The sequence below is a fragment of the Anomaloglossus baeobatrachus genome, chromosome 5, assembly GCF_048569485.1.
Source record: "Anomaloglossus baeobatrachus isolate aAnoBae1 chromosome 5, aAnoBae1.hap1, whole genome shotgun sequence".
Taxonomy (NCBI): domain Eukaryota; kingdom Metazoa; phylum Chordata; class Amphibia; order Anura; family Aromobatidae; genus Anomaloglossus; species Anomaloglossus baeobatrachus.
In genome coordinates, this window is record NC_134357.1 from 26,019,238 (window position 1) to 26,150,109 (window position 130,872).

Sequence of the window (130,872 nt, forward strand, 5' to 3'; positions counted from 1 at the left end):
TCCCTATGATATTTTGGCAACCAAGTGGTCGCACAGTGTTGGTTTGAGTGAACCATGGGACAAATGTTTGAAAAATGCTGAACCTTTAGATGAGATGGGCAGTGAGCCCCATAGGGGCGAATAGGCCCCATGACGATCGGGAGGGTTAGGGTAGGAAAGGGTTAAGTGCTAGTTCAGAGGTGTACGTGGGGGCTACCTGATTGGTGGGGGAGTCGGGAAAAGGGATTGGGTGAGGGATATGTTATTGGAGGGGTGTTGTGCTGGGTATAAAGGGGTCAGTGCAGAGGTCACTGCCCCTTTTGTCCTGCATACAGTGTGTCCCGCCCACCCGCCCTGCTATAATAAAAAAAACAAAAAAACACAAGAAATGTTTAAAAAAAAAAAAAAAAACGAAACAGGGGGAGTTGGTTTTCTTTTGAGTTGTTGTCACAGCGGGGTGATAAGTCCGTTCAGAGAAATTTGGTGTACCAACCGTAGGTTGGTTGGTATGAAGCCTCTCAGGGGGAGTGGCTTCGACTTGGATGGGAACTTGTGGGCGGAGGTCCTGCAGGTTCTGGGGAGGGGTAATTAACGATGGAACGTTAATTACCCCACACCTCGGGTCGGTTGGTCACGGCCGAGGTGGTCCCCTGGGCCGGTTGGAGGTTACGGCCGGGGGATAGGAATGATGGTTGCCCTCTCGGATGGACCTATCAGGTGTCATTTTGTGGAGAATATGTATATATGTACAGGTTCAGTTGTTAATGGGGTTGGCATGTTGAGCCACGGGTTTGGTACATATATACTCTTTTAATAAAGCTGTGGCCATACGGCAATAAAGTCGTAGTCTGTGTCGTTATTTTTAAGTATAGTGGTAAGGGGAAGTTTGTCATTGGAGACCCGGTTATCCCTATAGATACGTCATGGTTGAATGCTTGCAGAAAGTGAAAGTGGAGAAAGGTAAAGAATTGGGCGCTGTTGGTAGGCGTGGATGGATCCTGTTGTCTGCATATAGAAAACAGCATGAGGAAAAGATACGTATGGTAACAAAAGTTCAGGAATTAGGCTAGTTTCACACCTGCGTTGGACAGGATCCGTAGCATTGCGTTGTGTGACGCATGTAACGGATGCGTTGCATATAGTGGCACAACGCATGCTACAGATCGTACAAAATAACGCAATCCGTTATAGTTTTTTTTCCTTGACTTTACACATCTGAGCATGCGCAGTTGTGTAAAATCAGCTGCATTAACGGAATCCATCAAATGACGCATTCTAACGGAATCCGCCACCATAGGCGTCCATTTTAAAAACAATGGACGCCTAACGGATTCCTGCAGGTTGCGTTTTTTTGACACTCCGCCAAGCGCAGAACAACGTTACATGCTGCGTTCCATCCGCCCGACGCAGCGTCAAAATAACGACGCTGCGTTGTCCAGAGGATGCAACGCAGACACTTGCGTTACAGTGCGTCGTCAATACAAGTCTATGGAGAATAGCGCAGTGCGTTAACGGAGTGCGCTATTCTCCATAGTGACGTAATGCGCTGAACGCAAGTGTGAAACTAGCCTTAGAGAGACAGTTGTGTGAGGTCCAGACTGCATTGGTCACAGCACAGTGTCAGAATACGTTGTCAGTGGACAAGTGTGATGGATATCAGCATGATGCAGACAAGTCTGCTGTATGTATAGAGCAGTATAAATACAGAAAGAAGAGAGGGAAGGAGAATAGAAAGGAAGTAGCTTTGGCCATAGCCAGAGCCGGGACAGCGGGGAACTCAGATGAGTGGAATGGTGAGGTACAGAACTCATCTGATTCTGAAAACGTCGCCGATCCAGACCATCCCCAGTGGGGAGAAGGAAAGTGATCCTCCGTGATCCTCCTCTTAACCCAATAAGAGTTCATCCTATATACCATAGACAAGTCTTAGAAACAGCTACAGGTAAACAGAACAGGAATATGGCAGAGGATTGCAGTCAGCTTCATGATCGTTTTTCACAAAGGCCAAATGAACCTTTGATAACTTGGGTAGTCAGATTGTGGGAGACGGGGGCTCATGGAGTGCATCGGGATGGTGTAGATGGACCAAAGTTTGTTCAACTCAGCCATGAGCCTGTAGTGAAGGAGGCATTTTGTTCCTTGATGATTCAGCGACCACATGTGGTGTGTAGTATGATGGATGTTGTGGCTATGGCATTGCAGCATAAATACCCATCTGAGGCGGACTGGCCGCCCAATGAGAAACCATGGTTTACATTGAAAGATTGTGCTCGGAGATTGAAGGAGGAGGCTATGAAAAATGCTATTTCAGCAAGTACAGTTAGGTCCAGAATTATTTGGACAGTGACACAATTTTGGCGAGTTGGGCTCTGCATGCCACCACATTGGATTTGAAATGAAATCTCTACAACAGAATTCAAGTGCAGATTGTAACGTTTAATTTGAAGGTTTGAACAAAAATATCTGATAGAAATTGTAGGAATTGTCACATTTCTTTACAAACACTCCACATTTTAGGAGGTCAAAAGTAATTGGACAAATAAACCAAACCCAAAAAAAAATTTTTAGTTTCAATATTTTGTTGCGAATCCTTTGGAGGCAATCACTGCCTTAAGTCTGGAACCCATGGACATCACCAAACGCTGGGTTTCCTAATTCTTAATGCTTTGCCAGGCCTTTACAGCCGCAGCCTTCAGGTCTTGCTTGTTTGTGGGTCTTTCCATCTTAAGTCTGGATTTGAGCAAGTGAAATGCATGCTCAATTGGGTTAAGATCTGGTGATTGACTTGGCCATTGCAGAATGTTCCACTTTTTTGCACTCATGAACTCCTGGGTAGCTTTGGCTGTATGCTTGGGGTCATTGTCCATCTGTACTATGAAGCGCCGTCCGATCAACTTTGCAGCATTTGGCTGAATCTGGGCTGAAAGTATATCCCGGTACACTTCAGAATTCATCCGGCTACTCTTGTCTGCTGTTATGTCATCAATAAACACAAGTGACCCAGTGCCATTGAAAGCCATGCATGCCCATGCCATCACGTTGCCTCCACCATGTTTTACAGAGGATGTGGTGTGCCTTGGATCATGTGCCGTTCCCTTTCTTCTCCAAACTCTTTTCTTCCCATCATTCTGGTACAGGTTGATCTTTGTCTCATCTGTCCATAGAATACTTTTCCAGAACTGAGCTGGCTTCATGAGGTGTTTTTCAGCAAATTTAACTCTGGCCTGTCTATTTTTGGAATTGATGAATGGTTTGCATCTAGATGTGAACCCTTTGTATTTACTTTCATGGAGTCTTCTCTTTACTGTTGACTTAAGGCTACTTTACACACTGCGATATCGGTCCCGATATCGCTAGTGTGCGTACCCGCCCCCATCTGTTGCGCGACATGGGCATATCGCTGCCCGTGCCGCACAACATCGCCCAGAGCCGTCACACATACTTACCTGTCCGGCGACGTCGCTGTGACCGGCGAACCGCCTCCTTTCTAAGGGGGCGGTCCGTGCGGCGTCACAGCGACGTCACTGAACCGCCGCCAAATCGCAGCGGAGGGGCGGAGATGAGCGGGACGTAACATCCCGCCCACCTCCTTCCTTCCGCATAGCGGCCGGGAGGCAGGTAGGGAGACGTTCCTCGCTCCTGCGGCGTCACACGCAGCGATGTGTGATGCCGCAGGAACGAGGAACAACCTCGTTACTGCTGAAGTAACGATTTTTGGGAATTAGGACCCGTGTAGCCGATTAGCGATAAATCACGATTTTGCGACGATTTTACATCGCTGAACGCTGTTACACAAAGCTATATCGCTAACGATTGCGGAAGTGCGTCACCAAAACCGTGACCCCAACGACAAAATTCGGGCGATATCGCAGTGTGTAAAGCCCGCTTTAGAGACAGATACACCTACTTCACTGAGAGTGTTCTGGACTTCAGTTGATGTTGTGAACGGGTTCTTCTTCACCAAAGAAAGTATGCGGCGATCATCCACCACTGTTGTCATCCGTGGACGCCCAGGCCTTTTTGAGTTCCCAAGCTCACCAGTCAATTCCTTTTTTCTCAGAATGTACCCGACTGTTGATTTTGCTACTCCAAGCATGTCTGCTATCTCTCTGATGGATTTTTTCTTTTTTTTTCAGCCTCAGGATGTTCTGTTTCACCTCAATTGAGAGTTCCTTAGACCGCATGTTGTCTGGTCACAGCAACAGCTTCCAAATGCAAAACCACACACCTGTAATCAACCCCAGACCTTTTAACTACTTCATTGATTACAGGTTAATGAGGGAGACGCCTTCAGAGTTAATTGCAGCCCTTAGAGTCCCTTGTCCAATTACTTTTGGTCCCTTGAAAAAGAGGAGGCTATGCATTACAGAGCTATGATTCCTAAACCCTTTCTCCGATTTGGATGTGAAAACTCTCATATTGCAGCTGGGAGTGTGCACTTTCAGCCCATATTATATATATAATTGTATTTCTGAACATGTTTTTGTAAACAGCTAAAATAACAAAACTTGTGTCACTGTCCAAATATTTCTGGACCTAATTGTACATATGACGATTACATGCAAGTTGTTGTAAGTGTTTCTATTAGAAATTGTATCATTAGAAATGCCCCTCCAGCTTATAAACATGTAATGATGGCATTAATGGTAAATCAGACTGGGAAACCCATCTCCAATACATTGGAGGCGATCCGACAGTTAGGGGGTCTGGGAGAATGGGGTCCCAAACAGAGAGGTCAGCTTAATTTTGAAGAACAGTGTGACAACGTCAAAAGTAGTAAAAATCGTAGATCCCGTGTTACCAGGAGAGATATGTTTATGGCCCTGATAAAGGATGGTGTTCCCTGGGATAAAATAGACGGGATTAGTACTGACGAGATGTGGAAATTGTATCAAAAGAGAAAATTGTATCAAAGGAGAGGACTCAATAAAAAGTCAGGGGTTTCACATAATAAAAACGTTGCAGCAAAAGATTCTGAATCTCCACAGCAAGGGCACAGCAGGACACGGGGAGAAAGAGGGCCACTGTCTCATCGTCACCAGCACAGCCCACAGCACCGGGGGTGTTGGATCTTTATGCTGAAGTCAGATGTTTGGTGCAGGAAATCAAAGCCCAGCAGAAGAGGTTATCATCATCTTCCACCAAGATGTCTCCATCTGAAATGGAAGATAGATGGGGGAAAAGATAAGGATAATATTGAGACCACAGAGGAGATTGCCACCAATACAGAATGTACAGAGATATGTAAAGAGACAAGTATTACAAAAGCCATTCCTGCTCATAAACAATACAGAGCCATCCAAATGTTCACAAAGGAGAGACTGGAAACCAGGAGGATCCCTGTGTTCAGTCTATTGGAAGGGCAATTATTTTTGCTATTGTTTGGTTGGTCTCATATTTACATACCCATGCTGATAATTAATACAGCACAATATACCAATATGGTTGGGTAAATAGTGAACTTTTTAGGCTGTCAAGTTAGATGTGAATCTTTTAGCATATGGATAATGGACTGGATAAAATTGTGTTTTGTGTATTATTTGAGCTCGTATTCTAATCATGTTTGTGCTTTCTTTTTAGACTGGAGACCAGAGTTTTACATGTTATTAGAGCAATCAGGCTAAAACAATGAAACAAGTAATCATCCCATTGTGATGAATGGGTATTGTATTTACCTAATGGTTGTTGTTTGTTTTATGTGTATGTTCAATCAGGACCACAATAGGCTTGTAAATGCCCTCTCAGTATGATGGTCTCATAGTCCAAAGGTCAGATTTGGCCTTAAACTGAACTCAGGTAATGAGAGAATGGATAGATCAGGATTATTAATGAAGGTAATTCTAATGAATAGTGGAGACAGTGACATGTTAATACAGAAGTGAGATAGAATAGCTCAGTTGATGGTACTGTCTATTTCTAAAATGTAGATAGTCAGAGGAAGGGCTCCTTCAGTTCTGCAGAGAAGATAAATGATTTGGATCTTCACATCCTATCAATGATTGTGCAAAAATTTGGGTGAAACAATTGAGTGACAAAAGGTATTCCAGACCCTGCTGAAGTCATTGCTCGAGGAGCAGACAATGTGCTGACAGTTATGAAACAAGACAAGTGGGAACACATCCCAACTGACAGATGAGTAATATGTGTATTTTTGTCCCTTTAGATCAAAATCTGGAAATGTTGCATCATTGGCGCCACCATGGGCATGGATCTACTTCCGTCAGGGGCCAAGCAACCTTCAGACCGAAAACAGAGACCAACCGTGGAAAATGTGATCTTATTGAAAACCAAACAGAATAAGACCTAGAAGAAGAAGATGTGACCCAAAACTTCATCTCCAATCTGTATTGTGCCTATATGAACTGCACTGGGGAACATTCTGTAACAGAAGAGATGATTGCCCTAAGGACGCAAAGTGTTACATGAGCTGATCTATCAGAGGACTTGTCAAAGCAAAATAGGCAGATGTCAACAATTAAAAATCATCATATACCCAAGATGTAAAATTGTTAACAAAATCATAGATACAAGGATTATCTATAATAATTGTAGGAACACTCACTGTAGCGACATATGCTGCTAAAGCAATAGGACGATTCTCTTGTTTGGTGGCTAAATTTATAAATACCACAAGTAGAGATACATTTATACTAGATTAATTACATTACACAAGATAATGGTAGATGGTGGGAATGGGTACTTTCTTAGTTACCTGATTTTTGGATATATGCATTATATATTAGGAGTAATTTTTGCTATTGTGCATACATTGCTTTGTGTTGTACACAGTGTACGCTAAAACCATGGTGTTAGGGTATGGGACCTTATATAAATAATGTATGGCTCAAAATAGCCAAGGGTGGAATGTATTGCAAATATAAAAATGGCTATTTTTTTGAGTCTATACATTATGTTAAACTATAACATATTGATTAATCAGACAGACAAAGTGTACTTGGTTACAAAATCTTGTATATACTTCTGTGTGTTTGTCTTGAATATACAGACAGACAATATACCATTGTAACAGACACCTTATGATTTACTTACATCAAATATCTGATGGTTTAGTGTGTTTGCTATCCATTGAAATAGAAACTCTGATTGATTTAGTTCAACAATCTGATGTTTTATGTGTTTGCTATATACACAGACAGACAATATATCCATTTACCTAGCTCAAATACCTGATGTGTATTCTTGGGAGATTTGAATGTCTGTGGGTTTATTACCCCATTGTCTGATGTGTGGTGTATCTCTAGTTCATCTATGCCCAAAGATTGGCCATCAAAGGGCATGGATCAATAAGACTACAACACATTAACTTTAAGGTTTGTAATTATTGTACAAACCTCTATTTAAGATCAGAGAAATATAGCAAGGAGAGAAGCTCGTGTTTGCTGCACCGTGAGACGTCCGGGCAGTGATGTCCAGGAGTTCTCTGTCTATGTCATGCTTCTATGACTGTAGCTCCAGACAGATGATGTCCAAAACTCCTTGGTGATTGTAAGTATTTAACTGTACTTAACCTTTGTATGTTGATTATACAAAAGTGTACGCAATATCATACTTTTCCTTTAAGTTTGCATTTCATATTAACCTTTATAATAAAATTACTTATTTACCTTCTTTAAAGCCGTATCTGAACCTTAGTGTTAAAAAGATATTAGCAAAACACCGGTGTGGTGCAACGTCATCATGGTGGCATGACATATGCATGACAGCGCACCAGATAATCAAAAGAGGAGCCAGTGATGCTGGCACATTGGAGGTGGCTCGCAGGGCTTCTGTCCAACGGCCAAGGGTAATGACTTGGGTTCTGCAAATTTTTTATCTTTGGTAGATTCCCTTTAACTAATGAGATGGAAAATGGTGTTCTACTTTAAGTAGAATAGGATGTAAAGGCACGTTGAGGTAGAGGAGTTTCCTACTCATGGGTGGCAACAGAATGCAGGGAGTCAGTTCAATAACTTTACTCCTGGTTAGGGGAATGTGCTTGATTTTACTAAGTCATACATGAGGCTACAAGCTAGAAGCTTTTAACAGTCTCACTTAAGGAGACTGTTAAAATAATCTAGAAATTATTTGTGACAATAGATTCCCAATTGCGATAATTTGCTTGCAATGTCCTGCTGGCACTCTCCTCAGCAGCACTTCCTTCCCTTAACAGTCTCTGTGTCCCTTTTCAGCAGCGCAGTGTACACTCACAACACTGACGGTGCCGGTCTTAGAAGCAGTATACTACAGGTCCTTCTCTGGACATTTTTTGTACACACTTGCAACCTACCTTTCACAGCTACGCATCACCGTCCCTCACACACAGGTACCAGTTTACTTCGCATCTTTGTAGTGGCTCTTCTTCACACTCAAGTATTGGCTTCCTGACTCCTGTTGTGTGCCTATCGCTTCACAAACTGGAAAAGTCTTTGCTGCTCCTTTCTACTGTGTCAATCCTTGATCTTTAATAAGGGATGGAACAGTTGTTACAGCTCACAATCGTGCGTTATTTGCTCCTATAAGCCATGGGATGCGCCTTTGTGGCGCCCTGCACTAGCCAGGTCGTCACAGGTACTGCAACACACACCCCCAACCCGAGACAGGCACATCAGCCAGACACAAAATCCTTGTTGCCTCCCTCCAGGGGCTGATGTCCACACCAGGTGGGGTGGAGCCAGGCGGTTAGCCCCACCCACTGAGGAGTTCACAGTCCTGGAGGCGGGAAAAGGAAGGAGTTCAGTTAGGGAAGTGCAAGAGAGTGGTGTGAAGTAGGGTTGGAGGACTAAACTGCCCGTGTCCGGGTGTGTGGCCCGGGCACTAAGACCAAGGTTGGCAGACGGTGGTGGCCGTCTGCAGGAGAGGCAAATCAATGCGGAACCGTAGGACCGGGGTCGGGCGGTGGCCCGCCGGTACCGAACCGGGGAGCGAATTGAAGCCAGCACATACCGGCAGGGCCTGCGGACCCCGACCAGGCTTGGAGTCGCCGTTAAGAGGTCAAATCCGTCAGTGACCGGAACCCCAGGGGTTTTCTAACAGCCAAGACCCGATAGAAGGCAACCGTCCGACCAGTAGAAGGAAATACAGCTACCGCCACAGCTAGAGTTCCAAGGGCCAGAGCCTGCGGGCAAAAGGGCTCCTCCAGGACATATACACGCTGGGGAGCGGGTTACCGTTGGGAAGTCATCGGGACCGAACATACACGAAGGTGCAGGGAAAGTCAGCCACCACCAACCGTCCAGGAGAAACCACAGCAGCCGGCTGCGGGACCCGTCCATCCAGCCGTTTGGTTTACCAGAGACTTTGCGTACGTTTGTTGCTGAGTGAGTACACCAGTGCCATCCGGCACCGCGCTACGCTGTCCCTGCGACCCTGCACCTCACCAACCCTGCCTCCCCATCACACCACCGGGCCCTGGGACCACAACCCCTACCCACGGAGGGGGAAAACAACATCCCAGCTGCTCCCTACCATCGCTCCCGGGATCCCCATCATCAGCAGCGGTGGTGCTCATCCTCACCACAACCCGTGGGTGGCATCACGGACTAACTCCCCCAAACCAACGAGCAGCCATCGCAGCAGCGCCGGACCCGAGCATTAGCGAGCGTAGCGCAGCGGCGTCCTCCTCGCCCGTGACAACTTGGCGTCACGAACAGGATCTTACCGTTCTACCGGCTGGTAGAAGTGCGCCTTGTGCCCCGCCGGCGGTGTCCGGCCGGAAAATTTCAGAATCCGCCATCTTGGGCGCGAAGATTTTCCCGCTCGAGCGTCTTCTCGAGCAGTGGAGGCGCGAAAGCCAAAGCCACGCCCCTGAAGAGGAGGTGCTGAGAAAAGACCAAGGGGGGACGGATGGCGTCCGGCCGCATGTAAACCGAGGTCATAAAGGCAGGGACGCCAGGACTCTGCCGCCATTTGGTTCCTAGAAGATACCGCTGCCAGCATGCACCGTCTGTCCGGTAGCCCCGCAGTCCCCGAGCCCGACAGAAGGCAACAGTCCACACCGTGAGGATATACAGCCACCGCCACAGGCTGGAGATCCAAGGGCCAGCGCCTGCGGGCAAAACGGGCTCCTACGGCACCTATACGCCGGGGAGCGGACAACCGGTTGGCAACCACAGGAGTCAGAACATTCTAACAGGTGCAGGGAAAGACAGCCACCATCACACTGTCCGGGGAGAGCACAACAACACTGCAGCCGGCTGCGGGACCCGTCCATCCGGCCGTTTGGTTTACCAGAGACTCTGTCACTGATTGTCTGAGTGAGTACACCAGTGCTATCCGGCACAGCACCGCGCTGTCACTGCAACCCTGCACCCCAGCCATCCAGCCTCCCCGTTACACCACCGGGCCCCGGGATCCAACCCCCTACCCACGGAGGGGACAACATCCTCGCTGCACCCTACCATCTTTCCCGGGATCCCCGTCACCAGCAGCGGTGGTGCCATCATCACCACGTCCCGTGGGTGGCGTCACGAACTCTCTCCCCAAACCAACCATCCCCTTTCACTCACGGGTGAGGAGCGCTGCTCGAGTCCCCGGGTCCGGCCCACCGCTCGAGCCACCGAGCAGCAGCAGCAGGAGCCCCGGACCCGAGCGTGGCGAGCACGTCCCCTCCGCCCGCGACACCTGCACCTCACACACAGTGCCTCGAGCCGGTGTCCGCGGATCCCTTTTATGGGTGGCTGCCTGCCTTGTCCCTTGGTGCTATGTGGTCACCTTTTCAGCATGTTGTGTGCAGTGGTGGCTTTGAAATTTGAAGTAACCTCAGCCTCCGTTTTACTAGCTGAGTCTGGTTGTTCTCCACTAGTCTAGGGACCGGTTCCCCATTGCGACCAAGTCCCTCCACACCGGTATATCAGCTATAGATGCAAGACCACGGGTGGATGGCTCACTTCCCATAGTTCTAAGAGTCCTTCTTTTCTGATCCTGGGGCAAGCTGCTCCAGCTCCAGACCCCAGGACCTCTCTCCTCCACTTCCACTTCATGATTCCCTAATGTTCTACAGTCTACTCCCACTAGCTAAACCCCACCTCCAGACTGGCTTCAGGACTGTGCTTTCCCTAAGGTGCAACTTTTCTAATAATTGTGCTAACAGTTGTTGCGTTCTCACCAAGCTGCTTGCCTATTGTCCTATATCCCATCCCAGCCTTGTGCAGGTCTACAATTTTGTCCCTGGTGTCCTTAGACATCTCTTTGGTCTTGGCCATGGTGGAGAGGTTGGACTGTGATTGATTGATTGATTGATTGTGTGGACAGGTGTCTTTTATACAGGTAATGAGTTCTGCACCGTATTGAAGGGAAGGTGGATAGGGTCATGTATCGCAAGATTTTGGCTAACAATCTCCTTCCCTCAGTAAGAGCATTGAAGATGGATCATGCCTAGGTCTTCCAGCATTACAATGACCTGAAACACACAGCCAGGGCAACTAATGAGTGGCTCCGTAAGAAGCATTTCAAGGACCTGGATTGGCTAGCCAGTCTCTAGACCTGAACCCAAGAGAAAATCTTTGAAGGGAGATGAAACTACAAAGATTTGGAAACCAGAAGATATGGAAATCTGTATGGAGCAGTGGTCCAAAATCTCTGCTATAGTTGGTGCAAACCTGGTCAAGAACTGCAGAAAATGTCTGACATCTGTATTTGCAAACAAAGGTTTCTACCAAATATTAAATTCATGCAATAAAATGCAAATTAATTATTTCAAAATCATACAATGTGATTTTCTGGATTTTTTAAATTCTGTCTGTGACAGTTGAAGTTACCTACGATAAAAATTACACACCTCTCCATTCTTTGTAGGTGGAAAAACATGCAAAATCGACTGTGTAAACAATACTTATTGCATGGTTGTGTCACGAATGACAGATATTCATGTGTTTCGGGCCATAGAAGGTCACAGCGTATGGCTGCGCAATATGCTCCCTGACTCTCCATTGTTCCTGCAGTCAGTATTCATTGGACCCAGCAGGCGCTCGACTTCAATTCAGCTGCTGACCATCAGTATTCTCTTGGTGCTTACAGTATATACACCTTCCTTCCTGTAGACTGGTGCTGATGATATTCTTCAGTGTATTCAAACCCTGGGTGCAAGCAGGTGGCTTGTACTCCTCTATGGTATCGTTGCAGAAATCTTTGCTGTTATCTATGGATTAATAGTTTCTGCATTTCCACCCTGTGTGTCCTCCTTATGTTGTCTATAGTGGTTAGTGGGGATGACGAAGAGCTCATCCCTTCCGTTCTTTATTTAGAGCCCAGCACTAAGGATACCTAGGGTCAGGTATCCTGCTCGGCTCATAAATGTGGAACCTATCTTAGGATGATGATGGACCCCAAGGACCGGTGGTAGGTTTGGTTAGGGATTACCATCTTCCAATTCCCTACACACAGGGTTTCCCTTGCCTTTCGCCATGCGCTTGGTACTTCCTCGTACGTGGCGTGACACTTATCTTCCCCACTGTAGAAAGATATTTGGACCCCTCCAGCCTCATGTGTTCACACTATTTCTTGATCTCTAAATAAAGTTGATACAATTGCCCTTTTGTGTTAATTTCTGTATTATTTTTAGCATTTTCTTATTATTTAATGTATTTTTATATACATACAGTACAGACCAAAAGTTTGGACACACCTCTCATTCAAAGAGTTTTCTTTATTTTCAGGACTCTGGAAATTGTAGATTCACATTGAAGGCATCAAAACTATGAATTAACACATGTGGAATGAAATACTTAACAAAAAAGTGTGAAACAACTGATAATATGTCATATTCTCGGTTCTTCAAATTAGCCGCCTTTTGCTTTGATTACTGCTTTGCGCACTCTTGGCATTCTCTTGATGAGCTTCAAGAAATAACTGTGAAATCCTCTGATTTTTTTCATTTTTTGATTGTTGCTTTTTATTTTTTGGTTACATGTTGCAGTTTCTGTTCTCTCTGCTCTTCTATCCTGCTCTGGCTGGTTATATAGGGTTGCAGATCTGCGCCTGCCTCTCCCTCTGCGGACATTGCCCCATATGCGTCTTTCCTTTTTTTTGCCTCTTCTCCTTCCTGATCTGGCCCCCTCCCGCCCTGCCGTGACTCACTCCGCTCTCTGACACCAGTTACTGGAATTACAGGAAGTTTCTGCCAAGTTTTAAAGGTAGAGACTGAAAGTAAGCGCTGACATTGGGGCGATAGGACGGGCTTTCCTGGAGATCCTACAGAAAGCTCAGGAGGAGTGATCCTATAATATTACCCCATATTGTAGGATTTCTTATAGTGGGACGCGTCCGTGGAGTCGTCGCTGGCAGCACTTCTGGATTCTCCGGGGTCAGGGAAGGTCCACATTGTGTAGGATATTCCGGACTATGTGACCCTATAAACCTGGGATCATGGAGATGTTGCACCTCGCTCTGTTGTTCCTTGCTGGAAATATTTTGAGGAATATCCCGCAGGTAAGAGCTGGGGGGGGACCATGTGTTGTCTGTATCTGTGTGTATCCCCATGTGCTCCCGCATTGGAATAACGTGGGAATATGATCATCACAATGCCTGACCCAGCGTCTACAGTTGGGCTCCATGTGCGATCCTCGTCCAGATCAGGGCTTATACTAATATTAACTTTTATTTATATAGCGCCAACATATTTCGCAGCACTGTACAATTCAAAGGGGCTTATGTATATCGGACTTTTTATATATAAGCTTGAGCTTAGATATAGGGGCTACAGCTGGAGCTTAGATATAGGGTCTACAGCTGGAGCTTAGATATAGGGACTACAGCTGGAGTTTAGATATAGGGGCTACAGCTGGAGTTTAGATATAGGGGCTACAGCTGGAGCTTAGATATAGGGGCTACAGCTGGAGCCTAGATATAGGGACTACAGCTGGAGCTTAGATATAGGGGCTACAGCTGGAGCTTAGATATAGGGGCTACAGCTTGAGCTAAGATATAGGGGCTACAGCTTAAGCTTAGATATAGGAGCTACAGCCAGAGCTTAGATATAGGGGCTACAGCTGGAGTTTTGATATAGGGGCTACAGCTGGAGCATAGATATTGAGGATAACACTGGTGCTTAGATATTGGAGACTACATCTGGAGCTTAGATATGGGGAATAAAACTGGAGCTTATATATTGGGGGCTACAGCTGAAGCATAGATATAGGGGCTACAGCTGGAGATTAGATATAGGTGGGCTGCAGCTGGAGATTAGATATATTGGGGGCGTCAGCTAGAGCTTAGATTTTAGGACTAACACTGGAGTTTAGATATTGGGGACTATAACTGGAGCTTAGATATAGGGGGCTACAGCTGGAGCTTATATATTGGGGGTACAATTGGAGTTTATATTTTGGGGGCTACAGTTGGAGATTAGATATTGGGGCTACAGCTGGAGCTTAGATATTGCGGACTACAGCTGGAGATTAGATATAGGGGCTACAGCTGGAGTTTAGATATAGGGGCTACAGCTAGAGCTTAGATATAGGAACTACAGCTGGAGCTTAGATATAGGGGCTACAGCTGGAGCTTAGATATAGGGGCTACAGCTGGAGCTTAGATATAGGGGCTACAGTTGGAGCTTAGATATAGGGGTTACAGCTGGAGCTTAGATATAGGAGCTACAGCCAGAGCTGAGATATAGGGGCTACAGCTGGAGTTTAGATATAGGGGCTACAGCTGGAGCTTAGATATAGGGGCTACAGCTGGAGTTTAGATATAGGGGCTACAGCTGGAGCATAGATATTGAGGATAACACTGGTGCTTAGATATTGGAGACTACATCTGGAGCTTAGATATGGGGAATAAAACTGGAGCTTATATATTGGGGGCTACAGCTGAAGCATAGATATAGGGGCTACAGCTGGAGATTAGATATAGGTGGGCTGCAGCTGGAGATTAGATATATTGGGGGCGTCAGCTAGAGCTTAGATTTTAGGACTAACACTGGAGTTTAGATATTGGGGACTATAACTGGAGATTAGATATAGGGGGCTACAGCTGGAGTTTAGATATAGGGGCTACAGCTAGAGCTTAGATATAGGGACTACAGCTGGAGCTTAGATATAGGGGCTACAGCTGGAGCTTAGATATAGGGGCTACAGCTGGAGCTTAGATATAGGGGCTACAGTTGGAGCTTAGATATAGGGGTTACAGCTGGAGCTTAGATATAGGAGCTACAGCCAGAGCTGAGATATAGGGGCTACAGCTGGAGCTTAGATATAGGGGCTACTGCCAGAGCTTAGATATAGGGGCTACAGCTTAAGCTTAGATATAGGGGCTGCAGCTTGAGCTTAAACATAGAGGGCTGCAGGTGGAGCTTTGATATAGGGGCACTGTAGCCAGAGCTTAGATATATGGGGCTGCAGCTGGAGATTAGATATAGGGTGACTACAGCCAGAACATAGATATAAGGAGGTTGCAGTCAGAGCTTAAATACAGGTGGGCTGCAGCTGGAGCTTAGATATGGGTGGGCTGCAGCTAGAGGTTAGATAGAGGGGGCTACAGTTGGAATTTAGATATAGATGGTTGCAGCTGGAGCTTAAATATGGGTGGGCTACAGTTGGAGCTTAAATATACGGGAACTGGAGCTTAGACATAGGGAGTCTGTAGCAGAGCAAAATTTGTCATCTAAGGCGGAGTTCACATGTCCAGTAATCATCTATTAGAACAGATCCAACAGCAATCCGTTGGTAAAAACTTGTGCAGATGTGAGGGCAGCCCAGGGTGGTAGCTGTGGCCGAGGCTTGGTCCCTGGATGTCCCTTCCACCTCTACAGGGTGGAGGTTATTGCGTTTGAAGGTGGTGTGGACCTGGCAGCGTGCGAGGGTCTGTTTCGTGCAGGTCATTCCTCTTGAGTGGCTGCATGTTGCCGATGACTGGGGCCACCCAGGTCCTTACCACAGTAAAGATAGAGAATGAGGCATAAAGTTCTTTTTTAATGTTTCTTTTAGTTCAAACCAAACAAGTTTACAACAGTGGCAGCGGGCACACATCTTCAGCACAGCGTTTCAGTGTTCATCTTCAGATAGATAAAAATGGTTTCTCGAATAATGCTCTTTACCCATCGGACTCCCTTCACTTCCCTTTTCTTTGGAGGATCTTCAAGAGGTCTCTGAACAATGGTGGGATATAAGATGTATGCTCTCAGGCTCTCCGTCGAGAGAGCCTTCCACCATCGGAAGAGACAAGAGCCAGGGGTTCGCCACAGTCCCAGTGAAGAGCCTTAGGCTCGCAGTGGTGGACACAACGGTGGATCACTGTGGCATCGAAGTTTGTGGTTAGAGGCCCGGCTTTAAGTATGTCCACGAGCACAGTCTCTAGTTTTGGGGCCATTCATCTGGTTCTAGCCCTCACATCTCTTGTCAGTAGTTGCTGTCACTTGGAGAACTTCTCCCGCTGTACCGTCGTTCTGCTGCTGCAAACCTTATGTAATTCACCCAATAACTGCAGCCTGTTAGTATAACTCGACCTGCGCGTATGTTGGCAACACAAGTCAAATCCTATCTAAAGATTTAAGATGGAATCAGTCCTGTTCCCTGATCATTGGCTCCTCCCTGTTGGCTAATCACACAATTTAACTACTTCACACCCTACTGTCACCTAATTGCAGAGCAGTTCTTATCTTAACAACATCTTATTATATATATTCCTATTATATACACAAGTATGCCTAAAAAACTATAGTCTTATCACTATACACAATATATATATATCTCTTCACTATCCTCCCTTGAGAAAGTCCAACGCAGGACGAAACACGCGTCGGGCAGCAGGCAGGCAGGTTCCACAGCCTCCACATTTAGGTAATGCACTTTTGAATTCAATTCTCCCTTTACATTATGTATTTTGATGGCAGCACTTATTATTGAGCACTATGCACTTTATTTTTTTTATAGCTGTCTAAAAGGAATTATTATAGGGGAATATTTAACATTACATTCTATTTCTATTTATAAATTGATATTTTTGCACTATTGGATATATTTATATTTCATACCTATTTAAATTTGCACAGTCTTTTACAGTTTCCCTGTCTTTAATTAAATATTTTGCTCCTCTATGGTTTTTCTGTTTGTAAATTGTACTTTGTCTATTTTTTAAAAAAATTCTCCTTAATAAAAAAAAACACATTTTCATATATTCTATGGTATGTTGACTCATATGGGCAGATGTATGCCTTTTATTTGTCTATTTGTCCATGGGAGTCTTTTTGAAAAAAAAAAATAAAAAATATATATATATATATATATATATATATATATATACATATATATAAAATATATGTACTTGTGTACTTGTGCCCGGACACCTCCTTACGCAAACACAACTTTTATGTATATTTTTAAACATCTGATTTTTGCAGGATCTGTTTTTTAGCATTGGAGTCTATAGAAAACAGATCCATTATTTAGTCATCCGTTTTTCTTCCATTCATAATGGATCTATTTTTCTTACTGAATCAGTTTTAAATGGAAGATAAATAGGGATCAGTTATCTACAGACTCCACTGTTAAAAAAAACAAAAACAAAAAACAAATTGATCCAAATGAAATCAGTTTAAAACTGAGAAAAAAATTGTATCTGCACAACTTTTTTGCCAATGGATCTCTGCTGGATATGTTCTAATGGATGACTACTGGACAAAATGACGTAATGTGTGCACATGCTTGAGGATCGGGGTAGGACTTTGTGGATCGGGACCTCTTTAAACATTCCTCCTCCTGCCTTACCTCCTTTTCTTTATTTCAAGTTTGCGCGACCACCATTGCTGCTGTTGGCGATGCGTGCAGATTTCTATTGTGACGTTGCTTCAATAAAATGGTACTGGATTCAGCGCATGCGCGTACTGTGATCTCCAGCGCCATTTTATTGAAGATTTTGGAGACAAATATGAGCGGCAGCAGCGCATGCACAAATTGATTTTTTTCTGTCATCAGCGCATGCACCGCGCTGCTCCTAGACATCTCCACAGTGTTCTCAGTAAAATGGCTCTGAAGATCATGGTTTGTGCATGCACTGATGCCAGCGCCATTTTATTGAAGACAACGCCACAATAGCAATGTCCATGTGCCACCGTATCAGCAGCAAAATGGCTCCGGAGATTGCAGTATACGCATGCGCTGATTCCAGCTTCATTTGGTTGAAGACAACATTAGAAAAGCAATGTGCATACACTGCCGCTCATAGTCATGTGCACAGTGTCAGCAGTAAAATGGCTCCAGAGATTGCAGTATACGCATGCGCTGATTCCAGCTTCATTTGGTTGAAGACAACATTAGAAAAGCAATGTGCACGCCCTGCCTCTCATAGTCATGTTCACAGTATCCTCAGTAAAATGGCTCTGGATACACAGATTCCGGCGTCATTTTATTGAAGGCAACATTATAATAGCAATGTGCATGCACCGCCACTCATAGTCATCTCCACAGTGTTAGCAGTAAAATGGCTTCAGAGAACGCCGAATGCGCATGCGCTGATTTCAGTGCCATTTTATTTAAGACAAAATCACAACAGCAATGTGTATGCACCACCGCTCATAGTCATATTCACAGTGTGAGCATTAAAATGGCTCCAGAGATCGCGGAATGCGCATGTGCTGATTTCTGCGCCATTTTATTGAAGACAACATCACAATAGAAATGTGTACGCACCGCCGCTCATAGTCATATTCACAGTGTTCTCAGTAAAATGGTTCTGGAGATTGCTGTATGTGCATGCGCTGATTTCAACGCCATTTTATTGAAGACAACATTACAACAGCAATGTGCATGCATCGTCGCTCATAGTCATGTCCACAGTGTTCTCAGTAAAATACCTCTGGCGATCACGGTATGCGCAGGCGCTGATTCCGGCGCCATTTTATTGAAGACTGCCACAATAGCAATATGCACATGCCGCCGCTCATAGTAATATCCACAGTGTCCTCAGTAAAATGGCTCTGGATGCACTGATTCCGACGTCATTTTATTGAAGACAACGTCACAATATCAATGCGCATGCACCATCAACATCGGTAATGTCGGCGGCAGCACGAAATTTAAATAATGAAAAGGAGGCAAGGCAGGAGGAATTATTCCAGAGGACCCGAACCACAAAGTCCCGCCCCGATGCTCAAGTCAGTGCACAAATTACGCCATTTTGGAAAGTTTGGACAAAGATTACTCTGCAATAAAGCCTCGGATTTCTCAACTAAAGGTATCATTTTAATCCGCATCCTAGCGCCATTATGGCACGGCCTCTAGTTTTCTAGGGCAAAAAGTGCTGGTTGGTTCCCTTTAAGCAAAAAATTGCTGCCATTTTTCTCGTCAGCACAAGTCGTGTTTACACAGTTTGATGTGCTGCCGAGAACAATGAGCCGTTGTGACAACCAAAAAGATAGTTTTACTCGTTTTACTTGGTCCGTGGACGCTCGGCAGCACAATTAGATTGCAGGATTATCCTGAAATGAGCGTTTGATGATTCACCATATTTGCTCAGTGTAAATGCAGCTTTCCTCTGCGGCCCTCATTACCTTTGGCATCCCTGGAATAATCGGAGCTCGCACCATGTCACGTTCCGGACTAAAGCCAACAGATATTTGCATATGTATTCCCGTCCATAAGATTGCAGCAGAACTGTTTTTATTTCCTCTTCAGGGCAGAGCTAAAATAATCCAGTAATTTGACATGCCGTGCCATAAATCACAAAATGGCATCGTGCCCTGCATTCTGCCATATGGCTAACTCATCTCTGCTGCATCTGTGTGAACAGGGCCCCTACATGTGAGAACGCAGGATTCACACATCAACGGGAAACCAGAGAGTTTCAATTTCATTTGTGTGTTTATCCTGCGGTTTCTAGATATGAGACCTAATGTCGGCACAGCTCGTCTACACTGTATAGAGGTATGTAGCAGAGCTGAGATTATTAGGTGCGGCAGAGCTGAGTATGTCATTTTGTAGGAAACACAGTGATATCCATGAGAACCTGTCAGCAGTATCACTATAAAGTAAATACATGGCCATAATGGCGCTGTGATGCTGATTAAATGGATACCTGCGGTGAAGGAATCCGATCTGTGGTTGTTGAGTAATCTTCCTCTAAAGTTTTCATGATGGCGTCTTCTGTGCATCTGAGCGGGACTTTTCCGCCTGCGTCCTCTCTTTCCTCTACAGATCACTGATTATTCAGTGACCTGCCTCCTTTTTGGAATTCTGCGAAACCATGATTGTGGTGGGCGGCGTGTGCGCAGTATGAATCTGTGTCCAGTCTGCAGGTCTACAATAAAATGGCACCGAATGCGGCGCATGCGCAGACCGAGATATCAGCTCAATGATCTCTCCATTAAGCCGAACTCTCAAATCTGCGCATGTGATGCATCCAGGGCCATTTTATTGAAGACAGTCTGTAGAATCACACTGCGCATGGTCATCAATAAAGTAATGCTGGGGACGGCGCATGTGCAGATCAAGATTTCAGCTTAATGAAGAGGTCAGGAAGCTGACATCTTGTTCTGCGCATGTATCACATGCGGCGCTATTTTATTGAGGACAGTCTGTAGAGTCACACTGCACAACCATCAATAAAGTAACACTGGGGATGGCGCGTGCGCAGATCGAGATTTGAGCTTACTGAAGAGGTCATTGAGTTGATATCTCAGTCTTTACATGCGCGACATCTGGCTCAATTTTATTGAAGGCAGAATCACACTACGCACGGTAATTAATAAAATGGAGCCAGATGCGGAGCATGCGCAGATCGAGATTTCAGCTTATTGTAGAGGTCATTGAGCTGACAGCTTGGTCTGTGCATGCGCCGCATCTGGCGCCATTTTATTAAAGATAGTCTGTGGAATCACACTGCGCGTGGTCATCAATAAAGTAGCGATGGTGATGGCACATGTGCAGATCAAGATTTCAGCTTAATGAAGAGGTCATGGAGATGGTCTCTCAGTCTGTGCATGTGCCGCATCCAGCGCAATTTTGTTGAAAACCATCTGTAGGATCACACTGCGCATGGTCATCAATAAAGTAGCGCTGGTGATGGCACATGTGCAGATCTCAGCTTCATGAAGAGGTCATTGAGTTGATATCTCGATCTGTGCATGCGCCGAATCAGGCTCCATTTTATTGAAGACCTGCAGACCGGCCACAGAATCTCATTGTGCACACGATCATGGTAGTGTGGAATATCAAACAGGAGGCAGGTCAGTGTATAATAGTGGACCTGTAAAAGAAACAGGGGAGGCAGGCGGAGATGGGGTAGAAGACCCTACCCCCAAGTTCTGCCCCGATGCACAGAAAACGTCATCAGATGAAAACTTCAGAGGAAGATTACTCAGCAACCACAGATCGGATTCCTTCACTGCAGACATCCATTTAATCAGCATCACAGCTTCATTGGCCATGTATGTACTTTATAGTGATAAATCCTGCTGATAGTTTTCCTTTAAATCTATGTCTCTTTACATGGGACTGCCGGTAAGTCAAGAGCATTGTCAGTGTATAACCGGTGCAATATATTCACCTCTGCTACATTATGGGACATATAAAGCCAATATCAGTCATGCAGCTCTATGCCTAGGCCGCACCTGTGGATATCATTTTACAGTGCACAGCTATTATCATGTTATATATAGAGGTAACATTGTGCGGTCATTGTATTACTTATCTTCTATTTCTATCCTTAGCCAGATAAAAAGTATCAAGGGGACTTCAGATAACAATACCGAACTATGCGGAATCCAGATATATAATGAAAAATGGCCAACCCCTAAAACCAATAACTCCAATCATTATCTATGGGTCTGCCGATGATTATGTCTCCATCATTCCCATAGACAATGAATGGAGCAGCGATGTCCATACCTGTCAACTGTGAAGGACATGAAAAGAGGGACACATATTGTGCCACAACCCTAAAAATGCATCCACTAAAGGCTGCTTTACACCAGGCAATCTATCGTGCGATAGATCGTCGGGGTCACGGTTTTTGTGACGCACATCCGGCATCGCTGGAGATGCCGGCCTGTGTGACACCTCCTAGCGACGCAGTATCGCTCACAAATCGTGAGTCGGGTACTGCTCGCTAGATTCCATAATATCGTTCAATTTAGTTGACCATCGTTTCCGTGGTAGCACACGTCGCTCCGTGTGACACCACGGGAACGATGAGCAGCTCACCTGCCTCCCGCGGCCACCGCCGGCTCTATGTGGAAGGAAGGAGGTGGGCGGGATGTTTACGTCCCGCTCATCTCCGCCCCTCCGCTTCTATTGGCCGGCGCCCGTGTGACGTCGCTGTGACGCCGAACGTCCCTCCCACTCCAGGAAGTGGACATTCGCCGCCCACAGCGAGGTCGCACGAGAGGTAAGTATGTGTGACGGGGGTTACTAACTTTGTGCGACACGGGCAGCGATTTGCCCGTGACGCAAAAAGGACGGGGGCGGGTACGATCGATTGTGAAATCGCACAATCGGTCGTACCGTGTAAAGCAGGCTTTAGAGTTGCACCACAGTTTGATGCCGCTTTTATGGTTTCTCATACAATATGAGGTCCCCATGAATCTCCTTCACGCAAAGGATGATGCTTCAATGATGCCCCCTACACACCGTTGTGCCCACAGTGTCCATTCACACATATAGTGTTTTCCGCAAAACAACATATGATTTCCCTGCATTGCCCCACACACATGATGCCACCACAGTGCCGCCATTATACATTTTTCAATCCTCATGGTTTTCCCACACAATGATGCCACCACAGTGCCCCTCACACAATGTTGCCCCCACACTGCCCCCTTACAATGATATCACCACATGGCCCCCCACTCAAAGATGCCAATAGTGTCCCCCCACAGTGATGCTCCCAAAGTGGCTCGCACACAGTGATTTTCCCACAGTGCCCCCCACAGTGATGCTCCCACAGTATCCCCTTACACAGTGATTCTTCCACAGTGATGGCCACACAGTGCCCCCCCACACAATGACCCCCTACAATGCCCCACACAATGATGTTCACATAGTAATTCTCTCACAGTGCCCCCCACAGATTCATCGCATAGTGCCCCAAAGACAGTGATCCCCCTACAGTACGCCCACACAAAGATGTCCTCACAGTGATACATTTCACAGTGCCCCCTTACACAGTAATCCTTCTACAGTGCCCTCTCACAATGATGCTCCTGGAGTGCTCAACATACAGTTATGTACCCACACTGACCTAATGATGCTCCTACAGTGCCACTTCCACAATGATGCCCTCACAGTGACCCTTACACAATTATACCCCAATAGTGCCCATAATGCCCTCACAACGATTTCCCTTCAGTGATGACCACACAATAATGACCCCACAGTGCCTTCCACACAGACTCAGGAGACACTACTGAATAGTGGAACGGGTAGCCATTCGCTTCTATAGACGCAGATATATTTTACTGTGGCTCATGGCGCCAACCTCCTGTGACAGTTACCAAAATCCAGAAATCTGGATGCATTCAGGATGCTTAGACGGGATGGCTGTGACTCGCCCACCCCAGGGCTCTGGGTCACCCGGTGTCGGGCTGGACTAGTCCAGGGGTAGTCAGTGGTGGCGGGGCCCGACTCCATGACCCTGGCGGGAGTAAATTAATATGGCTTCAGTGTGGGGGTGATTAAAGTTTATAATATTCGTGACGCCACCTGTGGTTTGTGGCTATTAAGCCGCCGCTGCTGTATGGGGCCTCCGGGGCTGGTGGAATGGCAGCTTGGATGGTCCTGCTCCCCACAGGTGGAGCGTTACCCCGGGGCAACAGTTGGTGCTCGTAAGGGCAGCTTTGCACGTTGCGACATCGCAAGCCGATGCTGCGATGTCGCACGCGATTGTCCCCGCCCCCGTCGCAGGTACGATATCGTGTGATAGCTGGCGTAGCGAACATGATCGCTACGCCAGCTTCACATGCACTCACCTGCCCTGCGACCGTCGCTCTGGCCGTCGACCCGCCTCCTTCCTAAGGGGGCGGGTCGTGCGGCGTCATAGCGACGTCACACGGCAGGCGGCCAATAGCGTCGGAGGGGCGGAGATGAGCAGGATGTAAACATCCTGCCCACCTCCTTCCTTCCGCATATTCTACGGAAGCCGCGGTGACGCCGGTAGGATATGTTCCTCGCTCCTGCGACTTCACACACAGGGATGTGAGCTGCCGCAGGAGCGAGGAACAACATCGGACCGTCGCGTCAGCGTAATTATGGATTACGCCAACGCTGCACCGATGATACGATTACGACGATTTTGCGCTCGATAATCGTATCATCTAGGCTTTACACACTACGATGTCGCCTGCGATGCCGGATGTGCGTCACTTTCAATTTGACCCCACCGACATCGCACCTGCGATGTCGTAGTGTGCAAAGCCCGCCTAAGAGTCTATGCAGTGATGGAAGTCTATGCAATGATGGAAGTCTATGCATTGTAGATGAGTTAACAGAGGCAACACCAAGGGTGCATTTTCAAGTTGTTTACTCACAATTCCTGGTTTATGGCGCACTGTGCCTTTGGACGGCTGGAACCCCCTGTCAGGGACCTCCGCTGATCCCGGGTAGATCTGGGAATAAAAGCCGGTGCACCCCTCTATTGTGTTCCAATCTTCAGCTGACTTTTAAGCCTTGCTCTTGCTGGATGAACCTGGCTCGGCCTCCACTACAGCCTCCGGGCCGGGGGCTTGCCTAGTTGGTCTTTTACCCCCTTTACAGAGGTTCTGCTGTGGGCTGTGGCCCGGGGTGCTTGCAACTACCCTGGGCCTCGGTTTTTACCTTTGGAATTGACTTCTCTTCCTCCAGTTTCTAGGGACCGTCCCCTGTGTGCAGCTTGATCCCTCCACCTGATCTTTCTGTGGAGCAGGCCACTAGCCTGAAAGCTGTTCGTGGCCCTGGAATCCTCTCTGTTCTGCTTGTGTCACCTGGGCCTAGCCGGGCCCCAGGGTCTTCACCAGAAAGCGTCACTTTCTCCTTCTTGCTCCTGACTGACTAGAGCACTTCTCCTCTCACTCCTCTCAGCTCTCCAACTTCTCACTCCCTCCTCTGTCTGCAAACTGAAACTTGACCTTCCTGCATCTACTCTACACTCTGTCGGCTCCTCCCACCTACTCAGTTGCTAAGTCCCACCCTATGGGAGAAGGGATGGGTCTTACGGCCCCCCCAGCATGCAGCATGGGGGGTGGCTGCCACTATCCCCGGTCCCTGTGTGTACCTAACAATGGGTGTAGTGCAAATTTACCTATGAACCGGCGTTTACCCCCTTCCTTACCCGGGATGGGACATCACACCTCTGGCTGGGGTGCAATGTTCCTGTGGCGACGGAAACCTCAGGGGTGCCACAGCTGTGTGCATGCTTGATCTTATTTGCTCCATTCAATGGGGCACTGCAGAACCCCATTCCCACGAATGTGCGGTTAAGAACACAATAATAAATGCGTTATTACCGATCCTGTAAATAGGTGAAGCATTCATTCTTATTGGAATGCCCCTTTAATTCAAATTTATAAAAACTGTCTAAAAGAAAAAAAAATCTTGCCCAATCAAAGTGCAGGTTTGATTCCTAAAACTGCTTTGGTAAAATGAAAGGTGCTCTGCGATTGGTTGCTAGGGGCACCAAGGACAGTAGGCCTCATTTATCCAAGCCGTCGAGAAGAGAAAGTGTTTGTTGTCCACAGCAACCAATCACAGCACAGCTTTCATTTTACCAACGCAGTAAAAGAGACAGGGAAATCAAATCCTATAAGGAAATTAATTCATATAAAACCCCTCCTATACATAATAGGCCGGAGTCTAATGTTAGTACCATACACATATATTGCTCTTTAGATCATATTTTAGAGCTAGGAGGCGTTTTGGGAACCCTGATTTGTGGCAGCTGCACGATATACATTGCAGAAGCAGGATATTTGGTGGCTTATGCTGGACGGGTCCTGATGTCTGTGAAATGCAGAACCATGATGTCTGGTGGTTGCAGCATGTAACGCATAAGTCTGATATCTGGTGCTATGTAGTACACCTCGTCTATTAATGGTCGACAAATACAATGCAGACTATGCTGAAGGTCTAAACTGAAGGTCCTGGACTGTGATGCTATTTTTTTACGATTATTGTACTTAATTTTCAGTTCTGCTGACTCTAAATAGGATAAAGAACCATTTATGTCCCTTAAAGAGGAAAAGTCACTTGCCATGGATGTTTAGTTTTGTTATATGGTGTAAATGCTGCTGTTCTCCTGAATCCGGTGTTGTTTTTCTTTTGTTTCTGTGCCTCTCCATTCCTGAGATATCGTCCTTTCTTCATTATTTGTAAATGTAGTTTTGTTAGCTAAGGGGGTGTGGTCATCTACTCTTTGTGGCCCAGTTATTTTAGGACCACGCCCCTTTAGTTAACAAGACTAGATTTACGAACAAGGAATAAGGGGTAATATCTCAGGAACGGAGAGGCAGAGGAACGAAAGGAAAACTGCGCCAGATTCAGGAGAACAGCGGCATTTACATAATTTAATATAATTACATATTAATGGCAAGTGAGAGGTCCCCTTTAAAGCACTGTAAATACCATCTAACAATGCTAAAATCATACTATCAGTGACAGTAACAGTAGTAGTGCCATAAATGTCTAATTAATACTGCTATATGATTAATATTGAGATTCGTAGTGTCAGGTTATCACACTTCATCAGGGCATTGTCAAATAGTCCAAAAATTAGACAGAGTTTAGAGTTTAACAATAAGAAAAAGTCACACTTCAATGTCAACTTATAACTCAGGAAATCAAAATGTCTTGTTGGTGTCGTCCAGCACTTGGGGTAAAATAGAAGATAGCTGGTTTTGTCGGATTACTACCTTAAGATGTTGTCATGATGACTATAGCTGCACATTGACGGGGTTAAGTCTGGTGGATGGAGTCTGCTCGGTTGTCCTCTTTCCAGGGCTCACACCGCTTTATCATGGTGTGGATTCCTTCGGAACGCCGCCAATAATAGTTCCTGCTCTTCAGCGTGCGCAATTGGTTCTTGTGCGTTAGCCCCGATCTGCCCCACTAACCAGCTTTCCTCTCCCTGACCTCCGTTCCCTTGTACTGTTTGTCCGCCCTGTGTACCTGACCCCGGTTCCGTTCTCTGTCTTGGTCTCCTCCTCCTCCTTGTACTTACTTGCTCTCCCGGCCCCTGCTCTCGATAACATTTCCTGACCTCGCCTCTGCTTCCCCTGTTTGGCTTTTGACGTGACTTCTTGGCTCCTGACCCTTTTGCTTCCACCTGTTTACGGCTTGCTCGCTCCCCCCTGTATTGACGTGACATCCCAGTTTAGACTTAGGTTTGCTGACTATTTTTTTCTGGTTCTTGTGCCCTCTTGTGGGTTTTTGTCTAACTGCACTTTGGAGTTCCATCTCCATTCAGCCTCTGCACTCCCTGGTGGAAGCCTGACAGATGTATATTTAGAAAGGCAGGGGGCCAATTGCCCCTTGGGGTGTGCCTTGGGTTTCCCCCAGCCAAACTATTTTGCTAATGTCTCTTGGAGAGCACCATATTCGACCAGTAAGCTCACAGTCACAGTAATGTGGGGGCTGGAGCACCAGTACCTTGGACAGGCCCGTTTTGCAGCTTTACCTATTGCCCTGTCATGCAGTGTGGCTGTAATCATTGGTTGTAACAGCTTTTTGATATCTCGTAGATTGATAAATTGCACTAAATTGTGGTTCACCCAACATCTACAATCTACATATTGACCTTGTTTTCTGTACCATGTAATCTGCTTATAAATAATCACAAGATTTTATTTCACTGCCAGTAAACCAATTACTTGTAAACTATTCTTATCAGCAAATTAGACACGGTACATAAATATGACACTATCTGGGAATTATTTTGCACAGCATTGTATCCTGTTCATTAGAATTTATAATGAGTTGAGATTTGTAATTTCAGTACCTGCCTATGCAGAGCGCAGCAGCCTATGATTCACCTCACCTGATGCGCTCTGCAGCCACCGAGAAGACCAAAGATGAGCAGTTAAAGTGAACCTGTCAGGTGCAGGAGCAGTTCTGGGAGCATATTGCTAATCCCTGCCTAACCGTCCCTGTATCTGGTAGCATAGATAAAGGGATCTTTAGAAAAAGTATTTCTAAAGATCTTTTAGCGTATGCTAATGAGGCCAAAGACTAGTCCCCTGGGCGTTACTTCCATTGGCTAGTCTGCCCACATAGCATGTTAGCACGCCCACACTTACTCACCACCCCGGCCGGGTTGCCACCTCTACCACACTTCCCCAGCCATCCATGTATGCTGCTGCCTCCTTCCCCTCTCTAGCCCTTTACATACTGAATAGGTTCCCAGAGTGCACCTAAGATGTGCGTGCACACCGGCCCTCATCTTAAAGAGGCGGCGTGCCATTTCCTGGAAATGCCTGTCAGCCTATGGCTGAAAAGCACTATGTAATTAAGGCACGCTTCCAATAGGGAAGGTGCCTGCGCAACACATTCAGTTAGTCAGTATACCAGCGTGCCTGCTCATTGTCAGGTCCCGTTACCCCTGTGTCCATCACCTATATCTAAATCTGCCTTCCCAAACCTGTCTGTCCCTGCCGTGCCCACCATACCTGTTCATACCCACCTGTCCAGCCTGCCTCAGTCACCCCACCTGTACCTGTGTCTAGACTGGAGTCCTTCACTGGTCCTGGGGGTCAGCTGCCACAGTCTCGGTAACTCCCCTGGGAGTGATACCTGGCGCCCATCTCGCAGTGGGCTCTTAGTTAAGTCCCTCCAACTAAAGGGTAAGCTAGTGGGCTCACTAATCCTGCTCTCTGCCGCTACACCAGCCGCTAGCATCACAATGCCACTGATATTAACTAACTATAATGCATCACATTATCCAATTTTGTACCCCTCTTAGTTTTTTTGTGAAGGATCCTCTCTCCTCTGTGGAGACCCCTCTATCATGTCACCATTTTTGCTGTTTGCAGTCTTTTAATTTTGATATACACATGACAAGTACATTTCTGAAGAAAGTCATAGTGGAATCTCCCCAGGGAATAACCACTTCTTGTATGTGGAACTTTATGATTTTTAGCAAAGTCAGAAGAACAACTTCTTTAGAGATATAAACATATGACACATGCAATAAATATATACAGTATATACCAATACAAAACACCACATTCAAAATGGCATAGTTTGGTATTGGGTAATGATCTAGGACTATGAAGCATATTTATCAATTTTCATAGAACTTTCTGGAAGCTCCCACAATTAGATAAACCTCCTAGACTCCTGGAGAACTTGGAAAATCTCCTGGGTGCTGTGAAGCCTCACAAAAATTAGGTTTTAGGTTGGTTTCGCTGGGGTCTATATGCTTATTCAGGGGCTGTGGTAGAGAAGTATGGGAGAAATGGAAGGGGCAAGTATTAAAAAAAATACTTGGAACCTTGAATACTAGAATAGGTCTTCTCCTGGAAGGGTGTTATGAAGAATTGTAGAGTATGCAATTTAAGGATTGAGCTCTTTCAGATGAGGACCACCAGATCCTCCAACGAGGAGCAATAAAGACCATCTGATGCTCAAGTATTGAAAAGAAATATAGAGATGGCTTCCCACGGGCCCGGAGGACAGAGGAGACCTAAAAGCCCCTCTGTCTTTTATTACTAAATGGTATCTTTATAATGGTCGGGGTCCTGTTAGGGGTTCTACATTAGGACCCAGGACCTTCCGATAATGCTACTAAAATTGAGCATGGAGCTTAGCTGACAAATGGACCATCACTCATTACCTATGGAGGGCAAAAAAGAGCAAAGAATACCCATATACAACACAAGTAAACTTCGACTATTTCCTAGCCCAAGAGGGTCTTGGATTTGGCAATTCTTCCTTGGGCCACAGGTGGAGTCCAGTGTAGCTGCGAAACCTTTTTTTTTCTCTGTATATACCAGTATACCAATACAAAAAGTGAAGTGTGACACTCTATCATGTTTCATAGTCCCGTAGTCACATGAGCCTGCAAGAAACAAAGACAGAAAGAGGAAGAGCTTCACATAGTGATGGTGTCCTATGGCTCGGGTGGGGCTATGGTGACAGATTGCGGGTTTTAAAACTGGATTTGCGTTTCCTGTCCTTGTACAAACAAACAATTATCATTAATCAAGTAGCAAACCAAAGCCAGAAAAAATAAGGACCAGGTGCCAAGAGTAGATAGTATAACAATAACACAGCTCTGATTGGATTAAAGGCGTTTTCGGGAGTTCAGACTGAACATAGGGTTTTGCAATAGAAATTAATAGTAAGGATATGTGCACACAATGTCTTTTTCAGGTGGATTACCCCCTTGAAACCGCCTGAAAAAGCACCTCAAAACTGCCGCGAAAATTAACATAATGCACAGCAACGGCTATAAATATATAACATTTGGCACAAATTTGGAACTCATCTCAGATTTCTGCAGATGTTAAATATGCAAATTTTTCCTTCACATCAAATCCTTCACATGTAGATTAGGAATCTTCATTTCCACTGGCGATGATAGACATATTATTTGGGCTCAGGAAAATAGGAGAAATGCAAAATGACGATCCACAAAAGTGGAAATCTGCTGAACCAGAAAAAAAGCTCAAGATTTGTTTCTACTTAGAAAACAGCATTGATAAAACAACATATAAAATCTCGGCAACCCCACTCAAGTTTCGCTTTTTGGCTTCATCTGAGCAAAATCTCAGTGGCCCCACTCAATTTTTGCCTTTTGGCCTCATCTGGGGCATAATCTCAGCTGGCCCCACTAAAGTTTTGCCTTTTGATGTCATCTAAGGCAAAATCTCAGCGGGCCCACTCGAGTTTTGCCTATTCATCTCATCTGGGGCAAAATCTCAGCGGCCCCACTTGAATTTCGCCTTTTGGCCTCATCAGGGGCAAAATCTCATCAACCCCACTCGATTTTTGCCTTTCGGCTTCATCTGGGGCAAACTCTCAGCGGCCCCACTCGATTTTTGCCTTTTGGCCTCATCTGGAGTAAAATCTCAGCAGCCCCACTTGGGGTTCGCCTTTTGGCAACATCTGGGGCAAAATCTCAGCGGGCCCCACTTGAGTTTCGCCTTTTGGCTTCATCTGGGGTCTGGTACACAAATGACATTGTACCGCCCCCGTGCCAATGGCCGAGCCGCTCGGATTCGGAGCTGCGGTGGCTCGAGGGATCTCCAGACATGGGGGTTCGCGCGGACACTCGAATTTAAAAGAGAGGGGATTGATATGTACAGGGGATGTGTAAGTTCCTGACGCCACACACGGTGCGTGGTAATGTAGGAGACCACCGCTGTGGTTGGGGAGCTCGGTGGCGATGGTGTAGCAGCAGGATGTTTAACAACTCCGTGGGTAGGGGGTTCGTGCCTTGGGGCCCGTTGGGTGTTGGTGAATGGGGTGCTGTTGGGTAGAGGAAAAGGGGCTTTTCCGCGTACTCACTCAATCCAAGAATAACAACTCCGACAGCTTGTAAACCAGAATTCTGAGCACCGCTGCAGCATGGAGGGAGCACGTGTGGATCCGGGCCCTTGGTGTTGCTGTTAGCCTGTGGCCTTTTCCGTGGCACCTTTTCACTAGTTGGACCCTCAAGCTTGAAACTTTTTTGGGTCCCGCTCACCCGTATGGCTAACGGAGTGAGCTTGCTCTCAGGGTTCACGCGTAGGATTTCTTTGGACTGTATTTGTGAAAATACAAGTCCAACAAGTCCCATCGGTGCGCTAGTACCCTGATTTTGGAGCGGGTTGGGGATGAATCATGAAGTCTTCACCCCCGTCGGGTAAATTACCGGGACGCGTGAAGCTACTTCCCGGCCTAGGGTCCACGTACCCCGTCGTGCCCTGGCCCCTGCCCGGTGATGGCTCAAGGTCGCCGGCTGCCCTCCTCGGCAGTCCGTGCCCCTTGACGTGATCCCCTGTGACCGGGGTTTCAGCTCTTACCAGACCCAGACCAACATTTGCCACCTAGTCACTTCAGGAGCCCTGCTCCGGACCAGTGACCTCTCCCTCTCGGAGAGTAACTTTCCACCTCCTACTCCTTTCACTCCTGTTTCACTTCTCTGTCACTTCCTCACTTCTCCCTACCAACCCCCCATGTGGGCGGCCCTATTCCCTTCAGGCCCCCCAATGGTGTGTCTGGTGGGTTCGGTGCAAAGTGTTCCTAGGATTTTGACTGGCTAAGCTGTTAGCAACACCAATGGATCGGGATCCGTAACCAAGGAGGATTGGATACTGTGCAGAAGGGCAGATTGCACAATACCCTGTGACGACCTGATAGGCCAGGGCGTCACAACATCATGTGTAATTTATACTCACCAATTTCTTGGGGGTGGACAGAAAATCTGAACGAAGTTATAAGGAGTCATTTGGACACAGAATTCCCTAAAAAAATAAATAAAAATAACAGCAAAAAGATCAAAACATATTTAAAAAAAAAATCAATCAATTAGCATATAGTATATAAAATTATGTATGAAAATATCTGATTCATACTGTCCACGGTTTGGGCAGCATAAATCAGGTGACAGGTTCCTTTTAAGGGTTAATATAATGTTGTGTTTTTGTGATCAGTCTCTTATGATCAGCGCGTTTCCATTCCTTGACATCAGACATAAAGCTTGATGTAAATAGTTACCTAGTAGCTGACAGTTTGCACCATGAACCCTTTGATGCATGCCTTGTTGACATTTCTGTAGGTGATTAGCTTTGTTTGACCACAAGTCCCAGCATGCACATGTAAGGGAGTGGGCAAGTGTCCTTCCGGGAATTGCTAGTATGTAGTAAATGTTGTTGCATATGATGAGAGATGTGTTCTGCAACTTTAAGGCCACCTGGAATTAGCAATACTTGGGCTCGTTGTCGTAGCTGATTCTCGACCAAGGCCTGTTGTACCATTCATTCGGGAGGGACAAGGCACGTGCCACAGAAGTACGCAATGAATTGTTGAGCAAACCTGACTTTGGCAGTACCTTGAGCCAGTGAGAATTGTAGTGATTCTTACATATTGACCCTCAGAAGTAAGCTGGCCATACACAAGATAACTGTTGGCCAACCCATCTCTCCTGACTACCCCATACATGAGTGTTCAGCTCAGCCCAGTGTTCATGCATTTTTAAAGGCAAGAGATAACAAACCAGACACATCATCAGTCCAGGGTAACTCAGGAGACATCTGTATACATTAGAAGGTTTCCAAATTCTTTGGGTTTAGCCAACATTTATCTAATGTATATGGGTGGCCTTCAGCCAATGAGAAATATCCTTAAGTGGCATCCAATTTATATACATGGACAGCAAATGTATTAGATGCTGAACTATTATTGATTTCTTCCTAAGGCCATATACCCACCCTTGAGGGGCCTGGTGTTCTGCGTGCCTGTTTTGGTCAAGTTGAGTTAAGCTACCTAGAAGTTGTGTAGAGCCACCCACGGTATTTGGTAAAGCCTCTTTAGAGTTGAGGAAAGCAACTTCAGAAATGGGTAAAGACACTATGGAGGTGAGGAAAGCCACTTCAGAGTTGAGAAAAGCCACCTAAATGTTGGGTAAAGCCACTTCAGAGTTAGGTAAAGCCACCTTGGAGATGAGGAAAGCCACTTCAGAGCTGGATAAAGCCACCTTGGAGTTGAGTAAATCCACCTCAATGTTGGGTAAAGCCACTTCAGAGTTGGGTAAAGCCACCTTGTAGTTGAGTTAAGCCACCTGTATGTTGGGTAAAGCCCCTTTAGAGTTGGGTAAAGCCACCTTGGAGTTGAGTAAAGCCACCTTTATGTTGGGTAAAGCCACTTCAGAGTTGGGTAAAGCCACCGTGTAGTTGAGTTAAGCCACCTGTATGTTGGGTAAAGCCCCTTTAGAGTTGGGTAACGCCACCTTGGAGTTGAGTAAAGCCACCTTTATGTTGGGTAAAGCGACTTCAGAGTTGGGTAAAGCCACCTTGGAGTTGAGTAAAGCCACCTCGATGTTGGGTAAAGCCACTTCAGAGTTTAGTAAACCCACTTTAAAGTTGGGTAAAGCCACCTCAGATTTGAGAAAAGCCATCTTGGAGTAACCATCTGTGCGATGTGGATCTTTCTTGAAGGTTTTAACCTTTGCCATCTGCTACCCCGACCCTCCACTCGGTCTACTCATGTGAACCTGACCGGTATTTCTTTTCTGACATCTGTTCTAAAATCACAGTCTTGTAATTCTGAACAAGGAAGTTATAGAGCGGAGGAAATATTTCCCTCCCCCACCGCACATGTCACTTACGTTCAAGATGTGGGAATTTTTTCTTGCATATTTGTGAGCGGTCGGCGCATCATAAATATTTCTACTATGTGCCTTTCCTAAGGGCATGAAATGTTTTTTTCTCATATTTGAGAAATAAAACCAAAGAGAGTCAGTGTAGTGTCCCCATGTATCCTGAGGAGGTGTACAGGTTTGAAGGTATTTCCAAGGGCTTTACATTGAAGCATATCCTTAGGCCTAAAATGGGTGGAGAATCAGGTCACAGGATGCCATAGTCAGATCAACCAATCTGGGGGTCATGGATTCTACTGAAAGGAGTAACAAAGAGCCATCTTTGTATGCATGTCTGAGGTGGCCGACTACGAACACCCTCTCCATAAGACATTAAAGTCCTCCAACAAAGCTTCTCCAACCCTCAAGACCAGAAGACTATGGCAAGGGTTAGGGACCGGTGGCCTCATCTGGTTGATGCTTATGGAAAGTCCTTCTTGCTTTTGGCTGCCACCTGACATTGGCCAAGAGTAAAACCTTCTAGGTCCTTTCCCCCTAAATGTTTTGTGCAGATTGTGGGGGTGAGAAACTTGATGAGCACAAACAGCAAAGCGCCATCTATGTCTGGGTGTCTGATGTGGCCTTCAACGAACACCTCTGCATAAGACATAAAGGTCCTCTAACAAAGCTTCTCAAACCTTCAGGACCAGAAGGCTACAGCGAGGGTCAAGGACTGGTGGCCTCATCTGGTTGATGCTTATGGAAAGTCCATCTTGTTTTTGGCTTCCACCTGACGTTGGCCAAGAGTAAAACCTTCTAGGTCCTTTCCCCCTAAATGTTTTGTGCAGATTGTGGGGGTGAGAAACTTGATGAGCACACACAGCAAAGCACCATCTATGTCTGGGTGTCTGATGTGGCCTTCAACGAACACCTCTGCATAAGACATAAATGTCCTCTAACAAAGCTTCTCCAACCTTCAGGACCAGAAGGCTACAGCGAGGGTCAGGGACTGGAGGCCTCATCTGGTCAATGCTAATAGAAGGTCCTTCTTGCTTTCGGCTTCCACCTGACGTTGGCCAAGAGTCAAGTCTTGTAGGTCTTTTCCCCTAAATGTTGTGTTCAATTTGCGGGGGGTGAGAAGCTTAATGACCACACAAATTTCAGCACATGATTATCCACCGCCACCCATTCCACCAACACCGTCACCTGACATACCATTTGCAGATTAGGTCACTCACTCAGGCTACCGCATTGAGTCCCCTCCAGTGTTTCCCCTTCCTTTACGATCATCCGTTGTATATTATTTTGGTTTTGTGTATGCTACATAACTAATTGTCCTGGAATCATCTGAAAGAATGTGAACTAAGAATTCGAGGGCTCAGATAAACAATGTCTCCCTGGGATAAGCATTGACATTGCTGAGCGCTGCTCCTGTCATACATCACGACTACTGGAATATGTCCTGTTAGGGAAACAGAAGGGGCAGAGACAACAGCCGAGAGTCCGAGACCCTTCATCATGAGGAAGTGCTTATTTATACCGAGGCTGTAACAGGCACGTGGACTGAGCTGTATGGAGGGCCCTGGTGTAAAAGAGGAGACGTAACTCAGGATCAGTGCAGGGTATGTATACACAGTGACTGCACCAGCAGAATAGTGAGTGCAGCTCTGGAGTATAATACAGGAAGTAACTCAGGATCAGTAATGTAATATATGTACATAGTGACTGCACCAGCAGAATAGTGAGTGCAGCTCTGGAGTATAATACAGGAGGTAACTCAGGATCAGTACAGGATAAGTAATGTAATGTATGTACACAGTAACTTCACCAGCAGAATAGTGAGTGCAGCTCTGGAGGATAATATAGGAGGTAATTCAGGATCAGTACAGGATAAGTAATGTAATGTATGTACACAGTGACTGCACCAGCAGAATAGTGAGTGCAGCTCTGGAGTATAATACAGGAGGTAACTCAGGATCAGTAATGTAATGTATGTACACAGTGACTGCACCAGCAGAATAGTGAGTGCAGCTCTGGAGTATAATACAGGAAGTAACTCAGGATCAGTAATGTAATATATGTACATAGTGACTGCACCAGCAGAATAGTGAGTGCAGCTCTGGAGTATAATACAGGAGGTAACTCCAGATTAGTACAGGATTGGTAATGTAATGTATGTACACAGTGACTGCACCAGCAGAATAGTGAGTGCACCTCTGGGGTATAATACAGGATGTAACTCCAGATTAGTACAGGATTGGTAATGTAATGTATGTACACAGTGACTGTACCAGCAGAATAGTGAGTGCAGCTCTGGAGTATAATACAGGAGGTAACTCAGGATCAGTACAGGATAAGTAATGTAATGTATGTACACAGTAACTTCACCAGCAGAATAGTGAGTGCAGCTCTGGAGGATAATATAGGAGGTAATTCAGGATCAGTACAGGATAAGTAATGTAATGTATGTACACAGTGACTGCACCAGCAGAATAGTGAGTGCAGCTCTGGAGTATAATACAGGATGTAACTCAGGAAAAGTAATGTAATGTACGTACATGGTGACTGCACCAGCAGAATAGTGAGTGCAGCTCTGGAGGATAATATATGAGGTAATTCAGGATCAGTACAGGATAGGTAATGTAATGTATGTACACAGTGAAAGTACCAGGATAAGAGTGAGTGCAGCTCTGGAGTATAATACAGAGTATAACTCAGGATTAGTACAGGATTAGTAATGTAATGTACAGTTAGGTCCAGAAATATTTGGACAGTGACACAATTTTTGCGAGTTGGGCTCTGCATGCCACCACATTGGATTTGAAATGAAACCTCTACAACAGGATTCAAGTGTAGATTGTAACGTTTAATTTGAAGGTTTGAACAAAAATATCTGATAGAAATTGTAGGAATTGTCACATTTCTTTACAAACACTCCACATTCTAGGAGGTCAAAAGTAATTGGACAAATAAACCAAACCCAAACAAAATATTTTTATTTTCAATATTTTGTTGCGAATCCTTTGGAGGCAATCACTGCCTTAAGTCTGGAACCCATGGACATCACCAAACGCTGGGTTTCCTCCTTCTTAATGCTTTGCCAGGCCTTTACAGCCGCAGCCTTCAGGTCCTGCTTGTTTGTGGGTCTTTCCGTCTTAAGTCTGGATTTGAGCAAGTGAAATGCATGCTCAATTGGGTTAAGATCTGGTGATTGACTTGGCCATTGCACAATGTTCCACTTTTTTGCACTCATGAACTCCTGGGTAGCTTTGGCTGTATGCTTGGGGTCATTGTCCATCTGTACTATGAAGCGCCGTCCGATCAACTTTGCGGCATTTGGCTGAATCTGGGCTGAAAGTATATCCCGGTGCACTTCAGAATTCATCCGGCTACTCTTGTCTGCTGTTATGTCATCAATAAACACAAGTGACCCAGTGCCATTGAAAGCCATGCATGCCCATGCCATCACGTTGCCTCCACCATGTTTTACAGAGGATGTGGTGTGCCGTGGATCATGTGCCGTTCCCTTTCTTCTCCAAACTTTTTTCTTCCCATCATTCTGGTACAGGTTGATCTTTGTCTCATCTGTCCATAGAATACTTTTCCAGAACTGAGCTGGCTTCATGAGGTGTTTTTCAGCAAATGTAACTCTGGCCTGTCTATTTTTGGAATTGATGAATGGTTTGCCTCTAGATGTGAACCCTTTCTATTTACTTTCATGGAGTCTTCTCTTTACTGTTGACTTAGAGACAGATACACCTACTTCACTGAGAGTGTTCTGGACTTCAGTTGATGTTGTGAACGGGTTCTTCTTCACCAAAGAAAGTATGCGGCGATCATCCACCACTGTTGTCATCTGTGGACGCCCAGGCCTTTTTGAGTTCCCAAGCTCACCAGTCAATTCCTTTTTTCTCAGAATGTACCCAACTGTTGACTTTGCTACTCCAAGCATGTCTGCTATCTCTCTGATGGATTTTTTCTTTTTTTTCAGCCTCAGGATGTTCTGCTTCACCTCAATTGAGAGTTCCTTAGACCGCATGTTGTCTGGTCACAGCAACAGCTTCCAAATGCAAAACCACACACCTGTAATCAACCCCAGACCTTTTAACTACTTCATTGATTACAGGTTAACGAGGGAGACGCCTTCAGAGTTAATTGCAGCCCTTAGAGTCCCTTCTCCAATTACTTTTGGTCCCTTGAAAAAGAGGAGGCTATGCATTACAGAGCTATGATTCCTAAACCCTTTCTCTGATTTGGATGTAAAAACTCTCATATTGCAGCAGGGAGTGTGCACTTTCAGCCCATATTATATATATATAATTGTATTTCTGAACATGTTTTTGTAAACAGCTAAAATAACAAAACTTGTGTCACTGTCCAAATATTTCTGGCCCTGACTGTATGTACACAGTGACTGCACCGAGCACAATTATATAATGAACATAATGTATATAATAAGTTTAGTAACTGTGTGTATATATTACATTACTTATCCTGTACTTATCCGGAGTTATACCCTGTATTATACTCCAGAGCTGCACTCACTATTCTGCTGGTGCAGACACTGTGCCCCTGTCATCCCCGCACCACTATGTGGGCACCGTGTGATCAAAATCCGACACACCAGGGAACTTCACATTTATATGCACTTATATCACAGCATAGAAATAGGACTCTACCTTCTTCTAATCGTTTTACTGCAGATTAGCTACAATAACACATATGAATGTCGTCCTGTCTGACGCTCTAGTCTAGTGCCTCTTCCCTGTAATTGTCCTTCAGGCTGAAGAAACCATTTCATAATCTATTTATGCTAGAAAACGTTTTTTCCTGTTATTGTTCCCTCCGATTGATTAATGTAACTGACATGAGAAGGGAAGTGTCAACAGTGATAAAAGAAGTATGGTTTATAGGAATAATCACATGGCTAATTTACAAGAATATAACTACTATAATACTGCTCCTATGTAGATGAATATAACTACTATAATACTGCCCCCTATGTAGATGAATATAACTACTATAATACTGCCCCCTATGTACAGTCATGGCCAAACGTTTTGAGAATGACACCAAAATGCTATTTTCACATGATCTGTTCCCTCTGGTTTTTAATTGTGTTTGTCTGATGTTTACATCACATACAGAAATATAATTGCAATCATATTATGAGACCAGAAGGTTCTATTGACAGTTAGAATGAGTTAATGCAGCAAGTCAATATTTGCAGTGTTGCCCCTTCTTCTTCAGGACCTCTGCAATTCTCCCTGGCATGCTCTCAATCATCTTCTGGAGCAAATCCTGACTGATCGCTGTCCATTCTTGCATAAGCAATGCTTGCATTTTGCCAGAATTTGTTGGTTTTTGTTTGTCCACCAGTCTCTTGATGATTGCCCACAAGTTCTCAATGGGATTAAGATCTGGGGAGTTTCCAGGCCATGGACCCAAAATCTCTATGTTTTGTTCCATGAGCCATTTAGTGATCACCTTTGCTTTATGGCAAGGTGCTCCATCATGCTGGAAAAGGCATTGTTGGGGCCAAACTGCTCTTGGACAGTTGGGAGAAGTTGCTCTTGGAGGACATTCTGGTGCCATTCTTTATTCATGGCGGTGTTTTTAGGCCAGGCTGTGAGTGGTGCGATTCCCTTGGCTGAGAAGCAACCCCACACATGAATCATTTCAGGATGCTTAACAGTTGGCATGAGACAAGACTGGTGCTAGCGCTCACCTCTTCTTCTCCTAATAAGCTGTTTTCCAGACGTCCCAAACAATCGAAAAAGGGGATTCATCTGAGAAAATGACTTTACCCCAGTCCTCAGCAGTCCACTCCCTGTACCTTTTGCAGAATATCAGTCGGTCCCTGATGTTTTTTTCTGGAGAGAAGTGGCTTCTTGCTGCCCTCCTTGAAACCAGGCCTTGCTCAAGCAGTCTCTGCCTCACAGTGTGTGCAGAAGCCCTCACACCAGCCTGCTGCCATTGCTGAGCTAGCTCGCCACTGCTGGTAGTCCCATCCCGCAGCTGAAACAGTTTTTAGATATGGTCCTGGCATTTGCTGGTCCTTCTTGGGCGCCCTGGAGCCTTTTTGGCAACAATGGAAGCTCTCTCCTTGAAGTTCTTGATGATGCGATTGTTGACTGAGGTGCAATCTTTGTAGCTGCGATACTCTTCCCTGTTAGGCCATTTTTGTGCAGAGCAATGATGGCTGCACGTGTTTCTTTAGAGATAACCATGGTTAACTGAAGAGAAACAATGATACCAAGCACCAGCCTCCTTTTAAAGTGTCCAGTGGTGTCATTGTTACTTAATCATGACTGATTGATCGCCAGCCCTGTCCTCATCAACACCCACACCTGTGTTACTGGAACAATCACTAAAACAATGTTAGCTGCTATTTTTAAGGCAGGAATGCAATGATGTTGAAATGTGTTTTGGGGGTTGAAGTTCATTTTCTTAGCCAATATTGACTTTGCAAGTAATTGCTGTTAAGCTGATCACTCTTTATGAAATTCTGGAGTATACGCAAATTGCCATTAGAAACCCTTAAGCAGTAGACTTTGTAAAAATTAATATTTGTAGCATTCTCAAAACTTTTGGCCATGACTGTACTATAATACTGCTCCAATGTACAATAATATAACTACTATAATACTGCTCCTAAGTACAATAATATAACTACTATAATACTGACCCCTATGTACAATAATATAACTACTATAATACTGCCCGTATGTACAAGAATATATCTACTATAATACGGCCCCTATGTACAATAATATAACTACTATAATACTGCCCCCTATGTACAAGGATATAACTACTATAATACTGCTCCTATGTACAATAATATAACTACTATAATACTTCCCCTATGTACAAGAATATAACTACTATAATACTGCCCCCTATGTACAAGAATATAACTACTATAATATTGCTCCTATGTACAAGAATATAACTACTATAATACTGCTCCAATGTACAATAATATAACTACTATAATACTGCCCCCTATGTACAAGGAAATAACTACTATAATACTGCTCCTATGTACAATAATATAACTACTATAATAATGCCCCCTATGTAAAAGAATATAACTACTATAATACTGCCCCTATGTACAAGAATATAACTACTATAATACTGCCCCCTATGTACAAGAATATACTATAATACTGCTCCTATGTACAAGAATATAACTACTATAATACTGCCCCCTATGTACAAGAATATAACTACTATAATACTGCTCCTATGTACAAGAATATAACTACTATAATACTGACCCCTATGTACAATAATATAACTACTATAATACTGCCCCTATGTACAAGAATATATCTACTATAATACTGCCCCCTATGTACAAGAATATAACTACTATAATACTGCCCCCTATGTACAAGAATATAACTACTATAATACTGCCCCCTATGTACAAGAATATATCTACTATAATACTGCCCCCTATGTACAAGAATATAACTACTATAATACTGCCCCTATGTACAAGAATATAACTACTATAATACTGCCCCCTATGTACAAGAATATAACTACTATAATACTGCTCCTATGTACAAGAATATAACTACTATAATACTGACCCCTATGTACAATAATATAACTACTATAATACTGCCCCTATGTACAAGAATATATCTACTATAATACTGCCCCCTATGTACAAGAATATAACTACTATAATACTGCCCCCTATGTACAAGAATATATCTACTATAATACTGCCCCCTATGTACAAGGATATAACTACTATAATACTGCTCCTATGTACAATAATATAACTACTATAATACTGCCCCTATGTACAATAATATAACTACTATAATACTGCCCCCTATGTACAAGAATATAACTACTATGATACTGCACCTATGTACAAGAATATAACTACTATAATACTGCTCCTATGTACAAGAATATAACTACTATAATACTGCCCCTATGTACAAGAATATAACTACTATAATATTGCTCCTATGTACAAGAATATAACTACTATAATACTGCCCCTATGTACAAGAATATAACTACTATAATACTGCCACTATGTACAATAATATAACTACTATAATACTGCCCCTATTTACAAGAATATAACTACTATAATACTGCCCCTATGTGCAAGAATATAATTACTATAATACTGCCCCTATGCACAAGAATATAACTACTATAATACTGCCCCTATGTACAAGAATATAACTACTATAATACTGCCCCCTATGTGCAAGAATATAACTACTATAATACTGCCTCTATGTACAAGAATATAACTACTATAATACTGCTCCTATGTACAAGAATATAACTACTATAATACTGACTCTATGTACAAGAATATAACTACAGTACTATAATACTGCCCCCTATGTACAAGAATATAACTACTATAATACTGCTAATATGTACAAGAATATAATTACTATAATACTGCTCCATATGTACAAGAATATAACTACTATAATACTGACCCCTATGTACAATAATATAACTACTATAATACTGCCCCTATGTACAAGAATATATCTACTATAATACTGCCCCCTATGTACAAGAATATAACTACTATAATACTGCCCCCTATGTACAAGAATATAACTACTATAATACTGCCCCCTATGTACAAGAATATATCTACTATAATACTGCCCCCTATGTACAAGAATATAACTACTATAATACTGCCCCCTATGTACAAGGATATAACTACTATAATACTGCCCCCTATGTACAAGAATATAACTACTATAATACTGCCCCCTATATACAAGAATATATCTACTATAATACTGCCCCCTATGTACAAGAATATAACTACTATAATACTGCCCCTATGTACAAGAATATAACTACTATAATACTGCCCCCTATGTACAAGAATATAACTACTATAATACTGACCCCTATGTACAATAATATAACTACTATAATACTGCCCCTATGTACAAGAATATATCTACTATAATACTGCCCCCTATGTACAAGAATATAACTACTATAATACTGCCCCCTATGTACAAGAATATATCTACTATAATACTGCCACTATGTACAAGAATATAACTACTATAATACTGCCCCTATGTACAAGAATATAACTGCTATAATACTGCTCCCTATGTACAAGAATATTACTACTATAATACTGCCCCTATGTACAAGAATATAACTACTATAATAATGCCCCTATGTACAAGAATATAACTACTATAATATTGCTCCTATGTACAAGAATATAACTACTATAATACTGCCCCTATGTACAAGAATAGAACTACTATAATACTGCCACTATGTACAAGAATATAACTACTATAATACTGCCCCTATGTACAAGAATATAACTACTATAATACTGCCCCCTATGTGCAAGAATATAACTACTATAATACTGCCCCTATGTACAAGAATAGAACTACTATAATACTGCCACTATGTACAAGAATATAACTACTATAATACTGCCCCTATGTACAAGAATATAACTGCTATAATACTGCTCCCTATGTACAAGAATATTACTACTATAATACTGCCCCTATGTACAAGAATATAACTGCTATAATACTGCTCCCTATGTACAAGAATATAACTACTATAATACTGTTCCCTATGTACAAGAATATAACTACTATAATACTGACTCTATGTACAAGAATATAACTACTATAATACTGCCCCTATGTACAAGAATATAACTACTATAATACTGCTCCTATGTACAAGAATATAACTACTATAATACTGCTCCTATGTACAAGAATATAACTACTATGTATATAATATTGTCCAATCCTGAGAAGTGATATAGCGAGATATACAGTATAATGCGTGTTCGGCTCTGGACTGTGTAACATTAGGCAGCTGTAGGGTATGAAGGTTCTCAGATTTTGACATTTGCAGATTGTTTTGCTTTCTCTCCCGTCACGACATTTGGTCGGGGGATTTCTGCTTTACTGGAATCCATTAGGGTTATTGTAATTTCTTAGTATGTGCTGGCTTTTTCTCCAGTGTTCACTTCTTGCCTGGGCATTTAATTAACTATTTCAGGCCCTGGTCCCCAGACTATGACCCTCTTTCGTTGTGTCGGAAAGCCACTTCTCTCCCCATTTTCAGCCAAATTTCCAGTTCAGCCTTCATTAAAGGCACAGTATCCTTAATCAGATGAACCGTGCGGGTTTTAGGGATTCGGCTCACTCGGCGGAATTTGAGGTAGTCATAAGAGGCAACTTTACACAAAACATCACGGCTCCTTTTTTAAGATTCCATAAAGTGAGCCCCAAAAACAGAAAAATAAAGGGGAAGGAGAACAGAATACACAGTATAACAAAGGCACTACAATGTGTGCTCCGCACACAAGTCCAAAAAAGTTGACTTTACACAGGAGGACTTATACTCACACACAGACCACTAATGAATCCACCTGGACTTTACTATGTCCTCCATGCCACGCACAGAGGTGGGAATATGTGAGCAGCCAGTCCTACGCATCTCTCTGACTACTCGCAAACCTGGCCCTTGCTACACCCTATTAACCCTCTCAGTACTGTATGGGGTGTAACTTGGATCCAGACTTCCATCACAGAGGATAACAACCACTGTGATACACATCTCCCCTTCATGCCCCCCACTCTGCTTAAAGTCAGGGAACTTGGCACCTTCTGCCATTAAACAGAGTGTCAGCATTACTATGCAGTTTCCCGGGCCTATGCTTTAGGCCCCCTTCACATGTCCGTGAAACATGTGCGTGTTTGGTCCGGTTCCGTATGTACCGGAGACACAGACACACGTGCTCCAATGTTATTTAATGTTTGTAGTTACACGTGCGTTATTCTGTACGGTGCATGTGTCCGTGTGCGTGAAACGTATGTGTATCCGTATTGCACGGATGCATGTCCGTTTTCTGCATGGAACACGCACACACGCACCCAATGAAAGTCTATGGATCCATGAGCACACGTCCGTGACACGGATGCATCTCCGTATGCTCCATGTACGTTTTGTGCTTTTTTCTAGCAATGTCGGTCTTTTTTTTTTTTCTGTGTATGTCAGTCAATCTCCCTCAGTCCGTCGGTCGGTCTCTCTCTGTTTGTTGGTCTGTCTCTCTCTCTTGTCTGTCCCTCTCTCAGTCTGTCGGTCTCTCTCTGTCCATGTCGGTCAGTCTCCCCCTCTCTCATACTCACCGTTCCTCGATCACCAGCGCGGCGCTGCTCAGCTGTTAAAAAAACTCCGGCGACTTTTACTATTTTGAAAAAGCCGGCCACTCATTAATCAATCTATTATTCCCTGCTTTCCCCGCCCACCGGCGCCTATGATTGGTTGTAGTGAGACACGCCCCTACGCTGAGTAACAGCTGTCTCACTGCAACCAATCACAGCAGCCGGTGGGCGAGTCTATACTGTGCAGTAAAATAAATAATTAAATAATTTTAAAAAAAAGGCATGCGGTCCCCCCCAATTTTTATACCAGCCAAGATAAAGTCATACGGCTGAAGGCTGGTATTCTCAGGATGGGGAGCCCCACATTATGGGGAGCCCCCAAGCCTAACAATATCAGCCAGCAGCCGCCCAGAATTGCCGCATTCATTAGATGCGACAGTTCTGGGACTCTACTAGATTAATCATTGCAGGCGTTTATGAGACACCCCCAATGATTAACCTGTAATTTAAAGTTAATAAACACACACAGTGAAAAAATCCTTTATTTGCAATAATAAACACTAACAAATACCCTCGTTCACCACTTTATTAAGCCCCAAAAACCCATCCATGTCCGGCGTAATCCACGGAGGTCCCGCGTCGCGTCCAGCTCTGCTACATGAAGGTGACAGGAGCTGCAGAAGAACACCGCCGCTTCTGACAGCTCCACGCAGCAACTGAGGTGAGCCGCACGATCAGCGATGATGTCACTCAGGTTACTTGCGGCCACCGCTGGATCCTCCAACTGTGACAGCAAGTCGCCCGAGTGACTGCGATCAAGTCACAGGTGAGTTGCGGACTCGGGTGGATCCAGCTGGCCGCGTGTAGCCTGAGTGACAGCAGCGCTAATCGCACTGCTCACTTCAGTCACTCAGGGGATTAGCGGTCACCGGTGAGTCCTTCACGGGTGACCGCTAATCAGTACGCGACACCCAGACAGAGCCGCGGTATGACAATGAAGTCGGGTACAGTTCATCCGAGTTCATTCTCATCGCGCGACTCTGTCTGCTGTCAGCGGGTATTCATCAACGACATTATGCATCACATATGGAACATTTCACACGGGCAACACACGGACATGTCACTTACGTATCTCACGCACACACGGGCATTACACACGCACATACGGCTAGCATACGCCATTCACACGGATGCCACACGTACCATAAAAACGGACATAAAAACGGAACACGGACCCGAAAAATGGAACGTAACACACGTGCGTGATTTTCACAGACGTGTGAAGGGGGCCTCACATGAAGGCTAAAGTTCTAGAGTGCAAGAAACCATCTGGTTACTTGGGTATTATTCTCTTTTCGCACATCCATCTCAGTGGGGCATGGTCTTACACTATCCTACATTTCCTGCCTAAAAAGCAGTATCTTAGAGTGTCTAATATCCACTTGATGGATAAACATTCCTTCTCCATGATGGAGTAATTATTCTCACAAGAAGGTGGAAAAAGGAAAAGGAATTCAGCTCACCTGCCCGCCGAACTACTCAGATCTTCAGGGTGCACGGATCCGCTGGTAGGTCCAGACCAGCCTGAGGTAAGCGGCAACAAGAAGAAAAAAGAAGGATCCAGCACAAATTCCTTTTTGGTTTAAAAATTAATATTTTCTTCCTTTATTGATGTATTTAAAAACATATCGAGACCGAAGGTGAAGACATACTTTAACGCATAGGTGCTCTTGCAAGACCTTCGGTCTCGATATGTTTTTAAATACATCAATAAAGGAAGAAAATATTAATTTTTAAACCAAAAAGGAATTTGTGCTGGATCCATCTTTTTTCTTCTTGTTGCCGCTATTCTCACAAGAAGACAGTGTCCTGCTCAGGTACCTTATTGGGTGTTCTTCGGTGTTCAATTCTTGTGACAAGACGGCACCTAACCCAACCTCTGATGCATCCGTCTGGACCAAAAATTCCTTATTGAAGTTCAGTGCCACCAACACAGGTTGTTTACACAGGGCTAGCTTCAGTTCTTGAAAGGCTGTCTTCACTTCTAGGACCACATGGCCATAACTGACTTTGTGCCCTTGTCAGGGGTGCGGCTACCATGGAGAAGGTCAGAATGAAGTGACAGTAGTAGCCCACGATGCCCAAGAACGCCCTAACTTGTTTCTTCGAGAGTGGTTGTGGCCACTTCTGGATGGTGTCCACCTTATTCACTTGGGGCTCGATCTTGCCCCTGCCCGCAACATAGCCTAAAGGCCGCTTTACACACTGCGATATCGGTACCGATATCGCCAGCGTGCGTACCCGCCCCCATCAGTTGTGCGACACGGGCAAATCTCTGCCCGTGTCGCACAACATCGCCCGGACCCGTCACACTACTTACCTTCCCTGCGACGTCTCTGTGACCGGAGAACCGCATCCTTTCTAAGGGGGCGGTTCGTTCAGTATCACAGCGACGTCATAGCAGCGTCACTGAAGCGCCGCCCAATAGAAGCGGAGGGGCGGAGATGAGCGGGACGTAACATCCCGCCCACCTCCTTCCTTCCGCATTGTGGCCGGGAGGCAGGTAAGGAGATGTTCCTCGTTCCTGTGGTGTCACACAGAGCGATGTGTGCTGCCGCAGGAACGAGGAACAACTTCGTTACTGCTGCAGTAACGATATTTGAGAATGGACAATTTTGCACGTTTTTGCGACGATGCAAAATCGCTCATAGGTGTCACACGCAAAGGCATCGCTAAAGCGACCGGATGTGTGTCACAAATTCTGTGACCTCAACGAGATCACTTGAGCGATGTCGTAGCGTGTAAAGCCCGCTTAAGTATCTGGCTTCTTCCATCCCTACAGCACATTTCTATGGGTTGATTAAAAAAACACCTTCATTAAGGCATCAAAAATCGCTCAGAGTTTGCACTGATGTCTTCCCCAATCTTGGTTGACGATCGTGTCAACCAGGTAGGCCGCTGCATATTTCTTGTGGGGAGCTGGGATTCAGTCCATGATTCTCTGGAATGTGGCTGGAGCTCCTTGAAGCCTAAATGGCATCTAGATATACTTGAAAAACCCATTTGGTGTTGAAAAGGCTGTCTTCTCCTTGGCCTCTTTGGAGAGGGGAATCTGCTAATACAATTTTGTGAGCTCCAGGGTGGTGATGTAGTGGGCTGGCTCTAGCCTCTCAATAAGTTTGTCGACACAGGGCATTTGGTATGTGTTGAACTTGGAAATCTCGTTCAGCTTCCGGTGGTCTTTGCAGAACCGCCACTCTCCATCTGGTTTTGGCACCAAAACAATGGAACTTGACCAGCCACTCTTGGACTCCTCAATCACTCCTAGGTCCAACATCCACTTCACCTCCTTCAAGATTACCTCTCTGTAGGTCTTAGGAATCCGGTATGGCTTCAAACTCACTAGGATGTGAGGTTCCATGAGGATTGCATGTTCTATGACCTGAATACAATCTAGCAGTTCTGAGAACAAGTCTCTGTTGAAGCAATTCTTGGCACTGCTGCTTTTGGGTAGGTGACAGCATCTCTGCCACCTTAACAAATTCTACATTGACTCCGGACTTAGCCACCAAACATGGGGCTACCACGAGTTCCCTCTCTTGCCATGGCTTGATGAGATTGATGTGGTAGACTTGGAAGGGCTTCATTCTCCCTGGTTGGTGGATTTTATAATTAATTTTGCCCAGCTTTTTGACCCCTTCACAGAGGCTTTGCCACTTGGCCAGAAATGTGCTTTCTATCATGAGTACGAGCACCAGTACACAATCTACCGGGCTGGACTGTCTCACCCTTGCTGACTGATTATTCACCCCTGAATGGGCTTCTTGCACCTGGAGGAGGAGTTCAATCACGATGGGCATCACTTTTGCAATTCTTTCTTGCATTTGTGCCACGTGCTCGATTATGTTCTTATAGGGTGTTGCCTTTGCTTCCCAGATCTCTTTTGCTATTACCAGTAGTCAACAAGGGTGTCGGCCATATATCATCTCAAATGCAAAAAAACACCTAGAGGTCTGTGGAATGTCTCGGATGGAGAATAGGTTCTGTAATAGACAAACCCAGTCTCGGCCTTCCTTGTCCACAAACCTCTTTAGTATGGCCTACAATGTTTTATTAATAAACAACTGGAGCATATTTATAGCACTTGTTTTTCCATTACTGTACAAACCATGTGTATAACCTGTATATAGCTGAAACGCGTCGGTTTCTATCCCAGTTGTTTGTTCATATTCTTGGATGGTCTGACATCTGAATTGATTTTATTGGAAGAATAAAATTAAAGTTTTATCCTAAAGTATCCTCCACAGTGGTCGGGTTCCTACTTCGCTGAATCTTCAGTTTTTTATTGATCTTTATACTGTGCCAAGATGTATCCACAGGAACTGGGAACTGGGTGAAGTGGGTGAGCTGACATTTTTTTCCTTTTTTGCTAACGATGTTTTTTTAAACCGTCTCAAGAGTCCATCCATCTGAGGTGGTATATCAAGGTCCTGAGTCGTGTGATCTAGTCCAGTTGGGAGAGATCTGGACCAGTTCTTTAGCTACACTCTTAGCAGAGAAATTTCTCAATGGTACTGCCCTTAGGTACAGTGTCACATAATCCATGTTCACTAGGATATACTTATGCCATCTGGCAGACTTGACCAGGGGTACCACTAAATCCATCGCTATACAATCCTCGGGACCTCAATGATAGTTAACGGCACTAGGGGGCTACGTAATTGAGCAACCAGGAGGGTTAGCTGGCAGGTCGGACAGGACCTGCAAGAATTCAAAATCTCTCGGTGACCGCCAGGCCAGTAGAACATCTGGAGGATCCGTTCCCGTGTTTTGTCTGCCCCATTGATGGCCACCTAAGATATGAGTATGGGCCATGTCTAACCCTGCGCCTGTGTACCACCCCCGTGTCAGCGGCCGAGCAGCTCGGATCCGGAACCGCGGTGGCTCGAGGGGTCTCTGGACCCAGGGGTTCGTGTGGACACTCGAATTTAAAAGGGGAATATCTACATTGGATTTGGAAGTTCGTGACGCCACTCATGGTGCGTGGTAAGGTGGAGAACCACCGCTGCTGTTGGGAGCGCCCGGTGGCGGTGGTATGGCAGCAACGTGTTTAACCCCTCCATGGGTAGGTGGTGTTGCCCCGGGGCCCAGTGGTGCCGTTGGGAAAGGGAAGGTTTCTGCGTACTCACTCAGTCCAAGAATACTAACACCGACAGCTTGTAAACCAGAATTATGAGCACCGCTGCAGCAAGGAGGGAGCACGCTTGGATCTGTGTCGCCCTGGACAAGCCAGGGGCCACAGAGAACAACACCACAACACCCCACACTCCCAGCAGGCACATCACAATCAGACACAAAACCCTTGTTGCCCTCCTCCAGGGGCTGATGTTCACACCAGGGGGTGGGCCAGGCGGTTGGTCTCCACCCACCGAGGAGTTCACAGTCCTGGAGGAGGGAAAACAGACAGTCTAGTTTGGAGGAGGAAGTGGAAGGAGGTGAAGTAGAGAGATCAGTTTTGACAGTGAAAGTGGAAGGAGGAAAGTGTAGTAACAGAGCAACTGACTGACAGCGTCCGGGTGTGTGGCCCGGGCGAGACAGCAAGTTTGGCAGATGGTGGTGACCGTCTGCAGGAGTGGCCGATTGGAGTCTACCGTAAGGACCGTGGACGGGTGGTGGCCCGGCGGTACCGGACCGGTACACAAAGAGAAGCCAGCACCAGTGGCAGGGGCTTTTCGGACCCCGGCAAGGCTAGGAGTTGCCGTGAATTTGCCGAATCCGTTAGGGAAGGGGACCTCCTGGGTTTACAAACAGTCAAGTCCCGACAGAAGGCAACAGTCCAACCTAGTGAGGGAGACACCGCCACCGCCAAGGCAACCGTTTCTCAGGGCCAGCGCCTGCGGGCAAAAGGGGCTCCTCCGGCCCATATCCAAGTCGGGGAGCGGATTTCCGGTGGGAACCCATTGGAACCGTACAGACAGCGTAGGTGCAGGGAAAAGACAGTCACCGCTAACCTGCCGGGAGCAACAACACCGCAGCTGTCCGAGGGACCCGTCCATCCAGCCGCTTGTTTTACCGTGATTTACTGTGTCCTCATCATTGGGCTGAGTGAATACCACCATGCCGTGCGGCACAGCGCTGCCCCCGCGTCCCTGCACCTCATAAGGCCCCACAACCCGCCTGTCATCCATCGATACCCCATCACCGGGCCCCGGGGCAACCAACCCCCTACCCACGGAGGGGAGAAGTAACAACAAAGCTGCTCCCTGTCACCGCCCCCGGGATCCCCGTCCAGAGCAGCGGTGGTGTCCACAAAATCACCACAACCGTGGGTGGCGTCACGGACAATATCCCTAAAACCCAAACCACCCCTTTTCACTCCCGGGCGAGGAGAGCCGCTCGAGTCCCCGGGATCCGGCCCATCACTCGAGCCACCGAGCAGCAGCCGCAGCCGGACCCGAGCAGTGGGAGAGCGCAGCGTCCCCTCCTCCGCCCGCGACAGATCCATGTCCTTGGTGTTGCTTGTTAGCCTGTGACCTTTTCTGTGGCACCTTGTTCACTGTTTGGACTCTATAGTATGGAACTAATTGGCTCCTGCCCCCCCGTATGGCTAACGGAGTGAGCTTGCTCTCAGGGTTCACGCTGGGGACTTGATGGACTGTGTTTTGGGAAAAGTCCTATCCCCTCGTTGCGCTAGTACCCCGATTTTGTAGCGGGTGAGGGATGAATCTTGAAGACTTCACCCCCGTCGGGTAAATTACCAGGACGCTTGAAGCTACTTCTCGGCCTAGGGTCCACGTACCCTATCGTGCCCTGGCCCCTGCCCGGAGATGGGTCAAGGCCGCCAGCTGCTCTCCTCGGCAGATCCGTGCCCCTTGACGTGATCCCCTGCGACCGGGGTTCCAGCTCCTACCAGGCCCAGACCAATGTCTGCCACCTAGTATAACAAGGAGCCCTGCTCCTCAATGGTGACCTCTCCTCTCGAGAGTCACCACTCAACTCCTCTCTCCTTCACCTCCAACACAACACTCCTTTTTCTTTTTCACTTTCCCCTACCAACCCCCAAATGGGCGGCCCTATTCCCTTCAGGCCCCCCAATGGTGTGTCTGGTGGGTGTGGTGTAAAGTGTTCCTAGGGTTTTGACTGGCTCTGATTTTAGCAACACCAAAGAACAGGGATCCATAACAAAGGAGGATTGGATATCATGCAGAAGGGCAGGTTGCACAATACGCTGTGACGACCTGATAGGTCAGGGCGTCACGCCTGTAAGGTTCTGGTACCAACAACTATTCTAATACCACACCTTTCTGCTTGTTGACACAACTTTTAATTACCCATTTACAGAAAAATATGGATACCTTGTGTCAGTTCTTGAGAAACCCCATTTAAAACCGTTATATTATCAAACGCCCCTTTAAGAATTAGGTCCCTGAGTTGGGCAGTTCCAAAATTACCCCTGAACACCTCCATCTCAGGAATGTTATTCTCTGGGTGGTTGGCCTCATCTTCATCGCCAACCAACACACAAAGGGAAAACCCGTCAGACTCAAGCTGTGACGGGCTTTCTTTAGTGCTGTTCTGGTTATTGTCCAAGCAACCTGGCAATTCTCTTTTACCCCATACGTCCCACCCTAATATAACAGGGTGTAACAAGTCCTAAACTATGCCAAACTCATGGAACTTCGTGCGACAGTGTGTCTTTAGTCCACCTGGGCCATAGCATCCCTCTGGATAAAGTGGATGCCCAACATCTTTTCAGGAATCATCTGGTGAAAAAGTGTGGTCCTTATTAGGGTCACCAAACTCCCTGAATCCTACTGACCAGTCATTGGCACCACATTCATTGACAGGGGACATGCCTGTGGTCCCTCGCTGTTTTGAGAGTCAACACTGCAGGCAGGATATGTATAAAATGAGCATTGACTACCCATGTTGCAGTCTATGGGGTCATTGGTCCTGGGGCAACGCGCATCTTCGTGTCTTAGGCAGCAACACCTCCAACAAATCATGTTATTAGCTGGGGTCTCAGCAACAACTCAGACGTTCCTTGGGACCTTGGATGTGTACCGCCCCGCGGGCTCGACTGCGACCGCCGAGCCGCTCGGATCCGTGCTCGCACTGCGGGTGGTGGCTCGAGCCTCTCACGGACGGGGTCACGTCGCTCTGTAAGGGAGTTGGCGTTACACGCGGGGATGTGGGGTGTTTGGATTTGAGGTGATAGTTCGTGACGCCACCAACGTGTTGTGGTGATTCTAGACACCACCACTGCGGTGAAGGTGTGGGGGCCCCCGGGAGCGATGTAGTAGCACAGCTAGGTGTTGACCCTTCCGTGGGTAGGGGATGTTGGTCCCGGGGTCCAGCGGGCCGGGGCCCGGGTGCAGGGTGTAGGGTTGCGGTGCAGCGCGGCGCGGTGCCTGATGGCACTGGTGTACTCACTCTGACACAAGACACTGGAGTCACTGGTAAACCAAACGGAGGGATGAACTGGGCCCGCAGCCGGCTGCAGCCTTTCCCAGGTTAGGTTGGTAATGTCCGCTTTTCTCCTGCACCTTTGTATGTGAATCTTGAGTCCTGTGCCTAGGCACCAGTAGTCCGCTCCCCGGCGTGTATCTGTCGTAGGAGCCCGTTTGCCCGCAGACGCGGGCACTTTGGATCTCTGGCCCTTGGCGGTGGCACTTATCCGGAATGGTTGGGCTGTTGCCTTCAATTGGGACTTAGGTGGGAATGAACCCCTGAGGTCCAGACCGCAATCAGTTAATTAGACTATGGTGGTGGCTTCTAGCCTAGTTCGGGGTCTGAGTACCCTGCCTGGTGCTCCAGTATCCAGTTGGCTCCTCGGTTCGGTTCCGGCAGGCCACTACCCTGTCCCGGTCCCTTATGATTGCACCGGTTGTCTTCCCGGTCTCCTGCAGGTGGCCACTACCGTCTGCCTCCTTGCCAATGGTGACTGGGCTCCAACCCAGCCACCAGAGTAGTCTTTGGCAGGCCTGAACACAGGTCTGTTCTGGACACAACCTCCCTCCTTCACTGTCAAAACCACACTCTCAACTAACTTGAACTTGACTACTAGGTTCCCGCCTCCAGGCCTGTGATCTCCTTGGTGGGTGGAGCCAACCACCTGGCTCCACCCCCCTGGTGTGGACATCAAACTTGGAGGGTGGTGACAAGACTTTTAGTTTGACTGCTGTTACCTAACTGGGAAGGGGGTGTGTAGTGTTGTTGTGTCTACCTGGGACGACCTGGATAGTCCAGGGCGTCACAGATGCCCGCCATTTGCTGCTCTAGTTCTCTTCTTTTGTGTGTCATTCTCCTTAAGGAACCCCAATATGGAGAAGCTACGGCCCTTTTTTTTCCCTAAGGACCTCTCAATTGCCTGGAGCCTTTCTACCAGGCCCACCAGGTCATCGGTATTCCGGCGATCTCTCTGGGCAACCTAAGACTGAAGTGCCCTCGAGAGGGAGTGGATGAACCTGTCCATGATGACCCTTTCTACCATCTGCGCAGAATCTGTTTGCAAACACTTCTGAATCAGTCAAACATTTCGGGCAACGGAGGTTGTCACCGTAATCGCTTCAGTGGTGCACCCGCTGCGCCCTGCAGCTACAGTTACTCGTAGGCACGCTAAGGTCTGCTTTTAACATGGCGTACTCTTTTGCATCCTACATAGCCAGGTCATAATATGCCTTCTGCGGTTCTCCCATTGGCTATGGCACCAGTAGCTCCGTCCACTGCTCCGGAGGTACTTTCTCCCATTTCACCACCATTTCAAAACCATCAGGCTCCACATTAATACCTAGTGTCATCTTTTGCAATTTTCTCTTTATCGTCTTCCGCATCTGACTCAGGGGTGGTGTGGTTTCCTTGGGGTGGAACCTCTCAGCTAGGACTGTCATCTGTTGCTGCTGTCACTCTTGCTGTAGCTGTATCTGTTTCTGCTGTCACTCTTTCTGTAGCTGTATCTGTTGCTGCTGTCACTCTTTCTGTAGCTGTATCTGTTGCTTCTGTCACTCTTGCTGTAGCTGTATCTGTTGCTGCTGTCACTCTTGCTGTATCTGTTGCTTCTGTCACTCTTGCTGTAGCTGTATCTGTTGCTGCTGTCATTCTTGCTGTAGCTGTATCTGTTGCAAATGTCACTCTTTCTGTAGTTGTATCTGTTGCTGCTGTCACTCTTTCTGTAGCTGTATCTGTTGCTGCTGTCACTCTTTCTGTAGCTGTATCTGTTGCTTCTGTCACTCTTGCTGTAGCTGTATCTGTTGCTGCTGTCACTCTTGCTGTATCTGTTGCTTCTGTCACTCTTGCTGTAGCTGTATCTGTTGCTGCTGTCATTCTTGCTGTAGCTGTATCTGTTGCAAATGTCACTCTTTCTGTAGTTGTATCTGTTGCTGCTGTCACTCTTTCTGTAGCTGTATCTGTTGCTGCTGTCACTCTTACTGTAGCTGTATCTGTTGCTGCTGTCACTCTTGCTGTAGCTGTATCTGTTGCTGCTGTCATTCTTGCTGTAGCTGTATCTGTTGCTGCTGCAGATGGAAATGTTGCATCAAGAGTTTATTGGTTTCCCTCTGGGCTATCTGTTGCTGCGTCCATTGTTGGTACTATTGCCATTGATGTTCCTGATACTGAGGCGACTTTAAACAAAATGTCCAGGCTGCTTTATTAAGAATTCAAAAAATGAGCCACAAAACAGAAAAAATAAATGGCCTTTCTTTGCAGAACATCAAAATACACAGGCACTACAATGTGAGTTCAACATATAAATCGAAAAATAGACTTCACACGGGAGGTTTTCTTACCTCCACACACAGACAGCTAATGAATACACCTAGACAACCATCCCACCCATCTCTTTGACTGCTCGAAAACCTGGCTCTTGTCTGCCCTATTAAGCCTCTCAGTACTATACCTACTGGAGCTAAATTCCAGACTTGATATCACAGAGGATAACCACCTCTGTGAGACATATCTCCCTCTTATGAGTGTCCGGCAGCCATCTTTGAGTGTAAATACAATGTATTGTTACTTGTTATCAGCTATATCAGAACAGGGTGCCTGTCAAAGGCTCTTTCATGGGAAGACTGTAATAAGATATAAGAGGCAATTTCCAGGTAGAAAAAGGATAAAGGACACTGGACTGGTGTATGGCATGTGTCAGTGTAGGATGACCAAGGGTGCACAAGTCTGGCTTGCTGCCCTAAAGTAAACAATTTTTGTCTACCAGCCTAGATATTTGCTGGTAACTGTGAAGGTCATAGGTGTAGTGAATTGTAGATCTGGTTATTCCACCACACCCAGATGCTGTGGCCAAGTGTTATAATTTGGGTGTGACTTTGGGTGAAAATAATATCTCCATACAACAACATATGTGAATGCAATTGTCCATTGCAGATTTGGGAATGCACTCAGCCTCTAGCTATTCTTGTAAGATTTCTGTGCAGTACCGTATATTTCATAATACACCTTTATCTGAGAGTGCAGTTTTTATAACTAGATTAATGGTATAATTCTGGCTGTTCGTAGTCACCACTAGGGGGAGCTCACCAAATAGTTATATAACTTGAGAAAATCTGTAAAATAGGGATATGCAGACCCGTGGAAGTTCGGGTTCGCCGAGTATGGCTGGACTTTAGTTAAAAGCTGGGTTCAGGATCCGGACATGACCTCGGACCCTGAACCCCACATAAGTCATTAAGGACCCAAATTTATTTTCTCTAGGCTTTAACATGGTCATAGTAAGGGCTATGTAGCTGTGAAAGGAACCAAATGGGAGAAATTGCACTGCAAAGAAATGTGGATTGGGAATAAATAAAGGAAAAATTTACGTGTGCACTTGCCTCTTTTTGATAACCAGCACAGGTACAGCAGACAACTGGGGGCTGGCATTATCAGGCAGGGAAGGCCCTTGGTTATTTGGCTCTTCCCAGGATAAAAATAGCAGCCCACAACCACCCCAAAATTGACTCATCAATAAGCATTATGCTTTTATTTAGTTAGTTAATAAGGGGAATACTTTTGGGGTTGATGTCAGCTGTTAATAGACAGCTGGCATCAAGCCCAGGATTTAGTAATGGAGAGGCGTCTATCAGACACCCCCATTACTAAATCGATTACTGTACAGTTAAACACACACGCGCACAGGAAAAATATAGTTTATTTAAATAAAGACTCCCTCACACTCCCTCTTTCACCAATTTATTAATTAAAAAGAAATCCAGCAAATTCCAATGTAATCCAATAGTGTAATGACCCACAGCGTAATGGACTGGAGTAATGGAGGGAAGAGCATATAAGAAAGTATTGGGACTGGGGTAATGGAGGGAAGAGCATATAGGAAAGTAATGGGACTGGAGTAATGGAGAGAAGAGCATATAGGAAAGTAATCGAACTGGAGTAGCGGAGGGAAGAGCATATAGGAAAGTAATGGGACTGGAGTAGCGGAGGGAAGAGCATATAGGAAAGTAATGGGACTGGAGTAGCGGAGGGAAGAGCATATAGGAAAGTAATGGGACTGGAGTAGCGGAGGGAAGAGCATATAGGAAAGTAATGGGACTGGAGTAGCGGAGGGAAGAGCATATAGGAAAGTAATGGGACTGGAGTAATGGAGGGAAGAGCATATAGGAAAGTAATGGGACTGGAGTAATGGATTGGCGGCAGTCAAAAAGCAATAAACTACTGTCAATGATGTAAAATTATTTTATTCTCGTGTATAATATCAGCTTATTTTTCTTTTTCAGATTGCTGCCCTAGAACAAGTTTCCTGTAATAAAACACAGTACCTAAAGGAAGAATTGAACAAGTGCTGCGCCCTCTGTCCACCAGGTGAGATGTTATATGATATACTGGGTTTTGGGATATTTACAGTTAGGTCCAGAAATCTTTGGACAGTGACACAATTTTGGCGAGTTGGGCTCTGCATGCCACCCCATTGGATTTGAAATGAAATCTCTACAACAGAATTCAAGTGCAGATTGTAACGTTTAATTTGAAGGTTTGAACAAAAATATCTGATAGAAATTGTAGGAATTGTACACATTTCTTTATAAACACTCCACATTTTAGGAGGTCAAAAGTAATTGGACAAATAAACCAAACCCAAACAAAATATTTTTATTTTCAATATTTTGTTGCGAATCCTTTGGAGGCAATCACTGCGTTAAGTCTGGAACCCATGGACATCACCAAACGCTGGGTTTCCTCCTTCTTAATGCTTTGCCAGGCCTTTACAGCCGCAGCCTTCAGGTCTTGCTTGTTTGTGGGTCTTTCCGTCTTAAGTCTGGATTTGAGCAAGTGAAATGCATGCTCAATTGGGTTAAGATCTGGTGATTGACTTGGTCATTGCAGAATGTTCCACTTTTTTGCACTCATGAACTCCTGGGTAGCTTTGGCTGTATGCTTGGGGTCATTGTCCATCTGTACTATGAAGCGCCGTCCGATCAACTTTGCGGCATTTGGCTGAATCTGGGCTGAAAGTATATCCCGGTACACTTCAGAATTCATCCGGCTACTCTTGTCTGCTGTTATGTCATCAATAAACACAAGTGACCCAGTGCCATTGAAAGCCATGCATGCCCATGCCATCACGTTGCCTCCACCATGTTTTACAAAGGATGTGGTGTGCCTTGGATCATGTGCCGTTCCCTTTCTTCTCCAGTCTTTTTTCTTCCCATCATTCTGGTACAGGTTGATCTTTGTCTCATCTGTCCATAGAATACTTTTCCAGAACTGAGCTGGCTTCATGAGGTGTTTTTCAGCAAATTTAACTCTGGCCTGTCTATTTTTGGAATTGATGAATGGTTTGCATCTAGATGTGAACCCTTTGTATTTACTTTCATGGAGTCTTCTCTTTACTGGTGACTTAGAGACAGATACACCTACTTCACTGAGAGTGTTCTGGACTTCAGTTGATGTTGTGAACGGGTTCTTCTTCACCAAAGAAAGTATGCTGCGATCATCCACCACTGTTGTCATCCGTGGACGTCCAGGCCTTTTTGAGTTCCCAAGCTCACCAGTCAATTCCTTTTTTCTCAGAATGTACCCGACTGTTGATTTTGCTACTCCAAGCATGTCTGCTATCTCTCTGATGCATTTTTTCTTTTTTTTCAGCCTCAGGATGTTCTGCATCACCTCAATTGGGAGTTCCTTAGACCGCATGTTGTCTGGTCACAGCAACAGCTTCCAAATGCAAAACCACACACCTGTAATCAACCCCAGACCTTTTAACTACTTCATTGATTACAGGTTAACGAGGGAGACGCCTTCACAGTTAATTGCAGCCCTTAGAGTCCCTTGTCCAATTACTTTTGGTCCCTTGAAAAAGAGGAGGCTATGCATTACAGAGCTATGATTCCTAAACCCTTTCTCCGATTTGGATGTGAAAACTCTCATATTGCAGCTGGGAGTGTGCACTTTCAGCCCATATTATATATAGAATTGTATTTCTGAACATGTTTTTGTAAACAGCTAAAATAACAAAACTTGTGTCACTGTCCAAATATTTCTGGCCCTCACTGAGGGATCAGATCACAGCTGCCTGGTGAGGGAAAAAGAAGCAGAGACACGCACAGACCCTGCTGCCTTCCACTTAGTGTTATATCTCATCCCAATGCTGGACTCACAGCTGCGCAGCTCAGTGCTGATGTACAATGTCCTCCATGATGCTGCTTCTGAATATGTGCTACATAAAAGCAGGAGATGTCTGTGTGTGCTGTGTGTGGGAGACATGATTGCAGCTGGTCTTCACCCACCAGCTCCGAGACAACTGTAAATTAGCAATACATCATAGTAAGGAAAAACTGGTGAAAAATGTAAGATACCTGTCACATGTAGTGTTAATGCTCATGTGCACACAGGACATCGTATTTTTAAACGTCACCTGGAATAATAGAAGCATTTTCCCATCCAAAATACAAAACAAACAGTGTTAACATTGTGAAAATGAAAAGTCCAAAACACCATAAATGTTCACCAAATGCTTGATAAAAACAAACTCCATATTGGCGGCTCATTTTGATCTCCTGGTACGAGGCTCCTTTGCTTCTATCTACACTGGAGATCAAAATTAGAGAAAAACACACAATTTCCTAAATGTTGCGGTCATTGTGTCGTCCTATGTGATTATATCCTAACATGAGGAAACTCGCCATATTTTAAGTTTATTTCATAAACTGAATTTATTCTAAAGCAAATAATAAAAATGTAAATGAGATAAATGAAAAAGAACACGGATCAAAATTAGAGAACACGTTCAGATCCCTGCAAGTTGTTGGTGATAATCTGGCACCTGGTGCTAATTTTCTTAATTATCTGACAAACCCTATGTAACTGGCAGCCGAACTTTCCAGTTTGCACTGACCTTGCCGTTCCAAAGGGACTGAAACCTTCCGGCAGCAGGTTGTCCAGATGAAGGCCAAAGGGGTGCCCATATCAGCCATAGCAAGAGAAGTTGGTCATGCCATGTCTGTGATTTTGTGAATATTGCATCTTTACAACATCACAAACTCTTCAAGTCCTCCAAGAAGGCTGGTCACCCTCGAAAGACAAATACAAGAGAGGACAGGATAATGCAGAGAATCTCCATGGGTAATCATTCCCACACTGCAGCTGGAATTGCTCGCCATTTCATCATTGAACAGGGTAAGGATCTGTCTCATCATACAGTATCACGATGTTTAACAGCATTTGGACTGAAAGCTCACTCTGCAGTGACCAAACCTCTCATTAGCAGAAAGAATCACAAGACTAGACTCATCTTTGGTGAGGAGCATGTTGTGTGGACAGAGGAGAAGTGTCCAGAGGTCATTTTAGTGATAAAACCAAGTTTAATTTATTTGGCTCTGATGGGAAACATTATGTTCATCAACAAACTGGTGAAAGACTGAACCCAAAGTGTGTTAAGAAGTCAGTGAAAGGCGGTGGAGGAAGTGTCATGGTTTGGGGAATGTTTTCTGCAGCAGGAGTTGGACCTCTCATACAGCTACATGGCAGAGTGAATACAAGTGTGGATCAGAACCTTCTTCACAACATGTGGTCCCTTACTTGTGCTCATCTCTCAATCAGCAGCAATTTTCATGCAGGAAAATGCCCCCTGTTACACACCAAAATGATGGGGAAAGCAGTTCCTGAAACAATGAAATGGCCACAGCCCAGAGTTCTGATCTAAACCCAATAGAAAACCTCGGGAAAATCCTTGGTAACAAAGTTATGGTCAAGAAACCCACAACAGTCAGATAATTGTGGAAGAGACTGGAAGAAGAGTGGGTCAAAATTCCACCAGAGCAGTGTCAGAGACTAGTGATGTCCTGTGGCCACAAATGTGCTGAAGTCATTCACAGCGACGGCCGGTGCACGTCCTACTGATTGTGACTGCTGTTACCTGCAGAACATTTACTGATCATCTCTCTCTGTGCTACAGTCATTGCTGCTCTCTAATTATCATCATTACGTTTTGGGCAAAATAAAGGATTTATGTTGATCAAGTTTGGATCTTTTGTAAAACCCTGTTCTAGCGGCATGGTGCACCCCTTACACAAAACCGGAGCATGGTGATCAATGGAGATTACATTATTTCTGAAAAAATCAACTGATCACACATTGTTCTCTAATTTTGATCTCCGGTGTAGGTCAGTGCAGTGATATAACACATGGGGAAGTATTCTCACTTCTGCTTCAACTTCAGAGGAAGACGAGGGGAAACGAAAACTTAAAAACTAATGAAAAAAAAAAAAAAAATATTTGCAAATACAATCCCGTGTGTTTTATACCTGAATTGTGAGACTGGAAGCGAATCACGAGAATCTCTATCACATGCGAACAATAATCTTATGAGAAAACTGCAGTAAACGTGACGTATTACAAAACCCAGGAATAGGAAGGAGACCCAGCGAGGCTGAGAATTGTAACTTTCTACTGAGAAAGAGGAAATCTTAGCTTCTACTTTATGGGGGAGGGGGACAATGGCTGCAGTTCTTGAAAGTGCCCAGAGTTCTTGAGAAATTGTCAGTGAGCAATAACATGGTGAGTAAGACACTGCGCAACGGTCGCCAACAATGTACTGAAGGTCAAATCCTCCTCACTCTGATGAGTTATCGCATTACCCCTTTGCACCAACTGCTATAACCTGAGTGCTGTATGAGATATATATATAATAGATAATCCTCAGATTTCACGATGTCTTGCACACAGTCAAAACCCCCAGTGCCAGAGGCAGCAAAACAGCCCCAAACCATCTCTGACCTCCACCATACCTGACTATAGGTACTGTGTTCTTTTCTTTGTAAGCCGCCTCATTCCATTTTCAGGAAAGAGTAGAATGATGTGCTTTACCAAAAATCTCTATCTTGGTCTCATCTGTCCACAAGAGGCTTTCCCAGAAGGATTTTGGTTACTCACATACATTTTGGCAAATAGCAGTTCTGCTTGTTTATGTCTCTCTCTGTCAGCAGTGGGGTCCTCTTGGGTCTCTTCCATAGCAATTCATTTCATTCAGATGTGGACGGATAGTTCACCCTGATACTGATGCCCCCTGAGCCTGCAGGACAGCTTGAATTTCCTTGGAACTTGATTGGGGCGGCTTATCCACCATTTGGACTATCCTGCGTTGCAAAGTTTCATCAATTTTTCTATGCCCTCCACATCCAGGGAGAATAACTACAGGGCCATGTCTTGTAAACTTATTGATTATATTGCGCACTATGGACAAAAGAACATCAAAATCTCTAGAGATGACTTGTATCTTTAAGGTTCTTGATATTTTTCAACAATTTTCGTTCTCAAGTCCTGAAACAGTTCTCTTCTCCTCTTTCTGTTCTTCATGCTTAGTGTGGCACACACAGAGACAAAATGCAAAGATTGAGTCAACTTCTCCACTTTTTATCTGGATTCAGGTGTGATTTTCATATTGCCCACACCTGTTTCTTGCCACAGCTGAGTCTGAATGAGCGTCACATGCTTGAAACAAAGTTGTTTACCAAAAATTTTGGAAAGGTGCCAACAATTTTGTCTGCGGTTTGGGGTTTTGTGGGAAATTATGTCCAATTTGTCTTTTTTTCTGTTTTTTTTTTGTGTTGTTCCAAGTGCTTCCTCCTAATGACCCAGCGGTTGTGTAAAATGGGGAAATCATGAAAAAAAATAGGGAAATCAGGTAAAAAAGAAAAAGAATTTAAATGTTTAAATGTCCCCCCAAAAGTCCTTTATGACCTTATAGGGGGCACAATATGTGAAATATATGAAAAATAAATCCATAAATAAAGCTTAAGCGAATCCAAATCGTTGCTATGAAGTGCGAGGAGTTAGAGGCAAAACAGACATTCTACAGACATTCTACTGCAAGTTCTCCTGAAATGACAGTTACATTATAAATCTGCAAGTGCACAAAGGTCGTGATTCTTTTCCTGATCAATACTTTGGTTCTCCATATTTTTCTCCATCTAGTGATTGGCTTGTATAATGGCTTTTCTGTGCAGCTTTGTCATTGGTATTGCATAGAAAATGTTGCGCATGCGCCATGCAGGCCCAGCGCATGCTCAGTATTTCCCCTGTGTACGAGGCTGGCAAGAAATTTTATGGGAGGTCACAGTGATATAAGTGGCACAGAAGAGACATCAATCAAGCACGGGGTGAGGCATTAAAGGGAATAATATGGAAGACAGATGCACTCGCAGGAATTTCAAAAAGATTCAAAGTTCATTTTTGCAGCGAAGGAAAATCAGTTTGTGGCCAGAAAGGTCTGAACAAGGCTTTTATTACCCTGCACAGGAATGTAATATACTTGGTGACCATAAAACTCCCAACTAGTTTACATTAATTTACTAGAAGTTCAAGGTCATTTAATGCATTAATAAATAAAATAAAATAAAAAATCCCCTTGCAAAAAGCGTTAAAGGGAATATCCATCTTTGAGGACAATCATTTTTTATTTTTTTTAATTTTTTTTTACCTAAATGCATGGATTTTGGGCTTAATATAATTTGTGCATTTCGGATTCAGTAATAGTTTTGCTTTGTTTTTGCTTTTATACACTTTGTTTATCTGCACATTTCACTTTGATGTGGTCAGTGGTCATAAATCAGCTGGGAGGAGCCCAGAAAAAAGACAGATGGAAAAGTTAGAAAATCTCTCTAAATGATTTCACTGATGGTTCTTAGTTGACTTATTCTGCAACCAGCACACAGGACAACCTAGAGGCCATAGGAGGTAAATGGTGCAATATGTTTAACGAAACTGAATTAAAAAAATTACTTTTAGCCAAAAATACCTGCATTTAAGTAAGATAAGAAAAATTGTCCCCAAAAGTGGACAACCCCTTTAAGTAAGGTTTAACAAGATAATGGTTAAAATAAACAAGCACACAAAAATAGACAATAACTATGTAAAATAAAAGCATAAACAAATAATAGCTATTATACATAACTTTTTAATTGTTACAAGCCCAGTTAACCACTTCACAACCTTTGACGTACATATACGTCAAAGGCCGTGTTCCTGCCTTTGATGTAGGCTCACACACGGAGCCTGCATCTTTGCCGGCAGATGATGGTTGATTTAATTAAACAGCCGCAAATGGAGCCAAGCTCCACCTGCAGTTGTTAACCTGTTAAATACCGCTGTCAATCTCTGACAGGGGGAGAGTCATTCCAACGCCTATGAGTTGCCATGACAGTCAGGAGTCAGCTGAAGACCCCCGTGCCTGTCATTACGATACTCCTGTGAAAGCCAATATTTATTTGGCAGTCATAGGAGATCGTGATTTTAACTATACATAGCAGTGCTGATGCACTGTTATGTATAACACAAGCAATTGGATGATTGCAACTTCAGGGGACTATTAAATACAGTTAAAAGTAAAAAAAAATAAATTTGGAAAATATGAAAAAAGTAAAAAAACATAAAAGTTCAAATCACCCCCTTTTGCCCTGTTAAAAATAAAACAATTAAAAAAAATAAAATGCACATATTTGGTATCGCTGTGTTTGTAGAAGTCCAATCTATCAAAATCTATAATAAATTAATCTGATCGGTACACAGCGTGACAAGAAAAAAATTGAAACACCAGATTTATGGTTTTTTGGCCACCGCTAAGTTGCAACAAGAGGTGATCAAAACATTGGTTTATCCCAAAACATCAGCTCAGGGTATAAAAAAAGCCATCACACAGACCCAAAGCCCAAAATTTGAAAGTGGATTGTACGTGATCCATAAAATGGCGACACAAGCAAAATATTTTTTTAATAAATTTTCAATTTTTTTTCCCCGCTTAAATAATAATAAAAAAAAAACTATACATGTTTGGTATCTGCAAAATCGTACTGCCCTGGGGAATCTTATTAACTGGTTATGGTAAATAAAAAAAAATAAAAAAAAATAAAAAACTATTGGGGAATTGCACTTTTATTTGCTATTTTAATGCACTTGGATTATAAAATGAATGATGTCATTCAAAGTAAGACTCGTCATGCAAAAAAGAGAAAAAAAAACACAAAAAAACCAACCCTTATACGTCTATGTGCACAGAGAAAAAAAACCTTATGGCTCTTGGAAGAAGGGGACGAAAAAACGAAAACAGAAAAACTGAACATCGTGATAACGTGGGTGACTGAAATCAATATTGCAGGTGTTTTGTTTTTTTTACTTTTTTTATTTTTTGTAATAAAATAATGCTAAAAAAAAAGCTGTAGAAATCTAGTATCTCCATAACCAAATTGTCCACATCTCCAAGAGGTTAAACATTTTATTTTATGTACTAAAAAAATACAATAAAAAAGTTCACCCAAAACTCAATGATCAATAAATAATGTGAAAATTTCTAACTCCAGGAAAGTATTGAGGCAAAAACGTGAACACATTCCAGCTCATTAACTATTATTATTTTACATTTATTAACTATTGTTAACTATTTATTTATTATTATTATTATTACTATCATTATTTTACAGTGAATGCAGCTGATGTCTTTCTATCAGAATTACGGACTGAAGACAAATACCACTTATAATGATTTGTTATGGTTTTCCACTGTGTCAGTAAAAATTTCCTGACTGTGATCTTTACGCTGTCCAGAAAAAAATAAATAAAAATGAGTTGGCAATCCTACATGCTGCGCAAAAAATTGCTTCATCTGGAACTTTAATACATTTATTATGTGTTTGAGACACTTTTTGGACCTTCCTTGATGGTTGCGAGAAGTGACTAGAAGAATGTAAAAAGTGCTACATAGTAATGAGCGAGCACTACCATGCTCGGGTGCTCGGTACTGGTAACTAGTGATGAGCGAGCACTACCATGCTCGGTACTCATAACTAGTGATGAGTGAGCACTACCATGCTCAGGTGCTCGGTACTGGTAACGAGCAGTTGGATGCTTGCATGGGCTTGACGCGTGTTCCAAGTATAATAGAAGTTAATGAGGAATTTGAGCATTTTCCCGGTAGATCTTGTGGAAAATTGTTTGAGTCCCCAATGCTGAGTCGAGCCCATCTGACTGCTCGTTACAAGTACCAAGCCCCCGAGCATGGTAGTGCCCTCTCATCACTAGTTACGAGTACTGAGCACCTGAGCATGGTAGTGCTCGCTCATCACTAGTTATGAGTACTGAGCACCCGAGCATGGTAGTGCCCGCTCATCACTAGTTACCAGTACTGAGCACCCGAGCATGGTAGTGCCCGCTCATCACTAGTTACCAGTACTGAGCACCTGAGCATGGTAGTGCCCGCTCATCACTAGTTACAAGTACTGAGCACCTGAGCATGGTAGTGCCCGCTAATCACTAGTTACGAGTACAGAGCACCCAAGCATGGTAGTGCCCACTCATCACTAGTTACCAGTACTGAGCACCCGAGCATGGTAGTGCCCGCTCATCACTAGTTACGAGTACTGAGCACCCGAGCATGGTAGTGCCCGCTCATCACTAGTTACGAGTACTGAGCACCTGAGCATGGTAGTGCCCGCTAATCACTAGTTACGAGTACTTGTACCGCCCCGCGCTCGGCTGCAGCCGAGCCGCTCAGGTCCGGGCTCGCGTGTCGGTGGCTCGAGCGCCTCCGGACCAGGGGGGGGGTCACGTCGCTCTGCAAGGGGGCTGGCGCCTTGAAGGGGGGTTTTAGATTTAAAGTTCGTGACGCCACCCACGGGTTGTGGTGAATGGATGGACACCACCGCTGCCGTTGACTAGGCTCCCAGAGACGGTGTTACGCAGCTTGGTGTTGACCCCTCCGTGGGCAGGGGTGGTGATGGTCCCAGGGGCCCGAGGGAGGTGTTGAGGCAAGGGGATGGGTGCGTGCTGGCGTGTCGGTGCGGCGCACGGCCCGAGGGCACTGCTGAACTCATTGTCACAGATACCCTGGAGTCTCTGGTAAACCAAACAAGATGGTGGGCGGTGCCCGCAGCCGGCTGCACTTCTCCCCTTTTCAGGTTGGTGGTATTTGCCTTTCTCCTGCACCTCACTTGTAGTAAGAATTTGACTCCTATGCCTGAGCAACGGTAGTCCGCTCCCCAGCTTTGTATGTGCCGGTAGAGCCCGCTTGCCCGCAGATGCTGGCCCGTGGGATCTCGATGCCTGTGCGGTGGTTTTCTATCCCTCTGGTTGGGCTGTTGTCTTCCTTCGGGTCTTGGGTGGGGAAAGGACCTAGAATCCAGACCCCAATCAGTGAATTTGACTAGGTCCAGTGGCTTCTGGGCTTCGTACAGGGTCTGAGTACCCTTAAACTGGTGCTCTGGTTTCCAAGCGGTTCCCCGGTTTGGTACCGGCGGGCCACTACCCTGCCCCGGTCCCTTACGGTTCCACCGGCTGTAATCCCAGCTCCTGCAGGCGGCCACCACCGTCTGCCTTCTAGCCAGAGTGCCCGGGCTCCGACCCAGGACACTTGTCTGTTTGTTTCTCTGGCCTGACACATAGGCCACTCCACTCCGCTTCACTGTCAAAACTAATCTCTCCTCCTCCTCTCCTCAGACTGAACTCCCTGGCTTTTCCTGCCTCAGGGCATGTGAACTTGTTGGGCGTGGCCAACCACCTGGCTCCGCCCCCTGGTGTGGACATCAAGCCCTGAGGGAGGTGACTAGGTTTTGTAGGTTGGCTGCTGTTACCTTATTAGGGGGGGTTGGTGTTGTGCAGGGGCCTGTTTGTGACTACCTGGCTAGTCCGGGGGTCACATACTGAGCACCTGAGCATGGTAGTGCCCGCTCATCACTAGTTACCGGTACTGCGTACCAGAGCATGGTTATGCTCACTCATTATTGCTCAACTAGGTGACACAATGAAGTAGAAAATGTCCTACATGTCTAGTGAGTTGTGCCAAACGTATCTTCTCCATTTGTGCCATTTTAATTGTCTTGTGTTGTCTTTCACAGGTTATTATCGTAAAGAGACCTGCACCCTGTCTACAGAGACGTTGTGCCGGCCGTGTGAGGAGAAGACCTTCACCACAAACTGGAACTACCTCAACCGTTGCAAAACCTGCTATCCCTGCAGTAAGGACAACGAAACTACTTGTTAGAACCTAAGTTATTTACACACATTTATGACCACATCATCCTACAGCCTGCACATTACTAAGGTCCTGGTCACATCGGCGTTGTGTTGACCACCATCATAAATGGAAACCAGAATACAGTGCCGGATCCACTCAATAACGAGCACCGACAACCTCACTGCCTCAGTCTTAAGGCCGCTTCACACGCTGCGATATCGGTACCGATATCGCTAGTGTGCGTTCCCGCCCTCATCGGTTGTGCAACACGGGCAAATCGCTGCCCGTGGCGGACAACATCGCCCGGACCCGTCACACTACTTACCTGCCTAGCGACGTCGCTGTGACCGGCGAACCGCCTCCTTTCTAAGTCACTGAGCGGAATCCCAATAGAAGCGGAGGGGCGGAGATGAGCGGGACGTAACATCCCGCCCACCTCCTTCCTTCCGCATTGTGGCAGGCGGCAGGTAAGGAGAGGTTCCTCGTTCCTGCGGCGTCACACATAGCGATGTGTGCTGCCGCAGCGACAAGGAACTACATCGCTAGCTGCCGCAGCAACGATTTTCGAGAGTAGGGGGGATGTCACCGATGAGCGATTTTGAACGTTTTTGCAACGATTCAATATCGCTCATAAGTGTCACACGCTGCGATAACGTTAATGCCGCCGGATGTGCGTCACTAACGACATCACCCCGACGATAAAACATTAACGATATCGTAGCGTGTAAAGCACCCTTTAGTCACAATGTTCTGACATTTTATTGCTGCCCTCTCAAAGGTAAACAATGCCTTAAAGGGTTTGTCCAGTGAAAACAAGTTATCTGTGTTCAGAATCAGTAATATTTTGCTGATTCAGGAATTTTTATTACCAAAGGGAAACTTTTAGAGCTGCTGCAAAATGTCACCCGACCGCCGCTCCATTCATTCTCTATGTCGCTCCCTGTTCTGTCAATCAGTGGTCGTATCTTACAGATACCAGATAACTTGTTTTCACTGGCCGACTCCTTTAAGTTTTTATTTTTCCCTCCAGATGATCCAGTGAGAAGAATATGCAGCCATTGACTACGTAGAAGCTACATGTCATTTGGTTGCCTCGGCCGATAGACGTAGACCATGGAGTAACATTTGGTCTGTAGGAATGGTACCACCGCTATTTTGTCCCCAGCTTAGTCTGAGCATTCTCATTCCTTTGTTTTCACAACAATAATACCATATTTAACATTATTGCAACATTTTTCTTAAAAATACTAGCAATCCCCGGGATACAAATTGTATTATTAATTTGCACTAAAATAGCAAAAATGTTCTACAGTGAGGCCATAAATTAAGGTCCAGTTAATCCTTTTGTGAATGCAGGAGATTTAGTATATTAAACAGTCTTCTCTGTTTTTCCTATCCCCGAGTAACCCCTTCCATCCTTCTGTCTTGCAGGCATAAGCTTAGATGAGAAGGAGCCATGTTCCCCCACCCATGACACAGTCTGTGTCTGTCCAGAAGGGGAAACCTGTGAAATGTATGATGCAATCGGTGTGTGTCAGTTCTGTGTACCAACTATGACTCCTGAACCACTCATGCAGACCACACCGGCACCAGCCGAGAGCCCACCAGGTGAGGATTTTGAAATATTGAAAATTCCTGGTGCCGCTTGCAGACGTCAGACATCTCACGTGTGACATGTCAAGAAAATCTGCCCAAAAAGTAATAAGCCATGGGGCGCTACTTTGATTTTCTATGTTTGCCATTTTCTTTTTTCACTTCTATATTGGAAGGTGGACTCTGCTGATAAGGTCCAGGCGACAATTGATTGCCATGACGTGGGTACGATACCTGGCAGTGAGTTCTGTGCACACATTCAGTTGATAGGACAGGTCTGTAACGGGGTGCCGGGGGTGCCTCGGGGGGTGTAGTCGTGGCCCCTTTTCCTATCAGGCTTACCCCCGGCTCCGCCGTCACTATTGGGACAGGGGATTGTTCTGTGGGGCAGAGTGTGGTGGAAAAGAGCATACTAACAGCCGCAGGAAGACTCTTCAGGCAGGGATCAGATAAACCAAACGACATCTTTATTGCACAGAGTTTCACAGACAGCTCAATGCACGGATTTTGTAGCGCACAGTCACAATTCTTGTCCGGGGAAATCTTTCCTTGTCGTCTCCTCTAGTGGGGATGTGCCCGGCTACTCCACTTCACCTAGGCTCCCACTCCGGCTAACACAGACTGGACCCACACCAACTCTGCTTCACCATTGAGGACACTTCTCTCTTTCCCTTCGTTCTTCCTATCCACTCAGCTCCACACTCTGCCCCTGGCTGTTCCTTCTCCCCCGTCCTGGAATCAACTGCCTCAGACTCCCTGCTCTCTCTCTAACACACACTCTCCCTCCCCCTTCTACTGCCGGCTCCTCCTTTCTCCTACCCTGTCTCTATGGGGACAGCCGTCCCACCCGACCACTAGGGGAACCCAGCTATACAGTGCAAAATACAATAAAACATCAACATAAAACATCAACAGTTTTGTCTACCCCAGCGGGGGTATCTTCAGGGGAAAACACTGCACCTCCTTATAAGGGGTCTGCCCACCCCTTACATTCCTCCCCTCTTTCTGCCTAAGCCTCCCGGCAAGGCTCGAACCTGTAAAACACAATTTAGCAGCGAGACAAACTTTGAATAAAACTTTAAAACCTTCATAAACAAAGTCAACCACTGAGCGCACAAGTTCTGCGCCCAGAGTCCCTCCTGGGAGCTCCCGGTCTTTGTAGACAGTGTGCCCGGAGGCCGTTACAGCACTCCCGGTCTTTGTAGGTAGGAGTACAAACAGTAAAGTCTCCGTTAACAACACAGATGGAGCCCCTGGCTCAGTCCAGCATCAGGCTCCTTCCGGGCTCGGTAGCTTAAACATGGTTGCAAACTGTGGAACTTTTCCGGCTCTTTTAACAATGCCGGTACTCAACACGAACAGATCCATTACCTCCGGTCATTACGGGTCACACGGGGTGATAAGCTCGGGGCCATTCGGCCCGCTGGGCCCGTACATAATCAGAGAGTGACTGACTTGGCAAGCGGCGCAGCCTCCGGAACGGTTCGTAGTTAACCGGTGTCTCCGACACTTCTGGCTCTGGCTTTGGCCCCTCGGCTCCCGGTGCACGTGACAGGGTAGCTGGACGGGACGGCTGTGGACTTCCAACGACGACCACCGGGTGTGTCACCATACTTTGATGAATCGTCAATACTGCCGGCGTCTCCTTTTCCTGTAATGGCGCCGGGGACAGTGGAGATGCTGGGGAAGGTGGAGGCGGGCCTTCTTTTCCCGCTCTTGCATACACTCCACCCCCAGTCTCGCACAGCAAGTCGACTTAGCACAGGCGACACCTTTTTTTCTCTGTAACGCCGCCATCTTCACATGTCTTCAGCAACATCTTGGGGCCAGCACCTCCACTCTTTGGGCGGCGTACTCTGTACTTCTTTTTCTTCGCCGGCCAGCTCAGGGTTCTTCGCTTGGCGCCAATTCTTCGCGCGCTCGCTGTATTCGTGAAGACGGCGGCCATCTTACCGCCGTCTTGTGCCTGGTCCAACGCCTTAGGCACCACTTGGTCCTCACATTCAGGGATCGGGACCCCCTGCAGATAATCCGGATCCTGCTGACTACGCCACATGTAACGGGGTGCCGGGGGTGCCTCGGGGGCTGTAGTAGTGGCCCCTTTTCCTATCAGGCTTACCCCCGGCTCCGCCGTCACTATTGGGACAGGGGATTGTTCTGTGGGGCAGAGTGTGGTGGAAAAGAGCATACTAACAGCCGCAGGAAGACTCTTCAGGCAGGGATCAGATAAACCAAACGACATCTTTATTGCACAGAGTTTCACAGACAGCTCAATGCACGGATCTTGTAGCGCACGGTCACAATTCCTGTCCGGGGAAATCTTTCCTTGTTGTCTCCTCTAGTGAGGATGTGCCCGGCTACTCCACTTCATCCATACCTCCCAACTTTTCAAGAAAGGAAAGAGGGACAAATAATGCGGTGCGCGCAGCGCGCCGCGGCAAATTTTGACCACGCCCCTAGCCACACCCCTAGCCACACCCATTTGGCAGTAAGGGTCATTCAGCAGATGCCCCGGACTGTTCATTCATATTTATAGCAGTCAGAATTTTTTATATTTCTGTGTCACTATATGACATGTTGCTTATTTGTGCCTATAAATCCGTGTTCACACGTTGCATAAATTCTGTTTCTTTTTGTTTCTGTCTGCACCAAACTACACAATAACTATCTTCTCTGTTTTTTCCATTTTTGCTGCATTTTCTCCATTATTTAATGTGTTTTTGGTTCACATGTGAATCTGCGTTTTTAAGTGTTTTTATGTACAGAGAAGCTTTTTCCTGCATTTTTTTAAGCTCCACGTAGAAACCTCCAGAGAAACCCCCCCCCCCCGAAAACCGCAGAATTCAGTGTCGTCTTTTCATGGAATCACATCCACTTTACTTGGACAATTAAACACATTAGAATAAATGTGCAAAGAAACAGCAGAAAAATATGCAGCATTTACACTACATGTGAATATGGACTAATTGTCCAGGCAAAGTGGATGAGATGTCATGAAATCTCCGCCCTGGTGCGTGGAAAGACACCGCTGAACTGTGCGGATTTGGTGTTTCTTTCTTTATAAGCTTCAGGATTCACATCAGCAACAAACATGTATCAAATAAGGGGGACAATGTATAAAAAATACCGCAAACACGCAATAATCAGAGAACATTGTTATTGCACTCGTGGCGCAGACACCTGCAGAAAAAATGCCGCATTTACGCTATGTGTGAACACGGCCTCAGTGATCAATTTTTATTACATTTTTTATGGGTTTTAATAAAGAAAAATAATAAATTGCGCCTTTTTTTTCCCGCCATTTACCGATCCTCATAAATAATCTGATCGCTGTGTTGTTCAGGTCATTACGATTACAGGGACACCAAATATGTCCATGTTATTTGCTGATTTGTAATGTTTATTATTTTATAAAAAAAGTGCAATAAAATTACATTATTCTATTTTTTTTAATTATTTTTAGTAACTTTATTAGAAGAAAAAAAAATCCTCTTTTCCTCTCCCTCTAGAATACAGGACATAGAGATGCTGCTCTGTACAATGTAGCTGTGTCCTGTGTAATCTGCTGTGTAAGAGGCTGCATTGTAGGTTCATTTATGTGAAATCCTCCCATCTGACATCATCAATCCTAGTGGCTCAACAGCTAGAGCAGCTAGGAAAGCCAGGAGGCTGCTGGACACAAGTTTTGAACGTTGCTGGTTTGAATCCAAGGTGGTGAAGATAAAAAAAAAAATAAAAAAATTGTATTTGTATTTTTTTCCTCATTTCTTTATAGTAGTTTTATGGGAACAAATGAATCTCTTTCACCAACATTGAGATACAGTATTTATTTATCTATCTATCTATCTATCTATCTATCTATCTATCTCTATCCCTCTATCTATCTATCTATGATTCTATCTATCTATGATTCTATCTAACTATGATTCTATCTCTCTATCTATGATTCTATCTATCCATCTATCTATCTATGATTCTATCTATGATTCTTTATATGATTCTATCTATGATTCTATCTCTCTATCTATCTATGATTCTATCTCTATCTATCTATTATCTGTCGTGTATCTATATATCCCTCTATCATCCATCCCTCTATCATCCATCCATCCCACTATCATCCATCCATCCCTCCCTTTATCTCTCTATTCATCCCTCCATTCATCCCTCCATTCATCCCTCTATCATCCATCCATCCATCCCTCTATCCCTCCATTCATCCCTCTATCATCCATGCATCCATCCCTCCCTCTATCCCTCCATTCATCCCTCTATCATCCATCCCTCCCTCTATCCCTCCATTCATCCCTCTCTCCATTCATCCCTCCATTCATCCCTCTATCCCTGCATTCATCCCTCCATTCATCCCTCTATCCCTCCATTTATCCCTCCATTCATCCCTCTATCATCTATCCATCCATCCCTCTATCCCTCCCTTCATCCCTCCATTCATGCCTCTATCATCCATCCATCCCTCCCTCTATCCCTCCCTCTATCCCTCCATTCATCCCTCCATTCATCCCTCCATTCATCCCTCTATCATCCATCCATCCCTCCCTCTATCCCTCCATTCATCCCTCTATCCCTCCATTCATCCCTCCTTCTATCCCTCCATTCATCCCTCTATTATCCATCCATCCATCCCTGCCTCTATCCCTCCATTCATCCCTCTATCCCTCCATTCATCCCTCCCTCTATCCCTCCATTCATTCCTCCATTCATGCCTCTATCATCCATCCATCCCTCCCTCTATCCCTCCCTCTATCCCTCCATTCATCCCTCCATTCATCCCTCCATTCATCCCTCCATTCATCCCTCCATTCATCCATCCATCCCTCGCTCTATCCCTCCATTCATCCCTCTATCCCTCCATTCATCCCTCCTTCTATCCCTCCATTCATCCCTCTATCATCCATCCATCCCTCCCTCTATCCCTCCATTCATCCCTCAATTCATCCCTCTATCATCCATCCATCCCTGCCTCTATCCCTCCATTCATCCCTCTATCCCTCCATTCATCCCTCCCTCTATCCCTCCATTCATCCCTCTATCATCCATCCATCCCTCCCTCTATCCCTCTATCATCCATGCATCCATCCCTCCCTCTATCCCTCCATTCATCCCTCCATTCATCCCTCTATCCCTCCATTCATCCCTCCATTCATCCCTCCTTCTATCCCTCCATTCATCCCTCCATCTATCCCTCCCTCTATCCCTCCATTCATCCCTCTATCCCTCCATTCATCCCTCCCTCTATCCCTCCATTCATCCCTCCATTCATCCCTCTATCATCCATCCCTCCCTCTATCCCTCCATTCATCCCTCTATCCCTCCATTCATCCCTCTATCCCTCCATTCATCCCTCCCTCTATCCCTCCATCCATCCCTCCATTCATCCCTCTATCATCCATCCATCCCTCTATCCCTCCTTTCATCCCTCTATCCCTCCTTTCATCCCTCTATCCCTCCTTTCATCCCTCTATCCCTCCATTCATCCCTCCATTCATCCCTCCTTCTATCCCTCCATTCATCCCTCCATCTATCCCTCCCTCTATCCCTCCATTCATCCCTCTATCCCTCCATTCATCCCTCCATTCATCCCTCTATCCCTCCATTCATCCCTCCCTCTATCCCTCCATCCATCCCTCCATTCATCCCTCTATCATCCATCCATCCCTCTAACCCTCCTTTCATCCCTCCTTCTATCTCTCCATTCATCCCTCTATCATCCATCCCTCCATCCATCCCTCCATCGATCTTTGCAGCTGAATAACCAGCTTCTGGTGTCTGCAGTATAGAGGTCAAGATAACAAAATCTTCCTATTGCTTTCAATAGAGGCAGTAGCTCAGTGGTTAGAGCTGCTGCCTTTGAAACAATGAACTCACAGCTCCACGAGTTCGAGTCCCGGCCGCCCCGAAAATCCAGAGCCGATGATAATTTAATTTAATTTATTCACTCCACTGAGGGGAGGAGCCGGGACATCAGCTGTGAGCCGCGGGAGTGCGGGACAGCCCTAATAAATCGTGCAAGTCCCGCAGAATCCGGGACGGTTGGGAGGTATGCTTCATCTAGGCTCCCACTCCGGCTATCACAGACTGGACCCACACCAACTCTGCTTCACCATTGAGGACACTTCTTCTCTCTTTCCCTTCATTCTTCCTATCCACTCAGCTCCACACTCTGCCCCTGGCTGTTCCTTCTCCCCCGTCCCGGAATCAACTGCCTCAGACTCCCTGCTCTCTCTCTAACACACACTCTCCCTCCCCCTTCTACTGCCGGCTCCTCCTTTCTCCTACCCTGTCTCTATGGGGACAGCCGTCCCACCCGACCACTAGGGGAACCCAGCTATACAGTGCAAAATACAATAAAACATCAACATAAAACATCAACAGTTTTGTCTACCCCAGCGGGGGTATCTTCAGGGGAAAACACTGCACCTCCTTGTAAGGGGTCTGCCCACCCCTTACAGGTGCATACCATGATGCGTGTACGATACCTGCCAGCGAGTTCTGTGCACATGTTCTGCTCCGGTTGATAGGACAGGTGCATGCCATGACGCGGGTATGATACCTGCCAGCGAGTTCTGTGCACACGTTCTGCTCCAGTTGATAGGTCAAGTGCATGCCATGACGCGGGTATGATACCTGCCAGCGAGTTCGGTGCACACGTTCTGCTCCGGTTGATAGGACAGGTGCATGCCATGACGCGGGTACGATACCTGCCAGTGAGTTCTGTGCACACGTTCTATTCCGGTTGATAGGACAGGTGCGTGATACCTGCCATACACGTGTCCTAGCAATCATGTGTCGCCAGGGGTTAAGGGGATACCCAGAACCGGGCCAAGGGGTCGCTTCTGGAAAGGGGATCACGGTGTCGTGACCCGGTCTGTGCTCCCTGGTTCCACAATAAAAAGGGGGGTTATGTTCGTGACGCCACCCGTGGAATGTGATCAGAGATGACCACCGCTGCTGCAGAACCTCCGGGGTGATGGAAGGCAGCTTGAGATGGGACGGCTCCCCACGGGTAGAGCCTTTTCCCCGGGGCAGTATGTTAGTCTATGGGGGGAGTGCAGGACACGAGCACAATAAACAGGCAGACTCACGGTTTTGCAGTTTCTTTGTCCTTTACTGATGATGGTATTCAGCAGAGTACTGTCCACGGAGTCTGTGAGGGGTTCAGGGTTTCTCCCACCCAGCCGGGCCGTTTTGGCTTCCTTGCCTGCACTGTGTGTCTGTGGCCTGCTGCTGTGAACTATGCAGCCGGCTCTGCTGTGCTCTGCTCCTAGGTACCGACCTGACAGGCAACTCGAGTCCTTCCTTGTATGTTCCTGAACTCTCCTATGTTGCTTGTGTCTGTGGTACAGGTGAAAGATCTGGAATCTTCACTTCTCTGGTGGTAACTATGCAGTATGTAACCTGCAGTCTCGGATCCAGCATCCGTTCTTGTGCTCCACTGGGATGAGCTCAGCAATGCTCTGCCTCCCAGGAATGTTCTCTGTGTAATCTGTCTCCTTTCCTCAGACCCTCAGCTAGGCCTGGAATTGGTCAGTGGATCCTGAGGTGAGCTAAAGCCAGCTTCCAACCTGCAGAGATCCTGTCTCCTCAGTGCTCTGCACTGAACTTCCAAACTGAAACTACTGACCATTTCCTCCCCCCCAGCAGAATGTACAGGGAAGCATCTTGGTCTCCCCCTTCTGGCCAGGAGGTCTTGGTGTTGTGTGTGGGGAGTTAACCCTTTATGTTGTTACTGTGGCAACCCTGGGGTGCCACATTCCCCCTTAGTGAAGAACAGTACTCCGGGACTGTGAAACAAACAAACAAGTTATCACAACAATTATATATATACAGAGTCTCAAAAGGAAAAAATACAAAAACCTTAAAGTTCAAAAAGAGTCCAAAATGTTCATAAATATATAAGTGTTCATACAGTATAGTCTCTGTAGGTACTGGGCTTTTGGTCTTAACGTTGCAATTATATAAACATTTCAATAACCAACGCTTCTTAAAGGTGTCTCTACTCTGGTCATAAGTGCAGTAGGCCTCACGGCCCTCGGGCCACCAACATGTGATCAAGTTGTAACTCTCCGTGCCGCCACCTTACACCACTCTTCTCTCACCTTTTCTGTACACTAAACTGTTACGGTTTTTCATATAAACATTATAACATATGTACATTTTATATGCAATTCCACGTTAGTCTTTATATCTTGCTGGTATCTGACCCTGAGTACTACGCTGTGACCTGCGTACTGCTGGTGTACTGGGTGTACTTAGCATAATGGTGTGAGTGGAAGTGTACCTATTTGGTGTTTCTAATACTTGTGAGGATGGGGGGCTGACTGTAGGACTGGCAAGCTCACTGGGACCAGGAATCTGTTCTTCCTCTACGGTTTCGACTTCCAGTTCTTCTTGTCTTGAGACTTCTTGTGGTATGGGTTCTGATTGTGGTTCCACCACTTGAGGGAAGGCGATCATTGGGACTACTACTGCTCCATAGTAATTTGGCCATGTTTTTGGGAAATCTCCTAAGACTGTATGGAATACATCTTCTTCCTTCTTGACAGGTTGTACCTGTATGGGTAAGGTGACTTCTGGTGTCTTCAGGGTTTCAGGACACGGTTTGAGTTGATCTCTTGACACGACAGCTGATGTCCTTCCTTCATCCTTACTGATTAGACACACTTTGGGATTATCCATACTGGATGGTAAGACTGTATATGGGGTGGTTTCCCACTGATTATCCAATTTGTTTGTGCGCCGTTTCCTCTTGAGAACTTGGTCACCAGGTTGCAATGGGGTTGCTAGAGCATGCTGGTTGAAGTTTCTCTCCTGTCTTCCCCTAGCTTGTTGGAGACTTTTCTCTACGCACTCTTGTACTTGGCGATACTGCTGCTGACGTAGGGTATCCCAATTGGATTCTTGAACTTCTGCATCTGGCTTCAGAATTCCCATATCTAAATCAATTGGCAGTTTACCGGGCCTTGCACGCATAAGGTAAGCGGGGGTGCAGTTTGTAGAACTCACCGGGACATGATTGTACAAGTCCACCAAGTCTGGCAATTTCTCTGGCCATTGATTTCTTTCTGACTCTGGTAAGGTCTTCAACAGGTCAATCACAATATGGTTCATCTTCTCACATAAGCCATTTGTTTGGGGATGGTATGCTGTTGTGCGGATCTTTTTACAGCCATACATGTTGCAGAATTCTTGGAAGATCTGTGATTCGAAAGCTGGACCTTGATCTGAAAGGACTTGTTCTGGGTAACCATGGGGTCTGCAAAAGTACGTCTGGAATGCTTTAGCTGCTGTTCTAGCTGTAAGGTCTTTCACGGGTACCACCACCAAGAAGCGTGAGTAATGGTCCACGATGGTTAAGGCATAGACATAGCCAGACCGGCTTGGTGACAACTTGACGTGGTCTAATGCGACTAGCTCGAGTGGTTGCTTGGTTACTATGGACTGGAGTGGAGCTCTCTGGTTCTGTTGATCCTTTCTTCTGAGGTTGCACGGTCCGCATTTTCTACACCAATCTTCAATTGATTTTCTCATGCCAACCCAGTAGAATCTTTCTCTTAAGAGCACTTCCAACTTTTTCCAACCAAAATGACCAGCACCGTCGTGGTAAGCTTCCAGAACCATCTTGACGTCTCTCTTGGGCACGATGATCTGCCAGACCAACTCATGTGTTTTTGGATTGGTGTGCCTTCTACAGAGCTTCCCTTGGTACAGGAACAATTTACCTCTCTCTTTCCAGAGATGTTGTGTCTCAGCTGGGGCATTCTGATTAGGGTATGCACCTTGTTGTGTAAGCAGTTCTTTCACTAGCTTCACAGCTGGATCGCTGTCTTGTGTGTCAGCCCATCCGTGGTGTGCTAATGGGTTGAGAGTTGCCTGCTGTTGTTTTTGGTAGACACTCGGTTGATACTGTCCAACCTTAGGACGGTGAAAGGCCGGCAGCTCAATTTCTTCCAGTCCCTCCGGTTCCTCTTCCACATCCCCCGAGTGTGGCATCCGGGATAAGGCATCTGCATTCCCATTCTTGTGGCCTGCCCTGTACTTGATGACAAAGTTGTAGTTTGACAGTCGGGCTATCCATCGCTGTTCCAGCGCACCTAGTTTTGCAGAATCCAGGTGGGTCAACGGATTGTTGTCAGTAAAGATGGTAAATTCTGCAGCTGCCAGGTAGTGTTTGAAACGCTCTGTTACAGCCCAAACTACTGCCAGTAGTTCTAACTTGAAGGAGCTGTAATTCTCTGGGTTTCTTTCTGTAGGCCGGAGCTTCCTGCTTGCAAAGGCAATAACTTTCTCCTTGCCTTCCTGCTTTTGAGACAATACTGCTCCCAGTCCTACGTTGCTGGCATCCGTGTACAAAATGAAGGGTTGATGGTAATCTGGATATGCCAGGATCTCTTCTCCTGTCAGTGCCCACTTCAACTTCTTAAAGGACTCTTCTCTCTCATCACTCCACTGGAAAGGAGGATTTCGGGCTGCAGACTTCTTTGACTGTCCTACCAGGATGTCTTGAAGGGGAGCTGCTAGCTTCGTGAACCCTTTTATAAATCTTCTATAGTAGCCCACCAGTCCCAGGAATTGCCTCACCTCTTTCACGCTGGTGGGTCTCGGCCAATCTCTGATCACGGTAACTTTTTCAGGATCTGGTGCTACCCCTTCTGAGCTCACGACATGTCCCAGGTACTGTACCCTTGGCTTTAGAAGGTGACACTTGGATGGCTTGATTTTCATGCCGTATCCGGATAAGGCTTCAAACACTTCTGCCAGGTCTTGTAGATGCTGTTCATAGGTCTTGGAGTAGACTATGACGTCATCCAGGTACAAGAGGACAGTTTCGAAGTTCTTATGTCCTAGGCAGCACTCCATCAGTCGCTGGAAGGTACCAGGCGCGTTGCAGAGTCCAAACGGCATACAATTGAACTCACAGAGGCCCATCGGTGTGGTGAACGCTGTCTTCTCCTTATCAGCCTCTGCCACAGGAACTTGCCAATACCCACTAGTCAGATCTAGGGTGGAAAAGTAAGTAGCGGATTTTAATGCAGCCAATGACTCTTCTATCCTAGGTAATGGGTATGCATCCTTGTGTGTAATGCGGTTGATCCGTCTGTAGTCTACACACATCCTCATGGTCCCATCTTTTTTCTTAACTAGCACTAGTGGGGCTGCCCAGGGGCTACAACTGTCTCTTATTACCCCTGCCTCTTTCATTCCTTTGAGCATGTCTTTGGCGCATTGGTAGTGAGCCGGTGGTACTGGTCTATACCTCTCCTTTATGGGTGGATGGTTACCTGTGGGTATAGTGTGCTCTACCCCTTTGATCTGCCCAAAGTCTAATGGGTGTTTGCTGAATATTTGTTCATATTCATTCACTACCCTGTATACTCCATGCTTTTGATGGGAGGGTGTAGAATCGGTACCTACATGTAGCTTTTGGCACCAATCCTCCAGCTTTCCCTCTGAGCCATTGTCCTCCGCCTGATTTGACGGCTTCAAGGGCTCAACGGTGGTGATGGCGTTGTTATCAACCGTATATAGCTTAGCCATGGTAGCATACTTTGGTAGGGTGACCTCATCTTCCCCACAATTTAGAAGGCGTATTGGCACTCTCCCCCTGTGTACCTCAACTATTCCTCTGGCCGTCAGTACAGTGGGCCTACTGTCTGAGTACACGGGTTCTACCAGGGCCTGATAGTCTCGCCCTCTGATGCCTATTGCGGCTCTACACCAGACCAGCATTTCTGTTTTGGGAGGAATTACAATAGGTATTGGGTCACTTACCCTTGCACTGCCAATTTCACCTCCTGACATTTCTACCTGCTGCTTCAGCATCAAGGCTTTAATTTCCTTCTGCAGGAGTCTCTGTTGCCCAGGTTTGGCAGTCTCGACGATCTGCTGCAAGACAGTAATTACCTCTGCAAAACAATTTTCAATTACATTCATTCCTAGCAGCATAGTTGGTTCACGTTCTCGTCGGTCAACATCAACAATGATAATACCCTGATTCTGCAATTCTACTCTCCCAATCTTAATGGTCATTTCTCTGAAACCAACCTGTGGTACTAATTCACCATTGCTAGCCCATATATTCAATGCAACATTAGATGGACCACTGCTAACATCTGAATCAGCCCAGTACCTCTTATAAAGGACATGCGGAATTGATGTTATTTGGGAACCAGTGTCCAGCAAGGCGTTGAGCGGAATGCCATCCAGCACGATGGGGATGACTGGACGTCCCCCCACATACTTGTCGTGCCAGGGTGAAGGACCTTGAGAGTTCATTCCTGAGGAGCGGCCCGCCTCCCCAGGGGATCCCCATTTAAAGCACATTCACGGGCAAAGTGACCTGGCTCCTTGCAACGGCGGCAAATGGGCTGTCCATCCGGCTGGTAGCGGTCGCTGGGTCGTCCTCTCGTCGCTTGGTATCTCCTGGGCCTCATCCACGGGACATCCTCCTTGCTGGTCGCCATCTCAATCTTGGGTGCAGACTTGGATCCACGCAGCTCCTGGACGATTCTAGCCATGGAAGCAACAGTGTCTGTCAGGGCATCAAGCCTTTGATGGAGAGCCTCATTAGTGATGGGCTCCAGGTGGTTAGCAGCAGCCGCTGACATGGCCGATGTCACCGGCACTACTGGCTGCTGGGGTGCCACTGTAAGGTGTTGAACAGAGTCTATATCCTGTGGCTCCTCCACCTGCTGGAGGCGGATGGCTCTATCCTTTAGCTGGGCAAATGTTAGTCGTGGATCCTGGATCACCATCATGCTCAGTTGTCCCCGGTGGGAAGGGGATGAGAGTACATCCAGGAATTGGTCTATCAGCAGCTTATCTGCTCCAGGGGCTAAGGCAGGTTCTGCTACTTTAAGTGCTCTGAGCGCCTCCTGCAAGTTTAAGGCAAAGTCTCTTGCGCTCTCTCTAGGTTTTTGCTTGCATCCAAAAAACCTCATTTTAGCCCGGCTGCCAGCAGTGGATTCAAAAGCTGCTTTTAGTCCAGCTATTATATGCTCTACAGTGTCCTTTGCATCGTCCGGCCAGGATGTAGCCTCCCGCTGGGCATTGCCAGTTAACTGTCCCATAAGCATACCAACACGCTGGGCTTCTGTCAGGGGGTACATGCTGTAGTAGATTTTTAGCTTTCCGATAAATTCATTAAGTGTGTTGGGCTCACCTGAGTACTGCGGCAGCCACACTGCACCCGGGGTGTACGGCATCAGGAACGGCATGATAGGTGCCGCTGCACCGCCGGGCACAACAGCGTCTCCCTGCTGCGACATCTTTGCGCCCCCTTAGTTAATTTCACCAGTCTTCTTGACAGCAAGCCTGGGACACTTTTCTGCGTTTTCGTTCGGGTCGCAGCACCGAGCGCACCTCCTCTGCAAGCCGTGGGCGGAGTCTTAGTTTAGGCGCGATGTTTTCCCGCGCGTAGCAGCTAATGGCGCGATTAAAGATGGCGCCTGGAAAATTTTACCAATGATGTTTTTGGATTTTTCCAGGTATCTTTGCAAAGTTTAAAGTCCGTTCTTTGTTGCAACAATTCACAGTGCAAGTCTTTTATGCGATGCAATAAGTCTTTACAGGCGCACGTCACCCGGGTTGCAGCCGGGTCCAGTCCGCATCCTGTTCGTGACGCCAAAGTTGTGTCGCCAGGGGTTAAGGGGATACCCAGAACCGGGCCAAGGGGTCGCTTCTGGAAAGGGGATCACGGTGTCGTGACCCGGTCTGTGCTCCCTGGTTCCACAATAAAAAGGGGGGTTATGTTCGTGACGCCACCCGTGGAATGTGATCAGAGATGACCACCGCTGCTGCAGAACCTCCGGGGTGATGGAAGGCAGCTTGAGATGGGACGGCTCCCCACGGGTAGAGCCTTTTCCCCGGGGCAGTATGTTAGTCTATGGGGGGAGTGCAGGACACGAGCACAATAAACAGGCAGACTCACGGTTTTGCAGTTTCTTTGTCCTTTACTGATGATGGTATTCAGCAGAGTACTGTCCACGGAGTCTGTGAGGGGTTCAGGGTTTCTCCCACCCAGCCGGGCCGTTTTGGCTTCCTTGCCTGCACTGTGTGTCTGTGGCCTGCTGCTGTGAACTATGCAGCCGGCTCTGCTGTGCTCTGCTCCTAGGTACCGACCTGACAGGCAACTCGAGTCCTTCCTTGTATGTTCCTGAACTCTCCTATGTTGCTTGTGTCTGTGGTACAGGTGAAAGATCTGGAATCTTCACTTCTCTGGTGGTAACTATGCAGTATGTAACCTGCAGTCTCGGATCCAGCATCCGTTCTGTGTGCTCCACTGGGGATGAGCTCAGCAATGCTCTGCCTCCCAGGAATGTTCTCTGTGTAATCTGTCTCCTTTCCTCAGACCCTCAGCTAGGCCTGGAATTGGTCAGTGGATCCTGAGGTGAGCTAAAGCCAGCTTCCAACCTGCAGAGATCCTGTCTCCTCAGTGCTCTGCACTGAACTTCCAAACTGAAACTACTGACCATTTCCTCCCCCCCAGCAGAATGTACAGGGAAGCATCTTGGTCTCCCCCTTCTGGCCAGGAGGTCTTGGTGTTGTGTGTGGGGAGTTAACCCTTTATGTTGTTACTGTGGCAACCCTGGGGTGCCACAATCACGTGTTGAGGGAAGTCATCAGTGTTGCTTACCCCCAGATGTGGTCACACGGTAGCTCAGTGGTTGGCACTGGGGCACTGGTACAACGAAGCTCTAGGCTTTTGGTTTCGTATCTGACAAAGGATCTCAGTCATAGAGTTTGTTTGTTCTCTTTGTGTTCATATTGGTCTCTACCACATTCTAAAACTATGTGGGCGTTCAAAGTGAAGAACAAACTTGAAAGATTTTGTTTGCAGCCCGCCTTAAGCAACTTTTATAATGCAATACCTCTACTGGCCTCATTCTGGAAGCGAAAGTAGATGAAGTTAAATGACTCTTCTCAAATACAGTCTACAAGAGGAGGACATAGCTGCCTGCAAAGGGTTATTCTGCCAAAGAAGGAATTGGCTACTTGTAAAGGGTTGATCTGAGTCTCTCAGTACCTTCTTTTTCTCAGACAGCCTGTCACGCACAGAGTAGGAGAAGTCAGTATGCGTTGCGTGACACATGCGTTTCAGACCGACCGGCATCTAACGCACTACAAAAAGCACCACAAACAAAGGGGGGACACTGGGGACACTTTAACAACAGTCGGCCCTATGGCTAAAGAGAGGGGTGAGGGGACACCTCCTGAACTCACCTCAAACTGTTACCTGAGCTCCCTAGCGTCCCTATATGGGGTGTTTCAACCTGTCACCAAGCCGGATACCTAATCCCTCACTAGCCCTGCAAACACCCTGGCTAGTGAGATGGCCGGTGAGAGACACAAGTCCCACCGCTGCATTAATGAACACAGAGGGACAAGGGAAGACAGGCAGGGGGATAAACAGACACCAACACCAACAAACAGATACAAACACCAAAATCCATAGCTGCACACAGAAGTAGATGTTAAATGGGCACAGGACAAATCTCCAGCAGCTCCTTGCACCAGGATGGTCAGAATAGAATAAATTCTAGCAACAGCAAGGACTGCTGGGACAACCCCACTATTTACACCTAAATGGGCGTGGGCTCAAAGCAGCTACAGATGATCTACACTGCTGGCAAAAAAACTGATATTTAACTCATGAGACACCAAAAGAAAGGAATCTCCATTTAAATGAGGAGTCAAGATGGAAAAGAGAGGCTCCAGCCCAAAACATGTCATTAGTCTCTAAACAGCAGGGGGCGACGACCGTAACACAGCCACAGCACACTGAAGAGAAGCTGTGACAGCATTTACCTTAGTTGCTGTTTATAGTCTTCTTCTACTCCATCATAAACAGAACTCCATTTTACATTTCTCCAGCATTTATGTAAAAAAGCAGCACAGATCTTCCTTGCATTTACATGCTACCTACTCCCAGTCTCCCCCCACACAGTGGTATTATCCAGCTCAGAAGCAAGAAGTCTCACAAAGCTGTAAAAATAGAGAGACAGAGAGACCCGATCTCAACCTCCCTTTCTTAAAGTGCCAGAGCTTACATTAAAACATTTTACAGGCTATTTTTACATTTATTTTTTTAAAGTTTGGCTTCCTTTTACTTCATGACATTTAGTAGGTCATAAGTCCTCTTTTAAAAAAAATAAAAAAATTAAACTTTAATACTAATGACCTGTCTGGACTGTTACTTAATGACACCTCAGCCTATAGAAGGGTGCCATGTCCCCATTATTGATCTGCACCCTAAATATGGTTGTGACCGTCTGGTGCTGCAGCTCTATCTGATTTGAGGCTTTCATTAAAGGGGTAATGTTATAATCTTGCCCTTTTATTCTGCAATTTACCTGATAAATGAAGGTATAGCAGATACTAAAAGATTGTTAGCGATCTTATGATCTTATATTATGGGCCAGTGTCACTGAGACAAGGATAAGTGAGAAGATTAGAGGCTAGGAGAAAAAAAATAAATTCAGAGACATAAAAAGTGATTTGACAGGTCTCCTGTGTGAGAGGCCATCACTTCCTAACCATACATACAGAAAGCCTGTGAGTCCTGCTTCCTCCACCCACTCATAGAGAAAGCCTGTGAGTCCTGCTTCCTCCACTCATAGAGAAAGCCTGTGAGTCTTCTTTTTCCACCCACTTATAGAGAAAGCCTGTGAGTCTTGCTTCCTCCACCCACTCATAGAGAGAACCTGTGAGTCCTGCTTCCCCGCCCACTCATAGAGAAAGCCTGTGAGTCCTACTTCCTCCACCCACTCATAGAGAAAGCCTGTGAGTGCTGCTTCCCCGCCCACTCATAGAGAAAGCCTGTGAGTCCTACTTCCTCCACCCACTCATAGAGAAAGCCTGTGAGTCCTGCTTCCTCCACCCACTCATAGAGAGAACCTGTGAGTCCTGCTTCCCCGCCCACTCATAGAGAAAGCCTGTGAGTCATGCTTCCTCCGCCCACTCATAGAGAAAGCCTGTGAGTCCTGCTTCCTCCACTCATAGAGAAAGCCTGTGAGTCTTCTTTTTCCACCCACTTATAGAGAAAGCCTGTGAGTCCTGCTTCCTCCACCCACTCATAGAGAGAACCTGTGAGTCCTGCTTCCCCGCCCACTCATAGAGAAAGCCTGTGAGTCCTGCTTCCCCGCCCACTCATAGAGAAAGCCTGTGAGTCCTGCTTGCCCGCCCACTCATAGAGAAAGCCTGTGAGTCCTGCTTCCTCCACCCACTCATAGAGAGAACCTGTGAGTCCTGCTTCCCCGCCCACTCATAGAGAAAGCCTGTGAGTCCTGCTTCCCCGCCCACTCATAGAGAAAGCCTGTGAGTCCTGCTTCCCCGCCCACTCATAGAGAAAGCCTGTGAGTCCTGCTTCCCCGCCCACTCATAGAGAAAGCCTGTGAGTCCTGCTTGCCCGCCCACTCATAGAGAAAGCCTGTGAGTCCTGCTTCCTCCACCCACTCATAGAGAGAACCTGTGAGTCCTGCTTCCCCGCCCACTCATAGAGAAAGCCTGTGAGTCCTGCTTCCCCGCCCACTCATAGAGAAAGCCTGTGAGTCCTGCTTCCCCGCCCACTCATAGAGAAAGCCTGTGAGTCCTGCTTCCCCGCCCACTCATAGAGAAAGCCTGTGAGTCCTGCTTGCCCGCCCACTCATAGAGAAAGCCTGTGAGTCCTGCTTCCTCCACCCACTCATAGAGAGAACCTGTGAGTCCTGCTTCCCCGCCCACTCATAGAGAAAGCCTGTGAGTCCTACTTCCTCCACCCACTCATAGAGAAAGCCTGTGAGTCCTGCTTCCCCGCCCACTCATAGAGAAAGCCTGTGAGTCCTGCTTGCCCGCCCACTCATAGAGAAAGCCTGTGAGTCCTGCTTCCTCCACCCACTCATAGAGAGAACCTGTGAGTCCTGCTTCCCCGCCCACTCATAGAGAAAGCCTTTGAATCCTGCTTCCTCCACTCGCTCATAGAGAAAGCCTGTGAGTCCTGCTTCCCCGCCCACTCATAGAGAAAGCCTGTGAGTCCTGCTTCCTCCACTCATAGAGAAAGCCTGTGAGTCTTCTTTTTCCACCCACTTATAGAGAAAGCCTGTGAGTCCTGCTTCCTCCACCCACTCATAGAGAGAACCTGTGAGTCCTGCTTCCCCGCCCACTCATAGAGAAAGCCTGTGAGTCCTACTTCCTCCACCCACTCATAGAGAAAGCCTGTGAGTGCTGCTTCCCCGCCCACTCATAGAGAAAGCCTGTGAGTCCTACTTCCTCCACCCACTCATAGAGAAAGCCTGTGAGTCCTGCTTCCTCCACCCACTCATAGAGAGAACCTGTGAGTCCTGCTTCCCCGCCCACTCATAGAGAAAGCCTGTGAGTCATGCTTCCTCCGCCCACTCATAGAGAAAGCCTGTGAGTCCTGCTTCCTCCACTCATAGAGAAAGCCTGTGAGTCTTCTTTTTCCACCCACTTATAGAGAAAGCCTGTGAGTCCTGCTTCCTCCACCCACTCATAGAGAGAACCTGTGAGTCCTGCTTCCCCGCCCACTCATAGAGAAAGCCTGTGAGTCCTGCTTCCCCGCCCACTCATAGAGAAAGCCTGTGAGTCCTGCTTGCCCGCCCACTCATAGAGAAAGCCTGTGAGTCCTGCTTCCTCCACCCACTCATAGAGAGAACCTGTGAGTCCTGCTTCCCCGCCCACTCATAGAGAAAGCCTGTGAGTCCTGCTTCCCCGCCCACTCATAGAGAAAGCCTGTGAGTCCTGCTTCCCCGCCCACTCATAGAGAAAGCCTGTGAGTCCTGCTTCCCCGCCCACTCATAGAGAAAGCCTGTGAGTCCTGCTTGCCCGCCCACTCATAGAGAAAGCCTGTGAGTCCTGCTTCCTCCACCCACTCATAGAGAGAACCTGTGAGTCCTGCTTCCCCGCCCACTCATAGAGAAAGCCTGTGAGTCCTACTTCCTCCACCCACTCATAGAGAAAGCCTGTGAGTCCTGCTTGCCCGCCCACTCATAGAGAAAGCCTGTGAGTCCTGCTTCCTCCACCCACTCATAGAGAGAACCTGTGAGTCCTGCTTCCCCGCCCACTCATAGAGAAAGCCTGTGAGTCATGCTTCCTCCGCCCACTCATAGAGAAAGCCTTTGAATCCTGCTTCCTCCACTCGCTCATAGAGAAAGCCTGTGAGTCCTGCTTCCCCGCCCACTCATAGAGAAAGCCTGTGAGTCCTGCTTCCACCACCGGCTCTTAGGCCTGCAACACACATCCGTCAAACACGTGCAAGTTTGGTCCGTTCCCGTATATACCGGAGACAAACGTGCGCCAATGTTATTTAATGTTTGAGGACACATGTGCGTTTTTCATTAAGGTCCGTGTGTCCGTGTGCGTGCTACGTTTGTGTCTCCGTTTTGCACGGAAGCATGTCCGTTTTCATCACGGAACACGCACACATGGACCCAATGTAAGTCAATGGGTCTGTGCGCACGCCTAAGTGACACGGACGCATCTCTGTATGCTCCGTGTACGTTTTGTGCTTTTTTCATGTGATGTCGGTCTTTTTTCTTTTTCTGTTTCGTTCTCTCACTCAGTCCATCGGTCGGTCGGTCTCTCTCTATGTCTGTCGGTCGGTCTCTATGTCTTATCTGTCCCTCTCGCTGTCTGTCGGACAGTTCCGCCCCCTCTCTCATACTTACCGTTACCCGATCTCCGGCGCGGCGCCGCACAGCTGTTATAAAAGCTCCGGCGGCTTTTACTATTTTAAAAAAGCCGGCCGCTCATTAATCAATCTCGTATTCCCTGCTTTCCCCGCCCACCGGCAAATATGATTGGTTGCAGTGAGACACGCTTTTGCCGGTGGGCGGGGAAAGCAGGGAATACGAGATTGTTTAATGAGCGGCCGGCTTTTTCAAAATAATAAAAGCCGCCAGAGCAGTGTGAATTCCGTGCAGCACCGCGCCGGTGATCGGGGATCGGTGAGTATGAGAGAGGGCTGCTCACTTCCGTCATTCGGGGAATTAGCGGTCACCGGTGAATCCTTCACAGGTGACCGCTAATCATTATGCAGCACACAGACAGAGCCGCAGCATGACAATGAATTCGGATGAAGTTCACCCGAGTTCAATCTTATCGCGCAACTCTGTCTGCTGTCAGCCGACATGTAGTAACGACATTTTGCATCACACACGCAACATTTCTCACGGAAAACACAAACACGTCAGTTAAGTTTCACACGCACACACGAACATTTCACACGCACATACGGCTAGCATACGGGATACACACACAGGACACACATACCATAAAAACGGACCTAAAAAAACGGAAAACTGACCCGAAAAATGTCCCGTATTACACGCACGTGGTTTTCAAGGACGTGTGTTTCAGGCCTCAGAGAAAGAAAAAAATTCGGAATTAAATCATAGAAAGCTTAGTATCTTCGAGTTCAGCATTTCCTTCTTTGTCCGATGCTGCCCAGGTATCAGTGTAATAATTAAGTTTCTAGCGGTCTCTTGCTTTTCTTCATGGCCACGTGTCCATTCCTTGTTTTGCTTTGGCCTCAGTTGCTTATTACCACTAAACAGATGCTAAAAAAATAATCCACCATGGAGCACACAAGAGGTTTGTGGAAAGGGCTAGGCTGGAACCACGAGTACTAAACGTGGCTGTGTCTTTATCTCCTTGCAGATATGAAGATCATCGGGATCATCCTCGGTGTGGCGCTCTTCATTGTGACCATAATTATGGTTGTGATATGTATTAAAACCTCGCTGTTGAAGCGCCTCGGTGCGTATGTTGTTTTATATCACTCTTTGTTCTGGGCTTATGTTGATATTTCATTGACTTCATGTTACCCCTATGTGGGGGGACGGGACTTTACTCTCATAGATTGCGTTTTTTTCTTTCATATTCATTTCTATGGGATGGATGGGGTGGTATGCCGAAAAAGACTTAGGGGTTTGGACATCCACCTTCTTTAAAAGAAAAAAATATAAAAAAAAAATCTGTCCTTGTGACCTACTGATTTCTGTAAGTCCAAATTCTGAAACCCTCGCCAAACAGCTGATATCACAGAATCAAGGAGTACAAGGAGTAGCAGTATATACCGGACATTAAAGGAGTTATCCCATAGATTTAAAGGAAACTTTTCTGTAAGAATTTCCCCAATTAAACCAGAGATAGCACAGGATGAAACCTTTCTAATGAGACCTATTTTGTCCCCCTCCTCTGCTTTGTTGTCGTGAAAGTTGTATTTTATTTATGTACAAATTGGACATACAAGTGCACTGGTGGGTGTATCAGTGCACTTGCAGTTCTTGGTTCCTCTTCGCGTCTTGCCACCTCTCTTCCTTCTTGATTGACAGAGGAAATTGAGATTCCACTGTCTGATGTCACCTCTGCTACCCATTGTCTATCATTAAGCAGTGGGTGGTGCAGAGTGGCAATAATTGAAGAGGAGCTGAATACTGCAAGTGCACTGATACGAATACCCCACCAGTGTAGTCTTTGGCTCCTCTTCATTTCACTCCCTCTGTTTCTTGATTGACACTGAAAAAGCAGAGCTATTGTTATGCAACAGAGACTCTGTCTCCACTGTCAATCAAAAAGCAGAAGGCGACACTGTGCGGAGAGAAGCAAAGAGGAGCTGAACACTGCAAGTGCACCGATAATGATACATCCACCAGTGCACTTGCAGTCTTCGGCTCCTCTTCACTTCTCGCCACCTCTCTTCTTTCACGAATGACAGTGGAAATAGAGTTTCTGCTGTCTGACGTCACCTCTGCTCCCCACTGTCTATCAGGAAGCAGTGGGCAGTTTAGAGTGCCAATAATTGAAGAGGAACTGAAGACTGCAAGTGCACTGATACGAACACCACACCAGTTGTAATCTTCGGCTCCTCTTCATTTCTTTTATTAACTCTCTCTATTCCTTGATTGATATTGAAGGGCAAAGCTGTCATCATACAATAGAGCCTCTGTTTCCACTGTCACTCAAAAAGTAGAAGGAGATGCTAAGCAGGAAGAAGAGAAGAGGAGCTGAACGCTGCAAGTGCACCGATAATGATACATCCACCATTGCACTTCTCGCTACCTCCCTTTCTTCTTGATTGACAGTGGAGATAGAGGTTCTCCAGTCTGACGTCACCTCTGTTCCCTACTGTCTATCAGGAAGCAGTGGGCGGTGTAGAGTGGCAATAATTGAAGAGGAACTGAAGACTGCAAGTGCACTGATACGAACACCACACCAGTGAACTTGTAATCTTCGTCTCCTCTTCATTTCTTCTCTTTGATTAACTATAATAGTTAACTATATATTAATTATTTCATTGTCGCAATACAACAGAGCCTCTGTTTCCACTGTCAATCAAGAAGCAGAAGGAGACATTAAATTGGGAGAAATGAAGAGTAGCTGAACACTGCAAGTGCACCAATAATGATACATCCACCATTGCACTTGTAGTCTTTGACTTCATTTCTTCATTTTTATTGACTCCCTTGGTTTCTTGATTGACAGTGAAGAACAGCGTTGTCGTAATACAACAGAGCCTCTGTTTCCACTGTCAATCGAGAAGCAGCAGGAGATGCTATAGGGGCAGAAACGAAGAGGAGCTGAAGACTGCAAGTGCACCGATAATGATACATCCACTAGTGCACTTGTAGTCTTCGGCTCCTCTTCATTTCTTCCCTTTCATTGACTCCGTCTGCTTCTTGGTTGACAGTGAAGAGCAGAGCTATTGTGATGCAACAGAGACTCTCTCCACTGTCAATTAAGAAGCAAAGAATGGCGACAAATGAGGAGGATCAAAGAGAAGCTACTGTAGACACTTCAGGGACAGGTGATGCGAGCGGTGGTCGCACATGCTCAGTAACACTTTAGTCACACAGAGGACTTTAGCACCCTTGTTCTCTGAATTGGTGGGCTTCTCAGTAGTCAGACACCCAATGATGAAAATCGTTATCTCCTGTCCTGATAAGGGACAACCCATCCTCCGCAGCTCGTAAGTCTAATTTTGGCTCCTACAGAATGTTGGTGCAGAACCTGATGGCAATGTACCCCACAGATGTTCCAGAATGACACCCCTAAAGACTCCGCACCCTCTTATTCTAAATGTATTGAATTCATGGAACAGTTGCTCATAAATAAGATTGTTATGTAACGTTCCAGCTTTGGTATTTCTATGTTTCATGCATTTTCTCTTTTTTTTGTTGCCGTTTTTCAGGTCGCATGATAAAACTAAAGGTGAGATCCTGTCCTCTGTAATATTTGTATGTGAGATCATGGGATCTGGGGAATGAAGATCTCTGGATTTTCGTAGTTACATAATCCTCCTAGTATAACAGTGACCAGGGGTCTAATCATGGGGGGTTCAGGGGGGTCCAAGTCATTCCGATGTGTCTGTGCAATAATTAGAGATTGCAGATCACTGATTCACTGCGCTGATTGATGGGGCCCTGAAGTCGCTAATCAATTTATTTGGATTTCATTCCAAGATAGAAAAGTTTTCCAATATTCTTTTTTTTTAGTTTCAACCATATGCTAAAAACTTTTCTTTTGTTAACTTACAGAGATCTCCAGAAATCTCATTTCCTCAGGCGGAGACTACAGGTAAGTCAATAGCATCAGTCACCTGAGTAGTATCCATTATGTGTGGATGACTAGAGTGGGTTAAGGTACATTTTTAATACACCCAAAGGCCTCCTTCACATGTCCGTGCAAAAAAGCAAACATTTTGCACGATCCGTGGTGTAGGTGCACATGTCCGTCCATGTATCCTTGTGTGTGTGTTCCATGTTTTGTTCGTGTGCTATCTGTGTGACATCTGAATAGCACACGGACATGAACTTGGATACTTACCTGTCTCCAGCGCTGCTGTTGTGCAGTGAATATTCATGAGCATAATGAGCAGGACCCGGAAGCAACAGTAGCGCCGGAGACAGCAGCGCCAGAGACAGGTAAGTATAAAAATACATTTATTTCTTAGTGACATATGTTTCCTCTGGTGCGTGTCACATTAATGTCACACGGATCACATCAGTGTGCGGGCCGTGTGACATTTGGATAACACACGGACATGAACTTGTATACTTATCTGTCTCCGGCGCTGCTGTTGCTTCCGGGTCTGCAGTCAGTGAAGTGAATATTCATGAGAATAATAAGCAGGACCCGGAAGCAACAGCAGTGCTGGAGACAGCAGCGCCAGAGACAGGTAAGTATAAAAATACATTTATTTCTCAGTGACATAGGTTTCCTCTGGTGCGTGTCACATTGATGTCACATGGATCACATCAGTGTGCGGGCCGTGTGACACCTGTGCTGCCGGCAGAAAATGGTCATGTCACCATGTGGTGCGCACGGACACATGCTCCTTGTCAAAACATGCATGTGGGCGCAAGCCCATTGATTATAATGGGTCTGCATGTGTCCATATCTCGTCTACGTGTAAAAACGGACGTCACACATACTGGAAACACGGATGTGTGCAGCAGACCTAAAGAGGTCTACGGCATTACACCTACTATTCCTGGTGGTTTGGGATGTTTAAGGGGTTATTAGAGGGGTCTAGGGCGGGAAACTGCCCATATAATTATAATTAAAGTCTATTTCATTTTAATAGCTCCAAAATTATTCATAGAGGTCAGAGCGCTATGTTCTCTCTTCACAATAATATATCATGTAATGCTGTTGCCTGCCACTAAGTGGAGCCCACTTCCCATCCCACCATCCCTGTGTATTTAGCTCCCTCTAGTGGTGGCAGGAAGAATAAAATCCTATTAATCTATGGTGTCCATGCATTAGAAAACCCATCCAAATCTGCCGTGCCCCTCTTTGGAGGATTATTATTTTATCATCTCCTACCTATAAATTCACAGCATTATTCATTTTTTTTGCAGACGGTATTTTGGAATCCAGTCTCTTGGACGAAACTCCCCAGCAAGAACAAGGAAAAAGTCTATGTTACCCTATTCAAGAAACTGACGCCACACAACCTGGGGAAATCACTTTGTTATCCAAATGAGTGGAGCCACGTCTGATGTGTAATCCGCCATCTTCTCCGCACCCCATACACCTTCCGCGATACAGACAGTGGGATTACACGTCACTGTGGGTTGGACTGTAATATACGTGACTGTCTTCTTTCTCCACTTGTCGGGTCTTCACTCCCAGATCCAACCTCATGGGCATGTAGCGTAACTGGACATGTTGCCCGTGTACGTGACTAATCCACAGATTGTGACTACTGTCCCGGGGTGTACTGGGGTCTTCAGGGTTCTCAAACTACTCAGGACATGATTTCTAATGTAAACCCTATTGTATAAGACGGGTCTTAACTGATATTTGTGGAAACTACAAGACTTTGAACATTGCTATTGAGAGCCACTGGTGGGAGGACACCACAACTCCCAGTATAACTTACTGTACAATTTTAGAGGTGCTGAAGATCCGCTGGTTGGCGGCCATTCATCGCTGTCAATCCCATGGATTCTATATTTATGTCTGTGATCCATGTTTGTTTCGAAGACACATCATGGGTTCTTTGGTTTCGAGCGGTGGCTATTTCCATCCCTTTGTCCTGATTATCAATGGAATCTCCACCAGTGGGATCTTCTGCCTCCTCCATGAAGACCATCATCCATCCTTAAGACCATTGTTGGCCAGTACAAAATACTTTTCATGGTTTTCTGGACCGATATATCGGAAGTCAGAGAAGAGTCTCCGGAGGATGCATCGACTTTGGAAATAGTTTCAAAAATGTTTCTTGGAACAACCCGATCTGAAGAGGTTCTCAAAGAGAAGCTGCTTGGGCTTCTCCAAACCGATGAGTGGCGAGCAAGTAAAGTAGGAGACCCTAATCTGTTCCACCAGCCGGCCCTAGTAAGGCGTTCTACAATTTAGGGTCCTCCTGAAGGCGATGTTTTTCTTTTCTCTTTATGGAAAGTCAATTTGATCACAAATGAATATCTGCATTGACCCAACAGTCACAGACAAAACATTTAAAGGGTTATTCCCATCTATGAAATGTATGGTCCATGCACAGATTTACGGGCAATGGAGAGCTAGCGGTGCCTTAACGTCACTTTCCAATTATTTGTTTTGGATTTCAGAATATAATCGAGTCCACCTCTCCATTGCTAGCAGCACGTGATGAGGCGTTGTTCTGTAGATTGATGCAGGTCTCCAAAAAAAGAGTGGTCTACCATATTTTGGAGATTTAAGGCAAACTATATCTTCTGGATATGCCATAAATGTCCCACACATGACAACCCTTTTAAGGACCAATAGTGTTGACCTTTCCATTGGTCGAAAGTAGAGGTGTAACATGGGCCCCAATACATCTAATACAGAGTATTTGTATTCTTTGGATTTTTGGTGCCCTTTTGGGCTTTAGGGCCCTTGTTCCATCTCATTTTCTGCTTCTTGTAGCTCACCTACCGGTCAAAAATCATCATAACCCTCTTTGCTGCTTTGCTTTCTGCTTTATCAGGAAAAAAAAACAACAACGACCGTGCAACTTTAACGGGCCCTGTGGGTCACTTGACTTTTTGAATGTACTTATGCTTGATGAGCCATTTTCTCTTCCCCATAGTCATGCATATAAGGGTCTTTGACAGACATATAAAGTAGAGTTTGGGGGCTCTGTTGATTGTTTAAATGAGTTAAAGAGGGACAGATGGAAAGGATGGTAGGTTAAGGTTCCAGGAGCTGGAAATGATGACGTGCTGTCCGTACAGTCACAACTCTACTAATCGACTGAAGGGTAAATGGTATAATGGGTGAGATCATTTCATATCAGTCCGGTCCTTGCGGTCAATCAGTGGTCAGTTAAGTGTATGGACAGGATGTTATTACTTTGGTCTCAGGCACAATCCAAAATCTGAGACCCTTCCGCCAATGAAGAGGTTGGGGAGCTCACTAGTGCACATTGACCCCTTCAGACAATCGTCAGATGATTCAGGAGTCGGACCCTTAACGATCAAATATTAATATCCTACTTTGTAGGCGTTTTATTAAAAATTTGGCACCATTTTACTTTTACAGGTGTTTTGTTTACCTGGATTTTCCACTTTGAAGTGGTCTGTGGTTATAAATGAGCCTTGAGGAGCACTGAAAAAAGGATGTGAGTTACACTTTCTTCTACCCCCTATATAAGTAGATTTTACTTTATATATATATATATATATATATATATATATATATATACATATATATATATATATATATACATATATATATATATATATATATATATATATATATATATACACAAATACAGTATATACGGTATATATATATATATATATATATATATATTTGTTCTCAACTATCAATGAGAAAGTCCTAGAAATACCTGCTAAACTTTTTGCGGGGTGAGATTCTACCTTTCCCCGTGTTAACTGTGACCAAATCGTTTGCTGTAAGCATCCTTTCTTCTGCATAAATTAAATAAATAAATATTAAAAACATCTTGCTCAGTTTGGTTGTCGTTTGTTCAATCTGGTTTGACTTTAATCATTTGGCTTTTTGGTTCATTGGGATAGACTCTATCTAATCTATCTATCTATCCATTATCTATTCCTCTATCTATCTTTCTATCTATCTATCTATCTATCTATCTATCTATCTATCTATCTATCCCTCTATCTATCCATTATCTATCTATTATCTATACCTCTATCTATTCCTCTATCTATCTATCCATCTCTCTATCGATATTTCTATCTATCTATCTATCCATTATCTATTCCTCTATCTATCCTTCTATCTATCTATCCCTCTATCTATCCTTCTATCTATCTATCCCTCTATCTATCCATTATCTATCTATTATCTATACCTCTATCTATTCCTCTATCTATTTATCCATCTCTCTAGCTATATTTCTATCTATCTATCTCTCTATCCATTAGCTATCTATTATCTATACCTCTATCTATCTATCTATCTATTCATTATCCCTCTATCCCTCTATCTTTCCATTATCTATTATCTATCCATCTATCCCTCTATCTATCTATCCCTCTATCCCTCTATCCCTCTATCTATCTATCTATCTATCTATCTATCTATCCCTCTATCTATCTTTCTATCTATCTATCCCTCTATTATCTCTATCTATCTATCTAGCTATCCCTCTATCTATCCCTCTATCCCTCTATCTATCCATCCATCTCTCTCTATCACAGTTTGCCACCAGGTGGCGCACTCCGAAAGCGTCATTATAACCTTCATGAGTACTATCTTGCCAGGAGCTCCCTCTGGTGGACACATCTAATATCACCACATTTATTCCTCCCACTCATGGAAGTGTCACCATCCCATAATCCATTACATTATACAGTCATGGCCAAAAGTGTTGGCACCCTTGAAATTGTTCCAGAAAATGAAGTATTTCTCACAGAAAATTATTGCAATTACATATCCTTTGTTATGCACGCCTATTTCCTTTATGTGTATTGGAATAAAACACAAAAAAAATGAGAAAAAAGGCAAATTGGACATAATTTGATACAAAAGTACCAAAAATGTGCCTGTGTCCTGTAGGAGGAGCCGCGGTGCTGAAGAGGTGGGCACTGCAGTCTTTTGCCTTGACCATGTGTCATAACTTAGAGGTGGATGAAATGATTTGTAAAGAACCAAATTTGTTATGAATTTTCCAAAAGATTTCTTTAAAAAAATGTAAGGTTCTGGCGAATACGATATTTTTGGGAATAAAAATTGCCGCTAGAAGGCTCCAGTACCAGAAGGAAGCTCCGGAGGAACTGGATACCAGCGTGAAGAACCGAGGGAACTACAGTTGTGGAGGCGATGTAAGGACATGGGCACGTGATGTATTTGATAGCGTTTTTAACCCTTTTCTCTCTACATCATTGCTACAGAGAGACGACTTGGCCACTTTATAAACACTAACCAAAAAAGGAAATGCAGCGATGTACAATTTTTTGATCATCTTTTTGCTCCCAGGATGAATAAAAAAACAATAGAACTAAATACAGTGTAATGAACATGTCACTTTTCCTACAGGAGTAGAAGAAGAAGAGGTGGGACTCAGCACCAATGCTATATAATAAAACTTAGAACTTTATTTCATCCTTTAAAATAGTCAAGGGCTTTCCAAAAAGAACGCCATGCGGCTTGACGCGTTTCAGACAAGGGGAAAATTAAAAACAGGTTTTTAATTTTCCCCTTGTTGTCCGAAACGCGTGTGTGTGTGTAAGGGGTACTTTGCACACTGCGACATCACAAGCCGATGCTTGCGATGTCGAGCGCGATACTCCCCGTCCCCATCGCAGCTGCGATATCATGGTGATAGCTGCCGTAGCGAACATTATCGCTACGGCAGCTTCACATGCACTCACCTGTCCTGCGACGTTGCTCTGGCCGGCGACCTGCCTCCTTATTAAGGGGGCGGGTCGTGCGGCGTCATAGCGACGTCACACGGCAGGCGGCTAATAGAAGCGGAGGGGCGGAGATGAGCGGGACGTAAACATTCCGCCCACCTCCTTCCTTCCGCATAGCCGGTGGAGGCAGGTAAGGAGATGTTCCTCACTCCTGCGGCTTCACACACAGCGATGTGTGCTGCCACAGGAACGAGGAACAACATCGTAACATCGGTCATTTACAAATTATGGAAATGTCCGACACTATATCGATGATACGATTACGACGATTTTGCGCTCGTTAATCGTATCAAAAAGGCTTTACACACTACGATGTCGCCTGCGATGCCGGATGTGCGACACTTTCGATTTGACCCCACCGACATCGCAGCTGCGATGTCGTAGTGTGCAAAGTGCCCCTTAGAAATGTAGGCGCCAACTCATGTAATCTGGTGTCTTGTATCCCAGTCTTGATGAAGAGTTTAGATGATCCAGATCCGTGTAGTGTTACGTTCTCCAGTAATGGAGCCGAGTCACAGCATCGTATTCTTTTGCAGTGTATAGCGAAGTGATCAAATAATTAAGTCCCCTAAGAGGATATATATTAGATGAATTAGTATCATGACATCTGTAAAGTTCCCACTAGACTACATTTCTCTCGTGTTTTTGGCCACTTTTGTGTTAGAATTCATGATAAATTTCATTATATTCCTCAGCCGCACTCATTCAAGTTGTGCTCATCGCACTTTTCAAAAAGTTGGCCGCATTGGTGTGAAAATGTGAAAAGTTGGGTCAGCAATTTGAGATATTTCCTACAACATTACCCTAGTTTTTTGGTGTAAGTTGACTGATGAATCGGCCCCTTAAAGGGAATCTGTCGCCAAGTTTTTGCTCTCAAGCACCATAGACCCATTGATGATCCAGGTAGCCGCCAACGTCAGCATTATATCGCAGTAGAATGTGTGTCCTTGGATGCATATTCAATTGAATGTATTGCCGCCAGACACTGACTCTCTGCATTGCAATGCCAGCCGCCGGTCAATCAGAGGCCAGCAGATGATGTCGGCTTGTCAGCACAATAGGGGAAAATTACTACAAGATGGGGACCAGGATGAGGACATTACTACAAGATGGGGACATTTTGCTACATGATGAGATGGGCCAGTACTACAGGATGGGGACAAGAATGGGTACATTACTACAGGATGAGGACAAGGATGGACACATTACTACAGGATGGGAACAAGGATGAGTACATTTCTACAGGATGATGACAACGATGGGCACATTACTATAGGATGAGGACAAGGATGGGCACATTACTAGAGAGGATGGGCACATTACTTGAGGATGGGGACAAGGATGAGCACATTGCTACTGGATGGGGACATGGATGGGTACATTACTACAAAAGGAAAAGGATGGGCACATTACTACAAAGGGACTAGGATGGGGACATTACTACAAGATGAGGAAAAGGATGGGGCACAGTACTACAACAAAGGGGACCAGGATGGGAACATTACTACAAGAGGATCAAGATGGAAACATTACTACATAATGGAACCAGGATGGGCACATTACTACAGGATGGGGACAATGATGGGTAGATTACTACAAGGGGACAAGGATGGGCACATTACTACAGGATAGGGACAAGAATGGGTAGATTACTACAAGGGGACAAGGATGGGCACATTACTAGTAAGGGACCAGGATGGGGACATTACTACAAGATGAGGAAAAGGATGGGGCACATTACTACAAGACGTGGATCAGGATGGAAACATTACTACTGGATGAGGACTACGATGGGGACATTACTATAAGATGGGGACAAGGATTGGGACATTGCTACAAGATGGGGATAAGGATGGGGATATTACTACATGATGGGACCAGGATGGGCATATTTCTACAAGAAGGGATCAGAATGGGGCACATTTCTACAAGAAGGTGACCAGGATAGGGGACATTACTGCAAGAAGGGTATCAGGATGGGGACACTACTACAAAGTAGGGGACTGTGATGGGAACATTACTACTAAAAAGGGGGTCAGGATAGGGATATTACTTCAAGATGAGGACAAGGATAGGGGAGATAACTACAAGGTCTTGGCCAGAATTACTATATGGGCCAAATATTAAGACAATATTACTGTATATGGCCAATTGGGGGATAAAAATAACTGTAAAAAAAATTCAAAATAAAGCTTGAAAAAATATGTTTCTACTAAAAATGCTGTTTTATATATAAACTAAAGTAAAGAAAAAAAGTGCATGTATGTTATCGCTGCATATATAACAGCCAGAGCTATTAAACTGTACTATAACCCATAGGATGCGTATGAATGTCATTTAATAAAAAATGAACACACCAAAAATGTTACAAAATTTATTAAAAGGTATATAGGAAAAAAAATATGGTATCACTAAAAATGTCACTTTATCCTGCAAAGAATATGGCTCTCCCAAACTAATTTTTTTTTTCTATAGGTGGCCCATATACCCAGCCGAGTTTGAGACCTCTGCCTTCGCTCTTTACTTCTAAGATTATTACATCCACTAGGTGGCACTAGAAGTCAAATCTTTTTCCTCTGACTTTCCTGATACAGGCTTTTCTTTCTTGGAACCACTGAGGCCGGAGGTTGGGCAGTAAAAGTTTTCTTTTTTATTCGCGGACGTCTTTTGCACCACTTTCATCAAAATGCAGCAGATGGTTCATAAACTTTGCTCAAAGTCAAAGATGGTCTTTTTTTTCTGTCTTAAACCATTATTTCCACTTTCAGAGCAAAAAGTTGCTGGTGTACCTAAAATCAACCATGGAAAAAGGGGGTGGGACTGGAGCACATTTGCAACAAATTTTTCAACTTTTTTAAAAAAAACTGACGAAACACATAAAGTAAACTTAAAATAAAGGCGCTAAGGTAAAGATGAGTTTGTTACTTTCTCTCCAGGTATCCCTATAAGGGAAAGTTCACACTATGGTACAAAAATAACTCCGAGTTTAATTTAGAAAAGTGGGACGATTTGTGAGTCTAGTGTTGAGCGGACCCGGATCGGCAAAATCCGGATCCGCACGGTTTGAGCGGCAGGTCCGAGTCCGAACCAGACGCGGGATTCCGGGGGCACGATCCATATTTTTTTTTTCCTCTCTCTCTCGTCAGCGGCACATGACATGGGTGATTCCTCCGCCCTGTGATCTGATACATATGGTGGTAAAATAATCAGCAGAGTATTATACAAGGTGCTCCGGATCCCGGCCTTTGTGGATTTTGTACTGCAGATCTGGAACATAGCAATGAAACGTTTTATTCCTACATCTCTTATGTATTTGATCACCTGTGATACTTATTGCACATCTCAAAAACGGATAATAAAGTGCTTAAAGGGGTATTCCCATCTCCAAGATCCTGTCCGAATATTTAGTAGGTGTCATAATAAGAATATTTACAAATGGCTTCAATTAGAAATGTAGTTGTCATGTGAGAGGGTGCAGGGCTTTGCCCACCCCAGACCTGCAGACTGGCTATATACAAAGTGTGTTGTATTATATTTTTGTATAATGCGTGTGTTATGGGTAAACGGCCACTAGATGGCCACGGTGTGCGCAGCCACTTCCCTGGTGCTTGCTAGGCAGGAAAGGGTTAGTGAGGAGGAGCACTGGGGACAAAAAAGGGAAACAGAGAGGGAAGAGGAGGAGAGTCCCTATGGAAGTGGAGAGACCCACATCTGTGAAAGGTGTGTGGAGAGAAGGCCCGAATATCTGTATCTAATTTAGACCCTCTGGGTCACATCCCGGCGCCGGACACGTGGGGTCCTGGTGAGAGTTGGGCTGACTGAACTACGTCCCAAAAGGGTGAAATCCAGACGGCCTGGATGGTGGCTGCCCTGTGGTGTATACCCAAAGAACCCCCTCACCAGGCTAAAGGTCAGTGGGCTCCTCAGAGGGAGTAGGTCCTGAAAAACTGTGACAGAAGAGTGCCGTCCCCAGGGACCCCCCGTCACAGCTTAAAGCTAATCCCTGTGGCTGGGAGACGGACCCCTGAAGGACTATATGAATCTGCCTGACAGAATAAAGATGAGTGAGGGGATGAGAGGCTCGGAGGCCCGAGTACCAGAAAAGTGGCTGGCCAGATAATTGAATGCACAAAGGAAAGTTGTGACCCCGGTAACTGTCAAGAACTGTGCCCACCGCTGGCATGATGTAAAGTGAGCTGAACCTTCATGTAGTAAAGAAACGCTGGTTAAGAAGAATTCTGACTGTGTGGTGCTTGAGGACACTGGGGCTTGCTACAGGCGGCAGCTGGGAAGTGGCCCAGAACACGCAAGAATCAGTCCTGGCCTCCAGCCTTGAAGTAAGTGTCCTGAACCACAAGTCCCAGCAACCCTTACCCTTTATTAGACAGGTGGCTGCGGTGCAGAACGCTGACCCAGGGCTGCACTGTGGCCATACAGTGGTACCTGCTGCGACTACTAAAGCACCAGTCACACAGAGTTTTGCACAAACATCGTCAACTGTCATGGCGGCATCAGCCTCTGTTCAGATTACAGATTCTGAAACTCCGTCCGAAGGTTTCTTTGGTGTCTGGGATCAACACAGGCAGACTTGGGCATCGACCTGCTGTATGCTGATTCATAGACAGGCTAGCAAGTGTTAATCTCTGCTGGTCCACTTGCTCCTTCGGTTACATGTTATGGGATGTGACTTTACGCATTGGTCTGGTCTGGGGTGTGAACATATTTTGGAGTCGGATTTTATTCTGAGCTCTAGTCTGGCAACTGAATAAACTGAGTGGCTCGAGGTTTCCATTAAATATGGGTCTGGTCTGGGGGGGTGGAATTTATTCAGGGCTCTGACCTGGTATTTGTTCTATTCTTTATTTGTGTTCTGTCACTTGCTTATTATCATAATTCTGTAAAGACTTTTCTCATTTTGTAAAAAAAATTATATAGATTTTCCGTGATTACAAGATCATGACAATCCCCCCCCCAGAGGGAATTTTGTGCTAATGTGACGCCCTGGACTAGCCAGGTAGTCACAGGTAGGCGCTTGCACAAACACCTTCCCCCCTTAATAAGGTGACAGCAGCCAACCTACAAAAACATTGTCACCTCCCTCCGGGTTTGATGTTCACACCAGGGGGCGGAGCCAGGTGGTTGGCTCCGCCCACCGAAGAGTTCACAGGCCCTGAGGTGGGGAAGACAGTAGGAGAGTCTAGCTTTGACAGTGGAGTGGAGTGAAGTTCAAGGGCAGACCTGTGCCTAGGTCTGCCATAGTCTACACCAGGTGTCTGGGTTGGAGTCCAGTAACCTCTGGCAAGGAGGCAGACGGTGGTGGCTGCCTGCCAGAGCTGGAATTACAGCCGGTGGGACCGGGGACGGGCGGTGGCCGCCGGTACCGAACCGGGGAACCGATTGGAAACCGGAGCACCAGGAGGGGTACTCAGACCCAGTACGAGGCCCAGAACCAACTGGGCTGAGTCAAATCAACTGATTGATGACTGGACTTTAGGACCTTTCCCACCTAAGACTCGACTGAAGACAACAGCCCAACCACAAGGGTAGAAAGCCACCGCCCAGGCATAGAGACCCGACGGGCCAGCGTCTGCAGGCAAAAGGGTTCTACCGGCAGACACCAGGCTGGGGAGCGGACTATCGTTGCTCAGGCATAGGAGTCATCATTTCTAGACAAGTGAGGTGCAGGAGAAAGGTGGAAACCACCAACCTGAAAAGGGGAAAGCCACAGCCGGCTGCGGGCACCATCCACCATCTTGTTTGGATTACCAGAGACTCCAGTGTGTCTGTCATAGTGAGTACAACAGTGCCTTCGGGCCGCGCACCGCACCGCACCGACACGCCAGCACACATCCAATCCCCCGCCTCAGCACCTCCCTCGGGCCCCCGGGACCATCATCCCCTACCCACGGAGGGGTCAACATCAAGCTGCGCAACACCGTCCCTGGGAGCCTAGTCAACGGCATTGGTGGTGTCCATCCATTCACCACAACCCGTGGATGGCGTCACTAACTCAAATCCCCCCCTACAAACAACCGCGGCTCCGCCCGTGGACCTCCCCACCGAAGTCCCTACGTGTAGCGCCAACCCCCCTTTCAGAGCGACGTGACTCCGTGACGAGCTCAAGCCACCCACCGACGAGCACGGATCCGAGCGGCTCGGCAGCCGGCCGAGCCCCGGGGCGGTACACTAAGCAATCCAAACACCCCAAATCCCCACGTGTAGCGCCAACTGCCTTGCAGAGCGACATGACCCCCGGGTCCATGAGAAGCTCGAGCCACCACCCACAGTGCGAGCACGGATCCGAGCGGCTCGGCGGTCGCAGCCGAGCCCGCGGGGCGGTACAGTACCTCTGGGGTAACTATAAACAATGCGAGAGTTTGTGGCTATAGCAAGTTCATAGCCTATGGTCCTTTAGAAAACTCCACAAAACCAGGTGCAGAACAGGTGGATTCTCACAACAGTACTTTGTGGGCACATTATCTGGAACTTCTTAACGTTGCTTTAACTGGTAAACTTGTAACTTTTCTTTATTTTGCTTTACACGGACCTCCTCCTCTCACGATCAGGTTGTAGCACTTTCATGCTCTGGAACCTGGAGTTTGGCTGTGTAGCACTTTGAACTTGCTGTGGTTGCTGAGCTTGTACACTTTGAGCTTGCTGTGGTTGCTGAGCTTGTACACTTTGAGCTTGCTCTAATGGTGGTGACCTTGGTGACTGGGTGGCAGCTGCAGGGCTGTAGCTGGAGCTCTTTGGGCGTGGTACCACGTCTAGAGTATACCAGCCCCTTTCACCCTTGTGCCTGGTGAATTCAACAATGTCTCCCATTCTTAGGTCACGACCAGGGTGTCCTCTCTGCAGGTGGGCTTGGACATCTATTCTGGACACGAAGATGCCCTCCTTGATGCCAGCCTCCACAATAAACCCGTAGCCGGTTCGCAGATTGAACTCCTCAACCACTCCGCGGTGGAGGGGGCCTCTGACCTGGTGCTTGGCTCGACGTAGGGATTGCTTCTCCTCTAGGTCTCGGGCCGTCACTATCTCCTTGTCTGGGGTAGGCTGCACAGGGGGTGGTCTTGCCCTCATGCGGCGCCGTCCTCTACCGGCTGGCCTCTTCATTACCATCACCTTACTGTCTGCGGGCTCCCAGGTCACACACATACTGGGCATGAAGATGGTCAGCTCTTCTTCAGCAGGGGGTGTTGTAACCTCTTCCCATGGGAAGTGGGGCAACAGCGCGACCTCCGGGCCTCCCTTACATCCTAAGGGTGCTCCTCCTGCATCCGTTTGGGGATTGTTACTTCAGCCCCCCAGGCCTCTCCTCCTCCCCCTTAGTGGTGTTGAGCACTCCTCCGGTTGCTCCGGCAGCAGCGCTGGGGATGGGCTCTCATCAGAGGGCCAGGGTGGTGGGCTCTTCTTAGCCACAGAAGTTGCTGGGACAGCTCCGGGTCCAGATGACTGCCTGGGGACTATGTACGTGTCCAGCAGGTCTTTGGGGAAGCGTACACTCAGCTCCTCTTTAAGCCGCAGGAACACTGGGTCTTCTCCCGGCGGGGACGCAGGACCCGGCTCTTCAGTCGGAGGCTGGGGCCCGGTGGCTGCTTCTGCTCTGCGGACAGGGGTAGACGGCATTGCAGCCTGGTCTGGTCTGGCTGGATGGGACGCTGCTGCGGCCTGGTCTGGTCTGGCCGGGCGGGACGCTGCTGCGGCCTGGTCTGGTCTGACGGGGCGTCGCTGCACAGGACGTCGCAGCAGGAGTCACAGCGGGAACCGCGGCAGGGATCGCCTCCGGTAGCGGCGCTGGCGGGACTGGCACACCCGAGCAGGCAGGGACAGTGTGGGACTCACCCAAAGGCATCAGCATGGGGGTCTGGGTGGTCACCTCTCGGCTCGGCACTTGTCGCGCGGTCCACCTCTCATAGGCCCGAACCGCCGCCGCCAGCTCCCATAGATCTGAGCGCCCTTCCATCACCTGCTGGAGGATCCGCGCTTGTAGCCGGTCACAGAACTGGGCGAGCTCCCAGTCCCACCAGGCAGCGGAGCCTGGTTCTGGTTCACTGCGTGCGGACGCCATTCTCTCTGCGTCGCTGCTCACCAGGTTCTCTCTGCACTCACTGAGTTTCGTTTCTTGCAGCAGACCGGTGACTTCCCGCCGTCTCAGGACAGATCCGCCCTCATCACTTGCGAGGTCAGAGCGCTCCAAGGGTCTCTGGGTAGCCACACCTCTTCATGGGGAGTTACTTCTTTTTGCGCGGGCCGCTGTTGTTGGCGCGCTTTCTTCGGTGGCAATATGGCGGCGCTTCTAATTTTTCAATCGGACCGCCAGGGCACACGGTCACCTGTCTGAACAGGCCTAGTCCTGATCCTGTTCGTGACGCCAGATGTGAAGCCCCATTACCTTCAGGTCGCCTCAGGGTCCTCACGTGTTGGGAATCTTCTGGCCCAGTGTAAGCATGTAGTACCACAGGTCACAGAAGAACTCACACACAGGCAGCAATGTCTTTCAGGGTTTTTACTCACTTTTCTGATGGTAACGTGAGACAACCTGGGCGATGCTTTGATGAACCAGGTGGAACCAGGTATCCTTCAGGCTGATCCAGGGGTGATTGCTAACTCGCCTTCCTAGCCCTTCTTGTTTGGGTGACCCCTGACTTGTAGTACTGCGGGAATCACACAGGGAAGTCGCAACTGCCGTTCTCCCCTCTCTGGCCCATTTGCTGACAGCGTGGACCAAGTAATGCTGGCTGCTTGCCTTCTTTTACTTATGGGCCCCCTCGTTGCTGTTGATGCTGCGGACTCTGTGTGGTTCGGTGAGGTACATCCAGCACCCTCACCAGCAGGTTTAGCAGGCCGAGTAGATAAGTTCCTGCTCTGGGGACCTGTTTCCCCATGCGGGCCTGGCCTACCGGTAGTCTCCTAAGGCTATGTGCGCACGTTGCGTAAATACATGCAGTTACGCTGCGCTTTGTAGCGCAGCGTAACTGCATGCGTCCTGCGTCCCCTGCACAGTCTATGGAGATTGTGCAGGGGCCGTGCGCACGTGGCGTCTTAGAACGCAGCGCTTCGGGTGCTGCCCGAAGCGCTGCGTTCAAGAAGTGACATGTCACTTCTTCCGTGCGCTTTGCCCGCAGCCCCTGCTCTGTCTATGGCAGAAGCTGCAGGCAGAGCGCATGGAATCGGCTTTTTTTTCTCTACGGACATTTTCTGCAGCGATTTGAAGCGCACGTGTGCTCTTCAGATCGCTGCAGAAATTTCTGCAGGGCTAGTACGCAACGTGCGCACATAGCCTTACTCAGCCACCTCTTCACTAGGTGGTTTTCAGGCAGCCCCACTGGGTAGCCGCTCTCCCCCGCCAGCAGCCACTACAGGTGCAGGGTCTGACCGTGTCCTGCTCTTGAGCTCTACACCTCAGATGCGGCTGCTCCACTCTTCTCCTCTGACTGCCACAGCACACTCTCTGTCTCCAGTCCCACTACCCACCACTAGCTTGGATGCGAGGGCTACGCCCCCTCCCTGGGTCTGCCCAGGGGTCCCCTTTAAGCTGTGTGTGTATCCTGGTTACTACGTGTCTGTGTGTGTCCACACCCTAGTCAGCCTTTAGGGATTACCTGTTTGTACTCACTCAGGCTGAGTGCAGTACTTCAGTGGCGCTTGACCAGGTCAGGGGCGCCACATATGCAGTATGTTAGAATGCTGTATATAAGAGCCCGGTGGTCGCCGCAGCTTATAGTCACCAAATCTGGTGACAGGTTCCCTTTAACATAACCCATCACACTAGTGACATAGGCGGTGCCGATCTTTTTACTCTTGCACAGGAATGACACATCATCCAAGTTTCAATGAGTGGGAAAGTCAGAGTATCAGAATAAATGTAAAAGGAAAGTGAAAGCACGAGACAGAAAGCAAAAGCTAGAGATCTGCTCTCATTCATTGTGAGAAGCTGCCCAGCCATGGCAGTAAACAACAGAGATGAAGAAGCTGAAGGACTGAGCTCTGGGCACGACCTCCCGGAGAGACCGGCTGTCAGGGCGCTGGGTAAGTGGCTGCCTATATACTACAATAATGGTGGGATCATCCAGTACTGAGATTTCTGCCATATACAGGGTGAGACCAGTGTCGGACTGCAGTGCCGGGGGTCCACAGGAGGCATTGATTCCACAGGACCCCCCTACTGCTGCCCTACACAGACATTTACCTGTTCTTTCTTCAGCTTCATGTACAAGGTGGCCATAAAATAACCTAAGGTGTTTGAAGCCGTGTGCAGACTGACCCAGTGGACCGAATTGGCTGAAAATTTATGCCATTCAACGCATGGGGAAGTGGAAGGCATCAACAAAAAAAATTATATCAAAACTCTCCACCAGGTGAAAAAGTGGCGCTATACAGCGATCAAGAGGCCCAAAAACCATGTGCCGATAATAGGAGATGTACAATTGTTCCACAGTCTAGCACATGGGTCCCCAATTCCAGTCCTCAAGGGCCGCCAACAGTGCATGTTTTCAGGATTTCCTTAGTATTGCACATGTGATAATTTAATCACCTGCACAGTTGATGATTCCAACACCCATGCAATGCCCTCGAGAACTGGAGTTGGGGAACCCTGGTCTAGCCTAACTATTCAATATGGCCGCCATCATGCATGGTGATCATGTTCATCCTATGCACAGCATGCTTGACGCTTGGGTGTAACATGTTTGGTGGGATGCTGCACACTTCCAAAATGATGCGGTCTTTGAGGTCAGCCAGGGTGTCAACATTTCCCCAATAAAAACGCTCTTTCAAGTGTCCCCACAACCAGAAATCACAAGGATTGAGATGGGGCGAACGCAGTGGCCATGTGTTAGGGAAGGAGGGCCAAAAATCCTGTCATCGGAAAAATGTGTGTGTCGCCCTGGAGACCGGGGTACCCAGCACCGGACCGGGGGTCTATTTCTTGAGGGGATGTCACGGGTGGCTCGACCCGGGCTGTGGTCTCAGGCGATGCACAGTGCAATGGGGGGTATTTACAGGGGATAAATAAAAGTTTATAAGAGTTTTTCGTGACGCCACCCGGAATAAATGTGGCTATTTATGGCCACCGCTGCCAGTAGCTGGCCGGGGATGATGATGTGGGGCAGCTGAGGTGGAAAGCCCTTTCCGGGTAGGGCTGTGGGTCCCAGGCAGGTGAGGTAAAAGTCAATGGTGGTTATAGGTAATGGTATTGTGAGGAGACTTTAGGGGCGCAGACACTTACTTGATCAGCAATAGGTTTTTTCAGCTTCGATGGTCCCAATCCTGGATAGGTGGCTACTGCCCAAATGAGAGACTGAGGCACAGGCGACGTTTAACCGGTTTACTTTAACAAAAAACTGCATAACAACAAGTCCCGTCACCGGAGTCTGTATAAGGAGGACTAAGTTACTCTGCCCTGCCAGGTCCTTGGCCTCCTTCTTTGCGCTGTCTGTGTGTGGCCCTGCTGCTGTTTGTGAACTGGCTGCCGGCCCAAACTGTCCCTCCTGGGTCCTAATTCAACAGGCAACTCGAGTCCTTTTCCCCTGCTTACCCCCTCTGGGAGTACCGCTGAACTCACTGGATGTTGCTGTGTCTGACCCTGGTGAAGCTTGAATCGCCTTCACTTCTCCTGGTTGCTGTATTGTGTGAAACTAATGCAGCCACGGATCCGGTGTCCGTATTTGCGCCTTTTCAGGGGTAGAGATTAATGGCTACCCGGTTCCTAAAATGTTCCTCTTCTCTGTCTCCTCTTCCTCAGACCAATGGCTTGGGCCTGGAAATTGTCAGTCTCTCCTAAGTACCTCAGAGCAATTTCTCGGTGACTGCTCCTTTGAGCGTCCCGGCTCCAACTGAAAAAACTAAACTGTCAATTTTACCTCAGATCAGAATATCTCTAGGGGAGTCTCTTGAGCTCCCCCTTCTGGCCAGAGGTGGTAGTGCGGTGTCTGCTCTAGTGCTTGTATTGAGTAACTAATGATGGTTTTATTGTGGCTAATACCCCTAGGGGTGCCACATTCCCCCTTAGTGAATAACAGTACTCCGGGACTGTGATACAATAAACAAATGATATAACAATTAATATTTACAGAGTCGTAAAAATAAAAAAATTACAAAAACCACTCAAAGTGCAAAAATAGAGTTCTGTAAAAGTCACTTCAAACAGCGTCCATTAATACAGTTCTATTCTTGAAGATATTGAAATAACTAACTATCCGCTAGAAAAGGCACTGCAATTAGTGTCTTGGAACTCGGTCTAAAAGAAAGTCTAAAAGAAAGTCGAAAAAGATCAAAAAGCAGTCTTTCCGGAGTTTTAGTCTATCGCCTCCGGCTGATAACTATTTACAAGTAGTTTTACCACAACCAGTCCTGTGGCATGGTTCATAGTTAATAATGAAGAAAAGTTCAAGAATTTGTAAGTTGTTCATACAGGAAAGTCTCTGTAGGTACTGGGCTTAAACGTTGCAAACTAATTACTAATGACTAAACTAAATTTATCTAAATTCTGTTAAATGTACTACATAACATATACACAACTCACATTTTAACTTATTCACATTTGATAATCTGCATATTTTGCTGGTAGTTGACCTTGAGTACTACGCTGGGACCTACGTAAGGCTAGTGTACTAGGCGTACTTAGCGTGATAGTATGAGTAGATGTGTACCTATCGGGTGCTTCTGGTTCTGCTAAGGGTGATTCCACGTTTGTGGGGTTGGCAAGTCCACCGTGACCGGGATCACTATAACTAGGAATCTGTTCTTCCTGTCTTGGGACTTCTTGTGGTACAGGGTCAACTTCTGATTCTGTTTGTCTTGGGGCTTCTGGTTGTACGGGCTCTGGTGTTGGTTCTGGTACTTGGTAAAAGGCCATCATTGGTACTACCACTGCACCATGGTACGTGGGCCAGGTTTTAGGAAAGTCTCCTAAGACTGTATGAATTTTTTCTTCCTCAACTGGTTGAACCTGTACGGGTTGGATTACTTCAGGTTCCGATTGGATAACTTCTGGCTCTTTCAAGGTTTCAGGACATAGTTTCAGATAGTCTCTTGACACTAGTACTGATGTTAGCCCTCCGTTTTTGCTGATAAGGCACATTTTAGGATTGTTCACTGTTGCTGGTAAAACTGTGTACGGGATGGTTTCCCATTGATTATCCAGTTTACTGGTGCGACGATTTCTCTTTAGTACTTGGTCACCAGGTTTTAACGGGGTTGCTAGAGCATGCTGATTATAAGTTCGTTCTTGTCTTTCTCTAGCTTGCTGGAGACTTCTTTCCACACACTCTTGTACTTGGCGATACTGGTGTTGACGTAGGGTATCCCAATTGGAATCTTGCACTTCTGCATCTGGTTTCAGAATTCCCATTTCTAGATCAATTGGTAGCTTACCGGGTCTTGCACGCATAAGGTAAGCTGGGGTGCAATTTGTTGAGCTTACTGGGACATTGTTATATAGGTCTACCAAGTCGGGCAATTTCTCCGGCCATTGATTTCTTTCTGACTCCGGCAAGGTCTTCAATAAGTCAATTACAATATGGTTCATCTTTTCGCATAAGCCATTTATTTGAGGATGATATGCTGTTGACCGGATCTTCTTGCAACCATACATATTGCAGAACTCTCTGAAGATCTCTGATTCAAAGGCTGTACCTTGGTCTGCAAGTACTTGCTCAGGGTATCCATGGGGTCTGCAAAAGTATGTTTGAAATGCCTTAGCTGCTGTTTTTGCTGTGAGATCTTTCACGGGTACCACCACTAAGAAGCGTGAGTAATGGTCCACGATGGTTAAGGCATAGACATAGCCAGACCGGCTTGGTGTCAACTTCACATGGTCTATGGCGACAATCTCAAGTGGTTGCTTGGTGACTATGGGCTGGAGTGGTGCTCTTTGGTTTCGTTGATCTTTCCTTCTGAGGTTGCACGGGCCACAGTTTCTGCACCATTCTTCAATTGATCTTCTCATACCAACCCAGTAGAATCTTTCTCTCAAGAGTATTTCTAGTTTCTTCCATCCAAAATGACCGGCACCATTGTGGTAAGCTTCCAGGACCATCTTTACATCCTGTTTAGGCACTATTATTTGCCAGACTAATTCATGTGTCTTTGGATTAGTGTACCTTTTGCAGAGCTTCCCTTGATACAAGAACATTCTGCCTCTCTCTTTCCAGAGTTGATGCGTCTCTTCCGGGGCATTCTGGTTGGGAAATGCACCTTGTTCCGTCAGCAGTTCCTTTACCAACTTCACAGCCGGATTGCTGTCTTGCGTGTCAGCCCATCTGTGGTGTGCTAATGGGTTAAGAGTCGCTTGTTGTTGTTTCTGATAGGCACCTGACTGATACTGTCCTATCTTGGGACTATGGAAGGCCGGTAGTTCAATTTCTTCAAGCTCCTCCGGTTCCTCTTCCACATTTTCCAAGTGTGGCATCCGGGATAAGGCATCTGCATTTCCATTCTTGCGGCCTGCTCTATACTTGATCACAAAGTTGTAATTAGACAGCCGGGCTATCCATCGTTGTTCCAGCGCACCTAATTTTGCTGTATCCAGGTGGGTCAATGGGTTGTTATCAGTATAGATGGTGAATTCTGCAGCTGCCAGATAGTGTTTGAAACGCTCGGTTATAGCCCAGACTACTGCCAATAGTTCTAACTTGAAGGAGCTGTAATTTTCCGGATTTCTTTCAGTAGGCCGAAGCTTTCTGCTTGCAAAGGCGATGGCTTTCTCCTTGCCTCCCTGCTTTTGTGACAGTACTGCTCCTAGTCCCACATTACTGGCATCTGTGTAGAGGATGAAGGGTTGATGGTAATCTGGGTATGCTAGAACCTCTTCTCCTGTCAGTGCCTTCTTTAGCTTCTCAAAGGACTCTTCCCTCTCGTCACTCCACTGGAAAGGAGGATTCCGGGCTGAGGGCTTCTTTGACTGCCCTACCAGGATGTCTTGTATGGGTGCTGCTAACTTTGTGAACCCTTTTATGAATCTGCGATAGTAGCCCACCAGTCCCAGGAATTGCCTCACCTCTTTCACGCTGGTGGGTCTTGGCCAATCCCTTATCACGGTTACTTTCTCGGGATCCGGTGCTACTCCTTCTGAACTTACAACGTGTCCCAGGTACTGTGCCTTTGGCTTAAGAAGGTGACATTTGGATGGCTTGATCTTCATGCCATATTTGGACAAGGCTTCAAATACTTCTGCCAAGTCTTGTAGGTGTTGCTCATAAGTCTTGGAGTAGACTATTACATCATCTAGGTACAGGAGGACGGTTTCAAAGTTCTTGTGTCCTAGACAGCACTCCATCAGTCGCTGGAAGGTACCGGGTGCATTGCAGAGTCCGAACGGCATACAATTAAATTCACAGAGACCCATCGGTGTGGTGAATGCTGTTTTTTCCTTGTCTCTCTCCGCCACAGGGACCTGCCAATACCCACTTGTTAAGTCTAAGGTGGAAAAATAGTTAGTAGATCTTAATGCTGCTAATGATTCCTCTATTCTAGGTAGGGGGTACGCGTCTTTATGGGTAATGTGATTAATCTTCCGGTAGCCTACGCACATTCTCATGGTTCCGTCTTTCTTTTTAACCATCACTAGAGGGGCCACCCAGGGGCTACAGCTGTCTCTTATTACCCCAGCTTGTTTCATATCCCTCAGCATATCTTTTGCACATTGGTAGTGAGCGGGCGGTACGGGTCTATATCTCTCTTTTATTGGTGGGTGGTTACCGGTGGGTATTGTGTGTTCTACCCCTTTGATCTGCCCAAAATCTAGTGGGTGTTTACTGAAGACTTGTTCATATTCTCTCACTAGCCTGTACACCCCTTGTTTTTGATGGGTAGGTGTTAAATCTGTTCCTACGTACAACTGTTGAAACCAATCCTCCAATTCTCCATGTGAACCATTGTCATCCGCCTGGCATGACGGATCCAAGGGCTCAATGGCTGTGATGGCATTGTTGTCAACGGTATATAGTTTTGCCATAGTAGCATACCTCGTTAAAGTGACCTCTTCTTCTCCACAATTTAAAAGACGTATTGGCACCCTTCCCCGGTGTACCTCGACTACTCCCCTGGCTGTCAGTATAGTGGGCCTACTATCAGTGTACACGGGTTCTACCAAAGCCTGATAATCTCGCCCTTTTATGCCTATTGCGGCTCTGCACCATACCAACATTTCGGTTTTAGGCGGAATTACAATAGGGGTTGGATCACTTACCCTCACACTGCCAATTTCTCCACCTGCAACTTCTACCTGTTGCTTTAACACCAAAGCTTTTATCTCTCTCTGTAGAATTCTTTGCTGGTCACATCTGGCAGTCTTGGCGAGTTGCTGTAAGACAGTAAGGACCTCGGAAAAACAATTTTCTACTACATTCATTCCTATCAATACAGTTGGTTCACGATCTCGCCGGTCAACATCAACAACAATAATACCTTGCTTCTGTAATTCTATCCTACCAATCTTGACAGTCATTTCCCTAAAACCTACTTGCGGTACTATCTCACCATTACTAGCCCATATACTCAATGCAACGTTAGATGGTCCTTTATCAATGTCTGTATCAGCCCAGTACCTCTTATAAAGGATATGCGGAATCGATGATATCTGGGAACCGGTGTCCAGCAGGGCGTTGAGGGGAATACCGTCCAGCACGATAGGGATAACGGGACGCCCTCCTACGTACTTGTCATGCCAGGGTGTTGGACCTTGAAAGTTCATTCCTGAGAAGCGGCCCACCTTCCCAGGGGATCCTTGTTTAAAGCACATTCCCGGGCAAAGTGGCCTGGCTCCTTGCAACGACGGCAAATGGGCTGTCCATCCGGCTGGTAGTAGTCGCTGGGTCGTCCTCTCCACGCTGGGTACCTCCTGGGCCTCATCCATGGAACATCCTCTTTGCTGGTCGCCAACTCGATCTTGGGTGTAGTCTGGGATCCACGCAACTCCTGAATGATTTTAGCCATTGAAGCAACGGTGTCTGTCAGGGCAGCAAGCTTTTGATGGAGAGCCTCATTGATGTTAGGCTCCAGAGATTTAGCAATAGCCCCTGACATGGCTGAGGTCACTGGCACTCCCTGCTGCTGAGGTGCCTCTGCAATAGTTTGAGACAAATCCAGATCCCGGGGCGCCTCTGCCTGTTGGAGACGAATGGCACTTTCCTTTAATTGAGCAAATGTCAGCATGCTTAAATGCCCCCTGTGAGAAGGGGTTAAGAGTCCCTCAATAGATTGATCTTTCAATAAATTATCTGCTCCGGTGGTAAAAACAGGTTCTGCTAATGTAAGTGCTTTCAGTGCCTCCTGTAGATTTAAAGCAAAGTCTCTCACGCCCTCATTGGATTTCTGTTTACAATTAAAGAATCTTGTTTTAGCCTTACTGCCGGCAGTGATTTCAAAAGCTGCTTTCAATTCGGCTATTATATGTTCAACAGTGTCTTTTGCATCTACTGGCCAGGCTGTGACTTCCCGCAGGGCACTGCCAGCTAATTGTCCCATAAGATGACCAACACGCTGAATCTCTGTCAGAGCAGGGTACAATAATACCTTGCTTCTGTAATTCTATCCTACCAATCTTGACAGTCATTTGCCTAAAACCTACTTGCGGTACTATCTCACCATTACTAGCCCATATACTCAATGCAACGTTAGATGGTCCTTTATCAATGTCTGTATCAGCCCAGTACCTCTTATAAAGGATATGCGGAATCGATGATATCTGGGAACCGGTGTCCAGCAGGGCGTTGAGGGGAATACCGTCCAGCACGATAGGGATAACGGGACGCCCTCCTACGTACTTGTCATGCCAGGGTGTTGGACCTTGAAAGTTCATTCCTGAGAAGCGGCCCACCTTCCCAGGGGATCCTTGTTTAAAGCACATTCCCGGGCAAAGTGGCCTGGCTCCTTGCAACGACGGCAAATGGGCTGTCCATCCGGCTGGTAGTAGTCGCTGGGTCGTCCTCTCCACGCTGGGTACCTCCTGGGCCTCATCCATGGAACATCCTCTTTGCTGGTCGCCAACTCGATCTTGGGTGTAGTCTGGGATCCACGCAACTCCTGAATGATTTTAGCCATTGAAGCAACGGTGTCTGTCAGGGCAGCAAGCTTTTGATGGAGAGCCTCATTGATGTTAGGCTCCAGAGATTTAGCAATAGCCCCTGACATGGCTGAGGTCACTGGCACTCCCTGCTGCTGAGGTGCCTCTGCAATAGTTTGAGACAAATCCAGATCCCGGGGCGCCTCTGCCTGTTGGAGACGAATGGCACTTTCCTTTAATTGAGCAAATGTCAGTTCGGGGTACATGTTGAAGTAGGCTTGCAGCTTCTCATTAAAGCTACCAAGAGTATTTGGCTTACCTTCATAGTGTGGTAGCCACGGGGCACCTGGAGTATAGGGCATCAGAAATGGCATAATGGGCGCTGCTCCTTGCGCCGCTGGGCTGCCAGACGCTCTATTCATATTTTGTCCTTCTGCTGCGGTCGCATCACCTGGTGCATCAGCATCTCCGTGGTGCGACATGTTGCACCCCCTTAGTTAATCTGGACCCTTCCGGCCCTCTGCTCCCGTCGGGATGGCGCACAATAGTTCTGTGGTGCAGCAGGATTTGTTTTTTTTTTTTTTTGTTTTTTTTTTTTTAGTCAGAGCTCAGCCTGTGGCGCAGTTCAAATAACACAGGCAGTTATAAGGTGATTACCTCAGAGGTTGGCGGCCATTTTGTCCCCATGTCTTTCAATAGGAAAAAGTCAATTTCAATGGTTTTCAATGGGGAAAATAAATTTTCTTTAATAAAGTCAATTTTTGATGTTTTTCACACAGTTTTTGACCAATTTTACTGGAAATCACGCACAGAATACCCAGTTTAGCTGGGCACGGTAGATCCTGTTCGTGACGCCAATTTGTGTCGCCCTGGAGACCGGGGTACCCAGTACCGGACCGGGGGTCTATTTCTTGAGGGGATGTCACGGGTGGCTCGACCCGGGCTGTGGTTTCAGGCGATGCACAGTGCAATGGGGGGTATTTACAGGGGATAAATAAAAGTTTATAAGAGTTTTTCGTGACGCCACCCGGAATAAATGTGGCTATTTATGGCCACCGCTGCCAGTAGCTGGCCGGGGATGATGATGTGGGGCAGCTCAGGTGGAAAGCCCTTTCCGGGTAGGGCTGTGGGTCCCAGGCAGGTGAGGTAAAAGTCAATGGTGGTTATAGGTAATGGTATTGTGAGGAGACTTTAGGGGCGCAGACACTTACTTGATCAGCAATAGGTTTTTTCAGCTTCGATGGTCCCAATCCTGGATAGGTGGCTACTGCCCAAATGAGAGACTGAGGCACAGGCGACGTTTAACCGGTTTACTTCAACAAAAAACTGCATAACAACAAGTCCCGTCACCGGAGTCTGTATAAGGAGGACTAAGTTACTCTGCCCTGCCAGGTCCTTGGCCTCCTTCTTTGCGCTGTCTGTGTGTGGCCCTGCTGCTGTTTGTGAACTGGCTGCCGGCCCAAACTGTCCCTCCTGGGTCCTAATTCAACAGGCAACTCGAGTCCTTTTCCCCTGCTTACCCCCTCTGGGAGTACCGCTGAACTCACTGGATGTTGCTGTGTCTGACCCTGGTGAAGCTTGAATCGCCTTCACTTCTCCTGGTTGCTGTATTGTGTGAAACTAATGCAGCCACGGATCCGGTGTCCGTATTTGCGCCTTTTCAGGGGTAGAGATTAATGGCTACCCGGTTCCTAAAATGTTCCTCTTCTCTGTCTTCTCTTCCTCAGACCAATGGCTTGGGCCTGGAAATTGTCAGTCTCTCCTAAGTACCTCAGAGCAATTTCTCTGTGACTGCTCCTTTGAGCGTCCCGGCTCCAACTGAAAAAACTAAACTGTCAATTTTACCTCAGATCAGAATATCTCTAGGGGAGTCTCTTGAGCTCCCCCTTCTGGCCAGTGGTGGTAGTGCGGTGTCTGCTCTAGTGCTTGTATTGAGTAACTAATGATGGTTTTATTGTGGCTAATACCCCTAGGGGTGCCACATGTGCACGCAGAACGTTCTTCACACAGTTTCCGATGTGAGGAGGTGCATTCTTATAAAACAACCGCACCAACAGCGCAAGATCCGGCAAAGAGACCGGCATCTTGCAGACTGAGTTGCAAGGCGTGCTCATGACTCACTCCAGGGCTTTGGGGTACTCGGACCCGGGAAGTATATTGCAGGGAAAGTTCACTGGGTGGCCATTGCCCGATTCCGTGACCCTAGGGGTCGCTTAAAAGGGGATTTATACAAGAGAAAAAATAAAATAAAAATGTTTTTCGTGACGCCACTTGCGGTATGCGGCTATATGGGGAAAACCGCCGCTGCAAAGTCTCTCACTGCTGGGGCTGGTGGTATTGGGCAGCTTGGATGTAATAGCTCTCCGCAAGTAGAGCTAGGTCCCAGCGGAGGATGATGGTGGTTGTAGTATATTGATGCAGATGTGTAGGAAGAACTCAGACAACACAGGGACTGTGGTTTAACCCTTTAGTGACGGAGCTAATTTTCACCTTAATGACCAGACCAAATTTTGCAATTCTGACCAGTGTCACTTCATGAGGTTATAACTCTAGAACGCTTCAACGGATCCCGGTGATTCTGAGATTGTTTTTTCATCACATATTGGACTTCATGTTAGTACCAAATTTAGGACAATATTTTTTGCGTTTATGAAAAAAATTGAATATTGGCAAAAATTTTGAAAATTTTGCAATTTTCAACTTTTGAATTTTTATACCGTTAAACCAGAGATTTCTGTGACACAAAATAGTTAATAAATAACATTTCCCACTTATCTACTTTACATCAGCACAATTTTGGAAACAAAATTTTTTTTCGTTAGGAAGTTAGAGGGGTTCAAAGTTTATCAGCGATTTCTCATTTTTACATCAAAATTTACAAAACCATTTTTTTAGGGACCACATCACATTTGAAGTGACTTTGAGAGGCCTAGATGACAGAAAATACCCAAAAGTGACACCATTATAAAAACTGCACCCCCCAAAGTACTCAAAACCACATTCAAGAAGTTTATTGACCCTTCAGGTGCTTCACATGAACAAAAGCAATGTGGAATGAAAAAAAGCAAAAATTAAATTTTACCTAAAAATGTTGCTCTAACCCAAATTTATTCACTTTTAGAAGAAATAACACAACAAAATGGACCCCAAAACTTGTTCCCCACTTTCTTATGAGCGCGCCGATACCCCACATGTGGTCAGAAACCTCTGTTTGGATAAATTGGAGGGCTCGGAACAGAAGGAGCAATATTTGAATTTTGGAAAGCAAATTTGGCTGAAATAGATTGCGGGCACCATGTTGCATTTACATGTCCGCTAAGGTACCTAAACAGAAGAAATCCCTCACAAGTGACACCATTTTGGAAACTAGACCCCTCAAGGCTTCTATCTAGGGGTATAATGAGCATTTTAGATCCACAGGTACTTCACAGATTTTGTTAACGTTACGTTGTCATATTGAAAATTTTAATAATTTTCTCAAAAATGTTGCTTTAGCATCAATTTTCTCACTTTTTCAAGAGGTAATTCCAAAAATTTGACCTCAAGGTTTGTTAACCACTTTTTTATGAGCGCGGTGATACCTCACATGTGGTCTGAAACCTTTGTTTGGACAAATGGGAGGGCTTGGAACGAAAGGAGCAATATTTGAATTTTGGAAAGGAAATTTGGCTGAAAAAGATTGCGGGCACCATGTCACATTTGGAGGACCCCTAAGGTACCTAAACAGCAGAAACCCCGCACAAGTGACCCCATTTTGGAAACTAGGCCCCTCAAGGAATTTATCTAGATGTTTGGTGAGTACCCTGAACCCCCAGGTGCTTCACAGAAGTTTATAACGTTGAGCCATGAAAAAAAATAAATAAAATTTTACCACAAAATTGTTATTTCAACCAGGTAGCTTTTTTTTTTACAAGAGTAAAAGGAAAAAATTCAGCATAACATTTATTGTGCAATTTCTCCTGAGTTTGGCGATACCTTATATGTGGTGGAAATCAACTGTTTGGGCGCATGGCAGGGCTCGGAAGTCAAGGAGTGCCATTTGACTGCAAAATTGGCTGGAATCAATAGCGGACGCCAGGTTGCATTTGGAGAGCCCCTGAGGTGCCTAAACAGTGGCGGTCCCCCACAAGTGACTCCATTCTGGAAACAAGACACCTCAAGGCTTTTATCTAGGTGTATAGTGAGCAGTTTGAATCCACGAATACTTCACAGAATTTGATAAGCTTAGGTTGCCATATTGAAAATTTTCATTTTTTTCACAAAAATGTTGCTTCAGCATCAAATTTCTCACTTTTTCAAGAGACAACAACAAACCGTGGACCCAACAGGTTGTTATCCAATGTCTTATGAGCACAGGGATACCCCACATGTGGCCAAAAACCTCTGTTTGGATAAATGGGAGGGCTTGGAATGGAAGGAGTACCATTTGAATTCTGGAAAAGTTGAGATAAATTGCGGGCCCCATGTCACATTTGCAGGGCCCCTTGGGTACCTATACAGCAGAAACCCCCCACAAGTGACCCCATTTTGGAAACTGGATTTTATTCAGGAGTATAGTAAGCATTTTGAATCCACAGGTACTTCACAAAAATGTTGCTGTAGCAACAAATGTCTCACTTTTAGGCTATGTGGCCATGATCCAGCGACACGGCGTCTAGTATACAGTGTCAGCCTTCCTGCAGAGATGTGAGTGTTGTCCACGGGAGAACGCAGCTGCCCATGCCCACGATTTGGGTTCAGGCCGCTGTGGAGCTCTATGCTACCTGTAGAGAACACTCATCTCCGCAGCATAAATTGACATGCTGAGGCTCGGGAAGCTGCACCACAGGTCGGTTTATGCTGCGGAGAAAAGAAGCACAGTGGGCACGGGATTTCTAAAAATCCTTCCACTGTGCTTCTACTGCACAACGCAGCGCTATGGACGCAGGGAAAACACTCTGCGCCCAAAACGCTGCAAATCCCGATTGTGGGCGCAGAGCCTAAAATGCTACAATGGATGAATGGATAGATGTCAAACAAATATAACGTCCCACCCCCTGCATATTCTAAGCTGGCGCCCTTTAGTGCCTTTCATGTGGCACTAAAGGGTGCCTAGCCTTGTATTTAGCCCCCCAAAAAATTAATAATTAAAATAAACGACGTGGGGTCCCCCCTATTTTTGATAGCCAGCTAGGGTAAAGCAGACAGCTGTAGCCTGCAAACCACAGCTGACAGCTTCACCTTGGCTGGTGATCAATTTGGAGGGCTCCCCAGGCGTTTTTTTTAAAAAAAAAAAAAAAAACGTGGGGTCCCCCCCAAATTAGATCACCAGCCAAGGTGAAGCGGACAGCTGGGGTCTGGTATTCTCAGGGTGGGAAGAGCCATGGTTATTGGACTCTTCCCAGCCTAAAAATAGCAGGCCGCAGCCGCCCCAGAAGTGGCGCATCCATTAGATGCGCCAATCCTGGCGCTTCGCTCCAGCTCATCCCGCGCCCTGGTGCGGTGGCAGACGGGGTAATATATGGGGTTGATACCAGCTGTAATGTCACCTGGCATCAAGCCCTGGGGTTAGTGATGTCACAGCATCTGAACAGATACCCGACATTACTAACCCAGTCAAGTAATAGAAAAAAATAAAGACAAAAAAAAATTTTTTTTGAAAAAAAAACTCCCCGAAACATTCCTCTTTTACCAATTTATTGAAAATAAATAAATTTCGGTCGCTGTAATCCATTTTGGAGGTCCCACGCCGACTCTGGATCTTCTAGAATATGGGGGGCACGTTCAGGGAACGTATCCCCCATTTTCTGGAAGAGCAAGCTCTCCATGAGCAGTGTGGGTGCAGTAATCTGAGAATACTGCACTCACACTGCCCCGGTCCAACCTAGGGCAGAGTGACCTGCAGTAACCTTATTCTAGAATATGAGGGGCACGCTCACAGAACGTACCCCCCATTTTCTAGAACAGCAGTCTCTCCATGTGAGGAGTGTGGCTGCAGATCACCATACTCACCCTCCCCCGGTCCACAGTGCAGCAGCCTGTGCAGCAGCGACGTCAGAGTCCCTGCTTGCAGGGATCCAGCTGACAGCCGCTGTCTGCGCATGCGCCGCCAGCTTTCAAGAAGCAGGCGGCGTGATCGCAGGGACGGATCACCAGCAGCCAGGTAACGTAAGACCGGGGGCTGGGGGGGGGGTGACCGGGGGCTGGGGGGGGGGTGACGGCGGGACAACTTTCTACCGCATGTGACGTGTCACATGCGGCAGAAAGAGCAGGATGGATGCGGCCGCCATCTTCCACGCTCCGGAGGGGGGAGGGGGGAGGCGGCTCTGGAGACCGGAGGGGGCTCCGGGGACCAGAGATCTCCGGTGGCCCGGAGGAGGGGTCAGGGGGAGGACATTTCCCTCCGATCTGAAATGTTTGATCATTTCAGATCGGAGGGAAATGAATGCAGATCCGGCGGCGGCTGCAGTTTTCAGCGCGCGTCGGCGCCATCTTGGATTTTCCGGAGGGGGGGTAGGGGTGGTGGGGGGACTCTCCGGTACCGGGGGCTTTGGGGGCACTAAGGGCTCATATTTATTTCTCATCTGACATGTTTGATCACGTCAGATGAGAAATAAATCAATTTTACCGGCCATTTTTTTTTTTTAATGTTGTCGCCGGTATACGGTGTATACCGGCAATCGCATTAACGGGGTCCAAAAAAAACACCCCGATTCATAATCTTGGGGGTCTCAGCTACCTCCGGTAGCTGAAACCCCCGAGATTTTTCGTCACTGGGGGGGCGCTACAAGCTTTTTCCGGCCTGACGTCTCAAGACGTCGGAACAGAATAAGTACCCTGTTTTTCCGACGTCTTGAGACGTTAGGCCGTCGCTATGGGGTTAACTTGTGCTTTACTCACTGGTTTGGAGTTGCTGCTACCCAGTTCGTGCTGGTCTTTACCAATCCGGTATTCCCTTTGTTCCAGTGCCGGTGTAGTGAACTGGTGAGCTTTGCTTTCGTGCACCCTGTAGTAATTGGTGGGTGCCTGTTGCTTGGAGCGTTTTTGGGGTCCCCCTCCTGTTGTCTCCATTCTGGCCCGTATGGCCGGCAGCTTGAACCTCTCTTGGGTCGGACCTCTGTCCCTGTTGCTAGGTTCCCTCTTTGCTGCTATGCCCCGGACACTAACTTCAGTGAGGTCCTTGATGGTCCTCTCACTGGGCAGGTCTTTATCAGGTGAGCCTGGAGCGTCTTCCTGAACTAGGGCCCTGTGCCCCGTCGGTGCTCAGTGAGTACTGGTACGTACTTCCCCGGCAACTGTACTCCCTTTTACTCAGTAGCCACTTTACACTTGCTGACAGACTGTCTGCTTCTCTCCTCTCCCTCCTCAGACTCTCCACAGACTGTCACTTCCTGTCTTTGTTAAACTGCACTAACCAATCCATCCTCCTCCCAGGTTTCTAACTAGCGGATTGGATGCTTCCCTACCAAAAAGGTGGCCATCCCTCAGTTCAGCTCTAGTCTGTCACCCAATCTGTGGAAAAGGGCATAGATGTGTGTGTTGTGTTAGTTACCAGCACTGGTCTTCCAGGAATCTGGGGTTAGATGCAGTACCCTGTGGCACCTGACACTTAAGGGCGCCACATTCCCCCTTGGTAAATCCCAGCACGTCCTCGGGCTGCAAACATAAACATCAAATTACCACATTTTTAATATGCATGAAAAACTTTAAACTTTCTTCCCATGCAAGGGAGGCATTTTTCTTAAACGTTTCTATAAATTGAAATGTACATGAGGCACCCTTTCTGCCACCCACAACATGTGAGTCCCTGGGAGGTACGTCGCTGGTTGCTATGACAGATTCTGCAAAAGGAGTCAACCAAAATGCCAATGTTTCAGCTCACATTTGAGCCTTTTTCAAGGCATATATATCAAGAGGCAGATAAGCGCAAAAATAGATGCTTGGCAGAATATGGGCTTAGGATAGAAAGCACCTTGCTACCAGACAGCCAGCTCACCGAACACAGTTCCATTTGCACCCAGCCTGCTGTCGTTCCAGGCACTATCACCCATTCACCCTGGTCTCCTATGACTTACCCCTGCCTCATCCCATCCTCTGGTATTTGTTATCCTAAGCCCATATTCTGCCAAGCATCTATTTTTGCGCTGATCTTCCTCTTGATATATATGCCTTGAAAAAGGCTCAAATGTAAGCCGAAACGTTGGCATTTTGGTTGACTCCTTTTGCAGAATATGAAATTAAAATATTCTTCAATATCATAATGAAATATTTTTTCCTATGTGTGCCAGAAATATCAGTATTATGTTATACATTTTTTCTGAGCACCAACGTATTAGGCCCGTTTCACACGTCAGTGAAAAACATTGACGTTTTTCACTGGCGTGTAAAACACGCACATGTCCCTGCGTGTGCCGTGAATCACGGCACACGTGGGTTGTCTAAGTGCAATCTGGGCTCCGTTCTCCGTGGCCCGTGATTGCACTTAGAAAACTACTCACCTGTGCGCGCTCCCGCTGTCCATGGTGCTGATCGCTCCCGCGGTGCAGCATCCGGCCGGCGGTGACCCCCGCAGCAGCTGCTTCCGGGTCGGCTGTGTGGCGCATAATGAATATGCGCGACAATAATGAGCCGGCTCAGAAGCAGCCGGCAGAACGGGCTGCAGAGGACATCGCTGGACGCCGGGTGAGTTAAAATGTTTTTTATTTTAAAAGCACGTTTTTTTCTGGCACGTGTTTCACGGACCACACCACTGCGTGGTCCGTGGAACATCAGTGATGCCAGAAAAAAATGGACATGTCTCCGTGCGGCAAACACGCACACGCGGTTACACCGCACGGAGACATGTGCAGTGAAAAATCACTGACGTGTGAGCAGACCCATTCATTATAATGGGTCTGCGTATGTCAGTGATTCTGGTACGTTTAAAAAAAGCACAAACGTACCAGAATCACTGACGTGTGAAAGGGGCCTAACATGGTTGTAGCAGAGCTTCTCCCTTCTTAGGCTGCTTTCACACCTCCGGTTTTAGCAGAGCCGGCCAATATGGCTCTAAAACCTATGCAACGGATGCAGCGACAATACTGCATCCTTTGCATAGGTTTTTTTACATGCGGCCCATCCGGTTTTTGCCGCTTGCGGCAGGCTACTGAGCATGCGCAGTGGAAAAAAACGCATGTGGCGGCCGGATGCAGTTTTTGCCGCAGGACACCGCATACAGCGTCCATAGGCATGCATTGCAAATCGGACAAAAAAAGTGCCAGGCAACGTTCCAACCGGCCGCCGCATCGGCTAAATCTGCCGCATGCGGCAAAAACCAGACGGAACGCAAGCCCATGCAGCACAATACGGCACTAATGTAAGTCTATGCAAAAAAAAACGCAACCGGCGGCAAAAAAAATGGTTGCGTTTTTTCTGTAAAGCGCCGGATTGTGCCGCACAGGAAAAACCAGATGTGTGAAAGCAGCCTTACCGTATGCTGGTTGCTATGACGACTGGGTCCTGGCAGCCTGTGCCGCAGACCTTTCCTGCGACCTTTTCCTCTCTCTAAGACTTTCTTGCAGAATAGAGATCCTCTTCAATGTGTTGTAGGTAGACTGGGTAATTGTCTGTGACTCCTTATGTGGGCGTCACACGAGACGATCTGTCGTGCGATATGTTGTTGGGGTCACGGTTTTCGTGACGCACATCCGGCATCGCTTGCGACGTCGTCCCGTGTGACACCTAAGAGCGTCTGTAAACGATCGCAAATCGGTTACGAATCGCGAATCGTGTACAGGTCGCTCATTTTTAAAAAATCGTTTATTCTACTTTGCGCCGGTTGTTTATTGTACCCGGGGTAGCACACATCGCTCCGTGTGACACCCCGGGGATGATTAACACAGCTTAACTGCGTCCCGCGGCTCCCGCCGGCTATGCGGAAGGAAGGAGGTGGGTGGGATGTTTACGTCCCGCTCATCTCCGCCCCTCCGCTTCTATTGGCCGGCCGCTGTGTGACGTCGCTGTGACGCCGAACGTCCCTCCCCCTTCAGGAAGTGGATGTTCGCTGCCCACAGAGAGGTCGCTCAGCAGGTAAGTACGTGTGATGGCGGCGGTTTAACGACTTTGTGCGCCATGGGCAACTAATTGCCCGTGACGCACAAACTATGGGGGCGGGTACGATCGCTCGTGCAATCTCACGATAGATCGTACCGTGTGAAGCCCTCATTAGTCTCACTGCAGGATTGACAGATTCACTGTTTACAGGCTCCTCTGGTTCTACTACAACAGGTAGTTCTTCTGGAACTTGAACAGGTTCTTCTATTCTTTCCTGTACTTCTGTTGGTTGTGGGAAAGTAAGTACTGGTACTATGATGGCTCCATTGTACTGAGGCCAATTTTCAGGAAAGTCTCCAAGTACTGTGTGTATCACCTTCTCTTGTTTTTCTTGTACTTGAGGTGTACAGGGAACTTCTTCTTTGGGTTTTAATTGGACATTTCCTTAGATGATTTCTTGAGACTGTCGCTGATGTCTTTCCTTCATCTTTACTGATCAAGCAAGTCTTCTTATTATCAAAATTGGAGGATAGTACAGTGTAAGGTTCTGCTTCCCACTGGTCATCAAGTTTATGAACACTTCTTTTTCTTTTTTTAACTATTTCTCCAGGTGTTAAAGAAATAGCTTGTGCATTCTTGTTGTAGTTCTTTTCTTGTTTTTCTCTTCTTTGATTTAAACTTCTTTCTACACATTCTTGTACTCTTCTGTATTGCGCTTGACGATGAGAGTCCCAATCAGCATCTGGTGAATTGATTTCAGGAACTACAATTCCCATCTCCAAGTCAACTGCTAATCTTCCAGGTCTTGCTCTCATGAGATATGCTGGTGTACAGTTGCTGGAACTTACAGGAATGTTGTTGTACATGTCCACTAAGTCTGAAAACTTTTCTTGCCACATGTTTCTTTTTTTCAATGGCAAGGTTTTCAGCAGGTCAATGACAAGGTGGTTCATTTTTTCACACATGCCATTGGTCTGTGGATGATAAGGCGTAGTACGGATTTTCTTACATCCCTATAAGTTGCAGAACTCTTGAAATGCAGGACCTTGATCTGTTATCTGTTTTGGGTATCCAAGTGGTCTGCAGAAGTAGGCTTGGAAAGTTCTTTCTGCTGTTTGAGCCGTCAAGTCTTTTACTGGGACTACTACTAGGAATCTGGAATAATTTTAAGAGCATATGTGAAACCGTTTCTGCTGGGTGTCCATTTTACATGGTCCAGAGCTACAAGTTCCAATGGTTGCTTGGTGATAATTGGTTGCTGTGGTGCTCTTTGGCTGTCATGGTCTTTTCTTCTTAGGTTGCAGGGACAACAATTTCTACACCATTTCTCTATGGCGGTTGTCATACCAACCCAATAGAATCTTTCACGTAACAGTGCCTCCAGCTTCTTCCATCCAAAGTGTCCTGTTCTATTGTGGCATGCTTCCAGCACCATCTGGACATTTTTCTTTGGTACTACCACTTGCCACACCATCTCATGGGTTTTAGGGTTGGTAACACTCCTACACAGCTTTCCTTGATAGATGAACAGCCTACTCCTCTCTTTCCATAGATGTTGTGCTTCGAGTGGAGCATCTGGGCCCAGGCTTGAGCCTGGTTGGGTTATCAGTTCCTTAATCAGGCTAACTGCTGGATCATCATCTTGTGTTTCCTTCCACCCATGGTGAGGTAACGGATTCAATATTACTTCCCGACGGTTGGTGCAAGACTGCTGATATTGGGATGCACCGTCGCGGGGAAAAGCTGGCAGCTCTATCTCTTCTAGCTCATCCACATTTTCTCCCGCATCTGGTAAGTGAGGCATCCTTGACAGGGCATCTGCATTGGCATTTTTGTGACCAGCCGGTACTTGATGGTGAAGTCATAGTTTGACAACCGGTCCATCCAGAGTTGCTCTAGTGCACCTAACTTCGCAGTATCCAGGTGGGTCAAAGGGTTATTGTCTGTGAAAACAGTGAACTTGTCAGCCGCTAGATAATGTTTAAACCGTTCAGTGATAGCCCAGACTAATGCCAGGAACTCCAACTTAAATGAGCTGTAGTTTTCTGGGTTCCTCTCAGTAGGACGGAGCTTCCTGCTTACATAGGCAGTCACACGTTCTTTGCCCTTCTGCACCTGCGATAGTACTGCTCCCAGCCCCACGTTGCTGGCATCAGTGTATAGCACAAATGGTAGGTTGTAGTCAGGATAGGCCAAAATCTCGTCACCAGTTAGGGTCCACTTCATCTGTCTGAAGGAGTTCTCTTCTTCTTCACCCAGGGCTGTATTTTGCCTTTATGCTGCCCTAGGCACTTTAAGTGGTCGCGCCCCTTAGTGACAACGTAAAACTGAGTTTTCGCACACGACATCTGTTTAAGGCAGATCTACTCTGTAAAACACTTTAAAAAGTATCAATCAGAAACGAAGGGCACTAACCCCCCCCCCCCCCAATGGAGATCACACCAGGCACATCAAACCATAGCATGAGTTTAAAATATTCCCACCACACCGTCCCCACTTATATACTGTGACTGTCACACTGCCCCTAATAAACTAAAACACCACACTGCCCTCCCTTATAAACTACTTTGTACCCACCACACCTTCCTCGATTATGAAATATGATCTGTACATTGTGAGGAGGGAGCAGCATGATGTGAGGACAATGTCCCATGCATGCTGCCCCCTCCTCACAATGTCCCATGCATGCTGCCCCCTCCTCACAATGTCCCATGCATGCTGCCCTCTCCTCACAATGTCCCATGCATGCTGCCCCCTCCTCACAATGTCCAATGCATGCTGCCCCCCTCCTCACAATGTCCCATGCATGCTGCCCCCTCCTCACAATGTCCCATGCATGCTGCCCCCTCCTCACAATGTCCCATGCATGCTGCCTCCTCCTCACAATGTCCCATGCATACTGCCCCCTCCTCACAGTGTCCCATGCACGCTGCCCCCTCCTCACAGTGTTCCATGCATGCTGCCCCCCTCCTCACAATGTCCCATGCATTCTGCCCCCTCCTCACAATGTCCCATGCATGCTGCCACCTCCTCACAATGTCCCATGCATGCTGCCCCCTCCTCACAGTGTCCCATGCATGCTGCCCCCTCCTCACAATG

General features: G+C 46.4%; 1 protein-coding gene across 1 annotated transcript; it reads left to right on the forward strand.

Moving 5' to 3' along the window:
- Positions 1 to 13,069: 13,069 nt before the first annotated feature.
- Positions 13,070 to 97,813, forward strand: LTBR (lymphotoxin beta receptor). Its single transcript, XM_075352220.1, has 8 exons — positions 13,070 to 13,404; positions 58,058 to 58,142; positions 68,663 to 68,782; positions 70,213 to 70,389; positions 91,045 to 91,143; positions 93,578 to 93,597; positions 93,924 to 93,963; positions 95,250 to 97,813. The coding sequence occupies exons 1-8, from the start codon at positions 13,342 to 13,344 to the stop codon at positions 95,372 to 95,374; spliced, it is 729 nt and encodes a 242-aa protein (XP_075208335.1). The 5' UTR covers positions 13,070 to 13,341; the 3' UTR covers positions 95,375 to 97,813.
- The last annotated feature ends 33,059 nt before the right edge of the window (positions 97,814 to 130,872 follow it).

Bases quoted from the DNA above. Each gene is read 5' to 3' on its own strand.
- LTBR (XM_075352220.1), top strand. From the start codon at position 13,342: ATGGAGATGTTGCACCTCGCTCTGTTGTTCCTTGCTGGAAATATTTTG. The intron at 58,143-68,662 runs GTGAGATGTTAT...TGTCTTTCACAG, and splicing joins CTGCGCCCTCTGTCCACCAG to GTTATTATCGTAAAGAGACC. The intron at 70,390-91,044 runs GTGAGGATTTTG...ATCTCCTTGCAG, and splicing joins ACCAGCCGAGAGCCCACCAG to ATATGAAGATCATCGGGATC.